At 34.6% G+C, this 144179-nt stretch overlaps 10 protein-coding genes, 1 long non-coding RNA gene and 1 pseudogene across 14 annotated transcripts; 5 read left to right on the forward strand and 7 right to left on the reverse strand.

Moving 5' to 3' along the window:
- Nucleotides 1-7077: 7077 nt before the first annotated feature.
- On the reverse strand, nt 7078-11901 carry LOC128176320 (uncharacterized; annotated as a pseudogene).
- A 43-nt stretch (nt 11902-11944) lies between these two features.
- Nucleotides 11945-26688, forward strand: LOC128176319 (phospholipid phosphatase 3-like). Of its 2 annotated transcripts, none has more exons than XM_052842578.1 (6): nt 11945-12166; nt 20357-20520; nt 23412-23683; nt 25815-25872; nt 25957-26139; nt 26224-26688. In XM_052842578.1, the coding sequence occupies exons 2-6, from the start codon at nt 20446-20448 to the stop codon at nt 26326-26328; spliced, it is 693 nt and encodes a 230-aa protein (XP_052698538.1). In that variant the 5' UTR covers nt 11945-12166; nt 20357-20445; the 3' UTR covers nt 26329-26688. The 2 variants fall into 2 exon arrangements, with proteins under 2 accessions (XP_052698538.1, XP_052698536.1); XM_052842576.1 differs by lacking the exon at nt 11945-12166 and adding an exon at nt 13005-13130 and having other exon boundaries at nt 26224-26687.
- LOC128176321 (uncharacterized) lies at nt 12176-15393 on the reverse strand. The gene is made up of 3 exons (XR_008242773.1): nt 15305-15393; nt 12991-13128; nt 12176-12844 (listed from the first exon to the last, which is right to left on the reverse strand). It is a non-coding gene; the product is annotated as an uncharacterized LOC128176321 (long non-coding RNA).
- A 2225-nt stretch (nt 26689-28913) lies between the features above and the next one.
- LOC128179077 (protein AMBP-like) lies at nt 28914-34737 on the reverse strand. The gene is made up of 5 exons (XM_052846571.1): nt 34584-34737; nt 34304-34489; nt 31781-31865; nt 30496-30756; nt 28914-29516 (listed from the first exon to the last, which is right to left on the reverse strand). The coding sequence occupies exons 1-5, from the start codon at nt 34632-34634 to the stop codon at nt 29293-29295; spliced, it is 807 nt and encodes a 268-aa protein (XP_052702531.1). The 5' UTR covers nt 34635-34737; the 3' UTR covers nt 28914-29292.
- A 7465-nt stretch (nt 34738-42202) lies between these two features.
- LOC128175474 (mitochondrial chaperone BCS1-like) lies at nt 42203-44334 on the forward strand. Its single transcript, XM_052841104.1, has 4 exons — nt 42203-43113; nt 43279-43434; nt 43771-43888; nt 44009-44334. Exons 1-4 carry the CDS (start codon nt 42381-42383, stop codon nt 44265-44267), a joined length of 1266 nt encoding a protein of 421 aa, XP_052697064.1. The 5' UTR covers nt 42203-42380; the 3' UTR covers nt 44268-44334.
- Nucleotides 44335-44813: 479 nt separating this feature from the next.
- Nucleotides 44814-54525, reverse strand: LOC128175473 (serine/threonine-protein kinase VRK1-like). Its single transcript, XM_052841103.1, has 13 exons — nt 54388-54525; nt 52524-52572; nt 52183-52320; nt 52044-52099; nt 51720-51789; nt 50363-50559; nt 50050-50154; nt 49708-49840; nt 48992-49112; nt 47718-47776; nt 47371-47528; nt 45752-46052; nt 44814-45333 (listed from the first exon to the last, which is right to left on the reverse strand). Exons 2-13 carry the CDS (start codon nt 52555-52557, stop codon nt 45239-45241), a joined length of 1467 nt encoding a protein of 488 aa, XP_052697063.1. The 5' UTR covers nt 52558-52572; nt 54388-54525; the 3' UTR covers nt 44814-45238.
- Nucleotides 54526-54607: 82 nt separating this feature from the next.
- On the forward strand, nt 54608-70933 carry LOC128175475 (uncharacterized). Its single transcript, XM_052841105.1, has 24 exons — nt 54608-55032; nt 57230-57327; nt 57560-57706; nt 58022-58141; nt 58398-58548; nt 58789-58934; nt 59480-59605; nt 59727-59868; nt 60027-60193; nt 61967-63050; nt 63404-63493; nt 66226-66286; nt 67268-67340; nt 67652-67731; nt 67873-67981; nt 68136-68243; nt 68349-68416; nt 68618-68697; nt 69055-69090; nt 69221-69300; nt 69517-69590; nt 69773-69854; nt 70014-70215; nt 70570-70933. Exons 1-24 carry the CDS (start codon nt 54756-54758, stop codon nt 70707-70709), a joined length of 3741 nt encoding a protein of 1246 aa, XP_052697065.1. The 5' UTR covers nt 54608-54755; the 3' UTR covers nt 70710-70933.
- A 4236-nt stretch (nt 70934-75169) lies between these two features.
- LOC128177846 (ATP-dependent RNA helicase TDRD9-like) lies at nt 75170-96960 on the reverse strand. Its single transcript, XM_052844733.1, has 36 exons — nt 96733-96960; nt 94840-94927; nt 93757-93939; nt 93162-93383; nt 92637-92759; nt 92156-92395; nt 91808-91911; nt 91057-91115; nt 90911-90965; nt 90493-90577; nt 90053-90110; nt 89686-89790; nt 89377-89474; nt 89116-89247; nt 87390-87552; nt 87193-87256; nt 86976-87039; nt 84607-84705; nt 84166-84285; nt 83933-84040; nt 83702-83805; nt 83223-83300; nt 82528-82723; nt 82281-82379; nt 81964-82098; nt 81780-81869; nt 81335-81457; nt 80913-81047; nt 79397-79552; nt 78977-79047; nt 78689-78895; nt 78043-78181; nt 77833-77948; nt 77622-77691; nt 77215-77405; nt 75170-75642 (listed from the first exon to the last, which is right to left on the reverse strand). Exons 1-36 carry the CDS (start codon nt 96912-96914, stop codon nt 75519-75521), a joined length of 4386 nt encoding a protein of 1461 aa, XP_052700693.1. The 5' UTR covers nt 96915-96960; the 3' UTR covers nt 75170-75518.
- An 8256-nt stretch (nt 96961-105216) lies between these two features.
- On the forward strand, nt 105217-107689 carry LOC128177175 (optic atrophy 3 protein homolog). The gene is made up of 2 exons (XM_052843765.1): nt 105217-105381; nt 106812-107689. The coding sequence occupies exons 1-2, from the start codon at nt 105249-105251 to the stop codon at nt 107321-107323; spliced, it is 645 nt and encodes a 214-aa protein (XP_052699725.1). The 5' UTR covers nt 105217-105248; the 3' UTR covers nt 107324-107689.
- An 802-nt stretch (nt 107690-108491) lies between these two features.
- LOC128177008 (neuron navigator 3-like) lies at nt 108492-123732 on the reverse strand. Of its 3 annotated transcripts, none has more exons than XM_052843518.1 (15): nt 122014-123732; nt 118009-118123; nt 116030-116155; nt 115649-115713; nt 115146-115272; nt 114888-115009; nt 114461-114661; nt 114053-114133; nt 112448-112585; nt 111961-112316; nt 111530-111647; nt 110384-111441; nt 109836-110096; nt 109642-109699; nt 108492-109211 (listed from the first exon to the last, which is right to left on the reverse strand). In XM_052843518.1, the coding sequence occupies exons 1-15, from the start codon at nt 122395-122397 to the stop codon at nt 109044-109046; spliced, it is 3378 nt and encodes a 1125-aa protein (XP_052699478.1). In that variant the 5' UTR covers nt 122398-123732; the 3' UTR covers nt 108492-109043. The 3 variants fall into 3 exon arrangements, with proteins under 3 accessions (XP_052699478.1, XP_052699477.1, XP_052699479.1); XM_052843517.1 differs by having other exon boundaries at nt 111530-111650; nt 122014-123721; XM_052843519.1 differs by lacking the exon at nt 114053-114133 and having other exon boundaries at nt 111530-111650; nt 122014-123718.
- Nucleotides 123733-124853: 1121 nt separating this feature from the next.
- LOC128176608 (cytochrome P450 2C15-like) lies at nt 124854-132680 on the forward strand. Its single transcript, XM_052843052.1, has 8 exons — nt 124854-125350; nt 126752-126974; nt 127278-127404; nt 129432-129576; nt 130504-130640; nt 131029-131125; nt 131276-131482; nt 132148-132680. The coding sequence occupies exons 1-8, from the start codon at nt 124984-124986 to the stop codon at nt 132342-132344; spliced, it is 1500 nt and encodes a 499-aa protein (XP_052699012.1). The 5' UTR covers nt 124854-124983; the 3' UTR covers nt 132345-132680.
- Nucleotides 132681-132906: 226 nt separating this feature from the next.
- LOC128176607 (N-acetylgalactosaminyltransferase 7-like) lies at nt 132907-143931 on the reverse strand. The gene is made up of 13 exons (XM_052843051.1): nt 143784-143931; nt 140920-141080; nt 139667-139859; nt 139382-139520; nt 139120-139286; nt 138693-138900; nt 138250-138423; nt 138002-138119; nt 137757-137876; nt 137176-137397; nt 136848-136949; nt 136351-136476; nt 132907-135721 (listed from the first exon to the last, which is right to left on the reverse strand). The coding sequence occupies exons 2-13, from the start codon at nt 141061-141063 to the stop codon at nt 135587-135589; spliced, it is 1848 nt and encodes a 615-aa protein (XP_052699011.1). The 5' UTR covers nt 141064-141080; nt 143784-143931; the 3' UTR covers nt 132907-135586.
- Between the last annotated feature and the right edge of the window lie 248 nt (nt 143932-144179).

Below are 144179 nucleotides of genomic sequence, written 5' to 3' on the forward strand. Positions count from 1 at the left end.
TGGGGCCACAATGGGGGGTCGAAGTTTTACATAGGAATATATAGAGTAAATCTTTAAAAATCTTCTTCTCAGAAACTAATCAGCCTTGAAAGCTGAAACTTGTGTGGAAGTATCCTCAGCTAGTGTAGATTCAAAGTTGTGAAATTCATGACCCCCGGTGGTAGGATGAGGCCACATTGGGGGGGGGGGGTCGAAGTTTTACATAGGAATATATAGAATAAATCTTTAAAAATCTTCTTCTCAGAAACTAATTAGCCAGGAAAGCTGAAACTTGTGTGGAAGTATCCTCAGCTAGTGTAGATTCAAAGTTGTGAAAATCATGATCCCTGGGATAGGGTGAGGCCACATTGGGGGGATGTTAAAGTTTTACATAGGAATATATAGAGTAAATCTTTAAAAATCTTCTTCTCAGAAACTAATCAGCCAGGAAAGCTGAAACTTGTGTGGAAGCATCCTCAGATGGGTAGATTCAAAGTTGTGAAATTCATGTCCCGTGGATTTAAGGTGGGGCCACAATGGGGGGTCGAAGTTTAACATAGGAATATACAGAGTAAATCTTTAAAAATCTTCTTCTCAGAAACTAATCAGCCAGGAAAGCTGAAACTTGTGTGGAAGCATCCTCAGGTAGTGTAGATTCAACGTTGTGAAAGTCATGACCCCCTGGGGTAGGATGAGGCCACATTGGGGGGGGGGTCGAAGTTTTACATAGGAATATATAGAGTAAATCTTTAAAAATCTTCTTCTCAGAAACTAATCAGCCTGAAAAGCTGAAACTTGTGTGGAAGCATCCTCAGGTGGGTAGATTCAAAGTTGTGAAATTCATGCCCCGTGGATGTAAGGTGGGGCCACAATGGGGGGTCGAAGTTTTACATAGGAATATATAGAGTAAATCTTTAAAAATCTTCTTCTCAGAAACTAATCAGCCTGGAAAGCTGAAACTTGTGTGGAAGCATCCTCAGCTAGTGTAGATTCAAAGTTGTGAAATTCATGACCCCCTGGGGTAGGATGAGGCCACATTGGGGGGGGGGGGGGTCGAAGTTTTACATAGGAATATATAGAGTAAATCTTTAAAAATCTTCTTCTCGGAAACTGATCAGCCAGGAAAGCTGAAACTTGTGTGGAAGCATCCTCAGCTAGTGTAGATTCAAAGTTGTGAAATTCATGCCCCGTGGATGTAAGGTGGGGCCACAATGGGGGGTCGAAGTTTTACATAGGAATATATAGAGTAAATCTTTAAAAATCTTCTTCTCAGAAACTAATCAGCCTGGAAAGCTGAAACTTGTGTGGAAGTATCCTCAGCTAGTGTAGATTCAAAGTTGTGAAATTCATGACCCCCGGTGGTAGGATGAGGCCACATTGGGGGGGGGGGTCGAAGTTTTACATAGGAATATATAGAATAAATCTTTAAAAATCTTCTTCTCAGAAACTAATCAGCCAGGAAAGCTGAAACTTGTGTGGAAGTATCCTCAGCTAGTGTAGATTCAAAGTTGTGAAAATCATGATCCCTGGGATAGGGTGAGGCCACATTGGGGGGATGTTAAAGTTTTACATAGGAATATATAGAGTAAATCTTTAAAAATCTTCTTCTCAGAAACTAATCAGCCAGGAAAGCTGAAACTTGTGTGGAAGCATCCTCAGATGGGTAGATTCAAAGTTGTGAAATTCATGCCCCGTGGATGTAAGGTGGGGCCACAATGGGGGGTCGAAGTTTAACATAGGAATATACAGAGTAAATCTTTAAAAATCTTCTTCTCAGAAACTAATCAGCCAGGAAAGCTGAAACTTGTGTGGAAGCATCCTCAGGTAGTGTAGATTCAACGTTGTGAAAGTCATGACCCCCTGGGGTAGGATGAGGCCACATTGGGGGGGGGGTCGAAGTTTTACATAGGAATATATAGAGTAAATCTTTAAAAATCTTCTTCTCAGAAACTAATCAGCCTGGAAAGCTGAAACTTGTGTGGAAGCATCCTCAGGTGGGTAGATTCAAAGTTGTGAAATTCATGCCCCGTGGATGTAAGGTGGGGCCACAATGGGGGGTCGAAGTTTTACATAGGAATATATAGAGTAAATCTTTAAAAATCTTCTTCTCAGAAACTAATCAGCCTGGAAAGCTGAAACTTGTGTGGAAGCATCTTCAGGTAGTGTAGATTCAAAATTGTGAACATCATGACCCCCGGTGGTAGGATGAGGCCACATTGGGGGGGGGGGTCGAAGTTTTACATAGGAATATATAGAATAAATCTTTAAACATCTTCTTCTCAGAAACTAATCAGCCAGGAAAGCTGAAACTTGTGTGGAAGTATCCTCAGCTAGTGTAGATTCAAAGTTGTGAAAATCATGATCCCTGGGATAGGGTGAGGCCACATTGGGGGGATGTTAAAGTTTTACATAGGAATATATAGAGTAAATCTTTAAAAATCTTCTTCTCAGAAACTAATCAGCCAGATGATTCTTTATAATTGTTAAGACTTTGGCTCCAGGACGATTCTTCGGCCTCACAAGAAGGTTCAGAGTTTGATGTAGCTTTATATCCCATATATAAACAATTGTTAAGGATCTTTTTGAGAACTGCAATACTCAACATATGATATGACTATAAAATCATCCTGTTAGAAAAGGGACTAATGATACTAAACATAAGAATATCCAGGGGAAATAGATTTTCATTTATACAGGATCTACATGTATTATACTACATTGTCCAGATACAATTTAGTTTGTATTATGATTCCATTTAGCTGATTTTATCAATACTATTGTTCCTCATCTGAGCGATATAACCCATGGGCCTCTTGTTTTGAATAAGTCTCTAAAAGGATCTTGCGCGGAAAACTTGAATATTTGTACAATTTCTTAGCATGTCATGACAATTTCTTGCAATAAAGGGTTTTTATATGCACTTGCTTTTGGGTGTTTCTGCTCTCACCAAACGAGTTTGCGAAGAATTTGTTATAAATTGTTATAGAATTGAAATTTGAATCAAATTGCCAAGATTAATCGTAAATCAAAAATGATGTACGCCCATGGTGGTTAATGCTCCTCATACTATGAATATCGTCCTTCCTGATATAATCGTATAGGTCTTACACGTCACCCAACCCCCGCCTCACAAACAGAAAACCCCCTCAGAACCTGGGAATTGTAAATAGATCCGCCCCTGGGTCCTATTTATTTTAGATTGGTTTTATGATCCAAGGGTTAATATTTTTATTGATTTAAATACATACTACATTGAAGTAAATGTTGATAACGAACTGTGTATGAGTTGTTTTCAACATAATTTATGAACAGAATCTATCAGAAAAGGCTTGACGAATTCCAAATCAAGGTATGCATTTAAATTATTGCTGTACAGTATTTCAGTCTTCCTGAGTAGGTATAAACATGCAATATTTGTAAAACAAAAACAAAACCAAACTGTACAGTCACTTAAATGATTAATTTTGTAGAAATTTTAAAAATGCTTTTATAACTTATGTTTTGATATATGTTGATGTTGTCTCTGGAGGTGGTAGGGTTGGTGTCTGTCTGTAAACCACTTAACTCGGTAACAATAGGCATGTCTTCTTGCTTTGGGCGGAGCTATTTAGTACAAATGAACAAGCTGTATCATGCGTCAAAAAAAGCATAAAGTGCTGTTACCAGTACATATACATGTAGTGCAAACTTAAAGACAATTTCAATTCATTTATTCTCTCAATCCATAAAAATTACACAAGAGGTACATAATTATATAATATGTATGTATATAGTAGTAACTAATTAAACAATTAGGAAGAGCAGAAATTGTCAGGATTGAGAACAACATTACTATATTATTATATTTTGGTTATTAATTTATCCTATTTTTTTTTATATATATATCACCAATTCACATAGTTGTAAATAATATCTTATTGCCGTTACTCCAAAGTGATGTTATTTTTAAATGAGAGAAAGGGACGTTGATCACGTGACTTTTTGTGACCACATGACAGTTATTATAGTACATGTATATACATGTATGTAGTAATACCGAGCGCAGCGAGAGGCGGGCGAATGACTTTTTACACTATCTGAATAAAACACGCGTTGCCCATAGACTTCAATGTAAAATTCAAGCTGCAACTGATTAGACAATAGTCAAAATTTTGAAAAATATTGGGGCGGTGTATTTTTATTTGATGACACCTTCAAAATGAATATTGGACCATTCATTTATTATGTACAAAATGTGGTCGTTATACATTGAGTACCTTAAAGAACATCAGTTGTGGATTTTTAAATTGTATAATTTTTGTCATGTAAATGTACAATATCACAAGTGATTCAAAATATTATATTCTCATATTTCACCGTCCATCGCCCTGGTCCTCCTTCAGCAATAAGGTGTGTGTGTGTTGATATTAGTATGGAGGTAGAGGGCATTGCGGGCAATCGTTTGAAATAATTTCCTCATCCCCATTGGGTCCATTTTGAGCTCATTTGGGTATTATGGGATGTTTATGTTTTATAATTTCATTCATACGGAATTATGGGTTATATGATATTGAAACATTTAAAAAATGTAAAAGCGCAGATTAACATTGAAAACTTGTATAGTGTACTAGAAACAACAGAAACATGCGCGAATCCAGAAAATTTTTCCAAAGGGGGGGGGGGTCCGAAGGATAATTGTGTTTGCCGGGGGGGGGGGGGTCTGAGGCATGATTGTTATGTAAATTTAATAAATTTTCATTTTCCCTCCCGACCCCCCCCCCCTTCTAGATCCGCGCATGAGAAAGTGTTTATAATTATCTGCAGGTCTGTAGCTCCCGGTCTGAAAAAAAATTGGATGGACGACCTGGGTGCTAAAGTGCCTCCCAGAGTAAAAAGTACAAAAAATTGCTCTAGTTTTGGACTGATTAATCTTATTCCCGAACACATTGTGTACAAGTATTTGATTCCACAACATTTCTCGAAAATTTTACTACGGATATTGTCACTTTACCCTTTTAAACACCATCACCTGCCCCGTAAAATGATGTGGCGCAATTTGTATAGATGTGAAGACGTCTACTCTCGTTCTGGACGTGAATTTAATATACTTCGTTTTTCGAGGTCGGTTGGCATGTTTAGAGAAAGTCTGTGACAAGTCAAGAGACGACATCAATAGTAAATTGCATGAAGAATTTAACTGTACTTATTGTTTACACAAATTTTGCGTATAAATAAGGTTAATCAGTCCAAAACTATCGCAAAATTTTGTGGGCAATAAATACACAATTTTTTCAATGGGTGCCACTGTAGCTCCCAGGTCGTCCATCCGGATTTTTTTAGACCAGGAGCTACAGACCTGCTGCTAGTTTATACTGTATTTGAAAATTTATTTATCACTAAAACATGTTTTATTCTTTAAAATTTCTTTCTAAATGCTACTTAAAAAATATTAAATGTAACGAATTAATGTATCTTGTGCTTAGCTGAACAAAGCGTAATGCAGTAGGTGCGTTCAGAGTTCACCAGATTGTTACCAACGGCAATTAAGTTCGGTCATCAATGTCTACAAATGGTTCCCAGTGGTAGCAATTGGTTATCAATGTTGACCATTGGTGTACTTTCAATTTCAAATAAGGTCACCAAATCTACCAGCAGCCTAGAGCTTAGGCAAGTTTGGTAGGTGACGTCATTATATGCTAATTCAATATGGCGGCATATAAGAAATCTGTAGAAACTTATGTAAATAAAGATTCGTTGTATAAAATATGTAAAATTCGTTGCATGAATATCTTGAATACAATCAAAGGCAACTGAAGGCTTATAGAGTCTGTCTATGGCCCCGCCGTCACCAATATATGTGATATACTTTTTGCTCGTCTTAAATATGATTGTAAAGAAAAATGTACAGCTTCTTTCATTATATGCACTAAAATTCAAAAGTTGTTCAAATCTTACAAAATACAAATATTGTATAAAGTATCAAGTTATACATATTTATTCTGTTTACAAGAGGGAATAATGCATTAAAAATTGTCTTATTCGTTAGATGTAGTTAAAAAAAATACAATTATGGCATATTTTCACAAGCTAAGTTGTAAGAAAAATACGGTATATGAATAATGCAATTTTAATGATAGCACAATTACCATTTTAAAATCAGGTAACTATTTATAGCCTGAAATTTTTTGCTAAATTTCCAATAATGGGATATTTTTAAAAATCAATTAAAATAGGTCAAAATATGACTGGAAATGTACTTAAACATAGTTCTTTTACAATTAAACAATCATTGCATAAACGATGGATTGATAGTCACGTTGTAGTAAGGATTTGATAGTCATGTTGTAGTAAGGATTGATAGTCATGTTGTAGTAAGGATTGATAGTCATGTTGTAGTAAGGATTGATAGTCATGTTGAAGTAAGGATTGATAGTCATGTTGTAGTAAGGATTGATAGTCACGTTGTAGTAAGGATTGATAGTCATGTTGTAGTAAGGATTTGATAGTCATGTTGTAGTAAGGATTGATAGTCATGTTGTAGTAAGGATTGATAGTCATGTTGTAGTAATCAATGACGTCTTTTGTAATACAATTTGAAATAAAATTGTAAAATTTTTGTATTTTGACCTCAAATTTTATAGTAGAATAAATCATTAAACGAAGCATTTTTTTATAACTGTGTTGGGGTAATACATGCAGTTACTGAAGTATATTTATTTGATGATAATTTTTTCCACCGTTTTATATGTTCAGATAGTTACAGTTGGTAACCAATGGTAACCAAAGACGACCATTTCCTTGAATTTGACACAAAATCGTTCATGTTTCTACCTATAAAAATTGAAGATTTTATGAAGGCGCTTTAGCGCCTGATATGAAATATAGATTAGAAATATAGATTATACGAAGAAAAGTCATAAGATATAACATTGCAATAGCTTCCAATAATAGCTCTAAAAATAAGAAAAAATCAGCTGTTTGTAGCCTGTATACCCCTATAGAAAATTTAGACTCGCCCACTCTCAGGTAACACACCTGAGTGACCAAATCAATTGCTTTCAATTTATTTATTTATTTTTTTTTAAAGATAAATAACATCGGAAATAAATCTTATACAACCATTTATTTTCAGTTTATATACAAAATAATTCCAGGAATCTTTTCAAGGCGGAAAACCGGCTGCATCCACATCATCTAAAAGCATACAAAAGTAATTGCTTTAAACGAATATATATATATTGTATATTACAAAGTCAAGAGTGTGTATAAGGGTTTGGGTGTGGCGGGATTGCAATGTTATATCTTATGACTTTTCTTCGTATAATCTATATTTCATATCAGGCGCTAAAGCGCCTTCATAAAATCTTCAATTATACTTCAGAAAAGTCATAAGATATAACATTGCACGTTCAAAGCTCACAAATTATAAATTTGTGCACTCACCACACGATAATACTGCATTCCCATATGAACCCGCAGATGAGACTGGTCTGCAATAAAAAAAATTGAAAGTTGATACATTTGTCCAATCAGCCATATCCAAAATCTCATTTAAAGAAACTCCTTTGTTATTAGCCTTACTAGTGGACGCCCCTCTCGCAGAGTGCGCCTGAAACTTTGCAGTATCTATTCCAGATAAAGTCATGATGTTTTTTATCCAGTTTGAAATGGTGTTTGGTGTTAATCCTTTATGAGGCTTGACTACTGCACGAAGCAAAGGATCGCTTACCTCAGCATTGTCCCCATTCCTGAAACCTTTTGTGGCTTCCAAATAGACACATAAACACTCCAGAACACAGATGCGTTCGTCAGAAAATCTGTGATAGGTGACTTCTTTAGCGTTGCGGTCCCTCTGGGTTTTTGATATACCTGGTAAACGAAAAACAACATACTCAGGTGTTAATTTCATAAAACGTATATCTAAACGTGCCAATTCAGAGACACGTTTTGGGGCTGCAATAGCTAACAATATAGCTAATTTTTTGGATAATACTTTTAAAGATAAATCTTTGTTATCTGGCAAGTCTTTCAAATATGAAAGTACAAGATCTACATCCCACAAAACGGTATATTTTGGCAGGGGTGGGTTTTCTTTCAAAATTCCCTTCATAAGATGTTTGACAAGATAATGTTGACCAACAGGTAAATTATCTACAAAGGGTAGTACGGATGAAATAGCGGACCTATGAACGTTAATTGTACGATACTGATTACCGCTATGATGTAACCAGCTCAAGAATTCTAACACGGAACTTATAGATACCGAAAAGGGATCAGTTTGCCTTTCCAGACACCAGCGTGTCCACTTATTCCAGGCTGAGTCGTAAGAACTGTTTGTTCCTTTTGACCAGGAACTGAAAAGTAGTTTTTCAGTGTCCTCTGATAGCGAATAATATTTAAGATTATTCCTGAAACAACCCAGCCTACTAGTTGTAGGGATTCGTTCTGAAGAAGTGGGTGAATCTGACCGTCCGGGGCTATCAAAGTTTGTGGGTGGACCGGGAGGAGAACTGGGTCTTGTACAGACATCTCTAGGAGAGTTGCGTACCATGGTTGTGTTGTCCAAGCAGGGGCGATTAATAGAATCGTCGTCTTTTCCATTCTCGTCTTTTTGAGACAACGAGCTATAAGACAAAACGGGGGAAAGGCATATCCCTTGATATTGTTCCATGGATGGAGAAGAGCATCGTACGCTACTGCATGGGGATCTGGGAGCCGGCTCATGTAAGTCGGTAGTTGAACGTTTGTTCGATCGGCAAAAAGGTCTACATTGCAATCTATGGTCATTTGACAAAGTGTCTGAAACAATTGTGGATTCAACATCCAACTGCTCGAATCCGAATGATGCCTCAATTCCCAGTCTGCTATAAGATTTTGGTGACCTAGTATATGATCTGCTCTTATTATTATGTTTCTTTGAAGACACCATTCCCAGAGATCGAGGGCAATTTGATTGCACTGAGCGGATTGGGTTCCCCCCATTTTGTTTATATACGTCATAGCGGTCTTGTTGTCGGTTTGAACTAGAACTTGCAGATCCGATTTTTCTTTTAAAAATGCTTTCACCGCGTACGTTACCGCTAAAAGTTCCAAAACGTTTATATGGTTTGGAGACTCCCCTGACAGCCAAATCCCTCCTATGCGCACTTTCTCGCATACTGCACCCCACCCCTTTTTGCTTGCGTCGCTTTAAATTATAACTGCGGGATTGGGATTTATAAGGGACTTTCTGTTCCACACCTCTACCTGATTTACCCACCAGTTTACCTCTTGTATGGCTTGATCGGATAACGTCACAATTGTGTTGTATCCCCCACCCTGTCTTAGGACCATGTTCTTCTCTGATTGCAAGTGGCGATAATGCAACAGAGCCGGGAATATCGCTTGAATTCCCTATCAGTTCGGACAGAAAGCGTATCGACACATGATTGCTTTGAATAACTTGTCGATTCAGCTCCTTTATCTTTTGAATTTTTTGCTTTGGAAGTGACAGAGTCATGTCTATTGTATTTACTGTAAATCCTAGATATTCCATCACACTGGATGGGACTAACACTGATTTTTCGTAATTTACGACAAAACCCAGGCTTTCAAATACATTTATCGCGCACTTGCAATCGGTCAGAACTCCTTGTTTCGACTGATTCATAATGAGGATATCGTCCAGATAAACGACCAGATGAACCCATTTTTCTCAAGCAACTGATTGGAACCTTCATCATTTTTGTGAAAACAAGGGGTGCTACCGATATTCCAAATGGAAGGCATGTAAATTCGTAAATTTCTTCTTTCCATCTGAATTGCAGAAATTTCTGAAAATTTTTGTGAATCGGTATTGTGAAATATGCATCTTTTAGATCCAATTTCACAAGCCAATCTTTCTCCTGTATTATATCCTTTACTAAATGAATGCCTTCCATCTTGAAATGTTGGTATTTCAGAAACCCGTTTAATTCCTTTAGATTCACAACAGGGTGTTGCCCCCCTCCTTTTTCTGTACCAGAAATAGATAGCTTAAGAAACCCTTTTGATCTTTTACTACTTTTATTGCTCTTTTCTCTAACATTGATTTTATTTCTTGGTCGACTAGATCCGTTTTGATCTGATTGAAAGAAGGTTAAAAAGGGGGGTGGGTTTGAACTGGGGTTTGAACAAAGTCCAAAGTTAAGCCTTGGACTACATGCAATACCCATTGGTCTCTCGTAAGAACTTTCCAATTCTGATAGAAATATTTTATTCTCCCTGCGATTGGCACTGATGATTGTTCTGGGTTTTGGGGAAATAAACAAGCTGTTCTTACCTGTATTAGTTCTTGGTCGTTCTTGTCTGGTTCTGATCTCGTGGCCAAGACTTTCTCTGATATCGGCCTCTGCTGGTCTGGCCCCAAAACCGGAAGTTGTTGCTTGGGGGCCCGTAACGAAAAAACTGCTGTTGTTGCTGCTTGTTCTCTGAGCTGTAATGAGACTTTTGACCGAAATAAACATTTTTGTCAAGTTCCCGTTTGCGTTGGGGAATCATCTCGTACAGTTCTTTGTAATCTTTTCCATCATTTGTCAAAATCTTACGAAATTTGTTACCAAACAGATAATTTTTTGACTTTAATAAGGCTTTCTTAGCCATGCTGTCGTCAACTAAATCTACACAGTCTGGTAAGATTCTACTCAAAAGACCCTTTCTTCTATCTGTCATGAAAACAAAATGGGCATTCCCAATTAAAACTAAGGCACGTTGAACAATATTGATGACATCAACGGGATCAACGCCTTTGTCCCGTTTCTTTAATTTTTCAGCTTCATTCCATAAAATCGCCAACGAGCCTGTTGCGTCTAAAATTCGTATCGACTGAGTATTGATAATAGTTCTTTCTTTCTTATCTGATAGAGGCTGATTAAACTTTTTTCTAAACATTTTCTTTACAAATCTGTCTGTTTGCTTAGGTTGTAATTGTTTACTATTTGGAATTCCACAGTTTTTAGTGACTTCCTGTCTGATCTTTTTTGAGATACCTTGATTTGCATACTTAGCAATGTATTTTGTGATTTTTTTAGGAACCTTGGAACCTTTTTCTATAATGCTAGAAGGATCAAAATTAGTGTCCGAATCAAGACCTGAATTGGAGTCGCTAGAATTGTTCGATTCTGATGATGATAAAGTATCTGAACTTCGTCACTGGATTTCTTGTACTTACGTTTGCGTTTAGTTCTCAAACGTTCACGTTCTGGACTTTCAGACGAGCTTCTTACCCCAATGTCTGTATTGTTTCTAGTGCCCTGAACAGGCGATTTTCTCGTGCTCCGAAACGGCGCGTTTTTACTTGTGCCCATAACTGGCGAACGTGTTCTAGTGCCCTTTCTTGGCGTGTAAGTACTTTCGTTCCCTGAAAATTCATTTTCTGTCCCAATTTGTTCAGATTCGGAAACATCAACTCGTAATTGGTCCCGAGGAGTCTGCCTTCCCTCGGCGTATGGCGACGATAGCTGTGATTAAGCCATCAAACGCGCACGAAAAACACATCGACTACACACCTCGAGAGCTAAAATTGAAAGCAATCGATTTGGTCACTCAGGTGTGTTACCTGAGAGTGGGCGAGTCTAAATTTTCTATAGGGGTATACAGGCTACAAACAGCTGGTTTTCTTATTTTTAGAGCTATTATTGGAAGCTATTGCAATGTTATATCTTATGACTTTTCTGAAGTAAAATTGCTACAAATGGCAGCACTTGGTGAACAATGACCACCATAGTTCACCGATGGCAACCAAATGCTGCCAGCGGTAAATCTCAATTTCACCAACTCTACAACTCTGAACTTCTGTTTGGTGATATGAAACATGTGCGTATCCAGAAAACTTTTCACGAGGGGGGGGGGGGGTTGCGACGGTCATTTGAGTTTGCCAGGGGGCTCCGAGGAATATTTTTGGTAATTTTATAATGTAATTTAAGAAATTTGAATTCTACAGGGGGGGGGGGGGGGGGTCCGGACCCCCTAACCCCCCTTCTAGATCCGCGCATGTGAAAGGCAGAGTAGATTGTTTGAATTACAGGTATATAGCTGAGGACGCTTTGTCATAAATACACATCTCGTGCTGTGTGGACTAAATATTCTGCATACCGTTTTTTAAATCCCTAAACCCCCATATCATCCTTTGGAAAACTAGAAATCATTCACCCGTATATCAGTAGCAAACCGCCGACAGCTGCATCTAAAGGTACTCTCTCTCTCTCTCTCTCTCTCTCTCTCTCTCTCTCTCTCTCTCTCTCTCTTAACACTACTGAGCAAATTTTGAATATTGTTTAACAAATATATTGTGATTTGTGATTTTTTAAGAGATATACCACCATGACACATACAAGTATTGTATAACAAATTGGCCGGGCAAATCTTACCTGTGAAATTGTACCTGCAGTATTTTTAGAGCAAGCGTTTAGCATTTCATTTATTTATCCTTTTTTTAATTTCTTCTTTTTTTCATGAGCTTGGCTGTTTTTCAAAGAATATTTCTAAATAAATTTAAGCAATAATTTATCTAGGCATCTTTAGTATAATTACATATATAAGGATTTTTTTTTTAAATCTTGAACTAATTGGTCTAGATTTAATCATATTTGAAATTTTGATGATGCAATTTATATTGAAAAATAAGCATTTTAATATCATACCATTATTAAAAAAAAAACAAAAAAAAACTATTGAACATTCGATTGACATCCATTTGTACATACTTTAATTTTGTTAAGATGATAAGCTAGCTTTTACATGTAAATTCAAGGCTGCAGTTACCGGAAATGACTATTCATTGGTTTTGACCCGGGAATTTTGTTTCTTTCTACCTTTTTCGCCATCTATGAATCTGACTCTTTCTCGTCGCATTGTTGAGCAGTCAAACCTTATTTTGCAAATAAAGGAACATTAAGAGAATATTAAGTCGATTACGGTTGATTACAGCGTGAGATTCATATCCTATAGAAATCTATTTACGTTTGTTTATACCGGATTATGCCGGAGAAGTAAATTGAAAGAAAGGTTATTTACATACAGCATCCATGCCTTGCAGTTTCAATTACACATACGTTTGGGTATTTGCAAAACCATGGAAACCAACGGAAACTTGAAGACGAATCAGAAGAGGGTTGTTCTGAAGATCGTGCTAGAGGTTGGATTTTATGTCATCTGTAAGTACAAATGCGTAACCTCCTTAATATTAGAGCCTCTTATTTTGGCAATAGGTTAAACATATGAGAATTCTAGTGGTAGTGGGTTCGAATCCAGAATGGAACACAGAGAAAGTGAGAGCAGGCTTTCATTGAAGATCCTACATTCTTAGCTAGCCAGGTAGCATACCGTGTAAGATTATACGGAATAATCTTATCTGTATCTAAGATTAACACGTTCATCAGTTTATATGTACATCTACCAAGTATTATTCCCTCTATTTCTTATGGAAACTTTTAGTTAATTCATAGCTCTATAGAAACAGCCAGACTGAAATCTACACGCCCCGTTTATCGATTGGTGGCTGGAACTGACAAGAAAGTGACAGGACAGAAATTGCAGACTGCACGAAATAACCATGATGATGTCAGATTCAAAGTTTCACAAGAGACGATTTAACGGTTTCTTTTAGCTAACATACTTATGTACATTAACAGTAATTTAGTGCATTTTACTTACTTTTTACGCTCAATTTATTAATTATAGTTAAAAGAATTGTTCTGGATTAAGAATGCATACTTGTCTCCATACTTTATTAGTAAAAAGCTACAAAAGACAAATATATTGTTGTTACAATACACATACATTTACAAACATAATAACTATGACAATAATGCAACTCCATACATTTCCGTATACAAATGTATTATTGACTAGAAATGCTTTCCATAGATTTAAGTTTCATCAGCAACCACGCGTTTTGCAAAACCTTCCAAAATTACAACATTAACATTTACTTATACATCGTAAATCTGCCAAGAACTTATAGCGAGCGCAGCTCGCCGGCGCGCAGCGCCGGCTAGCGAAGCGAGCTCTAAGAACCAGTGTGCGCGGGAAAAAGAACGAGCTAAACCTACAGTTCATCAAACAAAATTTTTTGTCTACGTCCCATAATGCTCTCTAATGTTTTCACCCGTGGTGCTATGCCAAAAATGGCCGACTTTTAACTCGTAATTTACGGTGACTTAAAGTTTGAAGACACGTTTTGAGTACCGCATATGCTTTGGCGAGACTCAAAAGATTTGTTACATGCTTCCATACCTTCGTATTGTGTCGAGAAACGTAAACAAACACGAACAAAGTCATGGATGACGTCACAGTGAACTCGCGCCATATTTCCCGCAATAAATTTAGAGGTGGATCAAACATCTGTAATGAGTGTACTGGCTATTTCAGTATAGTCTGCGATACCTGCCTCCTTGACATATGATTTGTTTTTAATATTTTTCAATATAGAGATTTTATATATATATACTAGCAAGAGCCATACTTTACTGTCATATCGATCCATTTTTAACAGCTGTTTAAGCTAATTGTGCATGCATGTACAGTAGGCAGGAAAGTATGTGAGTAGGGGGGAAATAAACAATAGAACATTTTGAACTAAATAAAAAGGAATAAAATGAAACAATAAACAGGTAAAAAAAAATTATGTAGATACTGCATATAGTCAGACCATTAAATTTAAAAGTTGGAAATTACACACCTACAAACAGGTAACGGGCTCTCTCTCTCTCTCTCTCTCTCTCTCTCTCTCTCTCTCTCTCTCTCTCTCTCTCTCTCTCTCTCTCTCTCTCTCTGGGTAGGGGGTTGCGCTCTATGTATCATGACCATTAAAATTAGTACCTTTGGCATACTCATTGTAGAGCAATACTCTCAAAAAAATTTTGACGTTCGTTGATACCTAAATAAAAATATAAGTTGACAATGATGCAAGGTATGTGTAATTCTTGCTGCGCTCGCCAGAACGGTAGCACCGTAAAACATATTACTATACTGTATGATAAAATACAGACTTATATTGTATGCTTATACAATGAAACAATTGCATGCTATGCAAAATATGAATCTGCGCACTATGCAGAAAGTAGGTCATGTCGGCCGATAGACATTGGACACAGGGGCTCGTCACGAAGTTTTTCAACCTTTTATTTATACCACCTCTATACTATAAAATAAAAATGTACTTTATAGTATAGAGGTGGTATATATAAAAGGTTGAAAAACTTCGTGACGAGCCCCTGTGCATTGGAGAGAAATACTCAACTATCATGAAAATGCAAGCTTATGCATAGTAGAATTTCACTAAAATCTCTGGAAAGATACATATACAATGCGATGAACATACACTTACACTATGGCACTGCACACTTCATACAAAACGACATAATGCTCTGTAGCAAAACAGCTCGGCTCCAGCCGACATGTGAAACTCAAAATGTTTACTCAGTAAGTCGTACATAGAATGTTAAACATCACAAGAATGATGTTAATATAAACAATAAAATGCTTTCTTTGATGATTCATGCGGGTTATGAAGGTAGCGATCATTGCAGAAAAAACGCTAACGCGGGTTAAGTATTTTATCTGCAATGTCGCTACCTTCGTATCCAGAATGAATCGCCAAAGAAAGCATTTTATTGTTTAAATATTTACATCTACCAAAGATTATTTCCTCTATTCCTTTTGAAACTTATAGTTAATTCATAGCAATATAGAAACAGCCAGACTGAAATCTACACGCCCCATTTAACGATTCTTCGATATCTACAGCGGCTGAAACTGACAGGACTGAAATTGACACGCCCTGTTTATATAGATTGGTCGAAACATACAGCGCCCTAAGAAAAATCACGAAATAACCATGATGATGTCAGACTCAAAGCCTCACAGGAGACAATTTTGCTGTTTCTTTTAGCTAACATACTTATGTATATTAACAGTAATAATGAATTTTTTTTAAATTTTCATAATCAATTTATTTATTAGTTAAAAGGAAGATGTTAATAAAAAATTAAAAGGGACATTTTTAAAGTCTTAAAATCAAAAAATTATGATATATACTTTCTTCAAGACACTCACTTTGTTGAAAAGGAAGAAAGCTTGATAAAGGGATTATGGGGTTATAAAGCCTACTTTAACTCATATAAATCAAATTCTAGAGGAGTAGCTATACTAATCAATAATAACTGTGATATAACAATACTCAATGAACATAAAGATAGTGATGGTAATTTTCTTTTATTAGATGTTACCATAGAAAGTCTTCCATTTTTATTAATAAATATATATGGACCAAATTCGGACTCACCAGGCTTTTACATAAATGTCCTTAATAAGATTCAAGATATTTACTCTAACCAGCATATAGTTATTGGTGGTGATTTTAATTTAGTTTTTGATAAGGACTTAGACTCCATGAACTATAAGAACTTAAATAATACCAAAGCAAGACTCGAAGTCTTAAAAATTATGGAAACACTTACTCTGAAAGATGTATATCGCGAGCATAATCCAACTCTAAAAAAATTCACTTGGAGGAAAAAAAACCCAATTAAACAGGCTAGACTTGATTTCTTTCTTATATCAGAATCTTTACTTAACTTATCTCTCCATGTAAAATATGAAAACAGTTACCGCTCTGACCACTGCCCAGTTGTCTTGTATGTAAGAACAAATGAATTTCTTAAAGGAAAGGGTTTTTGGAAATTTAACAACTCTCTCCTTAAAGACAAAGAATATGTATATCTAATCAAAGAAAAAATAAAAAATGTAAAACAGCAGTACGCCTGCCCAGTTTACAATTTAGAAAATATTGAAACAATAGATGATAATATACAATTTATTATAAGTGACCAATCATTCCTAGACACATTACTAATGGAAATTAGAGGAAAATCAATATCCTATTCAACTTATAAGAAAAAGAAAACAACAGAACGAGAAAAACAATTAGAGCAAGAGATTTTACTTCTTGAACAGAATTTTACAGTAGAAACAAAAGATGAATTATCAAATAAACAAACAGAATTAGAACTTATTAGAAAAAACAGATTGCAAGGTCAATGTATTAGATCAAAAGTAAAGTGGATAGAGGAAGGTGAAAAGCCATCAAAATATTTCATTAGCCTTGAATCGAGAAATTTTTCGAGCAAAATTATACCAAAAGTTGAAAAAGAAGATGGCTCCACTGTTTTTAATCAATTTGAAATACTAAATGAATTAAGAATGTTCTACGATAACCTTTATCAAAAGAGGGAAACTATAGACTCTGAAAACATTTACGAAAAATTAAAGTTGTATGACATTCCCAAATTAAATAAACAAGAATCTGATCTTCTTGAAGGCCCATTAAATAAATTGGAAGTCTATAACTTTTTGAAGAATATGAAAAACGATAAAAGCCCAGGGCCTGATGGGTTTACAAGCGAATTTTTTAAATTCTTTTGGAACGACTTAGGCAGCTTTATAACAAGAGCCATAAACAATACTTACGAGTTAGGACACTTTACAGAATCAAATAAACTAGGTGTAATAACATGTTTACCAAAGGCAGGAAAACCAAAACAGTTCTTAAAAAACTGGCGCCCAATTAGTCTTCTTAATGTATTATATAAAATTGCTTCAGGTTGCATTGCTAATAGAATAAAAACTGTATTATATAAATTAATTAATGAAGACCAAACTGGGTTTTTAAAAGGTAGATTTATTGGAGAAAATATTAGAATGATATATGATATAATGCAATATACTGAACAAAATCAGATCCCTGGCCTTCTAATGTTAATCGATTTTGAAAAAGCTTTTGATACTATCTCTTGGAAATTTATATACCAAACACTGGATTTCTTTAATTTTGGGATTTCAATCAAAAACTGGATCCAAACTTTTTATAGTGATATTAAATCTTGTGTTATACAAAATGGAATTGCCTCTGATTATTTTTTTCCTCAGAGAGGATGTAGACAGGGTGACCCAATTTCCCCATATCTTTTTCTGCTATGTGCTGAGGTTCTAGGGATTTTGATTCGAAATAATAAAGAAATTCGTGGAATTGAAATTGATGGTGTAGAATACAAACTTTCGCAATATGCTGACGACACTTCAATAATATTTGATGGATCACCTCAGTCCATGGATGGTATTTTAAGAGAACTTGATTATTTTGCATGCATATCTGGTCTAAAAATTAACTTCTCCAAAACTAAAATGGTATGGATCGGAAGTAAAAAATTTTCAAAAGAAGTTTTTCACCACTCGCGATGGAAGCTTGACTGGAACAATCCCACTTTCGATCTACTCGGTGTTAAATTTTCTGTTAATTTGAATGAAATGGTAGAATTAAATTACCAATCAAAATTTTTGGAAGTGACCCGTTTGATAAAACAATGGAAATTAAGAAATCTTACAACAGTTGGAAGATTGACTGTGATTAAAACTCTGATAATACCAAAACTTAACCACTTAATCCTAACTATACCAAAACCTAGTGAAGAATACCTTCAACAGTTTGAGAAAGAAATTTACATTTTTTTATGGGGAGGCAAGGTCCATAAGGTAAAGAAAAACATTATAATTCAAGATTACAGATATGGGGGATTAAAAATGATAGACTATATGGAATTTGTTTGTGCATTGAAATCTACATGGATAAGAAGACTTATCCACTCTAATACAAAGTGGGTAAAACTTTTTGAATCAGAATTAGGATTAAAAATAGAAACCCTATGGGAAAAAGGTTCAGATTTTATTACCAATATTAGCAATAAGATAAGTAACAAGTTTTGGAAAGAAGTTTTATTAGATTGGGTAAAAATTGTTATGTCCTATAGCCAAAATGACATAAAAGTACTTAATGAACATATATGGTTTAATCCTAATATTAAAATTAATAACTCATCAATTTTTATTAAGAATTATTTCAACTGTGGTTATAAATTTATTAAAGATTTGATGACAGAAGAAGGCAATTTTGTAAGCCTTGAAACTCTTGAAAACTCAAATATTAAGACCAATTTTCTAGAATATAGGAGTTTGAAAGGAGCAGTTTTTGAAAGATTAAAAGCCTTAAATAATAATAAGGTAGAATATGGACCATTTATTCCAAATTCTCTCAGTATTTTTTACAAACAAAGCAAAGGATGTAAGGATATGTATTATGTACTCATCGATAACAAAAAAGAATCAATTCGTTCAGTAAAGAAGTGGACAGAAAGTGGATTTGCTTTTACAGAAATAGAATGGAATAATATTTTTGAACTCCCATTTAAAACCTCGAAAGAATCCAAATTTCAATGGTTGCAATTCCAGATTTTACATAGAATTTTGCCAACAAATGAGTACCTTTTCAAACTCAATATAATTGATTCACCAGCCTGCTCTTTCTGTAATCAAGACATAGAAACTATAGAACATTTATTTGTGGACTGTTTTCATGTCAAAGAAATATGGCTCTACTTTGAAGAATGGTTAAGAAGGAAGTTTAATTTTTTAATGACATTTGATAAAAAAACTATACTTTTTGGTAAATTCAAAAACAGAAATATGTATAGACTTCAAAACATATTGATTCTTACAGTAAAACAATTTATTTTTGCCAGTAAGTATAAGAATGTCCCAAACCTCTCGACGCTCATGTTAAAACAAACAGTCACTGATAGAATACATATTGAGAAACTACTGTTGTTGAAGAATTGTAAATTTGCTGAGTATGAAAAGTATTGGCAAACTATTTGCGATTTGTTATAAAATGTGTTTATAATAGCTGCAAGGAAATTGTAAGCAAATATTGACCAAAAAAAATTTTAAGTCTACTTTTATGTATCCTCTTGCATATATATGATTTTTTGATAGATAGTGTTCCCCTCTCTTTCTCCACCCTCTTTCACCCCCCCCCCCCCCCACCTCATAACTAAAAATACTCCAACTTTCATGGGTGATAAAAGCAAGTTTTCAAGATTGTTTGTGCATATATATGTCTGTCTGTCGGTGTATACACCTGTCTGTACGTGTGCTTTTTTATGTGACTGTGTTTATATTATACTTATATCCTCAAATGAAGTGAATATGTGATGTGTATGCACTGTAAACTAAACATATAAGAAGATGCAAATAACTTGTACATGAAAGTTTGAATAAAAAAAAAAAAAAAAAAAAAAATAATAAAAAATTTAAAAAATGCTTTTTTTATGATTCATGCGGGTTATGAAGGTAGCGATCATTGCAGAAAAAATTTGCATAACCCGCAATGTCGCTACCTTCATATCCCGAATGAATCAACAAAGAAAACATTTTATTGCTTAAATAAGTTCTATATAATATTAACGATCGAAGGGTTTCAAGAAACTTATTTCTTTTCCCTGTATATCCCGCTGTTGTATTTTTTTTTTATTTTTCTGTTACTTAGTGGCTACCTTTAGCTATCTGTTATCCTTCAACAAGATCGCTTACTTCCACCCATTTCGCCGAGGCTTCTTTTGCCAAAACCAGGATCTCATGTATCCGTATGGAGGGGTGTCCGTCAAAGGCGGTCACGTGGCTTTGATTTCTCTACTGCCTTTGATAATAATCGTAAGTATTTCTTTAAATTCTTGTGAAGAAAACGAAAGGAGAAGGGATGGATGTATAAAGTTTATTACATTCGTTTGCCCTTCGTCTTTGTTCCGATCAATTCTCTGTTGTTTATTCTTTTGTTTTTTGTTGTGTGTGGGGTTTTTTTAGCTCACGTGAGCTGAAAGCTCAAGTGAGTTATTCTGATCACATTTTGTCTGTCGTCCGTCTGTCTGTCCGTCTGTCTGTAAACTTTTCACATTTTCAACATCTTCTCAAGAACCACTGGGCCAATTTCAACCAAACTTGGCACAAAGCATTCTTAGTCTAAGGGGATTCAAAGTTGTGAAAATTAAGGACCACGCCTTTTTGCGAAGGGAGATAATTAGGAATTTGTGAAGTGGTAGTGTAGATTTAAAGTTGTGAAAATTATGATCCCCAGGGGTAGGGTGGGTCCACAATGGGGGGTCAAAGTTTATCTAAGGAATATATAGGGTAAATCTTTAAAAATCTAATCAGCCAGATGATTCTTTATAATTGTTAAGACTTTGGCCCCAGGACAATTCTATGGCCTCACAAGAACGTTCAGAGTTTGATGTAGGTTTATATCCCATATATAAACTATTGTTAAGGATCTTTTTGAGAACTGCAATACTCAACATATGAAATGACTATAAAATCATCTTGTTAGAAAAGGGACTAATGATTGTAAACATAAGAATATCCAGGGGAAAAACGGATTTTATTTATACAGGATCTACATGTATTATTGTACATAGTCCAGATAGTTTGTATTATGACTCCATTAAGCTGATTTATCATACCTATTGTTCCTCATGTGAGCGATGTGGCCCATGTGCCTCTTGTTTTTTGCTCACCTGATCCGAAGGCTCAAGTGAGCAAAAAAAAAATGGCAATGTTGTCGTCGTCTCACATTTTTATCTCTTTTCCAAATTAAAATCACTAGGCCAATTTCAAACAAACTTGATACAAAGCATTATTGGGTGAAGGGAATTCAAGTCTGTTTTAAATTATACTAGACTTTGACCCGTGCGACCCGTCCCGGTTGACATTGCATATCGGGCATTTACGAAATAGATACATCGACACACCGTATTGTTAATATTTACATAACTAAGCTATGAGCCTACAATAATGCTATTAATTTCACTACACTCTCCTTAGTTAGAATAATCTAACCGTGTCTCGGGAGGAGCCTCGCCACAGTAAGAATGCCCCCCAAATACCCGTAATGGAGCAGAAAATTGCAGAATCGCTCCGAATCGATTTTAGAGAAAAAAATGAAGTTGCATTGAAATAAACAGTCAAATTAATCATAAAAAACTTTTTGAGACTGTAAATACCTTTCATCAAAAAAGGCATATAATGGAAGAATTCAACACTTTTTCACCAACGTTTTTTACTCGCTTCAAACTCTCGGGATTTTTTTATAGAAAATGCATGTGTTTATGGAATCCGGATAGGGCCATGTAGTTTACCATCGCATCATCGCACCATCGACGTTTGAGTCGATAGTGCGATGGTGCGATAGTGCGGTAACGATGATGCGAGACAATACACGGAACGCATTCTATCGTTAAACCAGGTCTGTAGGACATTTATATTTTTAACGATAGAACATTCTATCTACACTATCCTAAGAAATATAATGTGATATTTTGCATGGCATCAAATATTTCTTTGCCATCATGAAGACAAAAGTAAGTATAAATATGAACAGAATATATAGTAAATTTCCAATGAAAAATATGCTAAAGAACCTCCCGTGATTTAGCGTGAACAGCTGGTGAATGTAATGCGCACGCGCAAGATTGTAAAAATCCAAAAAAATCAGTCCAGATGAAAGTCGGAATTTTTTTTTTTTAGAAATTTTCGTTGATTATTAATTAGCGAAGCTTAATTGAGAAAAAATTAAAGCAAATTGGTAATCTTTTTGTACTAATGATGTTTATTTAAAATATATAAAACAAAAGATAAGACTCTTCCGATTTATCGGTATTAAAGGCCAAAAGTTCGAGTCTATTATTCTAAAATAGTAGTATAGAAGATGTTGGATTTGTTGGTATTTTTCAAAATCTTCTAAAAAAACATCTGGCCAGAAATTATTCAGGTTGTGTAGGTTCAAGTTTGTTTAGATCACGATCCCTTTGGGGAGGAGTTGTCTCAATGGTGGATGTCAAATGTATACATAGGAATAAATACTAGTAGATAAAAAATCTCTAAAAATTCTTCTCAAACACAAATTGGCCAGAAAGCTGTTACTTGTGTGAAAGCAAACTCAGGTACTGTAGATTCGAGTTTGTTCAAATAATGATCTCTGGGGGTAAGATGGAGCCACAATGTGGGTTAATTTGTTCATAGGAATAAATAGAGAGAAATCTTCTTCTCAAATATCATTTGACCAGAAAGACTGAAACCTTGAAGTATCATCCCCAGGTAGTGTAAATTCAAGTTTGTCCAAATCATGATCACCGTTGCCGGCCGGCGGTGTGGTGGGGCCTCAATTTGGGGGTAGGTTGAATTTTCACACTGTAAAAATTAGAGAAAAATCTTTAAAATCTTATTATCAAAAATTGAAACAACAAAAGAAGCTCAATATTTATGATAAAATTATGTTGAGAAAAATTGATTAACCATTTAAATCAAGATATACTCTACTAAGTTGTCTAGATATTTTGTATTTGATCCTCTAAAGATGGTCTAAAGCTTTTGTTGGCTACAAGTAATGTGGGCCTCTTTTTTTTCATTTAACCAACAATGAATGACAATTGTGATTTTTTTATCTTATTGGATTATTTTTTCAAAATGTAATAGGAATGTGTTTCCATTGAAAGTTGAAAGAATTTTCTGAAGTAAATCATTATTCAAATGTATCAAATTTGTCGTTTCAGATTTCCATTACGGAGTGTTTGAGAATTCGTCACAAGATTAAGAAAAAACTTTTCCTCCGGAAGTGGTATAGAATTGTTGGACCTCTGATGATAGGGTTGTCCCTGTGCACTTTGTTTTACGAGACTGCTAAATCTTGCGTTGGAAGTCTTCGCCCCCATTTTTTCGCCGTTTGTCGACCCAGTATAGATCTGAAGAACTGCACAAGTAAATACATGTACATCACTGACTATAACTGCACGGCGCCTGAGAACGATCTTTTAATAGATTCAAGGTAGGCCACTCCATGATCGGACATACTTTATTCTGTTGTGGAAAAGGTTAAGGTTATACCTCTTGTTCATGTCATTTACACTGCAATTCTTGCACATATGACACTGTATGGCAGAAGCCAGGGCGGCTTCAAGGTTGTAGGGGCTCAGCTAGGCGCTGGTTCCAGGAGATCTCTTAGATATATCCTATCTTTGTTGGGGCGCACCGCTTGTTTAGTCGTTATGTCTCTGTTTTGAAATTGGAAATACATTACTAAAGACAAATGACATGGGCATGTTGATTTAAAGCGGAAAAACGCATGTACGTGTATTTAACAGATGAATAAAATATCCCAAATAATGTACATTGTATTTATAATATTTGGTACAAATGGTTACGCTGGTAGCTAATTTGAATATGATACATAGCGCTAAACATTTAGTCTCTTATTTTCTACATACATGTAGCTGATAGTTTTGCGTTAAAGAATCGGTCAAGATCGTAGCCGCGGCCACTTGGAGTTACGATCTTAATCGCGGCCAAGACTTCAATCAGTTTTCATTAAGAATTCGTCCTGTCTAGCAAAGTAGGCTAAAGTCCCAAAGCAGGTGTTCCAGTGAGGGAAAAATATACTCTGCAAATATTTTTGATTATGTGTATGTCGTTTAACTAAAAAATCACATACTAGTATTCATTTTCTTACTTCAAATTCTCTGTTAAATTCACATGGAGATCGATCGAGTTCTTGATATCAGTGAAGTATGCTTACCTCCCGTTTAGTATCGGGACTGTTATGATTGACGTTAAGATACCCGGTATAAATTCTCTACAGCTGCATTGTTTTCCTGAGTTAGTTAAACCAGGTTCTGAAATTATAATTAAAACGGGTTAAAAATGCCCCAATGTAAACATTTGTAGTTTTAATTTCGTTTTGCTACAATACGGGTACATGGTTAATCATGTTCCACATAATCATTTTTGGAAATACTGTTCTGTATTAGTCTAGATTTCGTCGATAGTGAGTACAAATATCCAACCTACTAGTATATCTTTGTCGAGCCCTGCAAGGCAAAGGTCCGTAATTTGCAGAATTGCTGAAAAAGATAATCAGATCTTGATTTTGCCAATTGCAAAATTGCAATGTACTATAGTCTGTCCCAAGTTATTGCTTCCATCGCTTTTTGATGATTTTTAATAAAAATTACACATACTTGTGAAAGAAATACAGTTGAAATCGTTAAAAGAGAATATATCCAAGATTTCTTCATTGAACAATTATCCCTTTTCACTCAGAAAAATTCACAGGAACGAAAACAGATTCCTTACGGAGATTTATAATGGAGAATGTTTACATCCTTTCTCCATTCGGAATGCACTCGGAATACATCGCGCAATTTTTTAACGTTATCATCCGGGCTTATTAATGGCTGTTGCAATGCAAAATCTCCGTAGACTTTCAATTTCGGGATGTGTATTGAAATCTGAGGCGGTAGAGGGGGCGTTTCAAAACAGATAATCTGGACATTTTTTATATTAGTGGATGAACATTGTTTGAGCATAAAGGTATTTACTATTATTGAAATATCAAGCAAAAAGTGGTGGAAGCAAAAACTCGGGACAGAGTATAGTAAGTTCAAATCAAGGCAATAACCTTTTCCATGTGAATATTTCGGACGCCATTGCGCATGGATTTGTATAAGATTTAGAAACCGTGTTTCAAGCATTTTGATAGCGGTTTAGTTGTTCGGGTATCTTAAATGTCCGAAAAGTCGCTTTATTCCTTTATCACTCGTCATACAATAGCATGAGATGCTATCTATTATTTCCGGGGAAAGTTCGTCTTTATATACATGTACATTCAGTTTTTTTGTAAATCTAAAAAAAACCTCTTACGGTTTCTGCATCATTGGGAACTTTCTAGAATTAATGTGATACAGATAACCAGCTCAGAGTTGTAGTTACGTCACTTAAACCTCACCAGCAGGTAATGAAAATGTTTAAACAGAAAAAAATTAACTTATCGGAGATAATAATTTATTGCTCGTCCACATTCTTTGGAGTCAGCTGCAGGAATTGTTACTCATACATTATGTAATAAGTTACTTCTAGTTTATATCTATTGCAGAGCTATTAAGATTGTTACATTCTTTCAGGAAATCTTTTCCTTCGGGTCATGCTAGCATTTCCTGGTACGGAATGACTTTTCTCATTGTGAGTAAATTGCCTTCAGTCATTGTGAATATACATTGAAATATTTTGCCAGTTTGATCTGAATGATATCGTTTTCATTTCTAGATCTACATCCATTTACGTATTTCCCGTCGATGGAGATTTTTACGTCCATTATTTGCATTACTCCAAACGGTGGCGCTGTGCGTCGCAACGTACATTGGCGTTACCCGTATTCAAGACAACGCTCATCGCCCTGTAGACATCATTGCAGGGGCAGTTATAGGAATAAGCTTTGCAGTAATAACGGTACTCTATTTTTCAATAATACAATTTCAACAAAAGAATATTAAGATCAGTGCAAGTTCTAAGACTGTAAATTTTGGCATTTAGGTTTCCCAGACGTCAGCACTGTTTGAGAGTGATTCAACGGACAGACAAAGCAGTACTGCCAAGGAAGACAAGCGAGAGAGTCTTACACTAGAGTACGAACCCTAACTCACGTCCCATCTCCAAAAAAGCATAATAATGACAGACATTTCCTTAACATCTAGACTATTTTATCTTTTAAGATAAGTTTTAATTTGTTTTAAAAGCGTGAATTTTCTATGCTAACATGACAGAGCTTATATATTTGTACACATGCATTTATATGTAAACATCATTTTGTATACATGTGTTCTATATTTTGGATCATCCACCTTATTTTGACTTAAATTTCTGTTGTTCCTATGATGGTCCAATATGGTTCAATAAAATCATGTAATTTTATAATTTATCGGATTGGGAGGGGATGGACGTGCCTTTATGGGGTTTGTGGGTTTTTCATGCTGTAAGTACTATTAAACATATAAAACCTGCTTGTAGTTCCTTTGGAGATTGGGGATTCGGGTTTGATAATTTTTTTGGGTGGAAGGGTCTAGGGATGTGTTTTGGTTGTTATTGGTTTTGAATTGTGTTGCTGTTATTTCACTAACATGTTTGGTTGGATTACGCAGCCTCCTTGGGAGTTCCAGCTGTAAGCATGTCATGCAATTTGATGCACTTCCACTGTTGTTATATTCACTTTACGTGATAGTATTCTGAACCAAGTCTGGTTAACCACAACACACACATTATGCATCGACGAAAGCGCATTTTTCTTTGATAGATATAATTTGTTATAACTCTAACAAAATACACATCAACTTCAAAGTGAGTTGGCCTATCTAGACATATGCATTAGTACGCACCAATTCAATCATGCAGGTATATAGCACATGAACGTCCGCATTTCACCTGATCGCTAGTAGCAATCAGGTGAAATGCGGACGTTCATTTGTAAAAAACCTGAACAAATATTTTAACAAAGTAGTTTATAATAAAAATTAATTGAATGATTAATTTAATTTTGTGCAAAGAATTAGACTTGAATTCTATTTCGTGATTGTATGCGCGGCTTCAATAATTAATCCACAATAAACTGAGGGGATTCTTGTTCAGTACGCCTTAAAAAGATTTATCAACAAGTGATGAGTAAATTTTGGTTTTGCAGCAAAGGGATATACATTCCTTAAAATATTTCTTTGATGTAACAACTTGCTAAAATGTCGAACCTGCAAACCAATTGTTGTACATGACGACAATATTGTAAATTTGCTCCAATCAGATCCTCTGATTAATGTGTTTTACATATTTTGACAAATATTGGTATTCCGTTTAGGAGATCAGCGTATGGGTAGATAAGAATAGCTTGGGGTGTGATTCCCGACATTTTAAATTGTTATTTTTGTCATTCATATTTCACCTCTACCTGTGTGTTGATTCAAATTTTACTGAGCAAAACTTAACTGCGGTGAGTTTTTGCAGCATGAGAAAACATATTGTATCATATCAGTAACAATTATAAAAATTATATACATGCATTCATTGTACCCCTATTTGATTAACCTAACTTTCGTTATTTCAATACAATAAGATAAAATACCAGTTTAATTTGAACAACTGCATGTAATTAAGGAGGAAGACGGGATGAGAGTAAAGTCCCCAATCTTAATGTGGAAAAAGACGAAGACAACATATTATATTAAACTTTCATGTTAAATACTGAAATCTGATTGGTTAAGACGCAGTTGATAATCTGTTCTATTACCCTCAGCGTTATCAACACCCTTGGCAATGGGTAACACAACGAATTGTTACATGCGCGTAAATTATGCGCGTACGGTTCGCCATAAGATTCACGTCATTTCTATATAAAAACAGAAAGTTTTCTTTGTACTTAGGACATTCAGTATAAAAAAATAAATAGTGCCAGTTTGGGAGGGTAAGAGTTGAAATTGACACCCCTGTAAGAGTTGAAATTGACACCCCTCGAAAACCATTGTCAACCTCCGCAAAGCGGAGGTTGACAATGGTTTTCGAGGGGTGTCAATTTCAACTCTTACCCTCCCAAACAGGCACTATTTATATAATGTAATCCGAAATAACTAGCGTTTTCCTGGCTTTTTAAAATAGTTTTGATATTTTCCTGGCAAGTAAAATATCCATATCGTTAAAAGAGCCTGGAAATCGTAAGATATTTTGGACTACATATTATGTTGAAAGAAGAGTATACAAATAACGACAAATTTAATGCTTTATTGTAATTTTAAGAAATATCAGACGACTTTAAGTATTTTCAGTAAGTTGATCATTATCTACATGTATACACTTTTCTACCCATTTGGTTAGTGACGCTTTCTAAGATGTGTTACTATGTAAAATATTTAAACTCAACACTATGCCAACAGATAATATTTGATGGGAAAGTATCGGAGCACCGTCGGTCATGACCTTTCACAAAGCTGTCAACAGGTGTCATTGTTTTCTAACCCTCGTCCTCGCGTAAAAAAATATCTCCTTTTTACATAACATACAATAGAAGTTAAGCTTATCTTTGCCGGGAATAAGATTCTAATTGGTATCATTACAGGCTGACAGCGAGAATTATTGTAATTCATTTCCTTTTAAGTGGCATCGTTTTTTTTATCGAGTTTCTCTGTTGTTTACCTTTCACCCGGTGTTAAATTGACGTTTAAACGGCCATAAATACCAAGACAACAAGGAGATTGTACATTTTATTGTCAACATTTTAAAAACCTTAGAAAACATGAATCATAAAAAATAACATGGCTGTAAAAAACAATCTCTTCATTCGAACGAAAACTGAAGAATTAAGTTCGATGTGGTTAATTTTAGTCTTAGTCGTAGAACCTACAAGAGATTCCGTGTTATATGCGGACCCGCCGCTTGTAACCGTGTCCTCTAGATAACACTGAATGCTGCATTTATGGGGTGATGAAGGAAGTCATCATCGTAAGTACTCACGGGAACCTGGGCTCATTCGAGTCTACCGGTGCACACTCCTGAATTGTAAAGACTTGTAATGCAAACGCCCTTCTTTACAGGGGTACTATTTCAGACTTGCAGCGGAAAGTTCATTCATCCAAGTTTCTTCCCTTTCCTGCGGCGCACGCATTGAGATTTGCATTCCAGTCGCTTTTGGAAGTTGTTTCCGGGTCGCGGACATCCCTTGATTTTCACGCACTTGTTTTTAATGACGTCATATACCCATCGCCGACGTAGTTTTCCAAAGCAAACCACGTGCACATTCTCGACCGGAAGTAAGCAGTTTTCGTTCCTTGGTCTTGATTTTCTCGACTTGCCTGTAAACAATCAAATGCACGTTTTAAAATTAAGAAATGCAAGAATCTAAAGTATATCTTGTTTTTGCTATATCATTCTTCCAGTTTTCATTCAATAAGATTTTAGAAAATGTCCTTGAAAAGGTAAGTATCCATTCGTCATGCACCCCATGAACCAATAAATACCATTAAGCTTATAATCACTAAAGGAGAGCGATGCAGTTTTTGCTGACAATTTATTCAACCTTTATGTGGCTTTGGGGTGGGTTTGGGGGATCAATCTTCGCTATTTTGAGTGGCTCCATTCGGATACTTAAATAAATTAATTGTTTAGTGATGTTTGTCAAATAACACCAACAGTTTACCTTGGGGACGTTGTTGCAAACAAGAGAAATTTATTGCATAATTCCGAGTCTGACCGAAGCAAGCGCTCGAATAATTCAAAAAATGTACTTAAACAGCAGAAGAAGAATGTTTATCCGTGGACGTTATTGGTAGTGGACATTGCGTGTGGGTAACTCCATTGTTCTCCTACATTCCTGTCCGGACTCGAGGACCATTACACCTACATTATATCTTGTAATCGCTCTCGCTGCATTAAAAAATACCACGTGGGTGTACGAGAGTAACTCGACCTTGATACTTGTTTACGATTCAACATTATCATCCCATCTGAAAGATAACGTTGGGTTTTTAGAAGGACATCCAATCTTGTTTTAGATAGCCCCATCGAATAAAAACAGGTTTTGGGGGGATTATTTAAACTTGAACTTAGTAACGAAACATAATATATTATGCACTCATTCCACCATTCTTGCAAACTTGGTTTTGTAAATTGTGAGTACGTGGTAGGTCGATATTTGATAATTCAAAAACAATTCTGCAGTAAATGACACTGTGTTGTGTTCTTATCAAAGTACCGGTATCTCTATTCCAGAAGTATATAATTGATTTACAAGCAGACTATCTTTGAGAGAAAGCCTTCCAGAGGAACAAGTACCTTTATATGCCGTGATGCACGTCTCTTTGCACGTTCTCTTTTTGTCAAAGTTGTTTCCGGGCTTCCTGCATCCCCAAAATCGAACACATCTTCCTTTTGTTACGTCAAACATGTAGCGGCGCGTTCGTTTGGGACAATTGAAAACATCGTGGGACAGAGGTTGTCTGCAAGTGTCTGCGTTCGTTTTGAGGAAGTTACTGATATCAAACGAAGCTTCTTCTTGTTGCTTAAGTGGCAAGATACTTTTCTCTGGTCTCAGGTCTAAAAAAAAATTAACAGGAATAATTATACATGCAATACACCAGCATAGATTAAACATCTTGTATAAGTTAATAAAACTAATCCTTTAAGATTTTTATCTATATATTCCAGGTATAAGTATATATATATCTATTGGTGTGAAGGTCGCACACAGTGGAATGCAAATTATTAGGAAGCAATTTGTACAGAAAGTACTGTAGTTGTTCATTTTTATCAGAAAATCTGCAAATAGCTTTTCAATTCCTAAGAGTGCAAAGCAATGGCTGTCAGAGAAATTCTTTCATGTCAGGGTAAATTCAATGAGATTCCAAAGTGTATTGCAGTTTTTTAATATATGTGTTTTCATAACAAGATAATTGGAATCAGTTATTCTGCCGAATTGAGTGCTGTTGTATATAACTGTTTCAAATTAGACCTACGTGGAGATCTATATTTATATTGATAATGTTCGCGTTAGCTATGATTATTTAAGACAGTTTGAATACATTAGTGCATTCTGTGATGAATACAGCACGCGTAACCCAATTTTCTCTTCCTTTTATTATTTTTTTTAACTTCCTTTACCGAAATTTTTTTAAACACAAAAACCCCGTTCATTAATGATTTCAAAATAGACTCAATTTTTCTTCCCAGATCTGAACTTACTATCATTTTGTTCTTTGTTGTACACAGAGCTTCGACCTAGTGTTTTGATGATATCGTTCATACGCGATGCAAGCGCTTTTAAACTACTACACATCTTACAGACTTCTTATTTACAGGACGGTGCTACTAGCAAACCGGCGCCCTAGATCATCGCCCACCCCCAAGATGAAAAAGGAACATCTTGTCTCCGTTGGTAGTTTCCCAGCTCGGCTCTAATATCAAACCTATATTAGCATGACAATCATTACTGTTTAAGTTTGAGGGACATTCGGTATCAATGCATTGTGTGTGTTCGGTTTTGGTTTGACATCATCTTAACGGCTTTACTTTTTCTTCTTTCCAAATTGTACATCGTCCTGTGTAGAAAATGTCTACATACCTTTGCAAGAAGCATCAAGTCTGCATTCTCCTTTCTCACATGATTTGGCGATCACGCACGAGGTTCCCCCAAAGCAGAAAATATTCTAGGAAGAAAAGAAAGGGAAACTTTGGTTTCAAAGTGAAATGTAACTCGTTCACCAGAGCACCTACTTTTTGTGAAACAGTGCCTATCTGGTTTTGCATGAGAAATATTTTTATTTAGCGTCAAGGTATTTCGCGGTTAGAAACAACATGTACAGTAATTATAGCCTGACATCAGATATCTAAAGATCTGCAGAACCATTATAATTTGGTCGAGATCAGCCATCCTATTTTCAATAACCTTATTTTTCAAGGCCAAGTGTCTATCATTCGAAGTGTTTTTCAGAACTTTGTTTTACAAAATTAACTGAAATATCTATTTCAACTATAAATAGTGGAAATATCCTTGTGAGGGTGAAAAAACAAACTGTTGTGTGATATGTGTTCTGTCTCGCTCAATATCTTATCACATTTATCATTGAAACATTCTAATAGCTTCTTTGAAGTGATCTGTGCGCGCTGCGGCCTTGGGAGGATAAAAAATAATAAACCTATTATTGTCATTTTCCAGCTGTGTAGCGCGGAAGCATTTTTCGCGCAAACCGCGGAATGTGTGACACGTTCATTAACGTTTTGCCACAACCATGAATTTGGGCTGTAAACATTTTTTTTTTTTCAAAATACCACCGTTTGGCATTTTTATGGAAACTCCATAGAAGGGGGAAGACCGTGGCAAAGACAACGTTTGTGCCTCGTTCCTTGTCTATTTACGTTCCTCACGGCTCCCGTGGACGTTCATGATTTCTCATGATCTTGGAGAAAAAGAACGTCCCGCAGTCTACAGCCAGGCGCCAAATGTCGTGGCGCGCGACTAAATTATGGATCATAATTCGTCGACTTTTTTTGTCAGCGAATGACGAGAAGGTCGATGATTTAGTACAGCAATAACTATATACAATAGTAATTTTTCTTTTCTTTCGATTATCATTAGTCTTCTTAACGTTCCGTTCTTGGGGCATTGGATGGTATGTACATGTACATGTACAAGTTATGTATGTGTATGAACAGTTAGATATTTTGTAACTCTTATATGTATACGCAAGATTAATGGCGTTAATCGAAGAGAATATAATCCATTTAAAACGACGGCTAAAGAATTCAAATTAACGTTGTAAAAGTATCCCCTTACTAACAAGGCGACACCGTGTGGCATTGACCCGACAGGCATAGAATGAAGTGGTAAACAATAACACCAGGCCAGAAGGCCAGGGGAAAGAGAGGCTGAAAAATGAGATGTTTGTTTGCGTCTGTGGACGCCGCGATCAGGACAAGGAGCTCCCTAAATGTCATCCATTACACACAGTTTTCTATCTACATCTACGTAGGTCGTCCCTCATTGATGGTCATCGGTGTTTATCTGAATATAACGTGAACATTCCACATAACCAGGGGATGTTGGAGGAGATAGACCCCTGGAGAATCCCATATCCACCCCACCCCCACCTTAGCCACCCTCTCCCGCCTATTTATAGTCTTTTAAAAATTGCATCAGAATACAAAGAGGTAACGAGATTCGGTGAAAATTGCGCAACATTTAGAAGAAAATAAAATTACGTTATCTGAAAGATGCGCCTGCTTTAGTTCTCGATTGGTCACTTCCTTTTCTCTCTATCCACGCTACGATTATTTTCTCTGACTCACAGTCATATGGAAGCTGAGAGGAAAGGGATAAAAACTCTAGCGGGGGCGACCAATGCTAATGTGAGTAATAATACAAATTCCTCGAATTAAGCCATCGCCGCCGAGGTTTCGTCGGAGCATTGCTGCCGCGGAATTCCCAGTTTTGTTTTGATACCCTTGATTTAGGAAGTTATTTGTTTAAAGTAATTCATTTGAATGAATTCCAAGTGATAAATATTCTTCTTCATTCTAAACCTACAATGTTATTCTAGCAAAGATCTATCGAGTATAGGGTGTTACTCATCTTGGGCGAGGAACGGATGACTCGTGTAACTCAAATGGCTTTCTGTATGCCGTCAAATGTTAAAAATATCCCCAGTAATTGCACAACAGCTTGTCAAACAAAAGATATTGAACAGACAACCGGATACCGAAGAACATAAAACATTTGAACCATTGTCGATTTAGAATCCGGGTGGGACCTCGATGATCAATTCAATGATTCAATGCAATTAATGCTTCTGTTTCCAGTTATTTCCATGTTTATAGTACACAAAACCTTCGCCATGCAGAAATATGCTGTTATACGAAAAATGACAGCGCTTACTCAAGCCACGGTTTCGGACTCAAAGTACATGGCCATAATTCGAACAACACTAACATTTGTTACATAAGTCGAAATAACAAGATGTGAAAGGTTCACAAAACAATCAGTAGGTATACAAACCAAATGAAATTAATTGATTTTGTATAGATAAATAAAACTGGCCTATGAATTAACTTAAATGTGAAGAATGTAGTAAATGATGGTTTCACTCACCCTACACGGATCGTTGCAACTACAGATAAGGTTGCCTTCAATGTCCGTGTCATATCCATAATCACAGTTTAGTTTACATTGGGTCCTTGATCCCTCTTCCCCGGGGTTTAGGGACAGTCCTGACCCCCAGACGAAGTCCCTCTGGGGTATGGTCAGAACCATGCTTCCCAGAGCTGGAACGAGCACCTGCAAAGTAAACGTAATTCTCAGTGCATACTGTTGCACGCACTACCTGCATATCGACCTGTGCGTAGGCAAAAATATGCAGTTATGTACTTACCATCGCGCAATTCAGGAAGAAAATATTGTTAAACTCTTTCAAACTGATCATTTTTATTCTTTTCTTTTTAACAAGACTACAATCTGGAAAGATATTTTTGTGTATTACAGCTGTAGTAGTTTTTTTTCCTATAAATACCAGTCATTAGTCTTGTGACACCTTGACCGCCTAGGCCACGCCTCCTGAGGGAAAACCGATTCATAAAATACTGATACACTTGCAATTTTCTCACCGTAAACACGCCTCCTGAATTCTGATTGGTCCTCTAATGCATCTGCTCGTGATTAATGCCGCTTTTCGTTGATTCATAGTAACACGGTAGTAAATAGTTATCTGGATGCTTAGAATAGATCAAGCCGGGAATTTGTAGCATTCCTAAGAATGTGCAGAGCTTAAAACGTCAATATCCAACTACAGATAAATTAGCGTGCCGATAACAAGTCATCAATGAGGGGCCAGAAATCGATTGCACCCTATTCATACCACGAATAACTGCGCGAATTAGGTACACATTATCAATGGTCAACAATTCTGTCTCCGTTTGTCGGCATGCTGTATGAACATTGAAAGCAAATATCAAAGAAGTAAACCAATAATAGTCTCTGCAAATATTTGATTTAAATTATTTGATACTTGAAAGATTTTGCGTTTGGTTTTTTGGGGTATTTTTGTGATATTGCTATATCATTCATACGTAGCATAAATGAATATCAATTGTATTTGATAAAAACGTTTACAAGTGAGTGAACTATTTTATCAAAGTCCCACGTATTTTATACATTTACATCAGAAATATTTATATCAACTGATAATGCATGTTAAACAAACATACAGATTTTTTAACCTATGAGTCACTACTAGACAAAACAATGATAGTCTTTAATACATGCGTGAAATAAACTTTGTAAAATATTAAAAGTGGTTCAATGGTTTCCTAGATGTGATTTGTACATCGTTATTTTCTATCGCAAGATTACTTCGCCTTCATTTCTGACCTTTTTTTGTTACGTCATTACAAACCTGACTGTCAGTGTGATTCATATATTAAAAATTTCTCATTAAACATGAAAAATTAATTATATAAAGGAAAACAAATTGAAATTACATCATTCGAAACATGACAACGTTTCCCTCTTTTTTTTTTTCTTTTTTTTTTTTTGCCGTGATGAACAAGTAAACAGGTATCGGTAGCGTGTGGTTCCGACAGTCTTTAATTAGCGGCATATTATTTCAAGGTGAAGTCATTAACCGGCCATCATTAATAGTTTTTATATATCTTTTTAAACCCTCCCTTTTAGCTTATCCGTTTCCAAGAGTCATTAACCGACTTGGTCCGCCATGTTTTTCTTCCCCTCTATTTTTATGATATCTAAGTTAGTCGTTCAAAAAATTAAATAATTCTGAAGATGAAAAAAATGTTCATACTTTAAAAATTTTCAAAGAATTTCATATCAGGTATCACATTAATTTGACAACCCGTCCAACTCACCCCAGCAGTTTCCAGTTTCCGACTAGATGTTAGCCGGGGAGGGGGAGTATCATATGAACCGAGTACTTTGGTAGTTGTGGGGGCATGCGTGAGATATAGTATATAGTATATAGTATATAGGGACTTAGTGTACACGGAACAGGAAAGAATGCATGTTGCTGCAGCAGGAGGGAATCAGAAAAAGGAGTATTATTATTTGTTAAAGACATTCATAGGTCAAGGGCCGCTTGCTTGGAAATTGAAGGGGGTTAAATTTTGATAGTTTAATGAGTTGGTATACTATTAAGAAACCGCTGGTTATCATAAATTGCCGAATCGGAAGTGCGTTGGCGTATGAATGCACATTCTCTTTTGTGTCCCAGAAGAGTCTCTTATGTAACATTTTAATAAGAATCGGAAATATCAACTCTAGCAGCATGCATCATTTTCTATTAAAAACGTGGAGTTCTGGTATTTGACCGTTCACTCGCGCCTTCGTCGTATCTACGAAGATATTTCCGTACAATTGTGATGTCAATTCGGCTCTCCATTCATACAACCCCGAAACAGGCCAATGCTTTTCGATGCCATATTTGGCCGTCATTGTTTCGTATTTTCTCTTTTAAAAAACCATTAACTATTTTTATCCGAACAAAGTGTGACTTTGTTGTCAAAGACCAAAAATATCGAATAGAGCTTGAAGTGTGTTTAAACCTACAAAAGGCCAGCGTTTATTTATCAAAACAGCTCAAAATATATTCTAATCTAGTGTTCATTTTCTCTACTCACTCCATATAGTTTTAAACACAAATTTGGTTCACCACGAATATCCAGTTACATTTATTACGTAATTGTTTAATTGAAATCATTGGAAGGCTTCAAATTAAAGATCTAACCCGTAATTGCATATACACCCAAGTATTTCTTTTGAGAAGTGCATGGGCGTAGTCTACATTTACAAGAATAAGTACGCCAGAGAGCGCTACGGTCACCAAAGAGCGCCACGGTCACACGAGGACAATGCCCACGACTTCCTAGGTATTCTCTAAGTCTCAATCAATGCAAAAATGACAAGACAGCAGATACAACGGATGAAAATCTACACCTCGGAATTGCATGTTATGAGAATCTGCAATAACACTATAAGCGATATGAAGTGTTAACACACTACACCTTCATACTTACTGTCGATGTGAAGGGAGAAAATTTATTTGAACCTGAGCTCCCGACACGAAATTGTCCGACTATATTCACTTCTGACATGTGTACATCCACAAAGAGTTAAAGTCTATTTATTACAACGTGTGTACTAGTAAACGTCATTGAAAAAAAGAATAAATGAAGGAATTTTGTTGGAAACAATATATACTTGACAGGCACGTAGCATCAGGTGGGGCCAGGGGGCCTGCCCCCCCCCCCCCCCCCCGCACTTTTTCTTGCAGCAAATAATTTTTTTAAATTTACATATGAAAAATTGAATTATCATGGAGTTCCCCCCCCCCCCCCCACTTTTTTTGGAGGATGTAAAAAATTGATATGAAAATAAGGAAATTAGGATTTAAATTGAAGTTATATACTACGCCAGCCCCCCCCCCCCCCCCCAACCCCGTCTTATTTCCCCTTTTTTCTTTTTTCTTTTTTGGCTTGTCAAGATTCTTTGGATGAGTCTGCCCCCCCCCCTCACTTTCAAAAGCGATTGCTACGTGCCTGCTTGAATGTTCTTCTATCGTATTAGGCATAAATCTCGGCAAAATATAGTCCGTAGTATGCATGTGATTATTTAAGACATTCTTAATATGAGCATTTATCAGTTATTTATCAGATTTCCTGTATTGTACCCTCGCTCAATATTCGTTACAACTACCAATGTCGTTCATAACTTTATAAATGCAAATTCTCTTTTGAATATTTATACGTCTATATAAAATCAATGCATAGTTCAGTACTTGGCAACATTTTCCAGTGATTACTGACATCGTTAATGTTACCGCTTTTCACGAAAAATTCATAACAGCAAAATACATTTCACAACGCCTTGTTTTATGATTTTTGTATTATTATTAATAAGGTGAATGATAAAGACAATTTCACCATGAGAAATGAATAATACCTAACACTTTTCTGAGTTGGGAATATCAAATTAAAAGTGCCTTGCTTAATATTTTGGACGCCTCACCCAACTAAAAAAATATTTCATCAATCATTCACATTTATCCGGATTCCTCAGGCATCCGGAGAATTTGGTCGAGAACAATGGAATTTGGGAGAACGAGACTCCACTGTACACTGCATTACTGGATCTTATAATAGCATAGTAATTAACCCCCCCCCCCCCCCACCTCGATAAGTGAATCGATATTCTTGTTCGACCATGCATGTAAACTACACATACTAGTATTCTCTAAATTTTCAGACTGTTTGTTAGACATTGCCCGAGACTTAAGTTAATGATGGTGCTATTTGTAGGGTTGACAGTAATCCTTTATTTTTAACGATGGATATTCGGCACCAGCATTAAAAATAACCTTCAAACCATTTCATAATGTTCTACGACGCATAAATGTGGATGGATAAAGTCATGAATACTTTACTACCCAATTTCAAGTAATAAAATGATAAACAAACAACTCTTCAAAATACCTTTTTTTACCATAGCTGGTAAAAAGAAAACCTTTATGAAAGTAATTTAATCTTAAATGCGGTATTTGGGATGTAAATGGCATTATTTATTGATAACACATAATTATAGTACATCAAGCACTAGTAAAATTACAGTTAATTAAATTTAAACGATGAAATTTTCGATTGAAACTTAAATGCGGTAAAAACCGTGTTTTATTTTAAGTTTTAAAGACAATCCACCCAACTATTTGGATGAGCGTACAGAAATGAACACCCTCTTTTAATGATCCTGTCCTATTGCTCTGACATCAGTTTGTTCAGATCTTATTCGGTACAGCATCACAACGCCCTGTGTTCCCAATGGGGAATACATGACGGCTTTGCATGCTTTATAGAGTAAGATACTTATTGCACAGTGCAATAAGCTTAATGGTTTCCAGCTTCCCACGCTGTGGGCCCCAGGGGTACAGCCTCTAAAATGTCAAGGGCAGCGTACACACTCTGCATAACTAAACAATAAAGGGAGAAAATATGGTCTGAGTTTTATACACGCGATTGCTAAACTTAATGAATATAGATACGTCATCTTCTGTGTGCTTGGTATGGTCCAGGGTGTAAAAATAGTGTACAACAAAGGACAACAAAGAGTGTAAACAACAGCAACGTGTACAAACAATCAATGGGCTTCTACCATCAAAGACGTAGACGCTACATACATTCATGTTACCTTATCACTAGGTAGACATTGTAACTTTATCATTCAGTGAACACTGTTACTTCATTACTAAGTGGACAATGTTACCCAGTTACTTAGTTAATATTATAACTTAAACACCCATGGAACATTGCAATTTCATCACTTATTGAACATAGTAACTTCATCATTCGGTGACCAATATTACCTCTTCACTCATTGAAAAGTGTAACTTCATCACCCAAAGGACGTTGTTGTGTTATCACTCAGTGAAATTGTAACTTCAACACTTAGTGAACAATGTAACTTCAACACTCAGTGAACGTTGTAACTTCATCATTCAGTGAACATTGTAACTTCAACACTCACTGAACAATGTAACTTCATCACTCAGCGAACAAAATAACTTCAACACTCAGTGAGCAATGTAACTTCATCACTCAGCGAACAATGCAACTTCAACAGTCAGTGAACAATGTAACTTCAACACTCAGTGAACAATGTAACCTCAACACTCACTGAACATTGTAACTTCAACACTTAGTGAACATTAAAGTTTCACAAATAGTGAACAATGTAACCTCAACACTCACTGAACATTGTAACTTCAACACTTAGTGAACATTAAAGTTTCACAAATAGTGAACAATGTAACTTCATAACTCAGTAAACACTGTAACGCTATCGCTCAGTAAAAATATAACTCCATCACTTAGTGAACATTGTGACTTCTTTACCCAAGGAAAGGAATATTGTAACTTAATTCATCATTCATTAAACAAATTTACCTCATTACTAAGTGAACATTGCAACTTCATTAATCACTGAACATTGTAATTTCAACATTCAATGAGCATTGTAATTTCAACATTCATTGAACATTGTAATTTCTTCTTTCAGTGAATATTGTTACTTTATCACTCTTACAAATAATAATACAATATAAATAAATAAACCAGAATTCATATGGATTCAATAGTTATAGAAAAAATTCGTACTTCTTTATAATAAATGATTGTATTTTAGGTATACCTGAACATTATCCATGGTATGATGCTGTATAATGAGAATTAAGTTTATTTTACTTATGTATAGGCTTCTTCACGTCATACTGTCATGAACTAGTCAGAGTAGCACTTGGAATGGAAACAGTAAATAACTGTTTTATTATTGTTAGTCACTTGAGCTTGTTCACTTAATCGGAGGGGGGAGTAAAGCAAGAACTGAACTCAGTACTAGTTTTACTGCAGTTGCACATGTAAGTCTTCTCTAACTGGTCTATTAATTTACAAATCGTGTCTCGTATTTTTTTCAGGAAACATAGCAAAATAATTTACTATGACAAAGGGGAATATTTATATCAAGGCAACCCATGCCCAAAATGTATCATTTTACGATGAACCGAAAACTGAAGTATTGCTTATCTTTTTTCAATAAACAACTTTAATTAAATCCATTCATGGGAGTAAATGATATATCATTGCAAGGTATTGTTTTTCCAGTAAGTAAAAAAATCAATTAGTTAGAGAGTTGTGAGCACTTAACTCTAATTAAGAAAAGAGGTTCACCGCCTAAAACCAACACAAGAACGGATATTTTTGGAAAGTATATGATTTAAATCTTGTGAAAATGATTAACGAGGGTAAAAGAATCATAATTTAGCTGAGATCCATGATGTTAGCGTGTTAGTATGGTGTAGGTTGTCCTTTCTTTAACCGCCGACCACATTTTTCTATGGAGCAGGAATTTCTAATTATGACTCTTCTTTTAATAGCCAGTAACCTATATATACTATATTGTTTTGTATATCGATGTATTTTCAGAAAAAGGGAACTGTAAAAAAAAATGGAGTATTTTTAATTAAAGGTGTCACTTATACACATAACACATTGGCAGGAATTACAGACCGACATTTTACATTGTATCCAAACTTATGTACATACACGCATCATGCAGGTGTGGATATTTTAAAAATTACATAAATAGTGTTTTAAAACTTTCATCTCAATATTTTTGCTAGGTTTATTCTAAATTTGCAAGAACATGCTGTATATAAACACAGGCATTTGAGAGCTCTATTTCTAGTTTTTTGAAAAATTATTTTAAGGTCAGCTTTTGTATGGTCTTTAGTACAGAAATGACTGATGCAAACTTTTCATCAGTACGTAATTATCATAAATGATGGACATGTGTATCAGAATATTGAGAAATATTCAAATAATATGTATATGCATATAAGTATTAAAAGGCTTTAGCATTACAAATCATAAAAAAATCAAAATAATATAATTACACGAAAGTTTCGATTTTAGACTATTGGGTATCGCTCTGCGTAAAACTTAAAATATTAAGAAAAGATACAGGTAATTTGTGTTATGACAAAGTACATTAATTTAATTAATGTTCTCAGATAAAGCAAGTACGATTAATTGTAAATCATATGTCCGAAACCCCCTCCTCCAATAATAAAATAAGTTGAGCATGATATACAATAGAATTTTGAAAATTCAGAAGTACAACTTACAATCATGTAATTGAATTTTTTTTTTTTTTTGATTTAAACATATTTTATTATGCAAATATACGTTTAAATAAATGGATTCGGGAGCAGGCAATGCCTATACAAGCCTTCTCCATTTATTTAATTATTGGCTCATTGGTTTGGTTGACATTGTATGTACACTGTTTCTAAAAAAAAAAAGATAGATTATCGGAACATAGTTGAAATTGAATTGAAAACTGAATTAAGAAATTCTAAGGAAACTATATGAAACTCCGCCAAAGAAAAAAGTAAGTTCTTTCTGCGAAACAACACCGATCAAATGAAAACCTCGGGATCGGTATACTTGGTTTACAATCAAATATGTCTGCGCCCATTTGTTACTCATGACACGGTGAAAGGCACCTTTTGTAAGAAATGGATTGATACAGCAGCGATCGATTTTAAGTTAAAAAGGACATATGGAGCATTTATATGTAACAGAATAACTGTGAAAACATTGAAATACGAAATATGCCACTTTCGGACTATATATCCTCTTTGGGAGATAACCCTTATTTTGGTGCTGGGTTTGGTCTGTTTGGAGTAGGTTTTGCAGCTTCCGTGCTCAGGAAAAGTGGTCAGTTTGGATTAATCTGGTTCAAGAGAAACTGCATGATTACTTTGGAGATTCCTAACAGAGACAAGAGTTACCATTGGTTACTGAATTGGATAACGGTTCACGGGACTCGGACCCACCACGTCAGTGTGGAAACGACCTTCAAGCAATCCGAGACTGGTCGTGTGTACACAAAGTTTGATCTCATCCCAAGCCCCGGGATCCACCTCTTCCGGTATAAAAACAACGTGATCAGAGTGGAAAGGTCTGTCGAAAAAAGTGCAGTGTCTTTACAGACTGGAAAACCTTACGAAAGTGTCACGATGACAGCATTGGGAATAAATAAAACCATGTTTTTAGATATTCTAGAGGAAGCAAGGGCTTTAGCCCTTGTTAGTGAGGAAGGAAGGACAGTTATGTATACCCCAATGGGGGCTGATTGGGTACCTTTTGGATATCCGAGGCGGAAACGACCAATTGAATCAGTTGTTTTAGACAAAGGAGTTTCTGAGAAAATGCTTAATGACATTAAAGAATTCATACAAAATCCTAAATGGTATTATGATCGTGGTATTCCGTACAGAAGAGGTTATCTCCTGTATGGCCCACCTGGGTGTGGAAAGAGTAGCTACATTACAGCACTGGCAGGTAAAATAAGTGTAAAAAAATTTCTCAGTTTATTTTTATATGTATTCTCAAAATGATCACCACACAGAAAGGATACTGGATGAACAATCTTTTTGTGGATAGTAGAATATTTATATACAAACTCAAGAAATTCCAAATGGTATGTATCAACTATAATTTTTACAGGTCAACTAGATTACAGCATATGTTTGATGAATTTAAATGATCGTGGGATGTCAGATGATCGCTTGAACCATCTTCTCACAACTGCTCCAGAACAAAGCATTATACTACTGGAAGATATAGATGCAGCTTTCCTCAACAGAGACCTTGCCAAAGAGAGTATGTTACTATGTATAAATCAAACTGCTGCATGCTATTCTAATTTTCAGACACTTGTCTTAAAATTTCTATATACAGACAATGAATCACTTATCACACATTATATATCAATGAAAACCTTGCAGTTGGCAAATAATCCATGTATGTCATGCAGCTGATAGATTTTACAAAGATGAAACATCTATGATGCTTTTAATTTGCGCGCATCATTTTTTTATGATTTAAAAATGATCAATAGTAAAATATCAATCACTTAAAGAAAAAATAAAACCTTAAAATCAGTATTACTAAGTGTCTGTTGTGCCCATATTTTACACTGCCGTTGTTAAATTACAGATCCTACAATGTATCAAGGAATGGGTCGACTAACACTCAGTGGTCTGTTGAATGCTCTAGATGGGGTAGCTTCAGCTGAAGCACGTATCATCTTTATGACTACAAACTACATTGAAAGGTAAAGTGGAAAAAGCATCCCAAAAACCATTTCAGTAATTTATATACCATTATGCAATGTATCAAATACATTCAAATACCTGTAGAATGCATGTAAATTAACATATTAATGTTTTGTTAGACTTGATGCTGCCCTCATAAGACCAGGAAGAGTGGATGTTAAGGAAATGATTGGTTATGCAACAGACTTCCAGTTAGAGAAAATGTTTACGAGGTTTTATCCGGAGGGAGGCGAAGAGGGTGGGAAGAAATTCTGTGCCCTGGTCAGACAGCACAACAAGCCAGTGACCGCGGCCCAGATCCAGGGGCTGTTCCTACAACACAAGGACAATCCTGAGGGAGCGCTCACAAACATAGAGCTGCTGTGGAAATCTTTATGAAAACTTCATGTATACTTGTATATTAGTGTTGATCAAAATAAATCTATGCTCAGTTTTTGAATAGTGAGAGTAATCTCATGTTATGATATGTACCAGAATATTACAAGTACCGGGTATATCTGTATTTTAATTATAAAACTTCAGGTAATGAAGCAGTGCTTGATTAAAATTTTCTTATCCAGCGATATTTAAAATACAGTAATGCTATCAACAATCTTTTTGAATCTGATACAATGTCAAGAGAGATAACCAAGAAGTTTTGGACATGCGAGTTTTGATATGGCTGTACAATTTATTCCACAGCATTTTTTGACAGATATTTGTATAAGAATGATCACATGGGTAATATTTAATTCCATGTAAATTAATAAAATCACCACAGATGCCAAGCTTGTCTTGACCTTAATTTCAATGTAACTATCTTTATTTATTGTTATATTGTGATTGTGGTCAAAACAGAAAATTAAGATAAAAATATACCTGGCCACTGGGAAAAATCAATTTACAGTTTATGTATAAGTTTTGTGAGAGAAAAAAAAAACAAAGCAACGTACACGTATTTAATTGTTTAAAAAATTTATTTTTATCTAAAACATTTTGACAACCTTTGAAAAAATCATCATAAGTTTTAAAGAAAATCTACAGATATTGATGAAAAGTAATTCAATAAGAACATGTACACAATACATGCAAATTATCCTTATCAGGATTTTTTAATAACCATTCTGTGACTAAGTTTCTGTTACCATACAGCCATGTCATTGTATTAATACCAAGAAAATATCTTATCATATAAAGTATATGTTTTGTAACAAGAATGGTAACGCGTTCCTCGACAGTTCAAGTAAAATGGTACACATACATGTATCAAAAAATAAAAACAGTTTCTGTTGGGGGCCTGTTTTCTTGTGAACACATGAATGACTATCCTACATGTATGAGTAACTCTCTATCTCTCACTATGTTTAAACTCAGCAGGGGGAGGTCTGAACACAAGCATCAACTTTGGGAGCCTTACTTCTTTTAACTTTGCGGCGAGTAGTAGATGGTTTTGATAATCTAGTGCCTGTGAATGAGAAGTAAGAAACAATGGAATTCTCGCCACACTAACTATGCAAATATTGAATATTGTGCTGGTAATAAAAACAGGCTATAAAGTATACTGTATTCCACAAAGAGAAATGATGAGACTCTATAGTAACTGTTTAGTGTTTAGATGAGTACTGTTATATCAAAATAATGTATACCATAATACATAATTCATGTATACCATTAATGTTTACCATAAACATAATCAGACACAATATTCTAACAATTATCAGTAATCACAACTATGATGACAACTTGAACACATTTTTGGCATTCAATTATTAAACAAACACAGTGTACACATGAATATATGCATGTAATATTTCAGCAACTCCAAGGTGTAAAAGATGTATACCAATATCAAGACACAGAACAATATTGAATCCAGGAAGTACCTTTAGCTGGAGATTTCACTGGACTTTTGACAGTTTTGACTTTTGTTGGACTTTTGGGTTTTTGTGGACTTTTTACAGCCTTCCCGTTTACTGGAGATTGCACTGACGCTGGAACCTTAGGGGTGCCTCTACCCTTCCCTCCCTGTGGGGTGCCTTGCCTGCGCTTAGCAGCTAGTTTTGGTGTACCCTGACGAGAACCAGAGGCAGCAGCTGCTTTTGGTGTCCCTCTGACTTTTTCCACAGCTGTTTTCTTTGGAGTAGAACATTCAGCACCTCCTTCACTCTTCCTTTTGAGTCCCCTCTGAAATTAAATTGGAAGAATTTTTACTTTCATAATGAATATTGAAACAACAAGATATCTGTGAGCCAATGCTTACTAGTAATGTAATACCCCCGCTCTGATGTGAATATACAAAATAAACTAAGTTGACATTTAACAGGAAGTTGACTTCCAATTGGTACACAAATAGCATGCCAAAAGAAAGGTGTGTTAAAATTTCAAACATCTGCAAAGAATAGTTGCTAAGAAATCATTGACACAAATTTGTTTGAAAATTTAGGCTAAAAAAAAAAACAAAATCGACATTTAACAGGAAGTTGATGTATTATTGGTTCAAAAATAGATCCCAGTATATGTCATGCCTAAACAAAGAATGTAGGCAAAGAGTGTTTTAAAATTTCAAGCACGATAAATAGTTGCTGAGTAATCGTTGATGGGGGTTTGTTTTAAAATTTAGGCAAAAAATAAACAAAGTCCTCATTTAACAGCAAGTTGACATTCGATTGGTACAAAAAAAATTCCACTATATATGTCGTGCTTAAACAAAGAGTATGATAAAATTCCAAACATCTGCAAAGAAAACTTACTGAGAAATCTTTGAGAAAATTTGTTTGAAAATAAAGTCGTCATTTAAGAGGAAGTCGACATTCGATTGGTACAGAAATAAATTCCACCATATGGCATGCCTTAACAAAAAGTTTGATTACGGTAAATTTTAAGCACCTGCGATAAATAGTTGCTGAGAAAAATGCTTCAGAAATTTTTGTTATGGACAGACGGAAGGACACACAGACATACAAGGCTAAAACTGTATACATTGTACCCCTTTTTCTTTTGGACTGAGGGTATAAAAATGTTAATGTGACAGCAAACTGGGTTTTCTTTTGTGTGAACATTATCCATAATCCATTTGTCAACCCTGAATTGATAAACACCACCTATTCATAAAAATGGAGTACTGCATATGCAATATATTGCCAAAAAATTAACCAAGTTCAACAGTCTAAGTAATATGCACATCTCTGATATATGTACAACTGATCTGCAAAACATCAACTTTCTATCTTGAAAATTGTAGGAGGAGTTATCCGTACAATAGGGTTCCCTTTTCGCAATCATTCCCACACCGTCATTTTCACCATTTGTAAACCAGATTTTTCCTATGGAAAACTCAGTTGCAAATTATAAGAACCAGTGTCAACCAGGTTTTTTATCTTTTCAAACAAATCCTAACCAAGTAGTCAAAATAAAATTTTTTTCTCAACCTACACTTCGTAACAAAATGTAGTTTACAAATTAGTTTGCTGAACAAAAGGTATAAACTGGCAGGCAGAATTACTTTGTTTGCTGGCCCTGATATCGGTAGGCTGAGTTTCCATTCATCTTTCACACCTAACTTCTTCAGTCCACCTTTAAACACTTCCTTGTATTTTGTATAATTTGGCTTCTCATCATAGCCCAATTTTGATACCATGGTAAGAAATGTTGAAATTTCATCTGAAAAAAAAAGCTGATAATGCTTGAAAAAGTTAAATAAAAAAAAAACAGAATTAAAGTTATGAGCCTTCTCTCCAACTTCTGAAACTTCAATACCGATTGATTTGAAGCCAAACTTACCATTACCATAAAACATTAAAAGAAATAGGCAAACAATTCAAAATATACATGCAAGTTAATGTACAGTACCTTGTGATTCCCCATTTGGAAAACAAGCTTTCATCAGGGAAGGAATGTTTTTCATATACCTACAAGAAGTTTTCATTTACAAACTTTTAAAAAACATAAGATTTGAATATATTGAAATCATTCTGCATGTCTTCACAAAGTATTCAATTACATGCAATATGAAGAAAAAAGCTCTGAATGCTGTACAATGTATATAGGCAAGTTTCTTGATTTTAAACTAACCAGAGCATCATGTTTACGATGTACAATCAAAGTACTGAAGTACTGACGGGAGTTGATTTTATTGATTATCATTCAAAATCAACGATATGTGATTTTGCACGGCATGAAGTACATCAGTAATCGAAATATTTCTGAGAAATTGTATGGATCCAGGCAAGATTGAACTCTTGTCTTGTTCAACCAAACGCTGGACTGTCTCCGTTTATCTCTGACAAGCAAGAGAGACTCAAGAGTTTTGTCGGATAATAACGGAGACAGCCAAGCGTCTGGTAGAACGAGACTACATTGATCTCTAGCTTATGAATACATACGACTTTAAAAAATATCTGAACTGTTTGTACAATTTAAAATCTTATTATTTTCATGGTATTAATAAATAAGTTTTTTGAGAAACAATTCTTCAGAATACATAGCATCGAGTTTATCAATTATTTTCAAGAACTAAGTGTTGTCAGCGGTATTGATTTGTGCTTAGGTCCAAACACTGTTTCACTTTCGCTTTGCCCGAGTAAGTGCATAGGAGAGTTGATTAAAATCAGCTCCCAAAAATTAGAGTTTCAAAGCACAAATGTCAAGACAACTGAACTTAGAACTACATGTATACGAGTTATTTGGGTAATCCTCAGTGTGAGAGGACCCTTTTTCTGTGAGATATGAAAAGAGGAGACAACATCTGTCAGTCATTCTAAACATACCTGTAAAGGTGTCATTGAAACTTATATCTAATATTAAAACTACCGGTATATCTATCAGAATTGTGGGTTTGATATCAAAACCAGAGGGTAAGGAAATGACATTTTTGTGTGAATGAAATTTTGTTTGTGCGTGATTTGAATGAATTTTATTGCGATTTTATATTTAACTATATTAAAAAAACAATATACTATCTTATAAAAAAATTTGAGGATTGGATTTTCTTGATAAATGTTTTTGATGAACTAAATGAAATTAATTTCCTAACAAATATTTCTGCTTTTACAAAATACACGCATGTCCATATACATGCAGTAAACCAAACATCTCCAGAATTTTATAAATGAATTAAGAGTTACTTGAGTTTAGAGTTTGCCACATAATCTTTGTCCAGTAGTTTATCTTCCCATGGCAATTTTCCACACAGCCACTGCAGCATACAAAATGCCAGGATCTCCATGTCTCCTCTTCGTGAAGGAGCTGAAAAGCCAAAGGGATTGATCATTGATGATTGTGCTGCTTTTGAAGTATATGAATAATGAATAATACCAGTAATTCTAATATCGGTAATAGTCAGGAGGCAAAAAAATAAACAAAAGATATACTGATAAAACATTTGTCAGCATCATCAGCCACCTAAATTTCACAGTAACATTACCATCCTAGAGATGTTATGTATTCTCCATACATAATATAGAGGCCACTTAATAAAAACAGAGAAAATCACTGGGAATAAAGGAAAAGTGGAGATTTGTGTAGAACTTTGAATAGAAAATTGAAAGGTCTAACCCACTGTCTAGACAAAAAGATATTATTGTTTTTCATGATACCACTCAATTAAAGTCAATGATGAAAAACAGTTTGTAATACACTGTAAGATTACACAATCATAGAAGCAAAATCCACGATAAATGATACCTGGGGTATTAATCAACTAGTTTTCAGGTATTTAAAAATTGAAGAAATGTGAAATGCAGAGAAGTGGAAATCGTTAAGATCAGACATCATTACTTTCTTGAAGTACAAGTGCAAGTTTATAACTTCATCATTCAGTAGAAGTTTAATGTTGACTTACCAACTCCTTTGTGGGCATCAGTACTTGTAAACTCGATGGTGCCGTCGTGAGCTTTCCTGGGGTCCTCTTTGTACTGTTTGTGAGATCCGTCTGGACTGTATTTCAGGGCTAATCCATAATCAACCAAAAATACCTGAAAATAGGGGATCTTACTCATCATGATTGAAATATATTCACTTTATAAACAAGATTGAAACATCTTTTTCTGGAAAAATTTACGGCATGGGGTAAAGAATAGAAAAGGTTTCAGAGCAGCTACTCTTCACTCAAAATACCCTTCACTGACCTTATCGCAATTGAAAATAAATATATATGTATGATTACCAAATGATTTAATATTACCTGATCCTGTAGTTGTTGTTGATTGCTGAAGCCTAGAAGTATATTTGAGGCTTTGATATCAGCATGGACATAACCATTCTCATGAAGGTACTCCAAAGCATCAATCTTCAAAAATATTTTTTTTTAAATATCTTGAGTACAAAAACCATATTCAATGATGAACAAATACTTTGAAGACAGATGTACATGTAGTTGGAACACAGGAAAATTATTTCAAAACTTAAATGCCTGTAAAGCAATATATGAATTTGATAAAAAAAATACAAAGGAAAAACATTCTATGATTCTTCAGTCAGTTTAAATATAGATATACCATTCTTAATCCTAAAGCCAGTACAGTTTCCTTTGCAAAATGTTTTCCACAACCTTCAAATATTTTCTGCAAGTCTGATCCAAAGCGGGGCATGACCATGAATCGGAAGTTCTCTTTATCCCTCTGATGAGTGCCATGGGCTATATATTTTGGAACTCCCAGGTATTTCATCTTTTTGTTTTTAACCCAGTCATCAACTGTAACAGTTAATATGATGTACATTTATTAAAATGAACAGTAATCTGTTTCCATATTGAAGCACACAAGTCACATTATACAAGTTTTCATTACATCCATATACAATACATAACAGATTATATTGTGCAATTTTTTTTTTCTCAGGATGAATAAAATTGTTGAATAAAAGTATTTGTAGGGGTAGAAGATTATAGGCCATGGTGCATGAGAAGAAGACGCTATATCATGTGCTGACGTCGAGGCAAAAAACTTTTATTACAAAACAAAATCTGTTATGAAATTTTTACATTTGAGCTAGAAATGGCACCAATTTGTCAATAAAATATCCGTACTTCAATTATTAAATTGCTAAAACTAAAAGTTATTGTTATATTCAGTGGTATATTCTCACTATATAACTCTATATAGATGATTAGTCAATAATTTCAATATTAGCTCATACAATAAATATTGACCGATCAATATTTTTTAATAATGACCAGCTAGGAATAATATCTAGAGAATAATCTCTCCATTTCAATTAATCACTTCTGATTTGTTGATTCAAAAACGGTGACAAAGAGAACTCTTCATGACTCCAAAACAAGGTGTCGACGTCATAATATGCAATCAGTCAAGGCAAGTAAACAACAGACATGCAATGCAACAGTTTGCTTTCATAACTAATATAAGGATTTGCGAATTACTGCCGCAGTAAAATCAGGTAGAGCATCTGTAACCTAATTCCTACGGGTGGCGGAATATCACCAGTAACCATTTGACGTCAATGATATTTTGCAAATTAACTTAACTTGCTCAAAATTGAATTCGTGAATTCTATGTTGAGCTGAGAAGTTTAAAGGGATCCGTTTTCTTAAATTAAGGTATGTTTCTCCATATAACAAAAAAAAAAGTTGGCTGTGCTTTCGGGGCAACACTGATTATATTAGCCCCCTTGGGACGAATATATTACCCTCCGCTTCGCATCGGGCAATATTTCGTCCTTCGGGGGCTAATATAATCAATGTTGCCCTCAACCCCAGTCAATATTTGAATAACATTACATACGCAATGTTTATTATACATACACATTAATCTGCATGACTGAAACTACTTTCTGCAATTGCAATAAATTACATGTAAGTGAAAAGGAAACATGGAGCTGTTAGGTCACACTTACTCATATCTGGTTTAGATACACGCTGATAGAAATGGAGTTCACAGAACAAAGGTCCATTGGACAGTGGCTCCTGAAAAGTTAGTAGGATACAATCATTTGTTGAAAGTGAGGGAGTTCCAGGAATCACAAAACGAAAATTATACTAAAGAGTGGAATACTTGAATAAATAGATGAAATTTAAATCCATTTTTCATGTATGTAAAAGGTACTCAGCCATTCACATTTTTCCGCCGGAAGAGAAGAGCCTTGCTTTGTATCAAAGGTGGGTTTATTATGTCATCAAAAAATTATCAGTATATTCCATTGTAAAATATCAGGACTTACTATTTTTATCACATGCTCAGCTGTTGAAGGAACTGGAGAGTTTGCATCTTCAGATGCTGAAATCAAAGGTAGTGCAACTTTAGGATCTATTTTCAATACAGATTCATAATTCAAAGAACATATGAAAAAGAACCCTTACCAAGATAAATTAGGCCAAAGCCTCCCTTGCCAACTTCATTTCCAAGCTTCCATTGCTTCTTTTTTAGATCTTGAAGAATAGTTCCACAAGCAAATGGTGCAGGAAGTTTTGGGCCTTTAGGAGCCCTTGGCTTCTTGGCTTTTTAAAAAACGTAATAATGAATACAAAATAAAATTTACATTGCAACACTCCTTGTTAAATGTAACCCCTTCAATTAATACATCAACCTGACTAATGATTTACTGACGATTTTCGACAAATTCAAACCATAGAAATGCTACAAAATCACAATTAAATGATCTTCACATTAAATTTTTGTAAACCAACATTATTTTCATTACCCGCTGCACTTGTTCCTGCTTTTCCTCTTGGCATAGTCCTTTTTTGTACCTAATTTCAAAGAAAAATACATATTTGTAGTGAACATGTATCCTGGTATTTCTAATAAACATTCTGCCTAGAAATGCTTTTAAATTACTTTAACAGTTGATTAAAAACTATCATATCAATCAAAACATATCCAAACTGCCTTATATCAATTTGTATAAGCTCTGATATATAGTTTTAATTTATATAGAATTTGTTAAAAAACTAAGGAATACCCAAGATTTTGAGATATTTCATTGCATATTTGTATTGTAACAATATTGTATTGTATCCATTTATTTAAGGAATAAAGAATCATTCTTCGATTATTATGAGGTGATAATTTTGATCGGGGATGATCAAATCCCAAGATAGATTCAATCACACCCTGATCAAAATTATATGTATGTCCTCATAATATTCAAAGAATGATCTCGTATAGGCGGATTAAAATTAGAATATTAAGTATGCAAACCCTGCTTGTGCCCCAGCAATACGTCATTTGAATTTATTGGACTGTAGAGTACGAAATCGATTTATAGTGTCATCACAAAGACTGGGGAGAATGTAAATATTATGTTTTAAAATCATTTCATATTTCTTCAAACAATAAAATGCTTTCTTTGGTGATTCAAGTGGGATATGAAGTTAGCAACAATACTTGTAATGGGATGGGAGAAATAATGACGAACCAGACAAGGATTCAAACCTGGGCCCTCTTGATTATCAGGTAACACCAACTGAGCTAACTGGCGCCAGTATTTGAACCTTCTGACCATCACATATTTATCTAACTGGTGCCTGTATTTGAACCTTCTGACCATCACATATTTATCGAGGTGTAAATGATGGAGATAGAATTCATTTCTATGTACATTATCACAGATTAAATAGTGTATTACTTGTTTTTCGATTTAATAATTTCATATTCTGATAAATTGTGAACTCAACAAATGACTTTCCATATTCAACATGTGAGGTGGAAAATTTATCTGGTGACAGTAGTGATGGGAATCGGTAAGAATTTCATAATCGATGATTGGGTTACTCTAACTGACTAATTATCGATTATAATCAGACATGTAAAAAGTACATCAATTTTAACAAATATATCATAAGAATGGGTAAATGATGACTTTCTGTGGTGATCCAACTGGTCCTTTGTTCATTTTATAGAACCAAAAGTAAGCCCAAGCCCAGAAACATGCTTTGTTATACGGGTAGAAATACAAGAGTTTATTTATCTGCACCTTTAACTTACACAATAAGTCAAAAGCAATAGCTGTGGTTGGAAAATAAGGGTTAAAAACTATTATGCTTGTAAAATAAAATAATAAACCGATTAATCAGAATTTTAAAAATGCAATCGATCACTTGGATTACGTCAGCAATCGACTGATTTTCGATTATAATCGATGATTGGAACACCACTAGGTGACAGCAATATTAATTCACTTTAATACAGACAGACATGCTTGAGCTGATGATGGTGGTTCAACATTATCTCTATAGTCTATCAACCAACATTTTCTGAAATGGTTTTCAACCACTTATTTCACAAAGTTCTGACATAACCATGATAATTGTAACATAGCAATATATAGATTCTGTTCTGTTCATTGTTCAGTAGCGAGTCTTGATGTACAAATGTAAATTGTGTAAACAATCTCATTTTAACTAGTTCTGATAGACCTATTTCATATAAGTTAAGTAAATCATTCATTGTCTTTAACTCTTTGTTTCTAAGTTTTTTAGCGTTATAAAATATGTATCCTCTTATGTTTCGTTTTAGCTTGAAATAAATTAACAAATATAAATATATCATTTAGAAACATATACTTTGCTGTAAATATTTCAACAACGACTGTCAGATCCTTGACATCTTTAACTCCAATGCATCTTCAGATGATACATTTGCAGGTCCAATATTTACTGATGCTGGTAAGACCCACAAGGTGATATCCGGAAGTTCAAAAACTTGCGCCAGTGAATTTTCTATTGTTAGTTTCGATTGGTCGTTGCTGAAAACGAAGTTATATCTACCAATCAAATCTGTTGACACAAACGTCGGTGTACGCATGCGCGGTACTGACATGAATAAAGAGAAGCAGCTGACGACGAAGACGTTTACTAATTGACTTGAAAATTAAATGCTGATGTGCATGAAATGCAGGCCAGTATGACAAGTACAGGTTGATCCTACAAACATGTTGGACCCAGATGATGGTGTCGTGGAGAGTAGTGGGGTCAACACAGAACCCCAACAGCTGCCGGATGTCGTTGGAGTTGTGCCCTCCTCTTTTGAAGATTCAGTTCAGGAAGTAAACAATCAAGTTTTGGGAGATGAATCGGAAGAGGGGGGTTGTTTACCGGACAATGATAACCCAGAGGCAGCCGCATCAAGTCAAAACAAAAGAAATGTTACTTTTCCTGCAGATTCGTTGGTCAAAGGTTATCTTGACCCCCCTGATCCATGGAGGAACGGTTAGTCACTGACCACACTAAAACGCATTTACCTTAATAGCAGACATATTCTTATTCCTAGCAATGTTTCGGTAAAAAAAATTATGTTTTATACCATGCAGCTAGATTTTTAAATTGACATTTGTAATCACACTCATTTGAAAGCAATATGAGCCCCTGATGATGGTACAATCTTTATTACAACCAAACCATTGCATGAATATTCAATTGATTCATTGTGAAAGGTTTCACCGAATAAACAAAGTCTGACATATAAATGCAATAAGTGGCTTATTCTACTTCTTTTTAGAAATTGCAATTCATTAAGTTTGTGTTAATGGATATACCGATGTGCATGCAATATTCTACCAGGATCCTCGTGACAATAATTAAATGTTACTAAATCACTAACACCAGGTTGTTAAACATTCTTGTGTATTTTTTCTGGAATTTTAATCATAGCAACATAATAAATATGCTTTTAATATAGATTCATCTATGGCCAGAATAAAATTACTGTTTATTTGTAACTGCCCCCTTGAAATACCCCCGAGATAAAATTTTGTTACCAAAAAACGAAGACTTTTTTAATATGGAGATTTTGATAGTTTATCAATTTTTGATATCTGAAACATCAAGTTTTTAAAAATTAAGAAAAAAATCCCTCCCTCACTCCCTCCCTCCTGAGTGTAGAAACCCCCAGGTGGCAATACAAAAATTTTTTTAAGGATGGCCTAATGATTGATATTGCCTTTCTGTTCATGTAAGTGTGAAAACGAACAATTTGAGTTTTTCCTCATTATCTCCAAGTTGTTATCAGTCCTAAGTGTTACATGCATCTGTAATTAGTGTACACAGTTTGCTTGCTCATTTATCAGTAGCTTTGTTCAGTATATATGGTGATAGGTAATTTCTTGCAAGGCTTTTTCTGAAAAGTGTTGGTTGTAAAATAACTGATTAAAATAATTTGGTATCTTTAAAAACAAAGTTTATAAAGCCATTTAAAAAAGATGTTTGTTTTCTCTCTAACCACTGATAAAATGGACAAGCTAGACTAAATATTGTTTCACATGATTACCGGTATATCTGAACATCATATTATTTTAATTACATTATTTTCATGAAATTTTGACATAGAAAATTAATTTCTAACATATATCATTGCTTACTTTATTTTATTTAACTTTTTGGGAGAGGGCTAGAACAATTTTAAAAGTTGGTTTTGGAGGATTTTTCCGAGTATTCAATTTATTTCAAGATAACAAATTACCCCAGCACGTATTTGTATTTAGAATATTTTTTAATATGAAACAGGGTTTTAAGATCTGTAACAAGACAAACTTACCCGTCATCATCAGGCAATTTCTGTGTACACTTATGGGATATTATTTCACCTAAAATTGTTAACAGGCTGTGTATCAGTACCAGTGTTTCCAAAACAGTTTATTTTCATTATAGTCTGATCAAGAAGATAACTTGATTCTTAAAAATAATTATACAACTGCAATTATTATAACACCAACACCCCCACACCCACACAAATTAAATGGGCCAAAGGGAATACATGTATTGGGAATTGTTATGTCCATTGTTCTATCTGTTAGATCTGCATGTAGACTTGATCCTGTCTAAACTATTTCTACAAATGCCATGTCCATATTATCTATTTGTCTGTCTGTCCATCTATTTTTGTATTCCATTACCATACATGATTGCATAGATTATTTAGATGGAAGTAAAACTCTTACAAAGTTTTACACCAGACAGCAACATTGTGGACAGAATTGTCTAATCATTGCATTTATCAAATGATTTATTGATTTATATAAAAGATTTTGGTCCTCAATAAAACAAAACATTTATTACGTTCGTTACTTACTTTTGACGAAAATTTGTTGGATTCTTAAAATTCATTGAAGGCTAGTCTTTCCTTTCATTCTATAAACTTAAAGAACCTGACAATTGCTTTAGACAGTGACTTTAACAAATTTAATAAAGTAATATACTATACACAAAGTATCTGCCCATCTATCCCACATATATATGTATTGTTCAATGTAAATATTTTGCCCATGATCCGAGGGTGTGGCATGACCCTGACCTGAGGCCATTGACCAAATCAAAGTCACAATCAAATGGAATTTACCATTAGGAGTCATTCTTGAACATTTTTTAAATTAGCTTTCATTTGGTTTTTAATATCTTCTTTTTTTCACAGTTGGTGAATGGACCACAAATGATCTCGTGAGGGAATATAAGAAAGGTTGTGAAAGTCATGGCATCAAACCTCTTAATAAAGTAGTGCAGCAACTTCAGGTTAGATTGTTAAATTAAACTGATTAATCAGGAAAAATATTGTGCATGTATTTATTCCTCTGTGACTGCTTAGAATGGATTGATATTTTTTTTTTACATAATTTGGGAACACAAATTTAGTATTACTGGTACATGTACTATTAAAAAGAGAGAGAGAAAAAATGAATTTGGGAACTACTTAGTCTCATACTTTAATAATATATTATAACAGTTTAAGTTTTGATTGTTTCAGGGTATAGAGTACACAAATGGAAGATTTGAAATACTGAGTTTACGCGGGGAACGTCTGGATATAAAGCAGTGTGAGAGTCTGGAATCAATTCTGAGGATGGTGCAGTTTCGTTGTTTAGATTTAGAAGCAACACATCTGGATGATGAGGTTAGTTTAAAAAAAAAAAGCATTAGGGAGCTTAGTTTGAAAGAAGGTTTATCCTTTTTTCTAACCCTGGATTACATGTGTCAATACAATGTATAAGAGTCTGTGAATTTGTTTATCAAATGAATGAGTTTTTTAGACTTGTTTTGAGTACTGTCATGATTGGATTCTCGTTGTAGCTCTGTTAAATGGTTATACCCATTTGGTTTTATTTGAGGAAATGAAATATTTACAAGTGAAGAGAAAAGTACATGTTATGGTCAGCATCTTTAAAAATTAATTTGATACCATCTTTTCTTTGTTGTTGTCTTTTACCAGTCTGCAGTGGCATTATTTGACATGGTGGAGTATTATGAGAGTGCCTGTAAAGTCAACATTGCATTCAATAAAAATATTTCAGGCAGGGGATGGCAGGGCTGTGCTCGAATGATTAGAAAGGTTTGTTATAAAAAATACATATAGAACTCTTGAGTGTTTAACTTAAAGTGCATTAAAAACAAAATGTGATTTGAATTAATTTTATACATGTATCATTGAATAAAGCAGAGGAGGATTTTTTTTCTTTGCTAGACAAGATTATACATGTATAACAATAAGATTCTCGTGTATGGAGTTGAATTATAATCTTTGTATACAAAATAAGTACAAATTCCAAATGCATAATTTTGTACTGTGTTTGGAACTTCTATTACAGACACCATGTTTGACGTTTCTTGATGCTAGAAACTGTGATTTGAATGAGAGGGTTATTCCAATCATTGGCCGCTCCCTCAGAATGGGCTGCTTTCTCACAACCATTCATTTAGAAAACACCTTGATTTCTGGGCGAGCTATGGTTATTTTAGGTAAGTTTTCTATGAAAACATGCCCATAAGATTTGATTATTTAAAAATGAAATTCGACTTTTATTCAGGTTTTGGTACTTTGAATGACCGTGCTGAAGAAACTGTACACTGAAATTGAAGATGGATTCTTTCGTTATTGTGATTTTAGTGATAATTTTGGAATATAATTGAGATGCTATGTACCTATACATTTTCAATGGTGTATTTTGATAATTCATTGATCCTGGTTTTGCTTTCCAGTGGCAGCGCTAAAAATGAATGAGGTTTTAACAGAGCTTTTTCTTGCTGACAACAAACTAATGCCTACTGATGGCATACAACTAGGAAACCTCCTCAAGTACAACCACAAACTGCAGCTACTGGATGTCCGAAACAATAATCTACAGGTAAGGTAAAGAACAGTTAAAACTAGACATCCTAAGCAATAACCTACAGGTAAGGTCAAGGACAGTTAAAACTAGACATCCCAAACAATAACCTACAGGTAAGGTCAAGGACAGTTTAAACTGGATGTCCCAAACAGTAACCTACAGGTAAGGTCAAGGACAGTTTAAGCTGGATGTCCCAAACAATAACCTACCGATGTCTAAAACAATAACCTCTAGGAAAAGCCAAGGACACTTAAAATTGGATGTCTAAAACTATAACCTACAGGTAAGGTCAAGGACAGTTTAAACTTGAAAGTAGAAGGGATCATTTATTGTACATGTATGGTTAATTCTTTAAGGGGGATGAACATGAATATGTTTATGTTTGCATTAGCTAATATGCTAATGTTTTACATATTATTATGTATGAGCACTTGTCTTGAGAACTGTTTATAATCAAAATATGAAATTCTCAATAATAGCTTGTAATGATAAATGTAAAAAAAGAAACGAAATGCTGATGTTACCTGTACATGCTATCTAAATTTATTTCATTTTTGCAGGATATTGGTGTGAGCCACATTTGTGACGGAATTTATGAGCAGACACTTGATACAGGGCTGCTGACCTTGGTTCTATGGAACAACCAGCTGACCTATCAATCTATGTCTGCAGTATCAAAAGCTCTGGTAATTCCCTCCTCTATCCATATACATCAACCCTCAAAACTCACCTTTGTGTAATTGTGTTTATACAATAACAAGAACATAAGATCAAATATCCATGCTAGATTTTTATTGTACATTACAGAGCAGCACTCACAATCTAGAAACTTTAAACCTCGGACACAACAACATAACCAATGAGGGCATTCATCTATTGAAGGAAGGTCTGCTGGTCAGTAAGTCCCTGCTGAGACTGGGTCTCCAGGGCACCAAGATCAGCTGTGAAGGTAGGTCAGGGACACAGAGCCGTGATCACTTTTCCATACATTAACTTCAATTGGAAAACATGATATATGGATTTTATTATGCCGTTGTTTTTGCATTTGGGTTAATTTGCATTGACGTTACGCCCATTAATAAAGTTATTATTACATTCCTTGTACAGGTGCTGTTGCCCTCGCAGAAGCCGTGGCTGACAGTCCGCGCCTCCTGCGATTAGATCTCAGGGAGAACGAGGTCAAGACAGCGGGACTTATGGCGTTATCTTTGGCCCTCAAAGTCAATCAGACGGTCACTCGGGTCGACCTAGACCGGGAAACAAAGAAAGAGTCGGTGAGTGGGCTGGGCTTGTAACCCTGTACACAACCAGTGTGATTCTATACTGATAATTGACGATCAATGTCTTTGTTAAGTTAATGATTTAATTTTTATTACCTTTTTATACATGTACCTACAGCTGGTAAGTGACAGTTCTTGTTTTGATGTTTGCTTTGATAACATGTTTATAATTCTTTTGCCATCATTTTGAAAACAACAGAAAATGAGAAAGGTATGAGAAAAGCCTGCATGGAAATGATAAGACAATTTTTGTGTACCAGGACATGTACAGTGTCAAATTTTACATAATTCTAAAAACTTAACATTTTACTGTCACATATTGAAGTTCTACATTTCTAAATCAAAATTTTTCCTTCTTCCACTTCTCTGATTCATTGTAGAGCAATGTCATTTCTTCTGTGCCTCAAAGCTTGTATTGTTCTCTAAAGTCTAATTTTGCCATCTGTCATCTTAAACAAATTTGAGGGGAAAAAAATATCTTTTTGACAATGCTTTTATATTCCCCAACAAATCTAATGAACCTGCAGCATTGGCATTTCTTTCTAGTAAAAATAGTTCTTTTTAAAATTAACTTGAAAAAAATTAAGATAGAATGTTTATCTAAACTTGGGAAGGAAAAGTTCATGATGACAAAAGTCAGTGGTTAGAAATGCAATTTTTTCCAAACCCTTTTAGAATTCAGTTTGTACAGTAAATAAGTACATACTGAAACCTGTCTGAGCATCCATGCAGACAAACCAAGTTTTAACACTCTGCACTTGTTAACTTTTGTCTGTCCCTTGCCCCCAAATTTCTTTCCATTGTGTTTTAAAGTCACACATTTGAAACAAATTACCAGTTGAAGAAAAACTGTTAAATTAAATAATGATGTTCAGTTCTTGTTACCCTTGACATGGTTTGTTTTATCTCTGTTATGTTACTTAACTCAATCCTTCCCATACTATCACACATGCCTTAATTTACACGGGTACACACATGTATATATACATAGATTTCCCATATCAATTGTCAAGAGCACAAGAGCATTCTCTGCCCAGTATAATTCTTACCCTGATCAATTATCATTTTTTTTATAAAGTGAATGTATTTCTTATAAATCTGCACTATATTTTTGAGGGAATCAAATTTGACTTCCATTGCATTAGTTTCAGGGAAATTTAGTGTATTCAGTCTAAATGCAGTGCTAAATTACTTGGTAATTAAAAAAATGGTAAAATTGCACTGAAAGAAGTGCCAAGTATTTTGAAAAATCAATATATTGAAACTTTATCGCTGGTAACATTAAATTAACTTCATGTCCAAAAAAACCATAAGATTTATTACTCATTTCCATATTATTCTTGTACAGTTACATGTATTAAACTAGCTAGAACAATTAGATTATATGAACATCAAAGACTGCTTTGTGTAGAATTTTACACACCTGAGACCCATAGCATGAATTCTTTAACTAAAACCAATATTACTACTTGATCATGATCGTACAGATGCAGTATGTGTACTTTTGTTTCAAGCTTGATTATTCTGATCTCAATATAAAATACATATAGCTGATGAATGTTCATTTTCTTGTACCTCATTATTAAAGTGAACAATTATACATCTACTCGTATAAAGCTTTAAAAAATATGTATGATGAAATCATACTGACTGAATTGATAAGTTTACATAGACTTATCTACTCGTATAAAGCTTTAAAAAATATGTATGATGAAATCATACTGACTGAATTGATAAGTTAACATACACTTATTTTCATCATTGTAGGGAGTGAAAGATTACATGGAACAGCAGAAACGTCTTCAACAGGACATAAACTCCTTTACAGAGAGAAACCGAGACATGCAACGTAAGAGAGAGGCTGAATTAAGAGAGAGTAAGAAACAGAAAAAGACTCCTAATGAAGATTTGGAAATAGTAGGGACTGGGGAGAATGCTCCAATCTCACTGTTACCGCCTGATTCTACAGTCAGGAGACCTTCCCTGTTAGTGATAGAAACAGCAGCTGAATCAATGCTGGACTCCCCTGTAGCTAGTGAAGTGTTCAGAGCTCCCGTTGTGGCCCCCATTTTGACAAGTACTCCTCCTGGGGAACTTCTCCTAAGTCCCCAGTACACAACGGCTGTAAAAGCCAAAAAGATATTCACTGTTTCGAAAGTTGACATTCAGTCCCTGCTGTCACCCACCGGGCCAATGGTCTCGACCATCCCCGTCCTGTCTCCTTCCTCTCTCCTCACTACCAGCACTGCTCTCTCTCAGGGGGACACCATTCCCACTCAGATTACTCCAGCAACTCTACAAACTATTCTGGCCAATCCAATACTCTGTGCACCTTTAGGAAGTGTGCCAGCACCACCAGAATCTTCAATTAGTGACTTACAAATAAAACCAGAGACGACCATCACTGAATTTGTCAAGGATATTTTGATTGATATAGCTGAAAATGCAACCGCTGTGTGTGATCAGTGCCAACATAGCAATGGTGAGGAGGAGACCTCAAAAACAGAGGATTTCTCAAATACAGACACCAGCAAAGGGGAAACGAAGACTTCTTGTACAGATGCTCCCTTAAATACAGACACAAGCAATGCATGTAACAATGAAAACATTGGTACGGAAAACTCTATTCTTTCTACCCCTAATCTTTTGAAAGAATCAGGTCATAACAATTCTGAAAATGAGCAATGGACTCAAATTGAATCTTCAGAAATACCTTCTTCAGTCATGAATGGTCATGCAGTGTTAAGTAAAACAACAGAGAATCCAAATTTCCAGTCTTCTCTCACAATGAATGGACTAACAGAGGAGTTAGCAAGTGTCCTGGAGAGTATTGAAAACAAGGCCGATCCAGGTGAGAACGTCTACAGTGTTTGTCATGTAAATTGACAGGTGGAATTTAATTTGATTGAATTAAAATGTGCTCTAATTCATGTCTAGTTTTTTTTTCTTCAAAAAAGTTGTATGCTGGCTGGGGAGATGGAGCCATTACTTAGTGCTGTCATCTCTTTAACCATGCCTACACTTTGCTACTGTTATGCCTTTTGAGTTAATAGATACATGTACCATACTGACATCATGTTTGATCGAATGTTTGGTTATTAATTATTATTCAAACAGTAAAGGAATGTACTTTTGTGTATACATCTTGTTTATATGTGTGTTGGTTTTTTTCTTTCGTTTAATATGTAAATTTCATTATGGCAGATGCTGCTTCTCCTCCAGATGAATTTGAGCGAGAACTTGATGCCATGTTAGCAGAGGTCCAGTGTGGTAACAACATTCCTTTTTCTACAAGTGTGTACTTTTTTTTTGTAGTTGCAAATAAAAGTGCATGACTTTTTAAAACTCATTGACAAAAAAATGTTTGTCTTTTTATATTCACTCCTTAAATTAGAGCTATTTAGGAACATGTAAGTTCAGCTAAGAATTAATAAGTTTTTGTTTTATCGTTTCAGGTGCTCAAAATCCCCCGACTGTTCAGGAAGTAACTGTAGATCCCTCTTAACAAGAACACAATAGTTAGCTCCAGCACAGCAGGACTACATGAACTAGTGCTTTCATCTTTCTGTCTTTCACTGAAATAAATAAAATTAGTATATATAGATTGCTTAACCGAACCCAAGTGTGTCAATCATGAAATGATAGTAATAATAGATTGTACAGGAGAGGTCAGGCTTGTTGATATGGGTATGGTACATTTATCATCTGTCCTGGTCGACAAGTTTTCATTGCTATCTGTTATTTTTATTCAAGAGTTTGTTTGTCTGGACTTTTTGTCAAAGTTAGCATCAAATGCTGTGCAGTGTATTACAAAATCATTTTTTTCTCTTTTATTTATTTCCATTGGTTTGAGCTGCAAAGGATATGAAATGTATTTTTGTCCTTCTTTTATTATTTTTTTATTTAGATTTTGTTGTACAAAAGTTTTAATTCTAACAAAGGAATTTACTGTATGTGTATGAAGTCCATTCTGTAGCTTTAGACATGAAAAAGCCACTGTCACTAAAACTGTTTAATATTTAACCTTGTTTTGGTTGCTTTAGTAATGTTTTAAGTGCATATTATAATGGTGTTTGCATGAGTGCAACTTAATTTTCAGTTTAAATTGTTATCATATTTATTGGTACGAATAAAAATTTGTGGGGTGTGACTAGTCACTCAAAAGGCCGTTAGAATAAATGTTGCAAGTATATCTACCAAATTGCAATAATTTAGGGTATGTTATAGTTGTATTGTTAATGGTGTACAAAAAAGTCTGCAATATCATTACATGTATTTATCTCCTTTTTTCCTGCATTTTCAAGTATACATGTTATCTGAGATATACTTTACATGTACATGTGTAATTAATTTGTGTTCTCTACATGTGTATCATATGTAAAACATGATGTTCTCTATATACATGTATATCTATTTAATATATGCTCTCTATCGATGTGATAGTTGTCTCTGGGATATGTATAGAGCAGTTCTCTAAAACATGGAAAGCATTCCATATCAGCTTGAGGAGAAAAATTCTATCAATATATTTTTCATCAAGCAATTCCTCTGTGTAATTTTGTTGCCATATGTTTACTTATGGTAGGTCATTTATTTCTTTTTTACCCTTATACATACCATTTTTGAAAGCATTGAAACAGTCAGGCTATTTTTTTTTTAAATGGGAAAATATTAAAATTGTAAGGGAACCTCGCTGTGGCATTGATGAACATACATGTACATGTAGTTTGTATTTGATTTACTTTGTTTTTTAACACTGCATTGATTCAAAATCTTATCATTATGCACTTCCCCATCTACCTCATGCAGAAGGTTGTGCATATAACATGACTAGGTTTGATGCTTATAATGTTCGTGTTTTGATCCTTGCCAAAAAAAAATCCTTTATTAAGTACAAATATACTATAATTATTGCTGGAACATACTATGTAGACCATATACCTGGTACAGAATGTGAACTAAATTTAATAAAAATACCCAAAAAAAAGAAAGAATAAAAAAAAATATAGTGGTCAACATTGAGAAAGAAATACATCATATCCCCTGGCATTGCCCATTTCACTGTCACACCTTACATGCTTTGCAATACACTGAAAACAGACAGTTGTACAGCTTTGTTTTTATTTCATAAATCACCTGAATTTGTTGCCAAGTTTTAGGGTATTTTAAGGTATGTTGAGATGTGGAGGCGATTGATATCTAATGCTACTAGACTTGGGGGAAAAGAAAATAAGATGTGCTCCTTTTTTGTATTTTCAAATGTATTATTCATTTTTTAGTCCAAAATTGAACGTGCATCCTTTTTCCTCCCCAAGGGAAAATATATATGTTAAAAATGAAATAAAAGAGTTACAGATTGTGTTATTGTGAATATATTTATCATATGAAAATTAATAATGGTCATTACCTAATGGTAATTTATTTAGAAGCTTAATTAAATTCTTATTCTTTATCAGTTTCTTTAATATTAAAATGGTTTTTAAAATCAAAAGCTGGCTGCAGATTAATTGGCAAAAAGATGTCAACAGATAACAAAATATTGTATGAGGATTGATGGATCTAGAATTTCAGTGGTGTTTTTGCCTGTTTTAAAGATTATAATCGCAAGCTTCCCCTTGATGGAACTGATAATTGTTGTCAATGGATTTGTTATTCAAGCAATTTCAAATATGTAAGTACAAGAATAAATGCAGATCCGTCAGTTGCATACCAGTATTTCTTATCATAGTTTCCAGGCATTCCAGAGAAAAAAGACAAACTATGAAAGACTGGTTGACTTTATTGTTTACATGAAAAAGGTATGTTGCATTGATGGAGGTATCACATGTACTTTCTTAAACTCTACTTTAGCAACAATTACTAAGTACATTGCTATAATTTTAAAAAAAAAAATATGCAAGAATAGTCTGATACCAGGAGTACTCAGTGACCCGAGTCTGGACCAATAATTAGATCATGCAAGGGTTGCAAATGTAATAGGATGGGAGAAATACATATACTATTAATATAGTTACTGCAATGACTAGACCGGGGATCAAACCCGGGCCTCATAAATCTCTTGTTGGGTGCGCTATCAACAAAGGTTGGGTAAAGAACGTGGGATATTATATTGATCTTCAATATAAAAAATCATTAATACCTAGCTTGGAATAATTATAAAATTTGAGAAATACTGAGACATTGGAATTTGAGCTAAATAACACAGGAAAACATTTTTATATGATAGCGATTCAAATATGTTGAAATAATGAATCGAAGAAATATTGACTTGTAAAATACAAGCTCAGAAATTTGATAAAAGCTCAAAACAATGAAAACTTTCACTCAGGTTAGGGATGTGGCCCGTGACCCTCTTTTTATTTTTGAAATCGATTTTTACTAGTGTAACAAATCTGAGATTAACACACCCGAGTTATATACAATATTTATTTTTAGTTGAAAACCTATTCCGGATTTTCTTAGCATTCTCCCATTTAGATACATCTGTGCATTTCCTGTTTGAATTCTAATGTCTCGACTTTATGACAATATTTCTTTTTTAAACATAGTATAATGCCGCTTTTAGAAGGATTAAGTTATAGTAGTGATAAAAATGTCATCGTATTTGAAATTGGAGCTGCATATACAAGGTACTGTATGCTTCAGTAAACTCTAAACAGCATCATATATCGGACATCAGCATTTTGAAGATCAATAGCCTCGCCCTGCATAGATTGATTGTTCAATATTAAACTGAAATTGCCGTGCCCGATTTGCTGCGATGGCTTGTCCCAAGACAGTTAGATTATTCTTAATACGCTCTGTATGAACAAGATTCGACATTCATGATACCACAGTAAAGTGTAATAGAATAGCTCCAGTAATGTATCCCTCTCTGGTTTTTTTTATATCTGATGTTTACTGGAGAGGAAAAAAATCGGGAGAGGGCTACATTATTGCTATTTGTTAACACTGACTGGTAATCATGTAAAGATGATCTGACACTTAACCAAACTCCTATTTATTATTTCATACCTGTTCTTTTGTATTATGATGTCATAATTGTTCTTACTTATTTTGTTTTTGTAGATGTGGACTAGCAGGAGAAGCAGGTCCCCGTTGCATTGTTCCAAGTCAAGTAAAGAATAAAGTTACTGGAAAGGTAATATTTGATACTAATGGTGCTTTGCATCCATGTTAACTTTATCTAACACAGGCAATTGCCATAAATTTTTAGTGTCAATATAGTATAGATATGTTTGAAAGTAGTTAGTAGTATAAGACAGTGCCATGTGCCTAAAGATGAGTTGTATAAACATAGAATTATTTTCATTTGAATTACAGCTTGATTTATAAGAACAAGCCTTCTTCACAGCATTTGTGGAAAATTGATATACTTTATCTTAAACAGATATTGCTATCCCATGAAACACTTGTACCTCAAATTGTGATATCACTGCACTCTTTTTTCAGGTTGAAAAATTATGGGATTTTGAGACAGTTGATCAACTGTATGAAAACTTGAAGGACTTTTTATTTAATTTATACTTCAGGTAAAAAGAAATGAAACAAATAAATGCATGTTAATTTATGATTTTAATAGTGTTCTGTTCTTGGTCATAATTTAATGCATAAAGAAAATAATGATTGACATATCTTTATTTAATGACTTTCTTCTTCTTTACTACTACCAGACACTTGCTTGTGAATGCAAAAGACAGACGAGTTGTAATTTGTGAATCAATATTGTGCCCTTCAGCATTCAGAGATACCCTTGCCAAAGTCTTATTTAAGCACTTTGAGGTAAAAAAAACAAAAAAAAAGAAAGAAAAGAAATATATCTCATGTAAATTGATGACTGATAAAAGTTATTAACCATTCAAATTTTGATGAATGTTCATAAAATTTTAATCACTCTTATAAAATTCTGACATCAAGTCTTTACCGTTTACTTCAGGCCTCTTCTGTCCTGTTTGCTGTCGGACAAGTAAACTGTTTGTTGGGGCTGGGAACCCACACCGGACTGGTGGTCGATGTCGGTTATAACGAGACCGTTGTTCTTCCTGTAAGTATCAGTTTATAGTACCTGTTAATTTTTCTAAAATAGTTCCAGAATGTTAAAATACATTTTTATATTGTAGCAACTTAACCTTCATTTTTGGTCTTTCAGGTATATGAAGGAATTCCTGTATTAAAAGCTCTACAGTGTGTGCCACTGGGAGGAAAGTCCATTCATAAGTGGGTTTTCTAAGTGATTCATAAGTTACTTTTTATCATGGAAAAAACTTCATTTGATTTATAAGAATATTTGCAAATGAGTATCCAAATGGAATTTTTTGAAGAAAAAGCACCTTGCATAAATCAAAGAATAGACATGTGTATCAAGGAAACTGAATGATGTATACATGTACTGCTAACTATGTGTATTGCATTGTACAGGAGAATTGAATCTCAGCTAAAAGAGACAGGAAAAATTACAACAGGAAGCAAGGAGGAAGAACCATTGTCCACAGTGCCAGGTACATGTATAATACATGTATATCAATCATTGAATTTTGCTTCTATTTTTCAATTCATATACATGTATTTAATTCAAACATATGATTTTAACGGAAACGGAAAATATTCTTGCTAAGATTGAATGCGAACCAATGATCTTCATGTACCTTGCAGTTGTTGCTAAAAGATGCTGGTTTATAATTACCAAGCAGTGACAGGACATGCAAAGAACATGTTGTACATGTACACATAGACTTGTAGTTATAAATGTAACAGTAGTACCGTTATGTGTGTGCTCTAATCTGACACAGATTTGGTTGTTCTAAATATAAAGGTGTTTTTTTTGTTCTGTATCTTCATTTTTTGTTTTCTTTTAGATTGTTTAAATGAAGAAATATTAGAGGATATTAAAGGTAGGTACATGTACAAAGCATTAGTCTGAATCAATAAATATGTTAATTATATTTTCTTTTTAACGCCTGTCAGGATCATGTACATTTATATCCAAATAAACCTACTGTATTAGAAAGCTGTTAATTTCAGTGAGATGTTGCTTTGTAACAAAATTACAACGTGCCAGTCAAATACACAAAGTCACGCTACATGGAGAGGACCAGTCAGAGGTCAGAAATGTAACATCATCATATACTAGTATATCCCATAAACCATTTTGAATCACTTATTTCTCATGAATCGTTTTGAATTCTTTTAATCTTTCTATTAAGAAATACATGCATTTTCACACAGTGGTGTGGAAGCAAAAAAAAAAGGGGGGGGGGATTCCCAGGTCCAATGCCTATGTCATATATTATGTATTAATCTTTATTTTATTGGGTTAGCTCCCTTCACCACCTCCTGGTGTTAAGTACCCTCTGGATGGGAATCGTCTGTTGCTGGTAAATGGAGATGTCAGGTCAGTTCAGTTCACTGCTACATGTAACTAATGTTCAAATATTAACCTGTCTCTACTCTAAAGCAATTCCTTTTCCTGGGCAAACTCAAGTACTATTTGTAAAACCGTGACACACTTAAAAAGATTCATGGTTTTAAGAATTTTAATGTGGATAAAAATGAGAATTATTATTGTCATTTCAGAGAGCACAGTTGTGAGGTTTTATTTGAACAAGACAATGAGCAACAGTCTATATCTACCATAATTCTGGATGCCATTATCAATGTAAGAATTCATATACATGTTAATATAAATAATACCATTTTCATGTACAAACAGCCCTAGAACATGTTTATGTATATAAGCATAGTAAAAGAATGAAAACTAAAAATTAATTCCTCACCTCAGTCATTTAGTGAGTGTATTTGTAATATCTGATTTTAGGCCCCCATTGATATGAGACGTGATTTAGCAGAGAATATAGTGATTATTGGAGGTACCTCCATGCTGCCCGGCTTCCATCACAGGCTGTGTGTAGAGTTGTACCATCTCCTTAAAAACAACAAGTATCAGAATGAGCTATCCATCAAACTATTCAAGTTCCACAAACTTCTGACCAAAGAGAACTGTGCTTGCTGGCTTGGAGGTAATCATCAGCTTCAGTATATTTATATGCAATTATACAGTCTTTCATTTTGTTATTTTAAGCTCTTTATTATTGTCTAATCTGATTGAAATTTATTATAGATCTTGTATGCTAACATAAAGACTATGTTTACAGATACATGTAATACAAGTTCATTTGGCTTTTTAAATCTTGTATGAGACTGCCCATCATGAGAAAATTCATAATTGCCTACAATTGTAAACCATTGTTTAATTTCATTGCAAACAAAGTTAGGAGGAATGTTTTTCAATAATTTGTGTTAATAAAGAAAGTTTTGCTGTTTATTTGATGATAAGAAGTTTATGTGGTTTTAAAATCTGGCTCCTGTTTCAGGAGCTATGTTGGGAGCCCTGGAAACCCTGCCCAGCAAGTCTATCTCCCGGGACACCTACCTACAGACCGGGAAACTTCCTGACTGGTGCTGTCTGTCCGAGGAAACAGAGGAGCAAGAGAAGGCCACAGCAAGGAGCTAGTGAGGGTATGAGGACCTTGTGAGAATATTATTGAGGACACGAGGAGATAGTGAGGACATAAAGTACTAAACACAACCAGACGAATCCAGCTGCCAAGGAAGTTTATCATTTTCATTTGATGGGTTGTGGGTTTAAAGAAGATATAACAAAATTATGTGCAATAAATATTAATTTAAATTGTATCTACTTATATATGTATCAGTAATTAAAGAAGCAGAAATATTTTTCATTCTCTTTTCTTTCTTACATCCTCAGAAAGATAAAGATATGAAAATAGGAAGAAAATTTTTTTAATGTGTGGAATCTTTAAAGTTTGTCAGGGGTTGGATTTCATGGGTACTAGTAACCAACACCAAGAAATTACGTTCTTAGCAAATCATAAAACAATCTGTGTACTGGTGTAAACTTGGTAATCCATACAAGGAAAATACATGTATCTCCCCATGAACCTGTGAAAAATTGAAAATCCACATCTATGAGTTTCCACAATTAAAATGATTCTACGGAAAAGGATGAATTGTTTACAAAGGAGTATGCTGTTGCATTTTCAATGACTTCAATTTCTTCTTATTGTAAACCAGCCGTTCCTTGCAACGCAACAGTTTATTTTTATTCAACAGTGATAAACAAGTTTGTGATCAACTTATTTTCTCAACTAAGTCTATGTTGGTAATCTTAAACAAATACTGAAAACTAAATAGGACTGGTTCTTGGCGAAAAATATTCGCTAAAATAAAGGTTCTCATTTGAAGAATTTTGAATTTATTCCCAAATTTGAAAAGACAAATATTTGTATTTGACTTAAAAAGAGGCGTGTCCATATTTTCATTCGCTGCTGCAGGATAATGGCACGCGGTCGCAATGTATTTTTTTTTTTACCTTAAAGCCCTGGGGCCCGTGACAACCACATCTTTGACTTACGACCTTTTGTAAAACGGGTCCCTGAACCCGTTATTCTAACAAAAATTTCTTAGGTGGTCAAAGCAAAAAGAAAAGAAAGCACAATGATTTAAGAAGGTGGTATGGGACATCACCATAATGTGACGTACTTCTTATTGAAATAGTCAATAAAATCAAGTATTATTTTGTAAATGTTTCCTTCCCGAAATATTGATACATGTATCTAGCAACGTAGCGCAACGAAACGCAATGGATGATAGCTTTGACTACGAATCTGTAAGTCATGAGTTCGAATCCCGCTGGGAATTTTATAATTTTTACCTTTCCAAAAATTTTAAAAATATATTATTCTAAACAGGTGAAAATATGTATTGATTATAATGTACTGTTATTCACATCAATGTCGACAGGTGTCCCAACCACCTTAAAATTTCATTTTTATAGAAGTCCACTATTTTCTGCAATGATCGCTTATCAACGCAGTGTTGGGAGGCGATAGACTTACCAGAAATCTTGACAAGCCAAAAAAGGATTATCCTTATGGTTATGTCTAACTTTGCAAAAAAAAAGGGGTGGGGCTAAAAAAGAGATAATGTGTGATTTAAACTACATTTATAGCCCCTATGAAACACTATAGAAAGATTTCTACTATTTATGGCTGCATTTCCATTTATTCATAAAGACTGAGAAGTACGTACACTTTTGTTATTGTCGATCAGAACATCACATAGAAGGTACAGCAACTTATTTCATTTGGACAATTTTTTCTACGATTTTGATGTTTTACTTGCTAGAAAATATTTCGGACCAGCTTTAATGAAACTATTATAAAGTTTGATTGGTTTCAAATTCCACAGTCAATCTCAAAAGTATAACCGAAAAGAGATACAATTAAATGAGTTTAACAAATCTATTATACTTAATATAATATTTGAATTAAAGTTGATATCTAATAAGCTAACGATGCATTTGAAAGCAGCTTTAAAGAGTTAAAGGAATGCGTATAATCATGCGTGTAACTCGGTTAAATAATAATGTTTCTTTGGTGGTTCAGTAACAAATAAATTCACCCGTATCAGCGTATTAGATTGATCGTTTCCTGTAATGATCGCAACATCAAAACTAAATTATTTTCCCTTTGAGGAAACTTTTTATGTAAACTTCTTTTGTATAAATGTATTCTTACCCATATCGCGAATATAGGCGAACTATTAAAAATGTGAAGCATCTATTGCGTGAATAATTATAGACTGATGATTTTTTCATTCCCAAAAATGGAATCTCATGATGACTACAACGTCAAGGAATGGTCACGTGGTGTGAGGGTTGGTGACGTCACAATTGATGCACTATCTTGCCCTTGGATACATGTCTATCAGCTGCTTGGCGTAGGTTAGAAGCATGGGTTCTTCGCCAAGCAGAGCAACGACTTCTGAGCGCAAAGGTAAACCAAAACAGTGTTCTGTTTCAGCCTCAGGACAAAGCGTCGACTCGCTCCGGTCTTGTAGTCTTCATATAGATGGTGTTATTGAAATGGAATCCATCTCTGCTTGTTTCGATGATGAAGAACTGAACGAAGAGAGACCCGTAACAGTACCGTCGGTTCAGCCGGAGGATACTCGAAATGATAGCAGTCAATCTAGTCTTAACCAAGATGACGTCCAGAAACGGTCGCCTGAGCCAACGGACACTGTTTTCAGCCAAAACAGACACATTTTCTGTACGGAGAGAAAGTTGAAATCTGATCACATTTTGCCGCCAATCAACACGGGGTCTTCAAGCATTCCCAATCAAACACACTTCCCGGAAGTAAAGAAGCCCTACGGGTTTTCATCTCTGGGCGATTCAGATATTCTAAATATGAAGAACAGAAGTGAACCTATCTGGCCAGTAAACTTACAACAAAAAAGCATCAAAAACATCACAGAACAAGCAAAGATTATCGATGATTTAAACCGCGAGGGCCTCATTGGACGAGAGATAACTCCACAAGTGGGCGTGGCCAAAGACAGAAATGGGGGTCTGGGGTATACCCTCACCTTTGACACCCCAAAACGCCAGCTACCTCGCTTGCTACCCATCACCTCTCAGAAGAAACAGGAGTTTGCGACCAACAGACCCCCTTGGGAGAGGGAAATCCTATTTTCGGAAAATGGGAATTTCAAAATCAAAGACAGCAACGTTCCACGGGATTCTTGTACAAACTCTGAAAAACTGAAACTCAAAATGTTGAATTTAGATTTGATGTGAAGGACTTCTTTTACATAAAAAAAATGTAATACTAGTACCTCTGCCATACATATTCCTTGTACTGTTGTAATAGTTTATTATATAATCAGTTGTGTCGGTCTCTTATGATGAAGTAAGATCTTAACAAAATCTGATATTCATATTAAACAATTCTCAAATAATTATGGATATGGAGGCTAGTTAGCGATTTTTATGTTGATAAACAAATACTCGCCATGTTCAGATCGAAACTTTATTAAAGGATTAGAAAACCGCAACATACCGGTATATTACTGTATTTCATTTCATTAAAGTTCTAGAATAAAACGAATCATTAAATAACCATTCCGTCATTAACCTGCAGACCAGTAGTACCGTAATCTTAACATTTGGCTTTCGACATTTGTTCTATTTTGTAGACAACGCTGAATATACGTTGATGAAAACAAAGTCCTCTTTTATTCCCGCTGAAAGGAGGTAATAAATATAACTGCTGCAATAAACATGCCTCCATCTAAAATAGTGCGGCATTCTGTCTTAAATATTTAAGAGAAATTCAATCAGCCTAACAGTATTGTTCACTCGGACTGGCTTGCATCTACCGAGATGTTTAGCAAGAGTTGTTGCAATATTGTTCATCTGAAACAAAGGTTCAGGTGAGCTTTTCTTAGCACCTGTCACAGTATCTCTTCTTTAATTCCACCACAGGGGCATCGTATCCGCTCTACACTCTATGACATATATATAATAATACCTTGTGTATTATTATATATATGTCATAGAGTGTAGAGCGGATACGATGCCCCTGTGATCCCACTGGGCCTACTAACTTGAGTTGGGGTTCAAGGCTTATTAAAAAGAATATCCATTTCCCCTACCATTTGGGAGACAATTAAAATAGGGTGGGATACCATATTATAAAACAATTCACTGCATTAATGGTTTATAGAAATAAAGAGATTATGATTAACAAAATCTGTATTGCACCCAATAAGACTTCAATATCAGCAAAAGGGCTGAAAGCTAACATTGATATGTGGTGTGATGCAGTTTTTGCCAAGCAATGTTGTTGTTGTTTTTAATATTCTTACATGTGCTTAAATAGAAAACTCACTTTCATTTTACATGAAAATCTCCTGCAATTTTCGACATTCAAATGTGACATTATCTAAAATGAATTAATTGAATCATGACGTCATAGTTTCAACTCCAGCTATGCATCAAAAAAGAGAAAAAGACCCAAGGTACTTCTTGGGGTAAATAAACATTTTATGTGCTTTGAAATTGTCAATGTAATCCATAGTAGTAGAAATCAAAACAAAAATAGATGCAACATGATAAAATCTTTATCTAAAAAATAAAAATACATAATAAAGGGGACAAAAGAACTTCTTTTGCAAGAATCATAAACAAAACCTGAGACTAAAAAGATAAAAAATGTCCTCAAATTATCTGCTGAACATGTATCAAAACAATGCAACAGTCCGTTGCAATCACTTCAACAGGGTCCGACATCTTTTACTCTGAGATGCCCTGTGAACTAAACGTAATACATGTACATTTAATCTTCCTGACCACCATTATCTCACGAGCGTATCCATGTCTGTATTTCATCGATGCCCTTTTGCAACAACTTTTGACCTATTTCCAGATAGCTTGTAGAAACACTCCTCTTCAAATTCAGTCATACAAGGCATTCTCCTTATCTTTATGTCGCCGCGTCTCCAGATGAAGCTGGAGTAACTGAGGCGTCTGCCACGTCATGTTACAGAGTCGACATACGATGGGTTCCCTGCTTGTGGCGCTGCAAAAAGTAGACATGATGCTCAATGTAGTTGTTGAAAGCATGTACCACTCAAGAAAAATGTTGTCTTGCAGAAGATAACAAAATTAACTTTTGCTAAAAAAAAACATACACACATTGATCATATTACAGAAACTAGAGGCCCAGTGGCCACAAATGCCAACAACGCTCCCCTAATCAACATTTTTATTTGATTTATTTATTCCTAGCTCTCTGATTGGCTGATATCCAACAATCTAGAAAAAAATAAAACGTTATATTCACCTGCCTGTGACCTAGGAGGTCAATATAACTTCTGAGTTGTTCTACATTGGACTAAAAATAGATCGAGAATATCAATAATGCTACGATTAATAATCATTATTCCTGTCATCCAATGAAATATCACCTTTCTCAATGTGTTCAACTATGGTTTCAAACTGAAAGGTGATGAGATTTTTCTTCTCAGTTAGATATGCCTGATAAAACTACCGCTATTGCTGTTTTATCTATCAATACAATGATTTAGCTATCCTCAATGTTCAATAGTCATCTCGCCTTCAGCTAAAATAAACTGAATATTGCACTTCTTGGGTTGGCGTTGCTACATCATTGTATTGACCTCAAAAACAGCATTAATTGTATAATATTGAACTGCTTCCATATTACGGTAAATAACACACCATTGCCTCCAGATTCATTAACTGTATGTTATGTAAATCTTCCCCCTCCTTTTCCAAATTCTGGGCCACCTTGGGTTATGGTTTGAATAAACTAAATAAATCTATTTACTAGGTTGTCTTAAGATAAATCATGATAATTGTGCCTTCCATTATACTAATGTTTACTGGGCCTGAGGGCAAAATTGATAATGTTAGATCCGAGGGAAAAAATATTGCCCACTCCCAAAGCAAAACAGGCATTACATTTGTCCCAACGGGCTAGCATAATCAAATATCTTGAAAACACCCTCATCATTTCTTTTGTTAAACGAATGTATGAAAAAACAAAACAAAAATCAAGATTTCAAAAAAAAATTCCTATGGCTTTCTCAGCTCAGATAAAATTTACAAGTTATAAAATTTTGCACTCTGTCGGTTTTCTAAATACTCAGCATCAAACAGTCTGTGGTGATATTTTGCCACTCATAGGAATGATCCTACAGATTTTCTACCTGTGATTTGTTTTTTTTGCATTGATTGTCCTTTGTTTCCTTGCCTATTACGACATTACCTTGTTTTGGAGTCCCAAAGGTTTATTTACGTCACTGTCACGAATGTACGAATCAGAAGTGATTTATCGAAACAATATCCTCTCCATACTACATGTATTCCTATATGGTCAACGTTTTAAAAATATTTTATTTGAAAAACCTGTACCACTGATTTTTATTTGGTCAACTTTCAGTTGACATTGGCTAAATGGTTCCAGAGAATAACATTAAAATTAGAAAAGTAAATGACAGGAACCAAGTCTTCAAACAAAGATTATGACAAATAAAGACACCAGACAAATTTAGATCAGAAAAGCTACACGAGTTGAAACATAGAGAGCTTTAGATCTAATTCCATTTTCTATGATATGTATCTGTACCTCCTAGCAGCCTGGTGCAGCCAATTTGCATGACGCCTCATTTCTAGGGTTGCCTCCTCCACCCCTATTTCATCCTCTTCCTCCTCCCCTCCCTCGGATCGCAGATACACACCTTTATGGAGGTGTAACAGCACTAAGCTGTCTGCTGGGGTATTCTGTAGGTCATGACCTAAAATGTCCTCCGGATCCAACTACAAATCAAAGAGTTCCAATCAGTAACTCTATAACTGATTAATTAATTTCACTGACCCTGTCATACATGTGAATAATTTCACAAAACAATGAAAGTAAACCAGTTCAATTGCTATTCTCAAAAACAATTTAATGGAAAGTGCATTTAACTAAGCAGAACTATATATACTAATGTAAGATGTATCATGTACATGTGTTTGTTGAAAACACCATACCTGGTTCCATTTATAGGGTTTGTCTGTAGAGGGGGCATCAAAGGGCTCTCGGGTGGTTCCTTGGATCAAACTAAAGGAAATTAATCAGCCGTTTAAAATCTTTTATGACATAGTTTTTCACACTGAACAAAAAAGAATGGTCAATACACGTCAGATTATCTTGTACACAGTTCCAGTTTTCTGTTTGCAGATTTTTGTTGTAATGTACTACCTCATAAGCTTCTTGCGTGCCGAGTCCTGGAGTCTATATATGGCGTCTTCTCCCCAGTTTGACACTGCCTGCTCGCTTCCTAGGACAATATTGATGGCCATTCTGACTCCATTGATCTGCAATATACATGTATACCCAGCTTTGTCAGTTTGAAAAAATACACCAATTTCAGAGACCATATCCAGACACATATACTGAAGCAAAGCTGACCTTGAAAATGTCCTCCAGAGTTATGTTTGTGTCGAAGGCCACTTCCATGTCATGGTCAGGCATGGCTGGTTGGTCTGAGAACCTGTCCACACCGAGGCCACAGATTGCTCCAATGTAATTCTCCTTCTTCTGGTCAACTCTATAGTAAGAGATGAAAGAGTGAAATAATTGCAAATCACAAAGCTTGACTCACTAATAAGTGCTGGTACATTGTATAATAAAGAACCTTCACTGACCAATGATTGTGAACCTTAGGATTGGTCTACAGTTGAAACCCTTTACTGGCATCTGGTAACATCTCAAAATCAATTTAACTTTAGGATATACCATATTCTTCAAATGCCCCCCTTCCAAAGTGTCTCTGTGGTTATTCTTATTTATCTAAATATAATAACGGCCCTTTCAAAATCTCCAAATCAAAAAATACATCAGTTTTGACTACAATGATGTCAATTTATTTCCAAAAAGAAGTTGGTCTACTTTCTAACAATATATTAAAATCAAGATAACTAAGTTGGTTTACTAATAATACAAACATTTCTTGATTTGTTCCATAAAATTTTAATAATAAAGGCTCACTGTGCTTAATTGGAAGAATATGGTATTAAGCATACTTGTGCACATTATGAATCTTTTTCAGTCTCACCTCAGTTCAGCAATAGGACAGAACAGCAGTGACATTAAGGCAGGCAGGCCGGGAATGAGGGGCATGATGGTGGTGTCCCGAGCAATCATCGTGGAACCTGCCGCATTTAACCCCACAAACCCTGCAATCATCATTCTTGTATGTGGAGATTCAGGTTCATCGTCAATGGCAACAGAGTTCACACTGTCGGGGTCTACCTTGGCTGCCCTACAAGTTACTACAGTATTAGTACACTGTCTCATGTACAATGTTATCAAATACTGATATCTCACAGGAAAATAAGTTTACCTGAGTCGTCCAACATTTGTTAAACTATAAAGTTGCATTTCATAAGGGTTAGTTGGTCCTTTCAGGTGTATCTGAAATATCAATTTAAAACTGTTAAAGGAAAGATATTCATCCAATGTAAATTATCATTAGTTTTTGTAAAAGAATTTTGTGATAATGTGGATGAGATATAATGATGCAACTTTGACCTTAGTAAATGGCCTCTGATCAGGAAAATAACACTATTGCAGATCAAGTGCAACCTTCATACCAAGTACGAGTCAGTCACTGCTGATTTTTTTAAAGTTACAGGACAGACAGACAGACAAGACATTTCATAACTTTGTTTGTGGAAGGTATAAACAGGAAATGTCTGTTTAAGAAACTGCTGTAAATTGTATACAAACTGAACACATAGAAAACCATCCTCATCGTACTTACCCTCTGACCCCTGGTGTACGGGGTAGATGATAAGGGTGAAGCAGCACTGATGGCGGCTCCTAACCAGTCCTCCGTGGACCGTACCCTCTCCTCCTGGGGCCTGACCATGTGGGGTCCCTCTCTCTGTTGCCTCTGCTGCCTCTGCTCATGATCTTTCTGTAAACAGTCAAAATTACTGTAAAAATTTGTCGGAAACACTACATCTGTATATTAAATTATTCAACTAAAGTTATAGTTACTGAGCTTGGAGACACCATAATTCTCTGCAGTACATCAAATGCACAACATACATAGACAAACTAAAACCGCATTACATCAAATGAACAATATACCGTATTTTTGGGAAATTAGGTCGATACGGTTTATTGGGCGAAGGAGGCCCTTTTTAGCCAAAAAATAAAAAAAGTATAAATATGTCGACTTCGTAGAATTGGTCGAAAAATTACCGGTAGTTCTAATGAATAAATGGTTTAAACCAATAACGTTATCATATAGTAGCCTTTAATCTTATTTCACAGTTTTAAACAAAAGGGAAATAAAATGTATTTTTTGAAAACATCGTAAGAAAATGTCTGATATTGCGTCAAAATTTTCAAACCAATTAATTCAGTACGGCCGGTTTTAATTTAAGATCGTTTTTTATTACTTCCCTGCCATGTGTACAAACTGGTGTTAACCGGGGGATAGTTACCTAGCCTGGAGGCATGACTACGGTAGCACATGCCACCCTGTGTCTCTGTGTGACTTTTTACTGTGTATATACACACGAGTCAACCTCTGATCTTATTGAAGCCTGCAGGCATGAGTAGCACGTGCCGAGAGTTCAACTGTGTATAAACAAAGTAAGCGCTACCCAGACTGATTTCAGAGACACCTGGCTAAAATTTCATCGAAAGTTTTATGTTGAATATACAGAAAAAAACTTGTTCATGTATTCTATTATGAAAACAAATTGTTTTTTTTAATTTCTACCCGACGACATTCCCCCCCGTAATTACCCTTTGTACGGTTTTCATTTTACTTTCACCGCGCGAAATCGATTTCCTGTTTATCATAAGCACACCATCAAAATGCATGACAGCATATAATGATTCAGTCAGTGATCTAAGTAAGAAATGTAGAAAGAAATAAATCTATTTACATTTAATTTTGTTTAAATAATAAATTACTACAGTATATCGATTAAAATCCAAACGATTTTTACACAGAAATTCAAGCAGTATTATAGTAAACACTCATGATTTTATTGGAGGGTTGCATACATTTTTGCTAAATTTCATATCAAATTTTCCAAAAAAAAAAAACCCCATAAATTGGGCGAAGCGATGAATAGGGCGAGGTCCACATGTCAGGGGGGAAAAGTATCGACCTAATTTCCCAAAAATACGGTACATCTCTTGTTTGGTAGAGAAGTGATGAACCTCGACTTGATAGTACATAATTAAGCAATAAAGATCAGCTTTCTTTACAGTATAATTATAATTGGATATTCCGTTATTTTTTGTTGATTTCTGACCTTTGAGAGATAGTTCTCCTCAGCTCTCTCCCCATATCCAAGGTTGATCAGCTCTTGTCTGAAGGACACCTGTCTCCCATTTCCTAACGACTGGATCAGTTCTACCCTCAGGGTGTCCCTTACTGTGGAGTACACCTGTCATAAACAAGAATTCAATGAGAGCAATTGGTAACAATAATCAAAGTAAGAAAACCACTACATCTAAAACCAATTTGTTTCACTACAATTTGTTTCTGCCTCTTAAGAGACTTGCGGGGGATTTCGTCTTTCTCTTTCCCATTATCAGCAATAGACCTGACGAGACAGTCATGCAATAGACATTAAATCACTGACTTACCTGACCAAACAGTCATGCTATAGACTTAAATCATTGACTTGCCTGGCCAAACAGTCATGCAATAGACATTAAATCACCGACTTACCTGACCAAACAGACACTCCTGGTCCACCCAGGATCTGAACAGATCGGTCGCCTCCTTGGTCCACTTACTGTCCGGGCACTTCCTCACTGAGGGCCTGATCTCGCACAGGAAACACTCTACAGCCTGATGAAATATATACACCATACAGTGAGGCGAGCAAGACAATTACTGTACACTTTAGTAAAATTTTCCTACAGCAATAACACTTTCCCCATTAAGACATTTGAATGAGTGTGCAGCAGAGAAAAGGAAACTCGTCCAAATGCAAATGTTTACTAGTCTTAACTCATTAACTTGTCCACATTTTTGCAAATGTTACTAGTCTTTTATCCAAATGAAAGTCAGTGCACCATAAACCAGTATGTAATGATATTCTTTAAAAAATACTGCAACCAATGCAGAAAATCTATAAAGGATAAGAGGACTTTTCATTCACTCCTTTTACCTGAAATGGAATGTTGGCAATGTTGGGAGGGCAAACTCGGAGTGTGGCCCTATCCACTGTTTCTGTGTTCCCAAAGTCAACAAAGAATACCTGCAATCAAAGAATGGTTTTGCTGAAATATCAGAAGGAATCATAAAAACATTGTATAGTAGAGAAAAAATTCTGAATTCTGGTTGATACTGACGGTGGCTGTATCAATCCTTCTCTCCTGTCGTTTTTGCTGGTCATAGCTGTCGACCCTGGCCCGGTAGTACTGGGTCTCTCCATGCTCTGTGTAAGGGGCAGCCACTATCTGACCCAATGGAAATGTCCGGGACATCTGAAAAACATCGTTAATTTTAAAGTTAAAAATTTTGTTTAAACTGTTAGAGTGCCTCTTGATTGCTTATTTATAGTCTCCAACTAAGCATATGAAATTGAAAACCACTACAAGCAAACATAATGAATTCAATAAATGTTGTCTAAATGAATTTGTATCAGCATTCCATTTAAATAACTTACAGCAAGACTGTTGAAGTTGAGAGTGTTCTGTATGTGGTTCAGAACCTCTTCATTGGAGCATTCTTTGTACTGTGCCCAGAAATGGCCACATTCCACAACCTTAAAACGTAATATTTTCAAGTCACCCTTCTTCAATTTCAAACTTCAAAAATTCAAACTGCTCATTCTCTGCGTTAGCAACTACTTCTACTGATGTTTAAACTCAAATTGGCATGTTTGATAAGACCTTGTTTGACTGTACACTTACACTAGTGATGCACAAGGACACATATTGAGTGGACATTTCTGGCAGCGCCACCTGGGGTTTCTGGTCGCCTCTGTCCTGTCGGTTGGACCTTAGTTTCCCCCCTGGGCCCCCCTGCTGCTGGGCCTGTATCTCCTGCAGTAACTTGACGGTTTGGTCTGAGGAGTATTGGTCTATCGTAATGGACTGTCGAAGCTGTCTACAATTACATAAACACAGGACTGTTATTTGGTTGCCAGAAGTTTTATGAAATTCTTGAAAACCTCTTCTTCACTCATTTTTCTTGATATAGACCAGTACTTTTAATGGCACTCGTACATGTAAAATAACAACTTCATAAAAGCCAATACTCTAATCAACAAAACCAAAGATTAACATCAAATTTACAAATGGATTGGTTTAAATGCTTTTCATGAAGAGAAATTCTCAAAATGATTTGACATCGAAGTACTCATCAGTAAATTTACGTGAAATCAGAGGCTTAATGAATTGATATAAAGTCAACAGGTCAAACAGAGCCCTACCTCAGTTTTACTGCCATGTTTACACCTACCTCAATTTAACTGCCATGTTTACATCTACCTAAACTTAACTGCCATGTTTACACCTACCTCAATTTAACTGCCATGTTTACACCTACCTCAATTTAACTGCCATGTTTACACCTACCTCAATTTAACTGCCATGCTTACACCTACCTCAATTTAACTGCCATGTAAACACCTGGATGAACACGTCCCCTGTACTCTGGTTTCCACTGGAAGCTGATGTAGGCTCTACAAATATGTTAACAATTATGGAACTACATGTAGTAGTCAAATAGTGTTAAAATCATGGTGAGTATTACTTCCTATGGGTCTTGAGAATTCTGTACAAAAGATTTTCAAAAACAGTTTACTAAATAAACACAAAATGGAATGAACAAACTGGCTGATGGACAATGACATGCTACGATTTTAAAAAAGATGGACAGTACACAGGATTGTTTTCGCACACCGTTTTCCCCCATTCAAACATGTAAATGATTTTGTTGATCATCTTTCAATCTAACTAGCTGAAACAAAAATTACCATTTTAATTGTGTTAAATTTGTCAAGAGATAATATGATGTTAAATGATGTAAAATAAAACGGAATATATGATACATATATGCATCTCTTTGACAATGAATTTGTACCTTGTTTCCTCAAAAGAAGCCTCTGGATTAAACCCAACATTCCTGAATTGATCTTCCAACACTTGCTTGTAAAGCAACCCCTGATTTGCTGGTAATCCTTTCACCTGCATAAGAAACAATCTCTTAAATGTAAATGCATCTCAAAGTATCTTCATACAAAAAACCTACCACTGAATTTCAGTTTAATATAGAAATATCTTGTGGACTTGTAATAGAACCCTGTAGTTTTACCATCACTGTGTTCAGTGGGTCATTTCCCGACATTTCTCTGAGGGCACTCTCCTCATCCACTGAACCTTTTAGGAAGTAGTTGGGGTAGAAAGCACCACACATCACCAACTAAACAATAAATAAAATCATTGCACTGGAGAGTTCAGCAGCTTACATACATAGCATTACTATTAAAAGGATATATTTGTATACAGTATGCAATTTTTTTTTCATGACCACAAAGAATAGGGCACCTTGAGTAGAAGTCTCTCCTGGTCCTCGGAGAAATGATTCCTGTAATTAGGTCGGTGTCCTGGCCTGTTGATGTTAAACTGACCCAGTCTCTGTTCCAATTCCTTAACAAGCTCCGCAATCTAAAGACGGACATTGTTCTCATTGCAATATGTGGAACATATACACAAATCATAGCCAATAACAGTTTATCAGTGAAGAGCAATATAACAATGTTGTGTATTGTGAGATCAGTTGTGCATTTGACTAATAGATTGGATTTATCTAAGTGTGTAGTGTAAGGGAAAATACACATAAACAAAATTCAGAACTTGAAGGATATTAAAAGACATCCCTAAAAGAAACCAATAATGAAGTACCGGTAATATCCCAAAACAAATGTACTACTGTTACAATGCATTTTCTAGTAACAATTAAAATGCAAATGTAACATGTAACATTACCTCTCTGATTCTTCTCTGCTGTAGGAAATGTCTCTTACACCATTCCCTTTCTGATACCCCTCTTCTGAACTCTCCCATGTTTTTACGCGCCTCATATTCCTGTAACAAATTAATTGTGGTATATGGACATAATGTTAATTCATTAAAAATGGATCTAAATTTTTAGTTTTCACATTTTACAATTTCATGTAAATATCACGATAAAATATCAAAAGTTACAAAATATTCTAAACAAACAAGTAGATACTTTTTTTTCTTTTTAGAATTCAACTTATTTGCAGATAAGCTGTTTATTCTAGGTTATTGTATTTGAGCCATGTGTCCTTGCCTGGGATCATCAAATCTAAGACTAGTTGTATGTCACACCATGCATTTAAAAACTAGTTTGAATTAAAGGCCTGAGGGGCCTGAGAGTCGACTCGCTCTCAACATGACAATATTTTGATGGAAGTTTTATTTATATTAGATTGTCAGTAATGCATATAATTTCTTTTCTGTCTTTCCTAAGTAAATTAAAAATTAATAGGTAATCAAAGATTACAGAGCTAATCGAGACAGACATCACCTTTATGAGACCACCATGTTGGTATAGCATAAGCCCGCAAAGTAGTGCATTATAAAATTTTAAGTTTGTTAAGTACCGGATATATATTGAATCATTGTATAGTGGATATTCACATTAATGACCCAAAATTAGTTTTGAGAAAATAACTCAAATAAAACATGGGCTTGTCTATACATTGTTTTCCATAGTAAGATAATTTCCATATTTATTGCATCTTTACACATAAAATTAAAAAAATCCTCTTTAATTAAAGTTAGGTCCCCATTACGATTGACACGCAGTGAAATGATTCATTTGTTAGATTGAACACTACTTTGAAGATAAGTTAATAAATGTTAAAATATGTACAACTAAATATATTGGAAAACAACTTGTTTCTTAACAAAATTTTATTTATAAATTGTAAAGTCTCTCTCATGACTAATCCGTGTAATTCAAATAGTTCATTTTTTGTTACCATCTGAGGGTAAAGATTTGGACAATGATCTGATATTATAACATATTTCAGATTCATTCGCCAATGAGTTTTTTCACTTATTTACTTTCTCCTTTACTCAAACAAAATCCTTGCTGGTTTTAAAATGAGAATCAAAGAGACAACGAGCTGGACTCCAATATGAGAAAAATCCAAAGCATTACCTCTGGATACAAAGATTGCAAAAGAGTCAATCTGTTTTTGTGCATCATTTTTTACACAAAGTTTTTATGATATAATGTCTATTTACTTAACTAAAACAGAGTTGTATTTTAATTGAATTCGTTATTTTCCGTGTGATTTGATCTCGTGCTAAAACCTTCTCGGCGATCGGCTAGGGTGTGCGGTAATGAAAACCATGTTAACAAATCGTAAGCAGAACGTGCATGTATCTGCATATATATGTAATTAAATTTTATGAAATAAAATTTTTTCGAACCGGGAGCTACATACCTGCAGCTAATAAAAATGATGCTCTCATAGTAAGCTTCTCCTATTTGATACAATTCCAAAACAATCGAAATAGCAAGATATCTCAGTTCAATTTCTGTTTAGGATAATTACTACAATGGTCGATTTTTTACATATAAACTATTGCTAAACGAAAAACTCAATATTTATGGCTATTTGAAAGTCTTATGTTATTGAATTTCCATAGCTCTTCCTCATGCTTGATGTTTCGTAACTTAAACTGCTGATTGGACATTTTGCTGTTTCCCCATTTTTGTTAATTGCGAATCTGAATTTTATGCGACATTTACGCCAGTTTATTTACATTACCTGGCTCTTACAATGAACATTGAACATAACGAAAACAATCATCGATTATTATACGAGAATCTTCCTTTATCACAATAATGTACATGAAGTAATCAGGATTATGTTTTATTATTCCTCTCTCTGATGCAAAATCTTCTGTAAACACACACGCTACTTTAAACTCAAAGTCACGTGGCAGTCACGTGGAATTAGACAGGTCGTTCTTGGAACAAGGTATTCATACCCACTCACGTTATCTCATTTACATATATAAATAAAAATATAGGGTAAATTGGATGTTTTATCGTGTAAGAGCATGACCAGTTATGTTTTTATAGTCAGAGAATAAGAAAGGAATAACATTCAACACGTTCTGTTGATATTTCAACGACTAAGAAATAAGAACTATTTGCATTGTATCGCGCATTATCATAACAAGGTTGTGCTCAAAATCCATTCCGAGAATGCCGATGATAGCAAGGGTCTTCTCGCTTCGCGAGCCGACTCAAAAATTGATTCTCAGTGCCAGTGGGTGAATTCAAGCCATGAAGTTTTAATCACATACTGTACCTTGAAAGCATTCAGGATGGCCAAGCTATCACTCTGAGAACCTCGGGCCCAATCCAGTTTGTGTCTTTCAATGAAACAAACAAAAATATTAAAAAATTAAATGTCATTGATGACAAGAGTGATGATTACAATGCTCATCAAAACCGCAAATTCATAACAAATGAGTCTTTGATACTATAGTCTGTAAACTCTATACATACATTTATATGTTACATACCTGTAAGACTCCAAGTGAGCTTTGTAAGGTTTTGAGAAGAGAGATTTCAAGGACATCGCAGCACCTATAAATGAATTCAAATACAGTGCAAATCAATGTCATTCACAACACATATAAATGTACATATGTGTCTTCTTAATAGATGTATAGGCAAATTTCTTGAAATGTTTTGTAAGATTTAAAACACATGAACTTACCAATAATGAGGCATTCTTCCAAGACCCCGAACACATGTCCGTAAATGAGTAACTTGCCAATCTTAATGTCCACAGGAAGGTCTGCGAGCACATGGCCGACAAAGGTCAGCTGACCATCATGGCGGTTTCCCTCGCCTGTGGCTGGGGTGGACAGAGCACCCACCTAACCAAATACAATATCTAACTTTTATACAGATCACATCTAAATACATAAAGTATGGCTATCAAACTTTCTGTATTAAAATCAACTATATTGTAATACAGTGGTAGCAACGTTATTGTTGACAAACGACACGCACGATTCCGATACACGAACGATCACGCACGATACACGAACGATCACGCACGATACACGAACGATCAGGCATGATACACGGACGATCACTAACTTACTGAATATTCACGATACACGAACAAAAACGATAAAACACGCAACCGAACGATTTTACACCATTAAACACGCAAAATCAAAATTAATTTTTAAGATTAGAATTAAGGAAACGTATTACTTTAATATGTATTGCTTTATGTTTGTGTGTTATTGAAAAGCGGCATGTACTTTAGTCATGCACTGTTTTGTATTTTACGAGATAACACTTTTACACATCCATACACAAATATAAAGGATTCACACACAAATTAATTTTTTGTCTTCATAACGAATATTAACTTCTGTCATAAGTTAAAGAAAATTATGTGTAATAGAAATGAAGATAATGCATAAACTACACGAAATTATTTACATACAAGTTGACTGTTTATGTAATTTAATTCTCTTACGTACAATTTAATTATGCGGGATACAGGTAAATTTGTTACCTTGTTCCATATAATTTCGATTTTTCACATCCAATATTTTCATAATTTACTGTACATTATTGATTTATTTCTATTTATTCTAAGTTTTAAAGCGTCTAAATAAATGTTATTTCAAACAAATGTGTATACAATCTACTAGATAATAATGCGTATCGTATTCTCATTTGAAAGAAAAACATTGGGAATAATCGTTTAGTTTAAAACGGGGAATGGGTAAGCTTGGCTGCTTTCATTCAACGTGTCGCTTTTGCTTATATGAATTAAATTAATTGTCAAGACACAATCGATGCTTGATATAGGCTGATTAAGCAAAACTAACCCGACAGAACGAAGGATTGAATGAGCTATGGAAATAAAAAAATGTATTTAACGACGAAAGAGATACTGAAAGTTAACAACTGTCAATATTCTTATTTAAAAAAGTTTTAAATTCACATTGTTCTACAAAAACCACTTGTCTTTGTTTTAAGAATAAGTCGTGGCATTCCGTAAAAAAAGTTACAAAACGAAAAAAACGCACGATCACGCACGAACACGCATGGTAAAAAACGCAAAACCAATTTTCCTGATACACGCACGATCCCGCACGTTACACAAACTATTTAACACGATTGGCTTGTCAACAATAACGTTGTTACCACTGTACTCAACAATTATTGTTATTTGATACAGACAGAATATCAGCATTTTTCTCTTGAGTCAGTAACGCCACATGAGAAAAATATTTTGTAGTGTATGTGTATAACCAACCCAAAAATCAGCAACCAGTACTTATTTGAGTCAATTTTGTAGAACTTTAAACTGGTATCCCTTTCACTGCATTCACAATCAGAAACAATCACCCTCTTTCAGCAACATGACAGTGTTTTATTAACACTGTTAGTGGATTCACACAGTGTACCCTTACCTCTTTCAACAACAAAATAGTTTTCTCAATGTCATCCAGATTCGGGGGTTCAAGAGCCAGGGCCAGCAGAGCTTTCGGTTCTCCCATGTTGAACACTTTCGTCTGTAGAACTAGCTTTTCCAATGGACAGCGCTACAGAAAATCACACTGTCAACTTTAATTCTCTTCACTTTAAATATGAAGAAATCAATCAAATATTTAACATCTTTAGCACTCAAAATGACTCGTGATTTTAAAGGAAATATTGCTTCATGACATTACCTGCATTTCTGGGATGCCATAACTAGGTATGACAGTGTCATAGAAGAGCCTTGTCACCATGCGGTAAACTCTTCCATTGGAAACACGTCCAGCTCGACCTGTAATTCATATCAAGCATCAATTCACATCTGTGAAAGACATTTGCAATGGCAGCAAACACTGAAATAAAATTCCTGTGCTAAACTCATCATTTGCTTCAATTAGGATAAAAAAGATTTTATCAAATCATTTTCTTTCTGTCTCTTTTCATGCCCTGGTATGTTTTAAATTAATGAAATAGGAATTAAAGATCAGTGCACATATACATACCTTTCCTCTGGATACAGTTGGCTTTTGAGGCCCACTCTACATGGAGACTGGTGTAGTTTGTGTCTGGGTCACTGATTAAGTTCTTTGTCAGACAAAAGTCAATCACTACAAATCAAAACATTCTCTACAGCTATAGTAGCTAATGCCAAGAAAAAAGTTAATCACTACAAACATAAACATTCTCTGCTGTTATTTAACAATCCACTGATTTACATCAAATTGTGCGCACCACTTCGTTGTTATAATTTCATATACGGTAGCTCAAAACTGTCTGAAAAATTGCTTCGCACGATTTTATGCGGATATTAATTCTTCGCCTTTAATAAGGAATTTACAGTAAGCATCAAAATTCCATAATGAGGCTTACCATATCTGATATCAGGGACTGTAATGGAGCTCTCAGCAATGTTTGTGGAGAGGATGACCTGTGAGGGAATGAAACCGGACAGTGAGTACACAGAAATATACATCAATAGACAAGGGACATGAGAGCTAGGATACATTGCCTATATGTACTAATGGTCAACATGATAAATACGTGTTATGACAAAATAAGAAAACAAGATTTTTGGCACATATACATATTGGCAGGATATAATCAACACTGATGCATGTGAACTCAAAAACTTGATTTTAATGTAATTGTAATATTCAATGCTGTCTGCTACACAAAAAAGGTCAGTTGAATAAATATAAGTTTACTGACAGTGGAATGGTTGGGCCCTTATGTTATTACCACAAAGGTCCAACATATAGATTTGTAAAAACTGCATTACGAAGTAACAGGACACCTTAACAAAACCAGACCTTTCTCTGTCCATTTTCTGGAATGTCAAACACTCTGCTTTGTTCTTCAACAGTGATTGTGGAATGCAATGGTATAATCTTCAGACTAAAATAGAATTACATAAATGTACTGCACAAATACATAAAAAGTAAATGGAATAAAGACAAATGTAGATCAAAAATCCCCATTAAAATCACCATCAAAATCTCTGAAATCAACTGATTAGGTAACCTTAAGCATTGGTTTTTTTTCTAAACTGTTAACTATTCTTATTTAAATATTTTTGTAAAAGTAAATTCAAAGCTACATATTATTCCAATTATCTATAATTATCAATATGCATTGAAACATAACAAAATCATTAATATGCAATTCAGAATGTGGGGTTCATATGGTGAATGGGACCAGAGACGAAAAGTTAACAACAAGTTTACTCACTTGTTTCTCTCTAGCCGCACTAAGTGGTCATGCATATCATCGATTTCCACCATACCTGTAAAGATACAGCAAATCAAAAATATATAACACAGACTTTATTTAATTTGTCTTTATAAACTGTATGTATTCTTTTGTCAACTGCTCACCTGGTAGGAACACCAAGACAGTTCCCCGATACTTTGCATAGTTTCTCTCTTCAAACCTCCTATAGTAAAAAGAAAGTGAACATGTTAACCAAGTACCAAGTTTATCAATTACTCTATTTGTGTTGTACAGTAAAACTTGGCTATAGCGAACACACTTATAATGAATTGACACTTACAACAAAGTGATTTTCATTTCCCGTGACTTTATAACATGTTGTTAACTTGATGGATATAACAAACTAAGATTATAACGAAGCAAATTCGCCCATCCCTGGCACTTTGTTGATAGAGTGTTTTACTGTACTTATTTTGTAACCATGAAATGCAAAACTCAGGTGTAAATAATAGATATAGAATAAATTGGAGCCAGAGACTGGAGAGTGTAGGAATATTACTTATTAGGTTTGTTACTGACTGTTTAAAGAAATTTGTGGGGTCGGTAAAGTCCATAGAAGGCGAGGCGGAGCCGAGCCTTCTATGGACTTTACCGACCCCACAAATTTCTTTAAACAGTCAGTAACAAACCTAATAAGTGTTTTGTTTTGTCGAGGACCTAAAGTTTGATATGTAAACAAACGTTTGTGTCGAAAATCAGTTCAAATAACGTTACGTACGCCATGTTGCGCTATAAATTTTGACGCTTGCCTTTTAAAGAAATTTGTAAGGCAGCCACGTGACGCGTTTCATCCAATGACGTCGCGACATTCTAGTCCGAGGCAAAACAAATAGATCTAAAGTTACATGTACATACCCTTGGACCATGACCTCCATTTTGTCAAATTCTTCAATCAATCTTGCTGCCAATGCGTATGCCTCTTTAGATATGGTGGGATCAAAAGATTCCATAGCTGGGACCTGTCCATAAAACAAGTGATTGAGTGTAAATACACAGTATGTGACTATTTTACTGGTTTAAATTTTCAAATTACATGCATTTTTCTGATGATGCAACTCTAAACTTCAACAAAAGTTAGTAATTCTTCATAAGACAAGGCAAAACTAGTACATATAATGTAATAAGCCTGTCAACATACTTAATACAAAAGCAAAATTCAACTTTTACATGACAAAACTAGATTGACCCTAGAGAACTTTGTACCTGACCCAACTCCTTAATGTCCTCCACATAATATTCTGACACTGTATGTGGGGCTTCATCCACTGTTACAACAGGGGCAGGCTCTAGGCGATCTCTGACAGGCAGGGCAAAATACTGAGCAAACAAGTCACAGTCGAATGTGGCGGACATCAGCACCACCTTAACGTGTCTCGAGTTGGTTCTCAGGAGTTTCCTGACGATGAGTAGTGAGAAATCTGTGTCCTGGTCCCGTTCATGAACCTGAAATAAGACCAGTTCATTGGAAATTACACCAAATGTTCTTATCTTTTCACTTAATCATCATAAGCCACAAAATATTAATTGTATAAAATTGATGTAAAGTCTGCTTAAGATTCATTAATACATTTTAGTCTTAAAGTTTATAAATGAAACACAGAAGTGAACAGATTGTTGAATACTTCAGACACTATAATTTCTAGCATGATAATGTGAAATTTTAAGCAGCAGATATTGAGCTTACCTCGTCCAGTATCACATGGGTATATTCCAGCATGTTTTTCTTGCTGACCAGTTTCCTCAGCAGGACTCCAGTGGTGACAAACAGAATACGAGTGTCCTCTGAGGCTTGCTTGTCCATTCCCACCTGTAACAGATAAAAGAAATAAAACTACATGTCAAATTTACATGTAACTTACACTTTATTCATTGCTAAGCTTGTACATTCACATCACTGAGTCGTCTAATACGTTTCTTTGATTCAATAAGGGCAGTGCTTATGATCAAAAATCTTATATCAAACCCTATTAATTAATAATTATGATATGTCTATCATACTGACATCCATATAAGGCTATCAAAATATCATCCAAATTTACTTTTACTAAAAGAATATAAGAAATACTTGGTATTTCCCAACCAAAAAAATACTAAATCTGTAATTGAGACTACAAATACTTCAAGTGATATTCAATAAATTATTCTGTTTTATCAACGAGATCACACTCTGAGAAAGCTTCTACAGAAAATGTGTACAATTATACATAACCTGATAGCCACAGAGGGTTCCTATCTGCCACCTTCTCTCTGAACACACTCTTCTTGCTATACTCATGGCAGCAATCCTGCGTGGCTGGGTTACTATGATGTTGCAGTAACGTCCCATTTTGGCATAGTGGTCCAAGATGTACTGAGGTACCTGAGTTGTCTTTCCTGATCCTGTTGCTCCTTGAACAATAGTCACTTGATTACTCTCAATTGTGCCAATTACCTACAAATTAAAATAATAACTTAATTAAGAGACCTCAGTAATTGACAATATATTTTTTAACTCACATACCCCTCCCAACACACCCCCCCCCCCCCCCCCCAAAAAAAAAAAATTTAAGAATTTTGCTTCCATGAAATTCAAAATTTTTCTGCTTAGTACTTGCGATATTATCATTGTGCAAGTTTCTTATCTTAAAATGTACCTCTGAATTTATATAAAATATTATCACAAACATGTATAAAAAATATTATATTTTTATTTTTTATTTAAATTAGCTTATGCAATGAAAATATCTCAAGAAAAAATGTTTTTGTTATTCCTAACAACCTATAACTCTTCAAAAGTCTTCTGTTTCAATATAAACTTGGTATACCTCATCTTTATGTTCTGCGATCGGCAAACTTCCCTCATTGTGGTGTTCAAAATCGTAGTTTTTGTAGACGTCCATGGCGTTGGAGGGAACAAGGTCGTGGGGGATTGCCACGGTAGATGTGGCGATGCTGTCCAGGTCCAGATGTTCCAGATCATTGGTGACGGTTGTGGTTCTGTTAGATTGCTGCAAGAACAAGTCTACAGCTATGATCCAAATGATAACGAACAGACAATGTAGTATGTATAAATCAGAACTTTCTCAACATTTCTTTACATTCATCACAGATTTGATTTGGGGGGGGGGGGGGGGGTCTAAAAGAAATATGAAGCCATATTTATAATTCTTTTGGTGAACGAATCAATTACACTGATTTTCACAATGGCATTTGATATATACAAAGACTTTGTTGTAACAAGATATGTTTGTGAAACACTAATGCCCCCCTCCCTTGGAAACATTCACAAAGAAAATGAACATAAACAGCAAATATTTAGAATTTTTCTAAGTCCAAGGGGCATAACTCTGTCGAAAACTGCTCTATCATACCCATAATCAAATTGACCTTGATATTATTTAGATAAACCTGTATTCTAAATTTCATATCAATATATGCACCCTCTGCGAAGAAAATGAGTGGAAACTGCAAATAAATGGAATTTTTCTAAGTCCAAGGGCCATAACTCTGTTGAAAATGGCATGATCGTACCCAATATCGAACTCGACCTAATGAAATTTGGTATACAGGTTTATCATATATTATCATGAATATGATAAACCTGTATACCAAATTTCATTTCAATATGTTAACCCTCTGCGAAGAAAATGAGCAGAAACTGCAAATAACCGGAATTTTTCTACATCCAAGGGCCATAACTCTGTCAAAAATGGCTCGATTGTACCCAATTATTATGATAAACCTGTATACCAAATTTCATTTCAATATGTTTATCCTCTGCGAAGAAAATTAAAGGAAACTGTAAGTGGATCGCCGACAGACCGACAGACAGCAGCAAAGCAATATGCCCTCCCTTCCTCGAAGGGGGGCATAAATATTTTTAGATACTTCATGTGAGTTATAATTACATGTGGATGAGTGTATCCCATCAGCTCTTCCTCTTCTTTTTTTCTGTAGACTTCTGCATAATCCGTCTGAGATAAAGCTGGTGTCCTTCTGTAAAAGACGAAAGACACAGGTGAGCAAACTCTCCCACACGACATAATGATTCACATTATAAAATTAAATGGCTGAGTTTCCACAAAAATACTTTGAATAAAGGGGCATAACTCCTAGAAAGATTATCAAATAAAGAATTCCTGAAAAATATAAATATGACCTTAACTGTCTTTATTAATTACAGAATTTAATTGCAGTCTACATAATCTGTGCATACTTTGCTTGAGAACATTAACATTTGTGTGATTTTCAACTATAAATTGATTTAATGCAAAATGTAGGTGGTTAAACTGTCAAAATTATAAAAATGGATCTAGAAAATCTATGTTGGGTTGAAATTTCAAGTGTACTTGCAACAACTGGAATTCAATGAAATGGTAACACAGTCTTATAATGATTCAAATAAGATATTTCTGAGGTATTACAAGCAGATCCACTAATTTGTCCCCAAGGAGGGGGTGGGGTCTAAAGGATAATATCTGTTTGCAAGGAAGCGGGCTATGAGCCCTATTTTCAGTTATTCTACGATGTGAAATTAATGAGCAGTGTTTGAATTTTCCAGAGAGGGGGTCCAAAACATCCCAGCAACCTCTAGACCAACATCTGATTTAAATAATTGATTTCTTCAGTGTGCAAACTGATAGACAAAACCCACAAAAAATTTTTACTGTTTAAAGAAACACAAATATTGGTAGACTAACTTGTCTATCAAACAAATGCATCCTAGCTGTCATCAACTCAGAAAATGTTTTAGTAACTCATTATCTTTTCAAATACATCAATAAGAAGTACATATAAAAAAGCTAAAAATTACACATTTAAGAAAAATGTAAAACAAAATAGCTAAAACAAGCTACTCTGAATATCTATATAAATAAAGCTATACATGGCTAAATCAAGGAATTGTACATGTTCTAGACCTGCTCATATGATTTGAATTATAGAATAACCATCACAAGGCAATGTGTGGGTCTTTGAGCTGGGCATCCTGTAGCTTGTTCATAGTCATTTTACCCTGAATAAAACTTACAGTAACAATAAATATTTGTTTTAGGTTTTGGTCATATTCTCATTTGGGAGATTGGTCCTAACCTGTTGATATCGTTGTTAAATGCTAATATTGGCTCCTGAGTTTATAAAATGCCAAACCAAGGGTACACACTTTTTCCGTGTATAAAATTCGTAAACATATGATGTATCCTTGTGTGCCCATATTTCGACAGTCTTGATCAAAAGGTCCTCTTTTCAGATAAAATTAGCAATAATTTTGAAAGCTAAGACATTTATCATGAATATCAATCATAGCTTGCTGTGTTAACATAATTTGATTAACCTTTTTCAATTTGTTATTTCAATATACAAAGTATAAATTCATCAACAAAATTACGGAGGCCGCCATTACTGGGTCCTAAATTCGACGATTGCTCTACATTGTCTTGTCAGTTAAATTTATCCTTACGACATTACTTGTTTTTCATTAATGAATCTTCAGTCCTTGCAGACGATACACCATGTGTTTTGTCATAGTGTTTATATTTTTGTGTTACGATGATTTAAACACAGGGTAATGGTGGATTAATAAAATTTGCTGTTTTTTGTTAAGAAAAATTCGTAAATTAATTTCTTACTTGTTTGAAGTGCATTTTAATAAATACTAGACCAGTTGATAGCTAGTTTATCATAGTATCATATGCATACAAAATTGCTCTTATTCCTGCGAAAACGAACGAGATGTAAACAAAAGATAAACACTGTCGAAATTTGGACCCTGTTGATTTTAGGACCTTTGACCATACATATACCGTTGTAGATGGAAGGCATCCTCAGTTTCTGCAACACGTGGCCTTTGTGTTTCGATGTCAAAATATCTGCCCTGTGTCACACTTCGTGGTACAGTTTTTAAAGAACTCTGTACCGACTTTTTACCAATCTTAAACCAATCGTCAATCGCATCTAATCCCAACTCTGGCGTCAGGTCTGTCATATTTTCAACTTCCCATTCGACAGTTTCCCGCAGTTTGTAAACTTACTTTTAAAACCTATTCCGGACAAACTCCGAAAAAGTAATTATTACAAGCTTCCACATTCATCACATTACACGAATATGAATACTAAACAGCATCACCTGTTCGCTAGAAATTCGGATGAAAGCTATAATTGAACGCCACGTGACTTGTTTAAATAAGGGGATGGGTTCATCTTTCAAGAAATAAATGTATAACAGGCCCATATAGCCAACAGCCACTTGTTAATAATTTGAACTCTATGGAACGCCATAGCTGCCTTAAGGTCAATTTCATATTATATGAATTGGTATTTCATTTATATGCAATAGTAATATCATTATATGCAGCGGTAACATCATTATATGCAGTGCTAACATCATTACATGCAGTGCTAACATCATTATATACTGTGATTTCGCCATTATATTCAGGGGTAAAATCTTTATATGAAGTAGTAACATCATTACGTTATGTCGTAAGATCATTATGTGCAGTGGTTTATTCATTATATGCTATGAATAAATCTTTATATGATATGATAAACTCATTTCATACAGAGCTATACTCATAATGAACTATTTTTCAATCGTTATGTTATATGGTATACTCTTCATGTGCAGTTGCAAATCCTTTTATGCAGTGCATTTTCTTCACATTAGATGATAAGTTTATTATATGTAGTACTAACATCATGTTATGGTGTATTAAAACCATTATGTATGGTGGTAAAAGCTTTATGTATTGTGGTGAAAGCTTTACATGCAATTGTAAATCCTTTATATGACGTGACAATTTCATAAAGTGCCGTTGTTGAGTCATTATATAATGAGGTCAGTTCTTTACATGATGCGATCATTGCATTATATGGAAGGGCAACTTCTTTATATGCAGTCGTAACTCTTTATGATGAGGTTGTAAACTGGTTCTCGCTGAAAAGTTTTAATGGGGGAAGAGGTCCAGTTTTATTTTGAAAAAGATGCCGCGTTCATTGTGACGATGCACATTTCCTGGTCAACTTGTCGTTTTTTTGAAGAGAAAGAGAGAGGGAGAGACTAATATAAGAGAGTTTATCTGTCCTTTAACATCGATATCATAATATCAATCATTGAACCCATTTTGTGTGAAAAATCGAATGTATTATTAGAGAGCATGCTTTTAATTCAAAAGTAAAAGAAATTACAAACCGTCAATCAAGCAATCAAAGTCAAAAGACCTTTGTTTCTATGTACCAGGTAGGTGCTACGCCTCGCTGATCAATGCCTCCAACACAAAAGGAAAAGACAGATTTTCATTCATAGACATATAAAAATTCGTTTTAATTTTTTTTAAATTAATTAATAAAGAAATAATAAAGAAATTGGTTGGTGTTAACCTCTTTAAATGGTTGTTTCACCCACTGTATAAAATTTAAGCTCACCGGGCATGTATTTTTGTATTTAAAATCCTACAAAGAAGGTGTTGCAGTTCCTGTTTTCCATAGAGCTGTTGCAGATATCTTCATATCATTTTTATAAAACCATTTTATACGCGGATCCAGAAATTTTTTTTTTGTATTTTAAATCCTACAAAGAAGGTGTTGCAGTTCCTGTTTTCCATAAAGTTGTTGCAGATATCTTCATATCATTTTTATAAAACCATTTTATACGCGGATCCAGAAAAATTTTCGGGGGGGGGTTGCAATATGAATACTGAAGTTTGCCGAAGGAGTGGGGGAGGTGTGTTCGAGGCAAATTTTTGGTAATTTCATGGGAATTTAAGAAATTTGAATTTTTCTGGGGCGGGGTCCTCCCTGCGACCCACCCCACCCCCGTTCAAGACCCCCATGCATTAAACAATTTGTAAAATGGTTACACTGAAAAATGTGACTGGTTTCATGGCATATCCGATTTTTGTTTCAAAGAGGCATATTTTTAACAATTTAACCTCGAAAAAAAAATCCAAAGTTAAAAAACGGTGTTTTAAATCTTCGCAAATTTCATCGTGTCTAGTATAGCAGAGTAGTTACGCAGGATGGCCGAATAATCACCGAGACTAACTTCTTGGTATTTTTAAAATTAATTTTTGATTGCACGAAAAAGGCAATACCCCTATTCCGATGGTTTTGAAATAATTAATGTCCGGATAAATAAGTTTCAAAACGTTTGTCATTGTAATATTTCATACGTGTGCTGATTTTCTTCAACTTTACCGACTTTGTTCACATTATAAACATGAATTGTAATCATTTGCTGCTGAACGAGGGGTTTTAAAACAAAGTAACGCATTAATCGATAAATTTAATGTATCTTTTTGTAAAATATGTCGTTTTCAAAATATATGTACATATTGTTCGACATCGTTAAAAGCAAGCCGTGCAAAAATTTATGAATCAGCAAAATACGGATAAGTTTGTTCCAAGCGCCACGGTTTATTTGGATGCTATTAAAATTATTTTAAATAACAATCAAGAACAAAGTAACTCAATTTAAACGTTTTTGAATAGACAGAATTAGATTAATTAATCAGTTAAGCTCCGAAGAATTACATGTATATTTTAAACACGATAGCAAGTAGAAATCAAATTGTTCTATGTTAATATCAAGATACATAAAGTGATCTACCTAACTGTATGCGCGGATCTAGAAGCAGGGGGGGGGGGGTATTAAATTTCTACACAAAGTACAATCATTTTTTGAAATTTGTTTTACTTTTAAAATTAAACGCGTACTCTACTAAAAATTCATTCGATTTATCACACATCGATGTATCAAGAACAGAGAAACTCTCTCTCTCTCTCTCTCTCTCTCTCTCTCTCTCTCTCTCTCTCTCTCTCTCTCTCTCTCTCTCTCTCTCTCTCTTTTCAAAACAAACGACAAGTTGACCAGGAAATGTGCATCGTCACAATGAACGCGGCATCTTTTTCAAAATAAAACTGGACCTCTTCCCCCATTAAAACTTTTCAGCGAGAACCAGTTTACAACCTCATCATAAAGAGTTACGACTGCATATAAAGAAGTTACCACTCCACATAATGAAATGATCACATCATGTAAATAACTAACCTCATAATATAATGACTCAACACGGCATATTATAAAATTGTCACATCATATAAAGGATTTACAATTGCATGTAAAGCTTTCACCACAATACATAAAGCTTTTACCACCATACATAATGGTTTTAATACACCATAACATGATGTTAGTACTGCATATAATGAACTTATCATCTAATGTCAAGAAGTTGCACTGCATAAAAGGATTTGCAACTGCACATGAATCGTGTACCATATAACATAACGATTGAAAAATAGTTCATTATGAGTATAGCTCTGTATGAAATGAGTTTATCATATCATATAAAGATTTATTCATAGCATATAATGAATAAACCACTGCACATAATGATCTTACGACATAACGTAATGATGTTACCACTTCATATAAAAATTTTACCCCTGAATATAATGGCGAAATCACAGTATATAATGATGTTACCACTGTATATAATGATGTTACCACTGCATATAATGATATTACTATTGCATATAAAAGATATACCGATTCATATAATATGAAATTGACCTTAAGGCAGCTATGGCGTTCCATAAAACTCTCTGTAGTAAAGTTTATTCTATGCCATGGGATAAACTCTGTCACATAATTAATCTGTGTTAGCTGTCATGATAGATTTAGATACAATTCAAAATATTATGTAATACAACATATGAATTCATTTTCGAGTTGTTTTAAATTGTGAGTAATGAAGGAACCTTAGTCTTCACGATCTGATATCAAGTTTTGTTTTTTTGTATTTCACGTAAATAATTACAATTATTTATTTGTGCACTTTGAATGATTTATCAAAAGAACCTGGGGGAATGAGCCGAGGCATATGCCCACAAGTGGCCACAACCCTATCACTAGTATGTTTCAAATGACAATCGCGCATTTAGTATAATATGTGTATTAACTTCAAATACGAGGGTTGTTAGAAAAAAGTTCGCGGACATGTTCGATTGTAAGCGGACTATTTGCATGATACCAGCGAAACTTTTCATATTTAATCTTGACGTATTTTCTAAGAAATATGTAAAGATTTGTTTAATTTAGATGCACCTTAAAAAATATAAAGATTAATTATTTTGATAAGATATGCCTCCTGGAGCATGTCAGATTATAAGTGTTTCATATTTTGTACGCAGTTTAAACGCGTTCTGATAGTTTCAATTAAATTGAATAATTTCTGACCGTTTTATCGCCAACTATGGACGACCAACGCTAGAAAAATGAGTCAAAAACGTTAATGTAAACACAGGTGCTTGAGGACAGGATCGGCCCTCCTTCCACCCCCCCCCCACCCGCCCCAATTTATAGACCCCCGGGACTTTATTTTTCTTTTTTATTAAATTATCCTTTTATGACATATTTTTAATCTAATTTATTCATCCATTGCCAAAAATTACATAATTTTTTTTTTGAAAAAAATCAGACCCTCTGTACATATAATTATATGTAGAGGGTCTGATTTTTTAAAAATATTTGTTTTAGGTAATTTGGGGAAATAAATGTATAAATTAGATTAGAAATAGGTCATAAAAGGATGATTTAATTTTAAAAAATAATAATAATAAAGTCCCGGGGGTCTATAATCTGGGGGGGGGGATGGATGGGTCGATCCTGTCCTCAAGCACCTGTGAATGTAAATGGACACCTCGGAGCACCGGGCCGTCATTTAAATTTGTGCGCACGCAGAAAAATCTCCGATGGGGAACAAAAGGTTCTTTGATGCTGCTATTTTTATAGGACAAAGGTTTACAATTGGAACCACAATTGGAATTGAAAGTTTGAAAACGGAAATACTGATATCTTGAGCTCTTGCAGCATCCCGACCCCCCATACAGCCCGGATCTTGCACCTATGGATTTCGCTTTATTTCCTTATCTGAAGTCGAAACTGCGTGGGCAGAGATTTTCGGACCTAAATGATCTATGATATGACACAAAAGACTTTATACAAAAATTTGACAAATAATGGTGTGAACATGCGTTTTATAAATGGGTCAATGGCATTAAAAGTGTGTGAACTAAAAGGTGTTTACTTTGAAAAAGAGTGACAGGTTCAAATTGCCTATCAGTAGTTTGACGTCACATGACGTCGTGGAAATATGAAATGGTGCTCCGTAAATCCAATTCATGCAAAATAAAAATCGCTGTATCGTTTGAAAACAACTTGAAAATCATATGAATTTTTGCACATTTATTTTAAATTGGTAGTCATTTAGTAAGACATACGTAATCCTACAAAGTACATAGTAATTTTGCTACAAATCACTTTGTCCGCGAACTTTTCTAACAACCCTCGTTTTTTTATTCCTGTGCTTACATATCTCCAGAGAATTTTCATGTGCGTGTACATAGAATAAAGAATTCCAATATTTTGTACCCCCTCATCAAAGTAATATGTTTATTTTAAAAAATAATACTAAAGACAACTTATTTAGCAGTTAACTAAAAAACTATAAAATGATAAGTACATGTATATGTGCTTAATTCATAACAACGCAATTTTTATTATCTTTACGTCAAATGAGTTTTTCGAATTTAAACAAAGACATAAAAAAATTTTACAACACGATTCAATGGAATCGAACACTTGCTTCGACAGAATCACATTTTGTATCTCATTTAAATAACAAATTCAATTTAGTATTGCGCAAACATAATTCGGTCTTGGCCATTTGATGATCATCTTGAAAATTGAAGGAAGAAAACTTGCTTTTTACCATAGAGTGCGTCTTGGTACCATTTTTTTTTTTGAAAATTGAAAAAGATAGATATTTACATGTTTTATCAGTATACGCGTTCTTAAAAAAAAAAAAACCGGCATGATGACCAACTCTATAAAACACTATAGTCTGAACATCCGATTTCATTACCATTTTGTTGCTCAATTAGCATATACATATTTTGATGTCTTAATATCATTCGAATTTGAAGTCAATTTTTGAAGATTTTGGCATTACTGAATGCAAATGATTACATATGCTTAATAAATGTAACAAAAGTAATATTTGTAAGAAAAAAAGTTGTGGGTTTTTCAAATGAACTTAAGTGGTTTATGCCTCGATCGGCTTATTCCCAGTTAAAAGAGAGATACAGAGTTCAATGTAAGCAAAGGTCGAGTCTTAATGGAAAGCAAAGAATTACCATTTCTTCTACAAAATGACTCTTTTCAACAAGATAAACTGATTCAATGTGCTCATATAGATAATATCATTAACAAAAGAGAGCAAAATGGGATTGAAACTTATATATACCAATAGAGCACATAAACAATAGCAAGATTTGGTCTTTGTTTACAAAACAGTGAATTTCAAACTCTGTATTTTGCTTGAGACCAAATATCTAACCTTCAAATTTTGACGAGGCATAACAAATATCAATATTGACCATTCCAATCATTAAAATGGAAAATAAAATTTAAAATTTTAAGCTCAAATTGTGTCTAGGTCCCTTCAAAGATTACTCGATAAATAATCCACATATATATGCATTTTGTGGACAACAATTGATTACTTAAAAGAATATTTCAAAAGAAACAATAGTTCTGAGGACGAAGACTCCCACAAAATCAAAGGCACTTGGGACATGGGATCCTCCCCCCTCTTCAGTTGTTTTGAGAATTCAGGCACTTAGCATCTTTTTGGAAAGTTAGGAGGAGGGAGAGATCCATCCAAAAATCGTTGGGGGGAGGCATAGCGCACTATAACTTTAACTTCAATTTCACTGTTAATTTCTTTCTTTTTACTTCAATTTTTGACATGCTCCAAAAAAGTGGGGGCCAACTCCATGTAAATTCATTTTTTAGCTCACCCGAGCCGAAGTGAGCTCTCCTGATCAAGATTAGTCCGTTATCTGTCGTCGTTGTCGTCGTCGTTGCTGTTGTCGTTAACTTATCACATTTCATCTTCCTATCCAGAACCACTGGGCTGATTTCAACCAAACTTGCCCCAAAGCATCACTGGATGATGGGAATTCAAGTTCGTTCAAATGAAGGGCCACGCTCTCTTAGAAGGGGAGATAATTTAGAAAGATTGACAATTTATAAGAATTTTTCAAAAATATTCTCTTAAACCCTTTGGCCAAAAACAAAAACAAAAAACTCAAATTTGTATGGAAACTTTCTTAACTAGGTAGTTTAGATTTTTCGATTATTTCATGATCCACGGGGGTTGGGTGAGGCCAAACTGGGGGGAATGAAGTTTTACTTAAGAATATATAGAGAAAATCTTTTTAAATCTTCTGACAAAAAACGATTTGGCCAGAATATCTCAAACTTGTGTGGAAGCATCCAATTCTTAGGTCAAGTGAAGATTCAAGTTTGTTCAAATCATGGTCCCCGGGGATTGGATGGGGCCATAATTGGGGGGATGAAGTTTTACACAGAATACATATATATGCAGAAAATCTTTGAAAATCTTCTCAAAAACCATTGACCAGAAAAGCTCAAATTTTTGTAAAAGCATCCTCAGGTAGTGTAGGTTTAAGTTTGTTCAAATTATGATGTCCGGGAATTAGGTAAGACCAAATTGGGTTAATGAAGTTTTACATAAAAATATATACAGTAGAGAAAAATTGTATAAAATCTTCTTCTCAAAAACAATTCGGTCAGAAAATCTTAAATATATGTGGAAGCACCCTCATGTAGACCTATTGATTCAAGTTAGTTCAAATCAGAATCCCAGGGGTAGGGTGGGGCAATGGGGGTGTCAAATTTATACATAGGAAGATATAGAGAAAAATATTTTAAAATCTTCTGGGAAAGCATTCAACCAAAAAGCTGAAACTTGTTTGTAAGCATAGGTTGTGCAGATTAAAGTTTGATCAAACCATTTTTCCCTGGAGAAAATTTGGGCCACCAAAGGTAGATTTTAAAATCAGTATCAATGCAAACGAATATGGAAAAATCTTCTTACAAATACTAACAACAAATTTATTTGTCTCTACAAACTTTTTAAATATCGCGTTTTAAAAATAGTTCGTAGAGACGAACATGGCGAATGGGCTACATTATCGATGAAATATCATCAGTGCACATTGGAAAAGTTTAACAAGAAGAAAGTGTGTTAAAACTCATATGTTTTTAATTCTGAAAACAACCGAATGGGGGGGGGGGGGAGGGGGGCATGCCGTGCCTGTTATTGAAATGAGAAAACAATTCGTATGCATTTGGCACTTGGCGGGAAAATGTCAGTCTTCGAAACATTATACGTACAACTCTATTAGGATTGCGTGATACTAAAACTCGAATTTCCTCATAAGAGTCACAATGCCTTTCCCTCTTATTAAACTCGTATATTTATTTGTAAAACAAGTCAGTAAACCGCTGGCAACCAGGGTGACGGGATATATGAAAGAAAAGCCTTTCATTAGGAGCTATATTATGATTCCATTAGCGCAAGGTAATTTATTTTCAATCATTAAGACATTAACTATTATACTATGAACAGGACCTGATGAAGACTATGCCAGTAATCTGATCTAAAACAATGTAAAACGAAGGGACTCGTTAAAAGTAAATGTTTTACAGTGACTCTCACTGTAAATAAATCCGAATGTTTATATGATAAATTTATGTCCTGACTTTGATTTAATAATTCGTTAAAAACATTGTGCTCACAAGTGCATGATGTCACTGTTAAACATTGTATAAAGCGAAGTTTATCCTTTAAAGAAATTCTTTTAGCTAGTCTGTTTACTCTATTAGCTGTTACTTAATAATGCTTAATTATATTTTATCAGCTTAACAAACGATCGTTAATTCATATCCAACTTACTTATATTCTTTTTTCTGTAGCCAGTGGTCAAAATAAGCCAAGCTTGGGTCGTTGTTAAATATTTATTAATACAGAATAAACTTGGACAAACAATCCTAATGCTTAAGTATATTGCTATACAGTATAATGTTCTGATCCATTCAAGGGCTAGGAGGAGAGTGACAGTCCGGTATAAGATTTTGGCAGGGAAGGGTGCATGCAGAGTTAGTCATGTGACCCTATTGTCCAGTCTTGTCATTGTCCACGTTACAGATTTTAAACTCTCATACATAATCACTCATTCTTAACACATATACCAATAAAACATGCTAGTGCTGTAATTTAATATACAAATTATATAACTGGTTACATATTCCCCCTCTTCATTGAAATGGGTCAAGACATTTAAGGAAATTAAACTCAAATACATTGTGCATGAAGAGGAAATATGATTAACACCATATGATTTGACACTAAAATAAAACAACATAATTTCAACATAATAGAATATAGCAAAACAACAATGAAAATTCAAATCCTGCATAATTAAGCAAAAAACATCATGTCACCAAATGATTCAGCTGCCTCAGTCAGTCTAATCAAAAACACAGAACACAAGATCAAAATAACGATTAACCACCCTGAACACACCAGAATCTCCTAAGGAAGATAACTTTCTCCTCAGATATTGTAAATCGCACAACAACACTAATATTACAGTTTTACAACTAATATCAGAGCGGGACCAACAACACATGAAATGGGTGATAATCATCATATCATGATACACAAATGCAAATTGGAGACCCTTAAAATTAGAAAAAACAAGGGCAATAAAAACTAAGAGTCATTCACATCAAATAATTCAGAAAATAACGGAGATAAAGTTTAAAATCAGGGAAATAGTTGTTTTTTGGTTTTGTTTTTTTTTTATATTGGTATTTTTTTTCACTACCCTGAACGTAAAATATAAGTGATTGAATTTATAAAACCTAGCTTTTCTTTATAATGATTTCATTTATTTTGACTGATTAAAAATGATTTTTGTTAGCTAATAAGCATATGAATTTTTTCAGCATACCACAGATCTGAAGCCAATTTGAAGCTGATGCTGCTGTACAACCAGAAAGGCCACAAAGTGAAAGTAAATCCCCTGAGTGAGGAGGCGGCCGTGAATCTAGCCTCAGACATGATGAATGACATTTTCATATTTACCATTGCTTTTGTTGTGCTATACCAGGAATATGTCAGAAGTGCCAAAAGCAGTGCAGCCGAGAAACTACAAAGAGAGAATGAGATCTTGAGTATTAACAATCAGTTGGATGACTTGGTCCTGATAACAGAGAGACATGATGCTCAGCTACGAGAGGCCGAGAGAGAGAGGCACCACCTTCTGACCTTGGTCAGTGACCTCCAGACATGGTCCTCATCCTGCACAAAGTTGATTTCCGAGAAGCAGGAGTCTCACCTGAGAGAGGTATTCCGGCGAATCAAAAACCTACAAGCTATCCAACTGACTGTGCACTCTAAAAACTCCAAAGTCAACCACATAAACATTGCTATGGACAGGCAAGATAAATCCGATTGAAAAGTCGCTTAGGTTTTGGTTTTTTTAAATTTTGAATAATTCATAATCAAAGATTTTCTTATCCACAGGATATCTAGAATTTTACTCTGATACATGTTTATGAAGTCACTACAAAATATTTGTATTACTGATTATGTGACTTTTGAATGTCAAAATGTATTCTTGCTATGCAGTACACGATGAACAGTTTTCAAAACTTTGTGATGTTGTTTTTATAGCTTTATTAGGGTAACTTAATTATATGTTTGTTTATATAAATATACATATGTATTAATTGTGTGTGTCTGTGTATGGATTCGATCTATTTCTATGTGGAAAGTTTCTTCATCTAGTAGATATTAATATTAAATGCTTCTAAGAGTGTCATCTTGGTTTTAAATTAATGGTTCATAAAGACTTGGCAATGGTCATATTCTCTTTAGCAGGCATTTTTATATGGAAGATACTAAATACGGCAGTCAAAATTGAATAATATATAACACATTGGTATGTTTCTTTACACACCATTGGCTTTGGTTAGATAGAAATTATAACATAATGAATATGTGAAATTGTAAAAAAAAAATGATACATTTAAGAATAAAAGACCATTTAGGGATGGTGGAAAACATACAGAGTACATGTAGTTGGATAATCATGCAGTGGCCTTAGTTGAGCAAGAGTGAAACAATGTTATTTTCAAACAAAGTATTGCTTCTGGCACACACAACTTGTCTTTAGATAATAATTATTTTATTACTTATAATTATATATCTGCACTAGCTGCCCTGTGTTTAATTTTAAGAACAATTTTTGAACCTTATCTTATTTTCTGTACTGTGGCTGTGTGTTGAGATACGTGTAGTTTCTGAAATTTTCCAAAAATTAAAGACCGTGTATTTAGATAATTACAAAGTCAGGAGAAGTGATACACTGACTTTACCTGTCAGTTCCAGGAGTTGGCATGGCACCAAATGTATTAGGAAGGGAGAAATAATGACAGTCCAGACCAGGATTCAAACACATGCTCTAAGAATCTCTAGTTAGGTGCTCTACCAACTTGGCTATCTTGTGCCAGTGATTGAACCAGTCTTTACAGTCCCACAGGTAGAAATAGTTTTAAAGGATATATTCCTGGTTCTACAAATAATATTCAAGATAGATTTTCATGTTTAACAGTAACTACAAGTAAATTTAGGAAGGATCATTTTATTTATCACAGAACAAATACACATAATATAAATAACAACTGGATGGCTGGGTACACTACAGACAAAAAACAGACTATTGCTTTCAGTGGATAATGAACACATGCAATCATAAATAGCATACAATGTATGTAAAACCTTCACACATTCAAAAGGTTCTTGTAATAGCACTATCATAGTTATATATTGCCAAACCCCTCCCTGATTATATACACCAAATCTGTTAGTACAAACTCTATTAGGCTAGGTAAAATTAAAACTGTTTATAGTCCATATCTTAATATAAAAAATAATATATTTCACCAGTCCATGTATAAGTGTATTTTCATTCTGTTGAATATTATTACATATTAGCATAATATACTGGTTTATAAAACTCCGGCAATATACTGTTCTTTTTCTTTTTGCATAACCAACATACATGAATGTGTAAAAATAAAAAGTTTACTGTATATCTTTATAAAAAAAATATCATATCTGAGCCATAACCCATTAGATTCAATACTTTACAACAGAATTGTTAGCAATATGTCTTAGACAATGTATATATTGAGGTTTTCATGCTGGAAACAGTTCTGGGCTTCCTGTAGAATTCTTAGTCTTGGTCCCATGGGAATTCCAATCTTCTCGAGCCTTTCCTCTGTCATATAAGGTAGCTCTAGCATTCCTATGTGTTCAGCATTGAAGTTACAAGCAAATTTCTACATAAAAAATGGTAAAATTCTTTGTCAAGTTTGTACCAATGCAGATACCAGTGTATGTACAAAACTTTTACTGACAGCTTAGAGAACCATAATAAAGAAACATAATATTTTAATGGCACAGACTTCTTCATCAGCCTATGAAAAAGTGAGTTATGTTCTAAAAAATTAGATATCAAGTTAAATTTTAGCGATTAATAAGGGGCTCATCACTTAACTCCCTCTTCCCCTTTCTCATTCGCTAAAATTTCACTTAATATGATCTAACTACTACTTTGGGTTTATGCTGAATTTTATTAATCTTAAAAAATTCAAATAAACACATCTCATCTTTATCTATGACTACTTTCTTGTACAAACACTGATCATCACAGATTGAAATCAGGAATGAAATAAAGGTCTGATTCATGTCAATCTGATTTAATGTTACCTCATAGCCTAAATTCTTCAAAAACCATTCCATAAGTGGAGGCTCTTGTCCAAAAAACCTGAAAGAGGAAGTGATAGGTTGTAAGGTTATTCTGAAATACTTTAATAAAGCAATAACATATATGTTACAGTTGCAATAGTTTAGAGGTGACAAGCAACTTAGTCTTGAAGTTAATGTATGGGGATTCTACTTACTGAGTGAGTTTATTAATCCTCTTGGGGTTAGTCAGGGAGGGCCCCCACCCCTTGTTGTGTTCTAGAGAGTTGTAACCCTGTGGACCAGACTGGTGGGACAATATGAACTGTTGCTCTTTCATCTCTCGAACTTCTTTGCGTAAAGACTCCAACTCACTGACCATGGAATTATGGGATCGTAATTCGGATGACAAATGGGCTACACTTCTAGCTAGTGTAACTACATGGGATTCCAATCGCTGGAAACGGCGATTTATGGCTCTGCAAAATATCACATAGAAATTGTAATACATATACTTATTTCATAAATTTTATGAAAACAGAGCAAAATGTCAAGCATGTATGTGGTTTCATAGAAAAATACTCTCAAAATTTCAGTCTAATACAGTTTACAGTTGAATATAACCTGGATGAAATTTGTCTAAATATCAAGTGAAGGACACATATTGGGAACAGTACAGAATCTGTGCATTTATTAATTACATGTACCGGTACAAGTTTTTCCCCATCTTATATAACAAAGCAGCAGAGAGCCGTCTGTAACTCACTTGATGTCTTTGTGGTGATGGTGATGATGGCTCCTACTGTGTGAGTTGGGATTTCCGGACTGTGATTTGAACTTCCTGACTGGTCTTTGGAGTGAGCTTGTGTCTGAGCTAGCAAGACTCCATCTCCTCCTCATACTGGGAGGATTAGTTCCCAGTACACGAACAACCTCCGAATATAGTCCCTCAAGATTGTCAAGTCTCTCTTTCATTCCACCAAAATGTTCATTACCTCTGAGGTGCATCTTCTGAATTCCATCATGAATTGTCTGCATTTCTGTATCAATGGAATCTACAGTCAAAATGGTATCCTCAATATCAAATGGAAGATCACTGTCAGTTCCCATCTCCCTGACATCACTCAAAACCCCTGAATCCTGCATCCTCTCATTCATTTGGGAGTGCGAAAATTTCGAATGAGAAGATGACTTGAATGAATGTTTCTTGTCATTCCTGCTAGGGAGTTGAGAAGGATAAGTCCGTTTTTTCTTGTCCCCGCTAGAAACCCTTGTAGTGGAGTTCACAACATCAGGAGTTTTTTGGGAGGAAAGAGTCGCAGAGTTTGAGGCACGAGGAAGAGGTGGGCCACCCTCTGAGGAATCAGAGTCAGTATTTGATAATGGCGGAAGGGGAGGAGTCACAGAACGGGAAGAAGCCTCACTGAATGAATTCCGATAATCGAAAATACTAGCCTCAGGCTCATGAAGAGTGCTGTCACTGTTAGCCCGAGGAAAAGGCTTTGGAGGAAGCCCTCTGGGATCTCTAAAAACATCATTGCGCTTTTCCTCAGATTCCTTGCTTGCCACTGGCCTTCCTGAATAGTCTGGATACTTTGATGAAGGTCCTATTGTGTGTTGGGAACCGGACAGGTTTTCTGTGGAGGGTTTATTTAGTCCTGTATATGAGACACTACTCGGAGAATGCGGTGATGAGCTGAGCTGACTCGGGCTTGACCCATGACCTTGAATACTTTGTCCTAATGGACTTGTTCTCTGTGTTGTTGGAGGAGTCATGTGATTTCTGGAGTCCTTACCCGTCATATCCAAGTAGTTATTTAAATTCTGAATAAAATAATGAAACCACATCAAATATAAGCAGATTTTTATCTGACAAGGAAATTTTGAAGCTAAATTTCAATAAGAATTGTACCTTGGGATGCTGGGAATGTTGTGGCCTTGAATCTACTTGAACTGAGGTCCTCCCTCCAAAGAGTTTGTTCCAGGCATTTCTCATTCCATCAGCTCCAGGACCTTTAGAAGAGGCTTCACTGCTGTTCATAAAGAAATTATTAAGTTAAAGATATGAGTGTTAAAATTAAGAGAGAGGTAAAATGCTAAAGTTAATGGTAGCTTCTTAGTGAGTTGCACTATTCCAGTATGGTTTTGATATTGACTATTGAGTTTGCAACACACTCAGTCTTCTCAGCAAAAATCGAATGGACATGCAATATTCATTCATTGTGGTACAGACACAAAATAATTTAACATCTTTATGTATCAAATTGTAATGATTCATTGTAAGCAAAACCATCATAATTTTTTTTCCCAGGTGTTTCAAAACTATCTATTTCAAAGACTTACTCCTCTCTGTTCAGTCCTCTAGCTTCTCTCACTGGTGAAGAAGTGTCTTGGCTAAATCCAAGATTATCATGCCCTCTTCTTGGACTCCAGTCCTCAGGGTCAACACTAGGGGTAGAGACCTTACTCCGAGATTTGTCACTATACCCCTGATTTAATTGCCCTGAGGGAATGGCACTGGGGTAGATGCTTCCACCATGAGATAAAGGCAGGTCTTGATAGGATGTGTTGTGAACTTGGCTAGGCTTGTATGGTGATTGGACCCGCGATGATTCGTGATAATTTGATGATGCGCTCGGTTGATTGAGTATTGCCTCTGCTCTAGAACCATGCTGTGCCCTATCATTTGGTCTGGACGGCTGGAAAATATGAATGATACATAGGTCATATCTTACTTTGAGGTACATATACAGTATTATAAGACTGTTATCTGTAGAAGTCACTCATAAAAATTTATCTTCTACATAGTATCACTGAGGAACTGACATACAATGTATGAGTTGGACTGAGAATGTACAGGTATGGACGGATATCGCTGGTGAGTAGAGTTATCTCCCCCTGTTGCACCATTACGAGGTTGTGGAGGAAATGGTACGATCAATTCACCATCATCGAAACTCCTGGAAGCCTATACATAAAAAAAAGATACAAAAAGGATACAGTTAAAGATGGTTCTAAATATTCTATTCAATTTCATATCAAACAAAAGATTTAATAGCAAATGTCATTCATAAATAAATTTCATACATTGATGAATAAATAGAATCAGTAGAAAACATGTTTTAAGCTTGATGTTATGTAATCTTGCCTGATAAATATAAAAAGAAGTGTTAGTAAAAAGCACTACAAATAGTCATATCAAGAATCAAATGTCACTGCAAATAGAGTACATACTTGTTCATTGTTCTAGCACTGTTGCTTCATTATGTACTATCATTGATAGAGGATACTTCCAAGATCGTTCACTATTCCTAACCCCCTTATCACTCAATCAGAACATCATTTTATGGATGGGGGGGGGGGGGGGGGGTAATAAAGAGCTCATACCTAGTCTTTTGGGTTTTGACATATATATGTCTATACAAGAAAATCTAATAGTGCATGATAAAAGGCAAAGCAAAAAAGAATTCCATTAAGAAAAAAAGACAAAATTATTATCATGCAAGTGGATATGTTTCAAATGTTTAATGTTTTTGATTTACATTATGTTTAAAAATTACCAATCAAATGGGTTTTTAAAGGTGTCTTCCTACAATGGCACTTGGGTGTGCCTCCCCATTAAATCACCAAATTGTGAGCATTAAATGGTGATATGTTAAAAGACCCATGAATATCTAAAAACTTTCAAAGCTAACGATTGCATTGGAACAATTTTCATAATTTTTTGCAAATGTACAGTCATGTTACATCAACTAAAGAAAAAGTCATTGGCTCTTTGTTCATTTTCCACAAATGATGAATATAGTGGTCAAATATTTTAAGATATTTTAGGTACTGAATTTTTCATTGTAAGTTGCTTAAACTGATTCAGTCAGCTACAGGAGAATTAATTTAACTTACAGACTATAAAAAAAATGTGGATGCATCAAATGATTTAAATACACCCAAAAGAAATTCATACTGAACACACTGTCTAAATCAAATGATCAGTTGTCCTAGCATTCTACAGATATACAATGAGGTCCTCGCTCTTCTCATCGACTTACCACTTCTACTGGGGGCAAAGTCCAGTATATCTAAGTGCAGATAGGTCAGAGTATTTCACATATGATTCAAAAGAATTATAAATATGGTATTAAATCAGAGATTTTCAAATCAATAAAAGAATCTTCTACAGTGCAATTGTGCATTTCTCTAAATTGAGTAGATCAAAAGATTAGTACCGTACTGATAAGTGCACATTTTCACAATCCACTGACTTGGGGAGTTTATATGAACACTCTCCAAAACAGCTTTTCAGTAAAAGTTCAAATACATAAAATGCCAAGGTTAAAACTATATACCAGCACTGATACACCAGAATATTGTTCAAGAGTGCATCACAGCAAGCAGGAGTATGTAAAAATCTCTAAAAAAAACTGGCACACGGACTTACAAGGTTCTCCCGCTCAGAGGCGGGACTAGAAATCAACGACCTCAATCGTTCCTCCACGGAGTGAGCACCCATTGGTCCTGGCTACAATCCAGGCAAATAAATTCTCAACTACTTTTCATATACAAGCATTAATTCATTGTGCAAAATTTAAACACTGTGAAAAAAATCTTAATTTATTCTACCGATCGATGATACACTTGGTGAAGGTGCCAATAAAATTAATGCTCAATGATATTGTGTCACATTTAAATGTGAAGAATGCACCTCAGATGGTATATTTAAATGCATTCTAATAGCTGTTAATCAATCTGAAGTTATTTCTGAAAGTTAACAAGTAGGTCTGTGTTTGTTAAATTGTACAGGTCAACAGGTCTTTGATTTCATCACATCTATTTAGGAAACACCCACCTGAGGTTTCTGGGACTCTGTGGACCAAGCATTGGACATTGGTTTGTTGGCGGGGGGCATGCTGGGTTTAACTGCTGTTGGGGGTCTAGTCCCACCCCCTGCCCTGGGCAACTGAGTACTGTAATTGTTGTGGGAGTACAACTGTCTCCTCTCCTCCACCCCACGCTGGAAAGCTCCACCAGAATTCAGCTCTGTCATTGACTGCAGTAGAAGAAACAGGGTAAATTTTTATAATTACGATGTACTATCAAACAAAATTTTCTATATCAATGCACCTCTAAAGCAAAACACTTTTTCAGCAAACCTTTCAATTATAAGTATTGCTATCATAATTGTAAAAGGTTAAGGTATATTATGATGAATACAACCAGCAAAATGAATATTGTGCATCAATAAAAAATAAAAAATGTTTTAGTAGGTAACTTACAATCATTGGCTGAGGAGGAACAGACTGAGGGCGAGGAACTGTCTCCTCTTTCCTCAGGATCCCTGGAATCAGGTCCTCTGAGGTATGAGTTGAAACCCTCCTCTGGGGAGTAGAGGGATAATCTACAAAACAATTTCCACATTGTTACATGTACATTTACAATATTCTTGCATATTTGTATAAAGTAATATTCACCTTAACTTTACAAAAATCACAAAAAATGCTCATATTTATTCTATAATAAGTTGAAATTTTTACCATTGACTCCTAGAGGGGGTTCCCTCATGCCACCAGGAAGAGTTACTGCCCCTGGCATTTTAAAGGTAGCTACATTGTTACTTCCCTTAAATGCAGCGCTCTTCTTCGTTTTTGTGTCACTTTCTGCCTAAAAATAAAGGAAAATTTGAGCATCAATACAGCTGAAATATGAGATGCATACCTTAAGGTAGAAAAATCAATACAGGTATAGTCTGGTATACTGAGGATATCATGTTGCATTGATAATTGCTTGAACAGAAATGGGAAGTTATCTTTTGGGAGCCAGTTTGCAAATTATTTTAGAAAAAAAACAATGTCCAAATCATGCATATTTTAAAACTGTATAATTGGTTTTTAAACACTATAGATTTTCTCCCTTATTGTTCTTACGATTATTTCTCATAGATCAATACCAATAATTCTCGAAAATTAACCAGACCATGTGTTTTTACCTTTATCTACCAAAAGAATAACTGCAGTTACTAGGCAACAACACACATTACCTCCACGTTTCTCTTGATATTCCCAATGAGGAGAAGAGTGGACTTTAAATTCCCATCTGCAATATCTGTAGGAGATGACGGAGGAGGTCATTTAATGAGACAATATTTAGACACGCATTCCATCACATCAATTCATTTAACACTGTATTTACTGGACCTAAACCTATTTGCTAAATTGTTGAAACAACATTGACGCCAATCTGACATGTAAAGCTTTATAGGGTTGAAATATTTGGCAATCATTCACATGTGATAACTTGTTATTGGAAACTGTCATTCTGGTTAATTTCACAATGCACATCACAAGAATCAATTGAACAGGATACAATCTCAGGTGCATGTAATAAAACCCCCTTCTCATCATAAAATTTAAATTTTTACCTTCAGCATCAATTGCTGTAAGATCGACTCCTGCTGACTTGAGATGACTTAGACAGACTTGTAAGTTCTTGATTCGGTCCTGCCGTGAGTTTATGTCGGTGTCTACTTCCTTCGGGAATTTTCCACCTGAAAAAATCAGCGACCACCAAACTCAACAAGCTTTGAAAACAAAGACAATGTTCTCCTACAAATTTTGCGACCAGGTAAAATCATTGATCAATACAGATTATCCTCCTGAAATCAAAACACCAATGTTTAAAGTCACCTGAATTTAAGTTAGAAAACAATCCCCGGGAACAAAGCCTTTCTACATGCCCAAGGTGTGATTAGATAGGCCGTTTAAATTTTACAATTGACAACTCTAAAACTTGTGCATTATCAACAACAATGCAATCCCAACTCTAGAAATGATGAATTTTGTGTGTGAACACCTATTCTATTGACATAGCCTTGTAAAATAAAGCCTAACATTGCCTTGTACATTATCAGAATAATGCAATGTGCCTGGAAAAATTTAAAAAATACTCTAAAGCAAACAGTTGATAAAATCACAAAAAGCGTGAGTAAACATTAATGCAGCCTTTATTAGGATCATTGTTGGGTTTGTTGACTGTTAAAATTAAATGTATATACACAGAACTTCATGTTAAAATTAGTTACTGTGATTGACATTCAAGATAAGATCCAAAATTAAGGACTGCATTATACATAAGTTTTAAATTTTAAAAATATCAATCCCCTACATATTTGAGATGATTCAACATTGGCCTAAATATCAATACCATTATAATGTTAAACAAATTTTCTTCCATTGATTCCATTAGATTTGCATTTATTTTACAATATTTTACAAACTAAATTTGAAATATCCATGATGACAATTATCAGAATATTTCCTTTATTTTGAAGATTATTGATATCGCCAATGTATGTCTGCATGCAGCCCTACACAACTCACCAATACAGAGAGAATATGACAGACTAATCTACAAGAACTCCAAGTATACAAACCAGTGGGACACCTAATATACTACTACATGTATAGCTGTTCAACCAAAGTGTGAATTTTATAACTTGCATTCTTTTTTCATTGACTATCTCATTATCACACAATCAAGGCATTTATTAATTATTTATTTATCAATTTATACTTTGTGCAATGACCATGTCTCCTCGTGTTTTTTTTTTTCCCATTTTCCTAAAGGGCCGGGATATATAAGCTATTAAATTGGATTTCTCTAATCAGCGAGTTTTAATAAGGTATAGTGCTAGATCACTCAATCAGAAAGGAACACCTGTGATTCTTTTCATTACAAATGCATGCTAGCTATTGTTAATGTGTCGCTAATTAGACAAACAGGTGTTCCATTAACCTACATTGTACATGTATTCTCTATATATATGAAAGTAAAAGTTACTTTTTAACTCTTTCTGTAACTAAATGTTGCTACCTGGAATCTCTCTTTTTTTTCCTGCCAAAATGCCATTATAAGCATGGAAGCAGAATGAAAAGGTCAGTCTTCAAGGCTACCATATATAATACTTCCTACTTAAAGACCTTAAAATGACAATCTCTTTCTACCATTTGTATCAAATTTCCTGATAAAATCTTTCCTGATCAGCAATGCAGGATTACTATCAATTCACTTACAAAGTTCAAAATTTAAAATTGTTCCTTAATTGTAGTAAATGATTCCCCTTTAGAAAAAATGAAATGCTGATCATGGCCCAGAAAATCTTCTAATGGCAGGTCTATGAACTTAAGTTTTCCAAATAACCTTACAAAATAACAGGTAGATCATACTATTTGAGTGGCAAACAAAAACACCAACAAGCATATAATTTCTGAATGTGGTGGCAAAACTTTGAGGTTTAATAGATGACTCCTTAATCTGAATATAATCATTTGAAAGTTAGTAATGTAAACTAAATAATTCAGCATTAATGTGCAACAACTTCTTGTACATGCATGCACTTACAAGTTTTTTCAGCTAATTTCACTAGTGTCACTCCATCCCCTACACATTTTCTAAGATCCACCACAGATTCTGCATCGGTGTCCTTGAGGACTTTATTCACCCAAGTTGTTAGTGTCTGCAACATAAAAACAAATTGAAAACATCACAAAATGTCAGGGAGATGATGCTGGAAGCTAGAATCGGTAGGACCTTTGTGTTATCATTTTCATGCCCGCTGCTCCCACCCACCCCCACACAATGTGACAAACACCAAATGAAATTTTTATCATACGTGTATTTTAAAGATATTTAATTTTTTTTAATTAATTTCTTCTCTCAATCAAGCGAAGTTTTAAAGGGTTTACAGCGCAATGAATCAGCAAACAAAAGTAATTTTGACAAACTTTTCTCCTTGTACATCTATATCAGTGTAAGATAATCAGTTTATCATTTAATGCCACTCTGTCCCCACATAATGACACTCTACCACAACAATCTGTACACAATCCTGGATCAAGATTTTCTTGACTTTAGAACTTTTAAATCACTTCTGTAAACCTCCTTCAAATTTTGATAATTCTGGCATAAAAACTAATTCCTGTGAAAGGTTTTAAATCATTACTGGTTATGTAATACTGATATTCATCAACATACATATAACATTAATTCACGGATATTTACACAGTCTCTTTGAAAACTCAAGATTTATATGTATCCAAACATAATTTAATGTCCTTCCAAAAAATAAAATTCTTTTGTTGAATTCCCCAAACACCTGGTTTTCTTCTACTGCTTATATGTGCCAAGTATCTTTCAAAGGAAAAAAAATCCAAAAACAAATAAATTGGGGCTTGTATTTCTTTTATGAGATCAAAAACAGTCTGACAGAAAAGTAATTTATCTTTTATTGATTTTGATAGATACTAACCCATTAGCTCATACATTAAACTGTGGGGACATCACAGACATAATAAAAATGTGCCCAATATTATAAGGCATAAAAATGCTGTATACATACACACGTGCATTCAATATATTTACTGGCCCCCTTTTGCTTCATCATTTAGATTTGGCACATATGAAAACACAAACCTTTTTCATTTTACACTTTAATTTACAATCAATAATAATTTACCGGTATGTTCACATTGTATTACGAATTAAAGCTGAAGTACAGGATATAGGTGAAAAGTAAGTCCTAATATCATAAGTTTTTACAAGGTATACATGTCAGGATTAATAAATATAACTGAGACACCTTTCTAACCACCTTTCCTGTTCCAGCATAATACTTCATTGTGTGCCCCTTTATATGCCTACCTGAGAGCATTAATACATCCAAATAGAGTTATACAAGGTCCTAAAGTCCCAAAGCTTCTCTATTATTGTCTTCTTCACTAAACTGAATAATTATTCACCAAAACAGAAAATATCAACTCTATACTATTATAGAACTGTTTTCACATTCCAGATTCCTGAACAATGTGACCTGGGTCCTCACTGTCACTTTCTCTTTAAACTGAGGATTGACAGAGTGAGGCAGTTTTGTATGTAGCAAACGAAGTTCCTATACATAACGATTATGGATTTTAAATATGCAACATGTCCATGCATGACCCATCACTCACTACTGTAAACATACCCAGTCCCTAATGTAAATGGGCTGACAGATTTAAATGGCTGTGAATGGGCCCCAATACTTCAATGAATACTGATTTAAAAGCAAGAACCAGAATATAAGGCCTTCATTGTGAGGTATTAACCTGAATATTGGGGTCCTAATCACTCCATCAATAAAGGCACACAATTCACAGATTTAGAAGAAAACAAAAAACAAAATATGTCCATGTCCCCAATTTTAAGGTTTGCTGAAAGTTGATACAACTTATATAGAGTTTATTGTTTGAAGACAAAAGAGTTCAGGGTTTATACTTAAAGTCTTAAGGAATAATTGATGTTACTTCTTTTGTAGCCAGAATTATGACAAGCTTCTTTTGTTTTGACAAGAACAAAAATGCTTTTATGTTTTACAAGTTTTTGTTCATCAAATGTTGCCTGCATTTCATACATAACTTGAAATATTTTAACAGTGCTCAAATATTTTTCTTAACAGGTAGAGTAACATGCAATAATTGTAAAGCATTTCTCCAATAAAACAACATGTAGAAATTTCCTTCAAGAACAATTGTAATTGGCAACACTCTAACCCATTATCATGAAAATTTGACTGAATTTTAAGTTAATAAATAGTATTAAATGGAAAATATATTAAATCATCTGATTGTACAAAATTTTCAACAAATTCTAAACAACTCAATCTGCATTGTAAGAAACCTATGGACTCTCTTGCATATATGCTTTCATTCAGTATATCTACCAGTAATTAATAGTAAGTAAGAATATGCCGCAATTAGTTCAACCTGTACTGTTTTTTGAATATATAGATATTAATAACATAAATATTACCCTTTAAGAGAAGTAGACTTTTCTTTCAAATCATTCTAAACTTTGATATGCAAAACAAATCCTTAAGTTGTCCTCTAAAAAATACACTGATCGTTTTCATCTTTTCTCTGTGAATGAATCTGATTCTGAAATGTTATCCTCCAGTAACGTTATGTGTTGTATTTCAAATCTCACATCTGGTTACCATTAAACAAGTTTAAATAATTAATTATTTTACAGAAAACCAATAATTATATGCGTATCGATACAATTATTGAATATAAAACTAACTTTTAATAACGTCTCGTCGTCTGATGTATGATGACGCAAGATTTAACGGAAGTTGACTTTAGAGCACAAATGAAACATCGATCCCGATGTCAAGTATGTCTGCATGGTATGATCCCCCCTCTGTGTGAAATTAGAAGATCAAGAATTCTGCAGCGCTTCGCTTTTAGTATATGAATGTATAATAAATTAATTCACATTATTAATTAACAGTGAATGATTCACTTCTTTCAACATTTTATCATGGCAATTAGTATATTAACTTTTCACAATATTTAACCAAATCCTGCACTTGCAGCTGCGCTCATTAATTTATTCATCACCATGATTAAGTTGAACGTACAGATCTTTGATTCCGAACTGCTTTTTACGCGCTATTTTCTATACGGTAAAATTTTCATACAACAGGCCTTATCATTTTTTATTAGTTGTTTTTCAAACATTTTTTTCAAAAAAGATAGGGTCGGTAGGTCACATGGAAAAGTTTAAACATTTAAGACAGATTTTCAGGTAAATTTATAAATGTAATAGTAATAGCACCAACCACCCACCCCAAGCCCAAAAATATTGAAAACATATCCTATAAAAATTTCCCGGCCTCTGTAAAACTCTTGAAAAATCTCATTTTAATCATGCTGGTTTTGTTTTTTACTTATAAATAGATGATTTAATTGTCTAAATCCATTCACCTGACTCCACACTTCAAAATTTATTTAATTTTTTTATATTTAGGTTGGTCGGTCATAAAAACCTAAAAAGTGGCCTGAAGTCAAATCATTTGCAAAAAGGGAGGGGTTGTATTGGGAAACATGGTAAAACTTTACTTCTGTATTGACAGTGTGGTTGGTGCATAGAAAAATTAAGTCTTTCATTACAAAGCCAGTTTCGTTTTTATTTACTTCAATCTGAGTTGATCCAGATATCCCAATTTATAAATCAAATAACATAAAACATCAATAGAATCCCGGCTGACTTTCTGGCAAACTATGCGACGATTTTCAGAGCAAAATGATCGCGTCTTTTTAAAATTTTGTTACATAAAGGAATAGCTTTGTAACTTTAAAAAGCAGCCCCAGTGCCTTCATTTAAATTGTTACAAATAACCTGTGGGGGAGAAACTGTGTTTTCTGATCTGTTGACGCAAAGACAGAAAAATCATAATATCTCCCCCCCCCTCTCTCTCTCTCTCTCTCTCTCTCTCTCTCTCTCTCTCTCTCCGACATGAACACCAAAGTTTTTGGTTAAAATCAACATTGCCATATTCAAGCTGGTATATATGTAACTTTGTATTACCTCACATTCTTTTAAGGCCCAGTCCCCTGCCACAGTCATTCGAACCGGTGTTCTATTGTAACGCGGTCTAGTGGACACCGGCGTCTTTGGACTAGGACCAGAAAGGGCTCCAGCGCTAGCAGCTGCACCACCCTGGCCCCTGCCCGCTGGGTTCCGCAAAATGCCCCGGGCTGTAGATTGCGAACCTTCATTATGAACAGGCTCCGTTGGTCCATTCTGAGCATTAGGGATGACACTACAGGTATTTTCTCCGGACCAAGCGATTCTGTTTCTGTCCGGGCCCAACCTCTGGAGAATGGGGTCATCCTCACTGGAATCGCTGGGCTCAGGGATGCGAGGCAAAGACGGTACCCTCCCTGACAGCTTTTTAATCAGACTTGGCATCTTAATCCATTTCAATTAACAAAATTCCTTTTAATTAAGAGCGTTTTCGTCATTGTTAGATCCGCCACTCATGTATGCACTAAGCACCTTGTCATTCTTAATGAACAATACTGATATTTTGTACGAATAATTCGATATTTATAAAATGAATGAACCAATCCACCCATTAGGAATTCCAATGACATATGACGGTGTATAAAAGCCAAATTTACTTTACAAATCTGGTCACAATAAAACATTTGTATTTGCCACGCACAAATGCCCCGTTGAAATTGGATGCGTACGCTCCATTTAAACAGGTAGATGAAAACAAACGAGAGGGTGCGAAATCCTTTGGCGATTCCTGTCAACAAAATCCCTGTTTGTTCCGTCCATTGTCCGGGTATTTCCACTAAATAAGTAAAAGAAGCAATCCCTGTAAGACGGGAGCGCTCGTCGTTTGCTCGACCAAACACTGACCAGCAGATTCCTGGCGCCGCTACCCTGCGTCTGTGTTCACCGTCTCCCGACCCTCACAGAAGCAGCCAGCCCAGTGCTTTGTTTGGCTTTGATTACGGAACAAGACAAAAAGCGTAAAGTTATTGATTATCAAAAAAAGATCCGATGGCGCAGAATCGAAGAGGCTTAACGCACCTTTTGAAATATTTCGAATGTTTCATTCCAATAGCCGGGAGGAGTGAAGCGGTAGTTAATATTCCATAACACAGATCTATTGTTTAACTGTCCGTGATTGAGAATTCTATTATCTTAGTTTGTGTCAATCAAAATACACATTTCACTGGCCCTTAAGAAAGAAAATTAAAGTCTATTGCTATACATGAGATAAACATAGAGTTTGTTATTGGTCAGTGAAGACTGAGTATAAATATGAGGCGTAATGGGATAGACAAATAAAACGAGCTTAATTTAGTGAAGTTCCCGTGATACGAGCTGCTCATAAAGGGGGATCGATATCCGAAACCTGGGCGGACGGAGCGCGCAGGTGTCTCACCTGAAATCAATTACACCCGCCAGTTAAATACAACACAGCTCGCATGTTGCGCAACAATAGACATGGATGAACGCCAGTATGGATATCCGATGAAATTCACCATCCGAAAAATCCTCCCCTATTTGTTACACAAACTCCTCACATATACAATCTCCAGCACAGGTATATCACGGAAATAATCGCAAACAAGAATTTATTCAATTTTCAAAGTCATGTACGTTTGCGATATTTAATACACCTTTGGGAGAGAGTTCTGAACATGTTTATATCGTTGAACGGTATACATATGGCAAGATTAACTATCGGTTTGACGAGAAAAGTACTTGTTACATAATCACCTCTCTCAGGTAAACACATAATGCACAAAGATTAAGTAGCTTAGCCACGTAAGATAACTTTCACCGACTCTCTCCACTGATTTATGACCAGCTTCTCAAAATCGTACCCAGACCAAACAATAAAATCGATATTTTCCCGTTTAATCAATATGTTGCAAGCCTTGCATCCTTGGCGAAATGGAGGTAAAATGATTCTGCATGGCTTATAATAGTCCAGAGACCATCAAAACGACCTCCTAACCATGCGCTAATCCCCCAGGCAAATTGAATATTTAAAAATTTCCCATTTAACTTTATGATAATTCATCCGTTGATGTTTTGACTTACTGCCTATGGTACAGCGTCTCACTTACTCCTCCCACAATCGCATGTTTGCATATAACCCGAAAACCACTCCCTAGTTCTCGTGCATGTAAAAAATGAAGGCAACGAGTGAATAACTACAGTGATTATAATAGATGAAATCTTTGATTTAATTTTACACTTTGTCAAAAGCAAGGGTATGTAACATGCACATATTTCTTGAATTACTTAAGAGTAAAATGGCCATGAAATCTTTTATAATGTATATGTGGATTTTTATTTATATATTCTTTTTGCATAGTGCACAACTGTACTGCACTTAGACCTATTAAGGATGAAGCCAACGATAGCAAATTCATTTTTAAAAACCCACTTGATTTCAAAAGTACATCTAATTGTTTAATCATTAAAATATTTTAAAAGTGTTCATGTCGTTAGCAAATTTAAAATAGTTTATAAGTATAATTATTATCATATATTAAAGAATTCATAAGTGTATACATTATATGACGTTTGTTACAATGACTTCGTTCTAGGATTTCTATTCCATCCGGAACTGGTCACCATACAGACCCTGGGAAAACACGTCGGATTGATCCAAACTTAATCGTGATTACGATTTCGTGTTGCGCCAGCATGTGTGTCATTTAACTATCATCAAGTACCATAATATATACATATATTACTTAAGCATGCAAAACATCACATCGTACTAAGACCAAGGTCGTTACGAACTGAAGATATATAATTACTCAACCCGGATTTCCTATATTTGTAGGAGATAAATGGAGCTTCCGACAGCACCCTTACTTCCTATATGTATTGTATGTAATCAGATCTACGTCTTCAGTAGATACTATAGTCATACTGTTTATAGATAACTGAGGCTCTCTTGTATATCGCTCACCATTCACATCTTGCGTTGCTGAAATCATTTTCATATATGTATATGCGATGCTGTTCCATATTTTACATTTTGATTTCTTCATCAACCCAATAATTGGACTGTGCTTTGTTTTCATGGTGTGTTATTTCATCTTTAAGAGGGTCGAGAGTCGTCTACAGTCCCTCCCCGGGCCCACCCGGTGGCCCATTGTCGGAAACATCCCGGACCTGGCGTTTACGCGCCAAACTTATCGCCGTCTGCTGGAGTTTCGCGACAAGTATGGCGACATTGTTCAGCTGAGGCTGGGTCCTAACCTGACCGTGGTGGCAGTGTTTGGACACAAGTATCTGTATGAACTTCTGGTGGAAAATGGGGACAAAACGAAATACAGACCAAGCTGGCTTCACCTACCGAAAAAACTGTTTAGGGAGACCGGTAGGTCTTATTCTTTATACACGCAGTAGTGCTTTTGGTGACGACAAATTTTTATATTTACAACTCGTAATGGTGTACGAGTTAACTCGTAAATTCACTTACGGTGAAATCATTCTCTGAGTATTATGAGGTGATAATTTTGGTCGGGGTGTGATCAAATCCAATAAAACCGAAGGGCTTTATGATAGATTTGATCACGCCCCGACCGAAATTATCACCTCATAATATTCTAAGAATGATTACTTATTACTTATATTTATATAATTTTATGAAATTGTACGATTAGATATTTAAATATAAATGAGCAATCCCCACTGATGCCTCAATTATACGTCATTTGAAGCTATGGGTTATATAGTACAAAATCGATACGTAGTGTTATCACAGGCAAAGACACTGGAAAATGTAAATATTTTTTTTTTATTTAAATATTTTATTGTCCCAGACAATTTAAACATTTATTTGATGTCGGGGTTGGGAGGCCCTGAAGTCATCAAATGTAAATATTAATGCATATCGAAAATTGATATACAAGGCTGTGAATTTGTGGTGAATCACCTGACTATAGCATTAGGTCCAGGTAGCGGGATGGTTATTTCAGTGGCGGATAAGACCAGTTATCGGGTTAAACAGTGTCAAAATACGCTGTATCAGACTGTATATGGCATATATACATGTATTTGGTTAAGATTTACAGTACCGAGGATACTTTCCTGAAAGCATGATGTCTTTGGAATTGATATTTTAAGCGAGGAAAATCGAGTATCCTAGAGCGAATTTAGGTATATGTTATGTACATGTCCACGTATTTCATATCTCAGAGACCTCAGCCACTTGCATAAAAAAGCTTGGACATTATATCGCAAACGCAAGAAGAGTCGTCTGAGTTAAACGAAGTTTAAATTGAATTTCTAAACTTTTTTAATGTATATCGATTAGGTAGGGATGAAATGGTAATTTTTTTTTCATCGTTCAATTATGTTTGAGGGTATAAAGGCACATACTGGTATTTGAAAACAGTTTTCATATAGTTTTCATATCCTTCAAATAAAGGAATATCCCATTAAATGTACTGATGCATTTATATCTAGATAAATAAATATTGCAATACTGTAAACCAACTATTATTCGCGACGACTTTATTTCGCGATTTTACCAAGATTAACTGGTTCGCGACATCTAATTTTCGCAACCAAGCCTTATATAACTTTTTTTTAAATTCTAACTTAATGGAAATTACTGGTTCGAAAAAATATTCGCGACAATAAGGCTCTCGCGAACCTCACGAAAATTTCTCGCACGCAGATAAAAGTTGATTTACAGTATTCTCATATTTCTCTGTATACATAACGGACTCTTATTTAGAATCAAACACCCGCTATGCTGTCTTTGTTTAAATAGGTGTGCTGTGGAGCAATGGAGAGGAATGGAACTCTCTTCGAAAGTTTACGATAAACGCTCTCAAGGAATTGGGATTTGGATCTACCATAGAAAACAGAATCCAACAGGAGGCAGGGCACCTCATCAAGGCTATCCAGTCCGAGGGCAAAACGGAAACTGATCTGAAAAAGTTTATTCCAAAGGCTGTTTCAAATATAATTTCTGTGATCGTGTTTGGTGATAGGTAAGTACGAAGTATCTGGTGTTTTTTTCTGGCTTTTTTAACGATTCTGATATTTTACTTGCCAGGAAAATGTCATGCAAAACATGCGCCATTACGAAAATGGGAAATTTGCCGCTTCCAATTAGAGTTCTCCTGGCAAGTAAAAAATAGAAATCGTTAAAAGAAAACGTCAGATATTTAGTTTAACATTAGTTATACATGTACCTATACATGTAGTTCCGTTTTTTTAAGGCGCTAAATTTTTGCCTCCACTGACATTATACAATTCATTATTTTATGCTACAACACGTATGTTTTATTTAGATTTGAATATACGGATGAAGACTTTTTGGAATTGCTTGAAAACTTAGACTACATATTCACACATTTTGGTTATCAACAGCCATCCATTTTCTTTTCATTTATGGAACCGGTGGATTTTTCTGCACAGGTATTAACACACTTTTCGTATTTCTTCAACCAAATGCCGCTGTGACACAACACGCCATCACATCTACAAAGCATTTCCAAGCACACAATTATGCTAACACATGACGGTACACTGTGAAATATTCACACAACTAGCCGACACACTATAACAATTAACAACTCCACACAACAAGCTGACACAATTACAAAACTTCATACAACACGCTGTCACACATTTATGAATTGACACAACACGCCACTACACTGTTGCAACTTCGCACAACATACCATCACGCTATTACGATCACACAACACACTGTCACATCTTTACAACTTCAAACCCGTCGTCACACTATCACAGCTTCACACAACACTTCATCGCACTATCACAATCACACTTAAGACTTATAACATGCCTTTGTAACTTAACACAGCACATCGTCACTCAATCACAATCCCAAAACACGCCGTCACACCATCACAACTTCACAAAACACGCCGTCACAACTTCTTCACGAAACACTTTGACAGACATTCACAACTTTACAAAATTAAACACGCCATCACACTATAACACACCTTCACAAAACATGCCATCCCACTATAACACATTTTCACAAAACACGCCATCCCACTATAACACACCTTCACAAAACACGCAATCCCACTATAACACAAAGTCACAAAACACGCCATCCCACTATAACACAACTTCACAAAACACGCCATCCCACTATAACACACCTTCACAAAACACGCCATCACACTATAATACAACTTCAAAGAACACGCCATCACACTATAACACAACTTCACAGAACACATCATCCCACTATAACACAACTTCACAAAACACGCCATCACACTATAACACACCTTCACAAAACACGCCATCCCACTATAACACACCTTCACAAAACACGCCATCCCACTATAATACAACTTCAAAGAACACGCCATCACACTATAACACAACTTCACAAAACACATCATCCCACTATAACACACCTTCACAAAACACGCCATCACACTATAACACAACTTCACAGAACACGCCATCCCACTATAACAAACCTTCACAAAACACGCCATCACACTATTACACACCTTCACAGAACACGCCATCCCACTATAATACAACTTCACAGAACACGCCATCACACTATAACACAACTTCACAGAACACGCCATCACACTATAACACACCTTCACAAAACACGCCATCACACTGTAACACACATTCACAAAACACGCCATCCCACTATAACACAACTTCACAAAACACGCTATCCCACTATAACAAACCTTCACAAAACACGCCATCACACTATAACATAACTTCACAGAACTCGCCATCCCACTATAACACAACTTCACAAAACACGCCATCACACTATAACACACCTTCACAAAACACGCCATCACACTATAACACAACTTCACAGAACACGCCATCCCACTATAACAAACCTTCACAAAACACGCCATCACACTATTACACACCTTCACAGAACACGCCATCCCACTATAACACAACTTCACAGAACACGCCATCACACTATAACACAACTTCACAGAACACGCCATCACACTATAACACACCTTCACAAAATATGCCATCACACTGTAACACACATTCACAAAACACGCCATCCCACTATAACACAACTTCACAAAACACGCTATCCCACTATAACAAACCTTCACAAAACACGCCATCCCACTATAACATAACTTCACAGAACTCGCCATCCCACTATAACACAACTTCACAAAACACGCCATCACACTATAACATAACTTCACAAAACACGCCATCACACTATAACACACCTTCACAAAACACGCCATCCCACTATAACAAACCTTCACAAAACACGCCATCCCACTATAACATAACTTCACAGAACACGCCATCCCACTATAACACAACTTCACAAAACACACCATCAGTCCATGCAAAAACAAATTAAAAAGTGCCGTGTCTACGAAATGCATGTTTAGAAAAGATTATACTCCGCTATAAAATAAGGTTTTTATGATTTGTAGATAATATCTGAAAACATGAAAAAAATTAAGGAATATTGTCGAAAGCAAGTCAAATGGCATGAGGAGACTCAAAAGAAGGGAGTGGTTCGAGACTTTGTTGACATGTACTTAGAACAGATTGGTACAGAGAATGGAACATTGTCAGGTATGGTTGACTTATTAGTAAATGTACTTAGAACAGCTGGGTACAAAACTGAATGTGCAGAATCATATTTTTAAAAACTTAAATTAAATCAAATCTTTCTCAATTTAAAGACATACGTATAGAGTCTAAAGCCAAATGCAACTGGGGGTCAATTTATAAAAAAAAATCCTAATTTTTGCCCCTTCCCCCACAAAAAATATATATATTTCAATAACGACTCATAAATCTCTGCAAATAAACGTAAAACTTGTGCAAATAAACGATACAAAATGTTCGGGGGAAAAATACGCTCCTTTTGCAAAAAAGAGAAAGATGTTTAATCGCGAAACATTCACAAAACGAAATTTTTTTCGCCATGCTATGCAAATTTGCGTAACGTTCGATACAAGAGTTAGTTAAAAGTTAGTTGCAAAGTTAGTAAAAATAAATCTTCATTAATGATACGACCATAGATTCCCTAGACATTTTTATTTACATTTAAAAAAGGTTTTTTTTTATTAAATGCAAGGCTAAGAGTAAGGCTCCTTACTATGTCCCCTTTAGACCAGAATTTAGACCCAAGGTCAGGGCTTAGTCGCGTCGCTCAAAACTATTAATTTCGAAAGTTTTGCTTAATGATACGAAACCTTTATTGATTGTTAATCATAATAAATCTCCTTTCTTGGCGTTCGTATTTAAACTGTAAATGCACCTGTATTAGCGAAAATTTCGGGGAAGTAATGCTATTACATTTGCAAAAGATAGCGCCGTTTATTCACGAAAGTTGCACTTTTATTAGAAAACGTTATCCTTTTATTTAATAAACTTGGCTTTGAAATCAAGCGTAATAAGCTTTGAAACAAAAAATGCAGATTTATTTTGAATATTTTAATGAGGCACTAGTACATCTGATCATGTTTGGCTAATTCGTGCGTTCCCTCTTTGCAGAGAGGAGTATGTTCCAGATTATATTTGACCTGTACGCGGCAGGGACTGAGACCTCCTCCACGGGCCTACTATGGATAGTCCTGTACCTCATTAAGTACCCCGTGGTCCAAACCAAGTGTGCGGCGGAGATCAAACGAGTAAGACCACGTGACCACTATAGCACATTTAACAGAATCTCAATGTTTATGTCTCTGACTAAAGTCTAATACTAAACATTGAATTTTTTTTAAGGAAACCATCATAAGGTTCCTAGCTCAATTAAAAATAATGAAGTTCTTGATGATCGTGTTCTGGTGTCTAGAATTATACAATTTTCCGACAAAAATTCTCTCAGTAGGGAAATAAAAACAAGTACTCCCCATCAGATTTCCAAGAATTCACGTTTGTTAATATGGTATCGTGAGTTAGTCTGAATTCTCATTTCTTTTCATGCTTAATTAGATATTAGTTGTCATTCGAATCTCTGTAGACTGTTGTAAAACGATGCTGGGATTAAAATATTATAGTACATTATCATGTTGACAGGTGATTGGTCTTGATACAACAGTGCAATTTTCTGACAAAGAGAAATTACCTTACGTTACAGCAACAATCAATGAAGTACAGCGGATATCAACATTAGGTACAACCCAGTATACATTAGCTTATATTTTGATCGAAAGTTTTCTAATAAAAACTTTACTCCATCCAATGTTTTACGAATTTAGATTTTATATAACAAATTAATACCAATTAAAGGAAACTGAGCATACCAATTTCATATCTCTTTTAGGTGCTTTGAGTCTTCCGAGGTCAAGCTTAGAGGATGTAGAGATTGATGGAAAAGTCATTCCAAAGAATTCCGTCATCATCCCACATATATATTCCGCTCACCATGACAAGACCGAGTGGCAGAAACCGGAAGAATTCAAACCCGAGCGCTTCATAGACAAGGACAGACATATCATCAAACACAAGGCATTCTATCCTTTCTCTATTGGTAAGAAAGTAGATATCACAAATACAAAAAACGTTCTATTCATTCTCTACTGGTAAGAAGGTACTTATCACAAATACTAACATTCTATCCTTTCTCTATTGGTAAGAAAGTATATATCGCATTTGCTAAAAACATTCTATTCATTCTCTACTGGTAAGAAGGCAGATGTCACAAATATATGTACTTAAAATTTATCCATTCTCTATTTGTAAGAAAGCAGATATATCAGAAATACATACAAGATTCAATCAATTCTCTATTGGTAAGAAAGCAGGTATCACACATACTTACAACATTTCATTCATTCTCTATTGGAAAGAAAGCAGAAATCACACTTAAACCATTCTATCTTTTCTCTATTGGTAAGAAGACATAGATCACAAATACAAAACATTCTATTCCTTTCCTATTTGTAAGAAGAGAGATATTACCAACTCAAAGCATTCTACCTTTTCTCTTGGTTAGAAAGCAAATAATAATATCATACACACAATCTTTCTCTGTGTTTGTAGTTAGATTGACTTGAACTGTTTTCTCATAAATATTTAAAAGAAATACTTTTTAAATGTAAATAAATAAACTGGGTAATCTTCTCCGATTCATTTTTAATACACTGTATTACATTGGATGCTTCTACCTGTGAGCTTTGTTTTTTTCACACACAGGTCCTCGTGCCTGTCCTGGTAAACAACTTGGAGAGATGGAGATGTTTATCTTTACTGTTTCTCTGTTGCAAGAATTTGAATTCAAGTCAGTTATCCCCCCTGATGACCTTGACATTGAGGGGCTCCAGACAGGGGTAACTCTAGTACCTGCCTCATATAAAGTAAAAGTCAACAGTCGCCACAAGATTACACACTGACTATTGACAAATTAAAGAAAATACAGAGGAGACATATAATATTGGTTAATGTTAACCTCAGAACCAGCCAGATTCAATATGATAACCCAGCATTTTAAAATTAAATGGCAAAATCAGGTGTGAATTTTTCATAGACGTACCTTTTAAAAGCCATTTTATTAATTACATCCAAAAAAAATCCTCATAGGATTGCACCCTTAGAACACAAAATATCAAGATGAACTGTAAAGAATTTTTTCTGAAAATAAAAGGAAACATCACCATTACAGGCACGTACCATCAGGGGAAGAGCACTTTCAAAAAACAATGCTATGTGCCTGCATTAAAACTATCATCTGATCAATAAAAACTCAAAGATTTGTTTCATTTTTATATATATATTTTTATGTCTACCAAATTAATGCACACCTCAATCTGTGAACAATCATCTCAGATTAGATTCTGTGTGTAAACATCACCTTAAAGCTGTCATATCAATGCAATAGATATAGACATATAACTTAAAATAAAAACAAACTGATATTGTATGCCATCAATTGCAAAACAACTATTACAAAAGTGACCCAGTCACTGACCATTTAATATAAACAAAAGTAATTACAGAATTTTTCACTTACATATCTAGGTGTATATGGTAAACTATTTCATCTAGATGCAATCAAATTTGAATAAGTTTACAACAGAATTTCAAATAATTTTTTTTTTATAATTTAAAGCAAACAAACATATATATACATGAAAGATCTCTATAACTGGTGTAATAAGTAGCAACATAACAAGAAAGGAATAACAGATTCAACAAATGATTGTAAAGCAGTTCTTGTATTGGTAAATAGAAATATCTATTTGTGTGATGTCATGGTACAAATATATAAATACACATTTAAATACAAATTTCATGCATGTTAGCAGTGGCAAAATCTCACAAAATTCAGACAAAACACAATTAAACACGTATATAAATTTAAGCTTACTTAGAAATTAAATAATCAATTGTAATAAATAATTGAATAGAAAAAATGACCATAATTAATTCAAGTGCATGTACATGTATAATCTTCAGTGAGCAAAAATACTGTTTTTGAAACAAATTTTTCTGAGTAATAATATTTATTGATGATGCAATCCTAACCTGTATTCTGGACTGGGGTGATAAAATATAGCAATGTACACACTAACCAACACCACATGAAAACATCAGAGTAACAAATGGAATGATACATCTATCAATAAGTATGTTTTGAGGTGTGCCGGTCATAATGCACTGTACCCACATATTAACTTTAATAAGGTGTATAAAGCAACAACAAAAAATGTAGATTAAAATGAAACCATTGATACAGATTAGAACCCAAATTATCATTTGAGGAAACAATAATTATCCTAATAATTTCCAATACAGATACCTACGAGGATACAGTATGTATATTTACAAATATGATTTTATTTTTATTTTTAAGTGTAGTATAATAAACTGACAGATTTTGATTTTTCACAAATTTTGGAATTATGGTACTTCTGGTAACATGTGGATAATTTTTCATCACTCTTAAAATTACAAAATAAGCAAGACCCCTTGGAACCATTCATGTATAAGTAGATACAACATCCACCTAATCTTCATCATGTTTAAGTACACATATTTTTACAAGTCTTGATTTGTACACTGTTCTCTCCGTGGATATATCTACAGTAAGATTTCCGCAGCTTAATTGAAAGACTCTTTCATTAATATTGACAAAATTGTAATGAAATGGAATGTTTTCTCTTAATGCTGATCAACAGAGTCTGAGGCTTGCTCTTGCTCACTACAGTACATTGTCCAGAATGTGGACTGACTAGAGGGATTCTATGAGAGACAGGGCTGTAAAAACATTAGATTACAACCAAAAATTTAAAAAATGTTGGGAATGAAGGGGTTTAATAAAGCAATATGAGCTGCAATTTTCATGCTGATTTTTTTTTCACAAAAATATTATTTTCTACTAAAATGATAAAAAATATCATTATTTATTTATGCTAGCCATATTTTTGTTGGAAAAGCTGTTAAGGAGCCTTAATTGAAGCAAACTTGAATTATTGTCGTCCTGTACAAAAATTGAACTTCTATATATTCCTTAGAAGAGAGAACTTTCTTCTGACAAAAATAAATGATTTTTTAAAATCTTATTTATCATAAAAGTTTAAGTTACATGCAAACTTAGCATACTAGCAGGGTTTTGCAGCAAAATTAAATTCTAAGAAATACAGCTCATATTGCTTTAAAAAGAAATGATTTCTCAGCTGTGTGAATCATTTTTACCAATTCAATCAGGTAAAAGTTTACAATTTACTTTAAATACTAGGGTAAGCATGCAGTCTATAAGAATGTATTATATACAGTTAAAGTTCTTTGTACATGTACATTAATTTTGTTAATTGAAATATTTTGAATATTTCTCACAATCTGGCTACTTACTGGTACCTTTTGAGGATCTCAAAATATCTTAAAGTACTTTATTGCTATATGTTTTGTAAAATATTTCGCTTCTGACTCCTTTACCCTTCTCTCCAATGTTTTACTCAGTCAAATATGAGGAAAAAAACTGTCAAATTGAAATTTGTGTAAAATCAAACCACCATTTACTCCATTTAATTATAATAATTTAAAAAACATTTTTTTAAACTAATCACCAAAAATTACCTTTTCTTGTGAGAAAACTTTAAAAGCACCAAACCAAAATATATGTACACATATATTTATATTCATTTGGTAAATGTAATATGTTAATAACGTTATAAAGTTTCTAAAAGTCACTTCATGATGAATAACTTTTGTTGCATGTTTGAGTCAAATGTTTTGGGTACACTTATGAATATGGCAAGAAAAAATGAATTTTATATGATCATCTCAGATCTGTCTTAAACATCCCATTCATAAATAAATGCAAGAGAAAAAAATTGATATGACTTCCTAGACTTGCACAATATAACTTTGAGACTATTTTTACATATGAAAAATAATGAATAACAATAATTCTAATGATATCAGATTATAGGCCTATAATATAGAATCTAACCACATAATGTATCACATAAACCCAACAAGTCAATTCTCAGCTGATACGCTGGACTCAATTTACCATTCACAAATCCAGTTGATTGATACTCCTCTGCTCAGGGGAATTAACATCAAGCTTAAGCCATGCGTATATATTTATCTTGCTTGTTTTCTGTAAGAGCAGTGTTTTCTGTCACACCAGCTAGTGCTTCCAGGAGTAGGTTTCCGTGACCGCCCAGCTCTGAGTGTCTCCACCGTTGCAGGGCATCAGTGTGAGTTTCCCGTTAGTTCCATCTAGGCACTTGTTGTGGTGGGTATTCTTAATGACTCCACTACCCTAATGATGAAGATCAATTCAATACTTTTATTATGGAAGCTCAGAATTCAACAAATTTATAACATACAGAGTAAAATTTTACAATATACCAGTCTGCATGAAAATTCATGCACAGTATCCACAAATAAGCTGGCTTTCAATTTTCAATCATCAATAATGTAGATTCCTAAATAAACGTGAGGAGTTAATATCTGAGTAAAATTGCAAGAAGCACCTGTCACAGATTTTAAAATATCACCATTATTCTTCTGAACTAAATGAAATAATAATTTGGCAATTTTGATTTGATACAAACAGGTCGGGATTGCGAAATTAACTTACTGCATAAAGAAAATGAATCTTCAGTACTAGAACATGCATACTAACTCAGGGTAGGCCTTATCAAGCAGAATTTAGCCTTATACCGTGTATCCTGTAATCACTTTTTTCGCAGTCTCTGTTAAATCGCAAATAATTGAATTTGCAGAAATTATATACTGTATCGTTTTCTATAACAACCTTTTTAAAAATGACTGACGCAAATTTTAAAATGTTACAGATTTTCCCAATTTTCCTAAATTTTGTGACACGCGAAAAAACGGGTATACGGTAATAAACATGATAATAAATACTACATGATCCTGATTTACCTCGTCATAGTCCCAGGGGCCCACTGGCTGGACATCACAGTACGCCACATGGAGGGTGTTCCCATTGGGAGACTCGATACATCTCTCCCCAACTCCTATCTGTCCCTTTGTATTGATTCTGAAAAGCTGGAACAGAAAGATTCTTTGAAATACTCTGCATAATTTTCTCATTATTTGTGATTTACATATTCTAAATGCAGTGTATCTCTCTACAAACTGACAAATTCTACAAGTTGTAGAGTTTGGACACCTTTGGAAAAGTGAAAAGCATTACAACTTTTTTAATTTCACAGTGTTTGTAGTTGAAGTCTTTTTTTCCAAACATTAAGCTATCAAAAATATTGTTTTGTCATACCAGCATCTTATAGAACATGTAATGTTCAAATGAAAAACAAAAGACACATGTACATGTATGTAATGAATGAGGAACTGAACCATGCTGAAATGGACCAAACGAGGAAATGTTTAAGTTTATTCTCATGGAACATAAGAAGTACCTGACTCCCTCCAAAGTGGTGACAGTAGCTGAGTCCTATTGCCCCTCCCCCCACAGCCTGTCCCATGGTGTCCATGCAGGAAGTACCTTTCTTTAGTTTGACCTACAAAACAAACCAGCCAATCAAAACAGAATCAATAACATAAAATTTGTTGTTGTTTTTTTAAAGACGTATTTTGATATTACCAATATATATCATACTAGACAAATGTAATGCCACTTTTACTAGAAGTTGCACAGAAGAATAAATGTATCGGATATTTTAAAAATAGCACAAACAGTTATTGTTATCGATACTCCACTTATACCAGTAGAATTCACTTTCTTACCTCCCCCCATGCTTTATTGGGTGGCAGTTTGGGAAACCTTTCATACACCTCATAGGCAACATTCTCCATGAACCACTTGAAGTCTTTACACTTGTGTTCCTCCTTGAACTGTATTTGTTTACTGATGTCCCCCACAGGGTACCCCCTCACGCTGGGCTCCCGGGTGTAGAAGTACTCACGGTGTTCTCTGTCCAACCAAACCTCCACCACTCGCATGTAATTCTGTCCACAACAAAATCATGTCAAGTATGATACAACTTGTGCTTAAAATCACCAAACCAAAGATAAACACTTGTGAAATACTTTTTAAAAAAGATTATGGATATTGGCCAAATTCAAAATATAGTACTTGAATTTGCATCTTGCATCACCAAATCACTATTACGTATACATGTACTAAAATACACTATGAGATATTTTGAGATATAATGGGGAAATAAAAACAAGGTCAAATGTGAGCTTTAACTTTCAAATTCATTTGACAAAAGCATAAAGGTATATTTTGAAATATTCCAACTAAATGGGATATGCATATCAATCAATGAAAAAGAAAATCTTCATTTTGTAACACATAAACTTACCAGACTGATGACGGGAATTTTGACATCAATTTTGCCGAATCCATAAGGCATATGATTCCTGTAAACATGACCAACTCGTGAGCAAGGCACCCACTCAATACTGCCACCGCACTGCCAGATCTGAAAGTCACAGAAACCTCTCACATCAAATGACCATTCCAATATATCTTAGACAAATTGAATATCAAAGAAAAGAAATACTCTTAATACTTCTGGACTACAATAGAAATGTTATATTAGCATACCTTGAAGGATAACTCAAAATTTTCTCCACCCCAGATTTTTAATCCTGGATCATAAGCTCCAAGCTCAAAGAAGTATTTTCTGTCCATAGCAAAGAGTCCCCCAGCATGGGTAGGAGATCTGTGATGAAAAAGTCATGATTAAATCATATGCCATTGGTCACAACTTCATGAAAAATATACCTGCATGCATTGTATATTGTTAGTGAGCTCGAAATTAATTTCATTGGCAGTAATGACAATTCTCTTACTTGTAAGGTTCACTGTGGTGTTTTCGCCTCTTAAGCTCTCTGTCTGGGACGACACTCTCTTTGTATAAAAATCCCCACTCAAAAATCCCTCGATGATGCTGGGCGCCATACACTGGGTGATAACGGAAATTATCCCAGTCTATTCCATCAATGGTAGGTACAGCCATGATGGTCCTGAGAGATGAATGATTATAAAAATAATGATTGTTTTAAAATAGAAATCCCATTTAAAGTTTTGATAGCAATATAAGTTATTCTCAATTCCAATCTACTTTTAACCTTTTTTAATGTGAGCAATGTTTATTATCTGAATTGCAGCTGAAATCTTACAAAGTCAATAAAATCAAAGTAGTCAACTTTGCAAAGTTGTTTTGATTATTAAACTATGAGCTTGTAGTTTGCACAAGAGCAGTGTCAAATGTCGGAGAGAATTTAGCATTTACCTGTCATAGCGAATTCTGGCTAACAAGGGAACCAGCCAATTACGGTTACATTCACAATGGGCATCCAAAAATACTATCACATCGCCTGTTGCTAATTCAGCACCCCTTGTTCTGGTACCTATCAGCCCAAGGCGCTCCTTGTTTCTGTACAGTTTCACTAAACCATTGAACTGTTTAATGTATTCATCCAGTCTTCCTTTCAAGTGTTCTGTAAATAATGACAAAAACATGATGTTGCAGTTACATACCGTAACAATATTGCTGTTTGTTATAAATTCTCTATGTGTGTTTTATGTAGCTGATCAAAAACTTTTGGTAATACATGAACAGACATGAGCTTAAAAGATGAAAGAAACTACTTAACTGCTAAAGTAACCTCTAAGACAAATGAATTACTATATTCATCCTACCAATCAGTATGCTGTACCTTTGTCACTGAAATCGTCCACCATGACAATCTCATGCAGGAACTGTTTAGGGGACATCTCAATGACACTGTGTACCGTCCTCATCAGGGTAGACCATCCTTCATTGTGGAAGACCAGGATGACACTGGCAGTGGGCAGGTCCTCAGGGTAGTGCCAGTACTTACATCTAGCAGGAAAAGGTTAAGGGTCAAGGTCATAGGTCATAACAATACTATAATAACATGTGATTAGTGACAAGATAAAAGTAAAATACAAGCTTACTCATCCAGCCTGGTGTCCTGGATGGTTCTGTTCATGGAAATTTTGTCACTGTTAACCATGTTGAAACCAAACTCTCTAATAGACTTGTCTGCCCTTGATCTCTCCTCCATACCTGTGTGCACTGGTTGGCCATTTTCACCTTAAAGAAATCCAAGTTTAGCATAAACACAGATATGAGAAAATGCATGGACAATACTCAGCAGTATTAATTTTCTGTCAATTGGCATTAATATCCCTAAATGAATATAAACATAAATCTCAACAATATATGAACATCTTTAATACCTGGTCCACTTCTGCTTGGGTAATTTGGCTCAAAGTTTCCTAGGACACCTGTTTTGAGGACGGCTTCTGGTCCATGGGTCGGTTCAGCTATCGCCATTTCCACAGCCCCTCCTCCCCCTTCAGCCAGCGCAGGTTTCTCCATGACATTCTGTAAGTTCTTCTGTTGTCGCTTCTTTTCTTGGTATCTAGCAACCTACATACACAAGAGAAAATGGAAGAAAATATGAGTCTGAAATATTATGAAGTATGTCATACCTAAAGAAAAGCAATACACAATGAGAAGTTAATGTAAATTGAAATGAAATTATCCACTTTCTAGCATGTCATAAAAATAAAAACATCTTTAACGATCTCCAATCCTCAGCAATGTTCAATAACTCTAAATTATTGAAACATTTTTTATCCGTACCATAAACCTGCCATTTAAACAGAAAAATTTAATTTATTAGTTATCGAGTGCTAATATTATGCTTAGCCATTCAACGAACTGCCTGACTTAGTGGCTCAATGGAGACCTATTACCTAGAGGTAGAGGGGTTCCAGCCATCGTTGCACTAGTACAACATTTACATTTTTTTTTTTTATCTCAACTTGTAGATGTTATTTATTTATTTATATTCATCGTGGCCAGAATTGCAATAACTTCGTAAAATGCATGGATACTATCAAAAAATTTCTTTTTATTTTATTTCATTTATAAAGTTACATATATATATATATATATATATATCATGAAAGATAAATAACATTTTTAGGATGAAAAAAATACTTTGAGGCTGAGGATCGGAGAACCTTAATTCAAATGTCGCAATTTTCATGATTCCCTGTGTAAATACTTTTCAAGATGTTTTTAATTTCACTAATCAATATCTTCATTATGAAATTAATAATTGTGATTATGAAAAATCTTCATGCATTACATTATTTTTCTTTGGAATCAGGTCAAGTTACTGTATTAATATAATTAAATGCTTTGAGAAAAATAATTAAAGTATTTTGTGGAATATCTATTACCGTACATTTAAGAGCATCTGTAATGGCGACCTAGAGTACACAGCTCAATATTCACTGAAAATTGTCTGACCATAAACATAGTGAAATTAAAAACACTGTTATGTTTTCCACGTCTACAATTAGCAAACCATTGTTTGCAACAAAATGCATAAATGCTTGATTAAAGGTACACATATTTTAATAATCTAAATTTGTACAAGGCACATAATCTGCCCATTCAAAACGTGTAAAAAACCTACCCTGAGTTTTTTCTTGACAACTTCTGGATCTTCTTCATCTGCTGGACGATCAAAGTGGTGTACTATCAGAGGAACCACAATAATCAGTGTGACCACCACAATACCCAACTTCACAATTGCTTGTCTTCTGTATCGAAGCCTCATTGAACTTCTGATGTGATCTATTTATGAATAAATAACATATTATGAGATCAAATAAGTAACTAATGTAAATTTTCAACTACTACACATATACTTGGGGCACATGTTTTATTCTGGGAATAGGTATCGCCAAAAATTTTGTATTACGATATCATTAAGATATTTAGAAAATTTCATTATGAAATAATTAAACACAACAATTCTTTGATTTATAAGCAATATTCCTTTACTTTAACGTTAATCTTCTAAATAAATACAAAGTTAATCATTATGTATATGTGTTTATATATTATATTTATTACATTTTTAGCTCAATATATGGTGGATTTCACTAAAGTAATAAAATTTTGATATTACACTGTGTATTCTTACACGGCGTGATGTCATAAACTCACAATTAAACATTACGTAGGTTTATGCGATCGATTGACTTAAAACGAAAAAGCAAAAAAAAAAAAAATCAGTTTAAGTGTGGATTTATAAATGTGAACATTTAATTCTGATTTATTTTTATTTTTTTATGAATCGATAAAATATGTTTGAACCTGAAATGTTTGTTTGTTAATCTACAAAGAACTTTTTCTTATATGGGTAAAGTTGTTGATGTCTGGTAGTAGATGTGTTGTGTTGCTCACGATTATAATTTTTGCAGAGAAAATTGATGTTTAACAAAAGACGTTGGTAAAACATGTGATAAAAAAGAATCTCTCATGATTTACAATGGTGTATGATTTTTATATGAATAATTAAGACTCGGAGGGTAGAAAACACACAACTCGGAAAATCATATACCATCGCAAATAATGAGAGATCCTAAATATAACCATTCATATGAAAATCAAACAGCACACAACAAATTACAAGCAAATAAAATATAAATTCTAATATATTCAAACTCAAATTTTAAAGTATGGTCGATGAAATAATTTATTTCAGGAATTTTTAAACAATATATGAAAAATAATGGTATTTTGGTTCCCGTATCGCAATACGTATCAAGCGACAAAAATCAAAATATACCAGTTTACTGATAAAATGGCACATCACTATTATAATCATACTTAATTTACAGTGATTACATCAATATTTTAGAAACTACAATTATTAGGTTTCTGTTCAATATTCGAAAAATTGTTCACAGCAATATGATTGTTCAATAAATTCTTCTCTTTAAAACTGCAAATTTAACAACTACCAGTGATTGGGAAGGACCTGCGCCACACGCCAAAGTCGCATTTAAGTGAAAAATGGCGCATTAAATCAATTATCCTAAGCACCAAAATGCGCATTCAAACTTCTCATCTGCAACAACAGCTTTAGCGATGTCCGCTGGAAAGATACTTTGTACGACTTGCCTAATTCCTTTTTTCGGTTTCAAATACATTCTTTCCAAAACATTAAATCTCATTTGTTGTGTTTGTTAGAACCAAAATAAGCAATCAATAAAATGTTTCCTGTCATTTACCTGTTTACACGTGGTCTTAAACAAAATCATTCTGGAATTTCATTCAAAAGAAAAGTTAAAGTTGCCCTGTATTCTGAGTTCTCAATCGTATAAATTAACCACAAATGCAATAAAATGATGATTATCTTATTGAAAAGACGTTTTCTCAGCCTCATTTAACCCCTGTTGTGATTAATCAATACTCGTGACTGTACGTCTTATCATGCTTATCGTTAGGGATTATGAATACGGGTGATGCAACCACATACTGTGCAATGAAAATTACAACCGAGGATTATTACTTGAAAGCGTTGATACTATAATTAGTTGGTAACTTGTAATTATTTAGTTAATAACTCTGCCAAATCAATGTTTAAATTATAATAAAACCGTTTGCTAAAAGTAACATCTTCAAAATAAGAAGTTGTAATTGGGTCAAAGGGTTTGACTAATGCCTCCAAAAAACATAAAAGTACAGACACTGATTTTATTTGTCATTTAGCAAACACAATTACAAAACATTTCATCAATAAAATGTATAACTACATCAAATAAATTAATTTAAACAAATTGAATAAGTTTAAAATATTTTAGAAGTTTTTTTTTTAATGACTCGCTTCTAATCCAGTTTTTTAAAAAATTATTATATATCATCATTAGCTTTATATGCTGAATGCTTGGAAGACTCTCTGATTTCTAAAACTTCTTCCTATTTTTCTGTTTATAATAGGGAGAAGTGAAGTCTCCCTAAAAATTTGCTCTAAGTTGGTCCGTGATAATTTCTATTTCTTTTTTTTTTTTACATGGCCCAAATGAATAAATAGATGGCCCATTAAAATTATTACCTGTGGGGCCATAGTCCCATTGACATTATTGGACTTCCCAATCACTGCAACTACATGTATCATATCAACTAAAATTGATGCTATGGAATTCTAATAAAACCATGGTCATTCCTCCAGTAGATAGATCAATATTTTCTTGACACATAATCTAATTTGAAGTCATCATTATGGTATTTAACATACAATAATGATAACAAAATATCATTATTGGACACAAGAAAAAAATAGATGTATACTGATATAAGAAATGATGAAACTACATATTTCTAGGACAATTAATTTGTATATTTTTGTAGTAAGCTACATGTTTTTGGAGAAAATACAGGATTAACAAAAAATAACAGGTGTTTGGTGACACTGGCACGTCAACGTGGCCACCGCCGATAGGGAAATGCTAACGAGGTCACGACCGACAGACTTGTTGAATTACGCACCTTCACAAAAAGTTTCTTCAAAATTGGCTATCCCAAGCTCCTTTGTGCAAGCTACAATGAAGCACAAACCCGCATCTAATCTTTATGCTTCGCTGTTTTAAAAACTTTAACTTCTGGAGAAACGTAAAAATCAAACCGGAAGTTAACGTGCTGAACAAAAAACCAATGACTGTCATTGTGAAGAATATATTTTTCCGAATATATATAAAAAAAAAAAGACACGATTTGATATCAAAAATTTTGTTTTCATTTTTTATGTATAAAATGGTTTACTGGCACATTTTAAATGATTGGCCAAAATATTGAATGTTAAAGTCAAGTTACAAGCGAGATACAGAGGTCAGAAATCATTGTAATGTAAACAAAACTCGAGTCTTATGGCTGTTTACAAAATAT

Source organism: Crassostrea angulata, chromosome 3, assembly GCF_025612915.1.
Source record: "Crassostrea angulata isolate pt1a10 chromosome 3, ASM2561291v2, whole genome shotgun sequence".
In the NCBI taxonomy this organism is placed as follows: Eukaryota; Metazoa; Mollusca; class Bivalvia; order Ostreida; family Ostreidae; genus Magallana; species Magallana angulata.

What these genes read in the sequence shown, in the direction of transcription:
- LOC128176319 (XM_052842576.1), top strand. Translation starts at nt 13,049, where the DNA reads ATGGAAACCAACGGAAACTTGAAGACGAATCAGAAGAGGGTTGTTCTG. An exon ending in GGTTGGATTTTATGTCATCT is followed by an intron (nt 13,131 to 20,356) that starts GTAAGTACAAAT and finishes TCTGTTACTTAG; the next exon opens with TGGCTACCTTTAGCTATCTG. An exon ending in ACGGAATGACTTTTCTCATT is followed by an intron (nt 25,873 to 25,956) that starts GTGAGTAAATTG and finishes TTTCATTTCTAG; the next exon opens with ATCTACATCCATTTACGTAT.
- LOC128176608 (XM_052843052.1), top strand. Translation starts at nt 124,984, where the DNA reads ATGCTGTTCCATATTTTACATTTTGATTTCTTCATCAACCCAATAATT. An exon ending in GTGCGGCGGAGATCAAACGA is followed by an intron (nt 130,641 to 131,028) that starts GTAAGACCACGT and finishes TCATGTTGACAG; the next exon opens with GTGATTGGTCTTGATACAAC. An exon ending in ATTCTATCCTTTCTCTATTG is followed by an intron (nt 131,483 to 132,147) that starts GTAAGAAAGTAG and finishes TTTCACACACAG; the next exon opens with GTCCTCGTGCCTGTCCTGGT.
- LOC128175475 (XM_052841105.1), top strand. Translation starts at nt 54,756, where the DNA reads ATGTTGGACCCAGATGATGGTGTCGTGGAGAGTAGTGGGGTCAACACA. An exon ending in TGAAAACAAGGCCGATCCAG is followed by an intron (nt 63,051 to 63,403) that starts GTGAGAACGTCT and finishes TCATTATGGCAG; the next exon opens with ATGCTGCTTCTCCTCCAGAT. An exon ending in TTATTTAATTTATACTTCAG is followed by an intron (nt 67,732 to 67,872) that starts GTAAAAAGAAAT and finishes TACTACTACCAG; the next exon opens with ACACTTGCTTGTGAATGCAA.
- LOC128177175 (XM_052843765.1), top strand. Translation starts at nt 105,249, where the DNA reads ATGCCTTTCCCTCTTATTAAACTCGTATATTTATTTGTAAAACAAGTC. An exon ending in TATGATTCCATTAGCGCAAG is followed by an intron (nt 105,382 to 106,811) that starts GTAATTTATTTT and finishes GAATTTTTTCAG; the next exon opens with CATACCACAGATCTGAAGCC.
- LOC128175473 (XM_052841103.1), bottom strand. Translation starts at nt 52,557, where the DNA reads ATGCCAAGAGGAAAAGCAGGAACAAGTGCAGCGG. An exon ending in TGGCTTTAGGATTAAGAATG is followed by an intron (nt 50,155 to 50,362) that starts GTATATCTATAT and finishes ATATTTTTGAAG; the next exon opens with ATTGATGCTTTGGAGTACCT. An exon ending in TATCAGGGCCAGCAAACAAA is followed by an intron (nt 46,053 to 47,370) that starts GTAATTCTGCCT and finishes ATTTAATTTCAG; the next exon opens with AGGGGACTCAAAAGGAAGAG.
- LOC128177008 (XM_052843517.1), bottom strand. Translation starts at nt 122,397, where the DNA reads ATGCCAAGTCTGATTAAAAAGCTGTCAGGGAGGGTACCGTCTTTGCCT. An exon ending in ATATCAAGAGAAACGTGGAG is followed by an intron (nt 115,273 to 115,648) that starts GTAATGTGTGTT and finishes CTTTATTTTTAG; the next exon opens with GCAGAAAGTGACACAAAAAC. An exon ending in CTCAGTCCAACTCATACATT is followed by an intron (nt 112,317 to 112,447) that starts GTATGTCAGTTC and finishes CATATTTTCCAG; the next exon opens with CCGTCCAGACCAAATGATAG.
- LOC128175474 (XM_052841104.1), top strand. Translation starts at nt 42,381, where the DNA reads ATGCCACTTTCGGACTATATATCCTCTTTGGGAGATAACCCTTATTTT. An exon ending in CTACATTACAGCACTGGCAG is followed by an intron (nt 43,114 to 43,278) that starts GTAAAATAAGTG and finishes TAATTTTTACAG; the next exon opens with GTCAACTAGATTACAGCATA. An exon ending in ACTACAAACTACATTGAAAG is followed by an intron (nt 43,889 to 44,008) that starts GTAAAGTGGAAA and finishes ATGTTTTGTTAG; the next exon opens with ACTTGATGCTGCCCTCATAA.
- LOC128177846 (XM_052844733.1), bottom strand. Translation starts at nt 96,914, where the DNA reads ATGACAGACCTGACGCCAGAGTTGGGATTAGATGCGATTGACGATTGG. An exon ending in GAACCCTCTGTGGCTATCAG is followed by an intron (nt 92,760 to 93,161) that starts GTTATGTATAAT and finishes TATCTGTTACAG; the next exon opens with GTGGGAATGGACAAGCAAGC. An exon ending in GAAGGATTGATACAGCCACC is followed by an intron (nt 81,870 to 81,963) that starts GTCAGTATCAAC and finishes CTTTGATTGCAG; the next exon opens with GTATTCTTTGTTGACTTTGG.
- LOC128176607 (XM_052843051.1), bottom strand. Translation starts at nt 141,063, where the DNA reads ATGAGGCTTCGATACAGAAGACAAGCAATTGTGAAGTTGGGTATTGTG. An exon ending in CAGGACACCAGGCTGGATGA is followed by an intron (nt 139,287 to 139,381) that starts GTAAGCTTGTAT and finishes TTTTCCTGCTAG; the next exon opens with ATGTAAGTACTGGCACTACC. An exon ending in ACCACTTTGGAGGGAGTCAG is followed by an intron (nt 136,477 to 136,847) that starts GTACTTCTTATG and finishes TTTCTGTTCCAG; the next exon opens with CTTTTCAGAATCAATACAAA.
- LOC128179077 (XM_052846571.1), bottom strand. Translation starts at nt 34,634, where the DNA reads ATGATCAGTTTGAAAGAGTTTAACAATATTTTCTTCCTGAATTGCGCG. An exon ending in ACTTGATGCTTCTTGCAAAG is followed by an intron (nt 30,757 to 31,780) that starts GTATGTAGACAT and finishes ATTTTTTTTTAG; the next exon opens with ACCTGAGACCAGAGAAAAGT. An exon ending in GTGCATCACGGCATATAAAG is followed by an intron (nt 29,517 to 30,495) that starts GTACTTGTTCCT and finishes GATTGTTTACAG; the next exon opens with GCAAGTCGAGAAAATCAAGA.